The sequence below is a fragment of the Elaeis guineensis genome, chromosome 1 (assembly GCF_000442705.2).
Source record: "Elaeis guineensis isolate ETL-2024a chromosome 1, EG11, whole genome shotgun sequence".
In the NCBI taxonomy this organism is placed as follows: domain Eukaryota; kingdom Viridiplantae; phylum Streptophyta; class Magnoliopsida; order Arecales; family Arecaceae; genus Elaeis; species Elaeis guineensis.
Window position 1 is genome coordinate 43,862,204 of NC_025993.2, and position 141,346 is coordinate 44,003,549.

At 41.5% G+C, this 141,346-nt stretch overlaps 1 protein-coding gene, 15 non-coding genes and 61 pseudogenes across 16 annotated transcripts; all 77 read left to right on the forward strand.

The window, feature by feature from the left end:
* Positions 1-16,796: 16,796 nt before the first annotated feature.
* On the forward strand, positions 16,797-16,915 carry LOC114913131 (5S ribosomal RNA; annotated as a pseudogene).
* A 292-nt stretch (positions 16,916-17,207) lies between these two features.
* On the forward strand, positions 17,208-17,326 carry LOC114913789 (5S ribosomal RNA; annotated as a pseudogene).
* A 248-nt stretch (positions 17,327-17,574) lies between these two features.
* LOC114913793 (5S ribosomal RNA) lies at positions 17,575-17,693 on the forward strand. Its single transcript, XR_012138104.1, has one exon. It is a non-coding gene; the product is annotated as a 5S ribosomal RNA (ribosomal RNA).
* Positions 17,694-18,352: 659 nt separating this feature from the next.
* On the forward strand, positions 18,353-18,471 carry LOC114913772 (5S ribosomal RNA; annotated as a pseudogene).
* A 248-nt stretch (positions 18,472-18,719) lies between these two features.
* LOC114913769 (5S ribosomal RNA) lies at positions 18,720-18,838 on the forward strand (annotated as a pseudogene).
* A 249-nt stretch (positions 18,839-19,087) lies between these two features.
* LOC140855087 (5S ribosomal RNA) lies at positions 19,088-19,206 on the forward strand (annotated as a pseudogene).
* A 292-nt stretch (positions 19,207-19,498) lies between these two features.
* LOC140855040 (5S ribosomal RNA) lies at positions 19,499-19,617 on the forward strand (annotated as a pseudogene).
* A 249-nt stretch (positions 19,618-19,866) lies between these two features.
* Positions 19,867-19,985, forward strand: LOC140855063 (5S ribosomal RNA; annotated as a pseudogene).
* A 624-nt stretch (positions 19,986-20,609) lies between these two features.
* On the forward strand, positions 20,610-20,728 carry LOC114913126 (5S ribosomal RNA; annotated as a pseudogene).
* A 249-nt stretch (positions 20,729-20,977) lies between these two features.
* Positions 20,978-21,096, forward strand: LOC114913133 (5S ribosomal RNA; annotated as a pseudogene).
* Positions 21,097-21,345: 249 nt separating this feature from the next.
* On the forward strand, positions 21,346-21,464 carry LOC114913137 (5S ribosomal RNA; annotated as a pseudogene).
* Positions 21,465-21,756: 292 nt separating this feature from the next.
* Positions 21,757-21,875, forward strand: LOC114913138 (5S ribosomal RNA; annotated as a pseudogene).
* A 248-nt stretch (positions 21,876-22,123) lies between these two features.
* Positions 22,124-22,242, forward strand: LOC114913148 (5S ribosomal RNA). Its single transcript, XR_003799165.1, has one exon. It is a non-coding gene; the product is annotated as a 5S ribosomal RNA (ribosomal RNA).
* A 924-nt stretch (positions 22,243-23,166) lies between these two features.
* Positions 23,167-23,285, forward strand: LOC114913822 (5S ribosomal RNA). The gene has a single exon (XR_003799684.2). It is a non-coding gene; the product is annotated as a 5S ribosomal RNA (ribosomal RNA).
* Positions 23,286-23,534: 249 nt separating this feature from the next.
* LOC114913144 (5S ribosomal RNA) lies at positions 23,535-23,653 on the forward strand (annotated as a pseudogene).
* A 293-nt stretch (positions 23,654-23,946) lies between these two features.
* On the forward strand, positions 23,947-24,064 carry LOC114913130 (5S ribosomal RNA; annotated as a pseudogene).
* Positions 24,065-24,311: 247 nt separating this feature from the next.
* Positions 24,312-24,430, forward strand: LOC114913125 (5S ribosomal RNA; annotated as a pseudogene).
* Positions 24,431-24,679: 249 nt separating this feature from the next.
* On the forward strand, positions 24,680-24,798 carry LOC114913123 (5S ribosomal RNA; annotated as a pseudogene).
* Positions 24,799-25,089: 291 nt separating this feature from the next.
* LOC114913823 (5S ribosomal RNA) lies at positions 25,090-25,207 on the forward strand (annotated as a pseudogene).
* Positions 25,208-25,455: 248 nt separating this feature from the next.
* Positions 25,456-25,574, forward strand: LOC114913124 (5S ribosomal RNA; annotated as a pseudogene).
* Positions 25,575-25,823: 249 nt separating this feature from the next.
* On the forward strand, positions 25,824-25,942 carry LOC114913134 (5S ribosomal RNA; annotated as a pseudogene).
* Positions 25,943-26,232: 290 nt separating this feature from the next.
* Positions 26,233-26,352, forward strand: LOC114913145 (5S ribosomal RNA; annotated as a pseudogene).
* A 1,510-nt stretch (positions 26,353-27,862) lies between these two features.
* LOC114913149 (5S ribosomal RNA) lies at positions 27,863-27,981 on the forward strand. Its single transcript, XR_003799166.1, has one exon. It is a non-coding gene; the product is annotated as a 5S ribosomal RNA (ribosomal RNA).
* A 248-nt stretch (positions 27,982-28,229) lies between these two features.
* Positions 28,230-28,348, forward strand: LOC114913140 (5S ribosomal RNA). The gene has a single exon (XR_003799164.1). It is a non-coding gene; the product is annotated as a 5S ribosomal RNA (ribosomal RNA).
* Positions 28,349-28,598: 250 nt separating this feature from the next.
* Positions 28,599-28,717, forward strand: LOC114913128 (5S ribosomal RNA; annotated as a pseudogene).
* Positions 28,718-28,966: 249 nt separating this feature from the next.
* Positions 28,967-29,085, forward strand: LOC114913135 (5S ribosomal RNA; annotated as a pseudogene).
* Positions 29,086-29,376: 291 nt separating this feature from the next.
* Positions 29,377-29,495, forward strand: LOC114913538 (5S ribosomal RNA; annotated as a pseudogene).
* Positions 29,496-29,745: 250 nt separating this feature from the next.
* On the forward strand, positions 29,746-29,863 carry LOC114913543 (5S ribosomal RNA). Its single transcript, XR_012138136.1, has one exon. It is a non-coding gene; the product is annotated as a 5S ribosomal RNA (ribosomal RNA).
* Positions 29,864-30,109: 246 nt separating this feature from the next.
* Positions 30,110-30,228, forward strand: LOC114913536 (5S ribosomal RNA; annotated as a pseudogene).
* Positions 30,229-30,519: 291 nt separating this feature from the next.
* LOC114913533 (5S ribosomal RNA) lies at positions 30,520-30,638 on the forward strand (annotated as a pseudogene).
* A 249-nt stretch (positions 30,639-30,887) lies between these two features.
* LOC140854887 (5S ribosomal RNA) lies at positions 30,888-31,006 on the forward strand. The gene has a single exon (XR_012137981.1). It is a non-coding gene; the product is annotated as a 5S ribosomal RNA (ribosomal RNA).
* A 247-nt stretch (positions 31,007-31,253) lies between these two features.
* Positions 31,254-31,372, forward strand: LOC140855048 (5S ribosomal RNA; annotated as a pseudogene).
* Positions 31,373-31,621: 249 nt separating this feature from the next.
* LOC140855092 (5S ribosomal RNA) lies at positions 31,622-31,740 on the forward strand (annotated as a pseudogene).
* Positions 31,741-32,031: 291 nt separating this feature from the next.
* LOC114913530 (5S ribosomal RNA) lies at positions 32,032-32,150 on the forward strand (annotated as a pseudogene).
* A 251-nt stretch (positions 32,151-32,401) lies between these two features.
* On the forward strand, positions 32,402-32,520 carry LOC114913527 (5S ribosomal RNA). Its single transcript, XR_003799495.2, has one exon. It is a non-coding gene; the product is annotated as a 5S ribosomal RNA (ribosomal RNA).
* A 249-nt stretch (positions 32,521-32,769) lies between these two features.
* On the forward strand, positions 32,770-32,888 carry LOC114912998 (5S ribosomal RNA; annotated as a pseudogene).
* Positions 32,889-33,179: 291 nt separating this feature from the next.
* Positions 33,180-33,298, forward strand: LOC114912990 (5S ribosomal RNA; annotated as a pseudogene).
* Positions 33,299-33,546: 248 nt separating this feature from the next.
* On the forward strand, positions 33,547-33,665 carry LOC140854992 (5S ribosomal RNA). The gene has a single exon (XR_012138085.1). It is a non-coding gene; the product is annotated as a 5S ribosomal RNA (ribosomal RNA).
* Positions 33,666-34,024: 359 nt separating this feature from the next.
* Positions 34,025-34,145, forward strand: LOC140855049 (5S ribosomal RNA; annotated as a pseudogene).
* A 249-nt stretch (positions 34,146-34,394) lies between these two features.
* On the forward strand, positions 34,395-34,513 carry LOC114912984 (5S ribosomal RNA; annotated as a pseudogene).
* Positions 34,514-34,802: 289 nt separating this feature from the next.
* LOC114913731 (5S ribosomal RNA) lies at positions 34,803-34,921 on the forward strand (annotated as a pseudogene).
* Positions 34,922-35,515: 594 nt separating this feature from the next.
* On the forward strand, positions 35,516-35,634 carry LOC114912991 (5S ribosomal RNA; annotated as a pseudogene).
* A 289-nt stretch (positions 35,635-35,923) lies between these two features.
* LOC140855054 (5S ribosomal RNA) lies at positions 35,924-36,042 on the forward strand (annotated as a pseudogene).
* A 249-nt stretch (positions 36,043-36,291) lies between these two features.
* On the forward strand, positions 36,292-36,410 carry LOC114913544 (5S ribosomal RNA; annotated as a pseudogene).
* Positions 36,411-36,657: 247 nt separating this feature from the next.
* On the forward strand, positions 36,658-36,776 carry LOC114913553 (5S ribosomal RNA; annotated as a pseudogene).
* Positions 36,777-37,025: 249 nt separating this feature from the next.
* LOC114913735 (5S ribosomal RNA) lies at positions 37,026-37,144 on the forward strand (annotated as a pseudogene).
* Positions 37,145-37,435: 291 nt separating this feature from the next.
* Positions 37,436-37,554, forward strand: LOC114913734 (5S ribosomal RNA). Its single transcript, XR_012138129.1, has one exon. It is a non-coding gene; the product is annotated as a 5S ribosomal RNA (ribosomal RNA).
* Positions 37,555-37,801: 247 nt separating this feature from the next.
* Positions 37,802-37,920, forward strand: LOC114913829 (5S ribosomal RNA; annotated as a pseudogene).
* A 249-nt stretch (positions 37,921-38,169) lies between these two features.
* On the forward strand, positions 38,170-38,288 carry LOC114913732 (5S ribosomal RNA; annotated as a pseudogene).
* Positions 38,289-38,578: 290 nt separating this feature from the next.
* On the forward strand, positions 38,579-38,697 carry LOC114913423 (5S ribosomal RNA; annotated as a pseudogene).
* A 249-nt stretch (positions 38,698-38,946) lies between these two features.
* Positions 38,947-39,065, forward strand: LOC140855012 (5S ribosomal RNA; annotated as a pseudogene).
* Positions 39,066-39,665: 600 nt separating this feature from the next.
* On the forward strand, positions 39,666-39,784 carry LOC140855019 (5S ribosomal RNA; annotated as a pseudogene).
* A 292-nt stretch (positions 39,785-40,076) lies between these two features.
* On the forward strand, positions 40,077-40,195 carry LOC140854976 (5S ribosomal RNA). Its single transcript, XR_012138069.1, has one exon. It is a non-coding gene; the product is annotated as a 5S ribosomal RNA (ribosomal RNA).
* Positions 40,196-40,423: 228 nt separating this feature from the next.
* LOC140855073 (5S ribosomal RNA) lies at positions 40,424-40,542 on the forward strand (annotated as a pseudogene).
* Positions 40,543-40,791: 249 nt separating this feature from the next.
* On the forward strand, positions 40,792-40,910 carry LOC140855072 (5S ribosomal RNA; annotated as a pseudogene).
* Positions 40,911-41,200: 290 nt separating this feature from the next.
* On the forward strand, positions 41,201-41,319 carry LOC140855010 (5S ribosomal RNA; annotated as a pseudogene).
* Positions 41,320-41,858: 539 nt separating this feature from the next.
* On the forward strand, positions 41,859-41,977 carry LOC140855006 (5S ribosomal RNA). Its single transcript, XR_012138106.1, has one exon. It is a non-coding gene; the product is annotated as a 5S ribosomal RNA (ribosomal RNA).
* Positions 41,978-42,226: 249 nt separating this feature from the next.
* Positions 42,227-42,345, forward strand: LOC114913709 (5S ribosomal RNA; annotated as a pseudogene).
* A 291-nt stretch (positions 42,346-42,636) lies between these two features.
* LOC114913551 (5S ribosomal RNA) lies at positions 42,637-42,755 on the forward strand. The gene has a single exon (XR_012138167.1). It is a non-coding gene; the product is annotated as a 5S ribosomal RNA (ribosomal RNA).
* A 250-nt stretch (positions 42,756-43,005) lies between these two features.
* On the forward strand, positions 43,006-43,124 carry LOC114913528 (5S ribosomal RNA; annotated as a pseudogene).
* A 249-nt stretch (positions 43,125-43,373) lies between these two features.
* On the forward strand, positions 43,374-43,492 carry LOC140855009 (5S ribosomal RNA). The gene has a single exon (XR_012138110.1). It is a non-coding gene; the product is annotated as a 5S ribosomal RNA (ribosomal RNA).
* A 289-nt stretch (positions 43,493-43,781) lies between these two features.
* On the forward strand, positions 43,782-43,900 carry LOC140855021 (5S ribosomal RNA; annotated as a pseudogene).
* Positions 43,901-44,701: 801 nt separating this feature from the next.
* LOC114913139 (5S ribosomal RNA) lies at positions 44,702-44,820 on the forward strand (annotated as a pseudogene).
* A 291-nt stretch (positions 44,821-45,111) lies between these two features.
* LOC114913136 (5S ribosomal RNA) lies at positions 45,112-45,230 on the forward strand (annotated as a pseudogene).
* Positions 45,231-45,478: 248 nt separating this feature from the next.
* LOC114913143 (5S ribosomal RNA) lies at positions 45,479-45,597 on the forward strand (annotated as a pseudogene).
* A 249-nt stretch (positions 45,598-45,846) lies between these two features.
* Positions 45,847-45,965, forward strand: LOC114913146 (5S ribosomal RNA; annotated as a pseudogene).
* Positions 45,966-46,255: 290 nt separating this feature from the next.
* LOC140855035 (5S ribosomal RNA) lies at positions 46,256-46,374 on the forward strand (annotated as a pseudogene).
* Positions 46,375-46,912: 538 nt separating this feature from the next.
* On the forward strand, positions 46,913-47,031 carry LOC114913550 (5S ribosomal RNA; annotated as a pseudogene).
* Positions 47,032-47,280: 249 nt separating this feature from the next.
* Positions 47,281-47,399, forward strand: LOC140855055 (5S ribosomal RNA; annotated as a pseudogene).
* Positions 47,400-47,688: 289 nt separating this feature from the next.
* Positions 47,689-47,807, forward strand: LOC114913785 (5S ribosomal RNA; annotated as a pseudogene).
* A 251-nt stretch (positions 47,808-48,058) lies between these two features.
* Positions 48,059-48,177, forward strand: LOC114913783 (5S ribosomal RNA; annotated as a pseudogene).
* A 249-nt stretch (positions 48,178-48,426) lies between these two features.
* Positions 48,427-48,545, forward strand: LOC114913784 (5S ribosomal RNA; annotated as a pseudogene).
* Positions 48,546-48,835: 290 nt separating this feature from the next.
* Positions 48,836-48,954, forward strand: LOC114913121 (5S ribosomal RNA; annotated as a pseudogene).
* A 601-nt stretch (positions 48,955-49,555) lies between these two features.
* Positions 49,556-49,674, forward strand: LOC114913788 (5S ribosomal RNA; annotated as a pseudogene).
* Positions 49,675-49,964: 290 nt separating this feature from the next.
* LOC114913119 (5S ribosomal RNA) lies at positions 49,965-50,083 on the forward strand. The gene has a single exon (XR_003799161.1). It is a non-coding gene; the product is annotated as a 5S ribosomal RNA (ribosomal RNA).
* Positions 50,084-50,330: 247 nt separating this feature from the next.
* LOC114913127 (5S ribosomal RNA) lies at positions 50,331-50,448 on the forward strand (annotated as a pseudogene).
* A 21,165-nt stretch (positions 50,449-71,613) lies between these two features.
* Positions 71,614-89,575, forward strand: LOC105034745 (BTB/POZ domain-containing protein At2g46260-like). Its single transcript, XM_010910010.1, has 5 exons — positions 71,614-71,818; positions 88,009-88,145; positions 88,221-88,284; positions 88,374-88,659; positions 88,774-89,575. The coding sequence occupies exons 1-5, from the start codon at positions 71,614-71,616 to the stop codon at positions 89,573-89,575; spliced, it is 1,494 nt and encodes a 497-aa protein (XP_010908312.1).
* Positions 89,576-141,346: the final 51,771 nt, after the last annotated feature.

A 141,346-nucleotide genomic window follows, 5' to 3' on the forward strand; every position in this document is an offset into this window, starting at 1 on the left:
GAAATGTTCAAATAATTTCATAATGAGATAGAAAAATGAACTGCAAAGAGTATTAGAATTCATCGGCTTGACTGATGAAGTGAATACCTTTACAGTAAATTTTGATATATCTTGGAGAAAAATAGATTCTCTCTTAATGGACCTCTCCTGGGACATTACTCTTTTTAAAAGAATGTCTGAAAGGAGGAATTGAACCTTATTAGACATGGTTTGATCCACTATGAGATTTGCTGATTTGCCTAAAGTTATGTTTTAGAGCCTACTTGATATGTGCTCGAGAATATTCTGAGCAAATCGATCACCAAAACTCCATATGAGATATGAACTTGAGTAATTCGATACTCTCTTACTTTGATGTTTGGGATGTCGAGCTTATGTGAAATATTCACAAATCAACTAGCTTGGATCTTGATCTGATAAATATTATTTTAAAAATATTTTTTCTACCTTCTGGATGGACATGAGATGTTTATGAATCTTAAGGCATTCTTTTTGAAAAAAAAATTCCTTGGTGAAGGAACTGATGCCATTAAGAGCAAACTTAGTGAAACTTGATAGGTAAAGAAACTGACTCTGACATAAACCAACAGATCTGAAATTGATTAGATCAAATTCGGAGCTCGATGTAAAGGCATCTCTTGTTGGAAATTATGTCCTAAAGTCAATCATTTGATGATTATACTAATTATAAATGTATATGAATTGATAAATAATAAACATTATTTAATTTTTTTTATCATAAAGATATATCTTCTAACGAACTCCTATCTTGTGATAAAGTCCTTAGAACTACTTTGATTGATAAAGGAGAAATTATCATGTAGTCCTTAAATTGGTTTGTGACCAAACGATATGCTATTACTAGGATGATAGCGATATCAAGTGTAGGTCGTTGTGTGCCATATGTGTTAGTTGTCCTCATAATCAAATGGTATGGAGATATTGGTATAGCATGCAGGTAGATGTAGGAGTACATCGTCACTGAACTTGACCAACTATGGAGCACTCTGCTATCAAGGGTAGCTCGCAAAGGGTATGGGTATAAGTGTCCCTACAACCTAAGATCACCATAGTGGTTTACAAGCAACTCACTGTACTTTAGTGTCAAACTAACTAAGTTTCTATTTCTATGACAAAAAATTTTTGGGTACAGTCAAGTACTTGTTAAGTCGGTGTATGAGTCAAGATGAGATTGATCCCTTCGAATTAGTAGGAGATATGCATTAGTGTATTTCAATTTAGCAAAACCTGAGCTCGGGTAATCCATATGATAGATTTGAAAAAGATTGAAATATAATATGGATGACTTATTTAGGATTGATAGTTAAATCTTGGGTCATCCTTGAGCATTAGGGTCAAAGGGATGAATTATATGATAACCATACGCCAATAGGTTCTTGAATGTTGCTTCACCATCATTCGACCTATCCGGATGTCGGATCATCATTGTTAGATGATTACATCAATTGATTTAAAAAATTATTCTTATGATACCTACTTAGATTTGAACCTATGGAGTCACACTCCAAAAAAGTTTCTGACTGATCATGTGGCTGATCAATGATTGAGAATCATTTAAGGGCTTAATCGTCAATTCGATTGATGGTTAACTTTATACAAAAGTTGTAATAAATTAATTCATCAAGTATTAGTAAATTAATAAAAGATTAATTAATAATTAGATTACTGATTAACTCAATTTGATTGAGCAAAGAGGATTAAATAAAATTTAATTGAATTAGATTCAATTAGATTAGACCCGATTAGGTTATGAGATGACCTAATCGCTAAGAGAGAATTATCTCTGATTTGATCAGGACTTTGATTCAATCAATTCTTAATTTGATTAAGATTTGATTAAAAATTTATGAATTTAATTAAATTAAATTTTATATATTTTATTTGAGCTAAATCAGATGTGATTTGATTTAGATTCAAATAAGAAAATTAAGAGTCCTTATTGGAATAGGACTTTTCTCCCTATGCCAATCCAGATTGCATACCATATATCTCCACGCACAAAATAATTTTGTATGATATTTTTTTATACCAAAGAGTACTTTCCCTTATCTATCTTACATCCAATTTTAATTTTATTTTGATAAAAGAAAGATTCTAAAATTAGGTTTTAAAATATTTCTTATCAGAAGAATCTGTTCTCATCCAAATCAATCTCTCCATGCCAATAAATTATTTTCTCTTAATATGTGTGACATTTTGAGGAGATTTTTTGAGAAAGATTAGCTGGAGAATTTTTTTACCATAAAAAAATATGAGAAGGGGTGTCCTATATTTTTTTGGCATATTTTGGGATATGAAATTGTGAAGGGAGGCAGAATCCTGTAAGAGTCCAGGATCATTAGGACTCTTCACCCCACCTCCTTACACACCTATAAAAGGAGCTTTTTTAGTTTTTTTTATGTGTGTAAGATACCAGAAGAGAGATCTTCATGTTGTAGAAGGTTGGGCATAGTTCATGATGTGAAAAATATAGAGGAGGGTCCTCTCTCTTGGGGTGTACACAAAAATCTAAATTTCAGATTTTTGGTTCTAAAGATTTGGGAGGAGAAAATAAATTAGAATAAAATTATTTTCTTCTCCATCTTTTTTTTACCTCTTCATCTCCTTCAAAAATCCATCTTCAATCTCTGAAAAGGTTCCAGAGATTTGAAGAAAGGATCCAGATCAGTCAAGAAGAAGATCTTCGTGCGAGCTAGCACTCCTGAGAAGATCGATCAGATCGGAGCTTCGAGTAGATTTTTCATAGAGACTAGATGCATGTGCAGCTACGAGCAACCAGTAAAGATCTTTTCTATCATGTCTCTCATTAACGGAGATTATCAACCCATGATCAAGTATGGAGTTCTGAACTCAGATTAGAAGTAGATGTGATCTACTGCTCACATCATGCATGCTAATTTTATCTTTAGTATTTTTTAGATTTTATATGCATCATATCATGTCATAGATCCTAGAGTAGGTTGATTTGATGATTAGATCATATACATGTTAGATTAATTTGATTAATCTAGTGATCTTTCATTGTAATTTTTTTGAAATACATGCATGAAATCGTCTACGTATCCTAATAGTGGTATTAGAGCCTAGATTCTATATGACATGATTTATGTACATATTAAATCTAAAATTTAATTTTATTTAGATCTCATATATAATATTTTGATTTAAATTTAATTAATGATTGATCATACAAACTAACATAAGGTTGTCTTGCTGTAGGGTTTACTTCTTACAGTAAAAAAATTATCCTAGTTTGTGCTAATCATTGATAAAATTTGATTTTATATCATGCATGTGATATTTATGATCTGATTTAGGTATGATCTAAGATTGTAATTAGATCTAATATAATTTAGATTAGATCTAAATTCATACATATATGATATGTGATTAGATTAGATGATCCGATTAGCAAATACTTGGATTGGGTTGATCACCAGGCCGTCCGATCATAGGAGGAAGAAGGGTTTAAAGATCTTCTCTTCTCATTCGATGGACTGCTCTTATGACGTATAGGGGTGCCATGTGATTAGATCCCATGAAGAAGAATGTAAAAGAAGAAAACGTACTTTCTTGTAAAATCCTAAATCTTGAAACTCTAGGTGTTGTTGTATGTGATGCAAGTTACGAAGAAGTTTGTTAGATCTAATTTTATTTAATTAAAATTATTTTGATTTAAAATTATAAAAAATTTAGATTTGATCCAAAAAATTTTATGATTTACATATGAAAATTATTTTCAAAACCTTAACCATGTTGATGCAAAACTTAATTGAGAATTAAGTATAGAATCGATTAGATTTAGAATTATGATTTAAGATCTAATGACATTCGCATAAAACATGAGAGCAGGGATTAGCTTAGATCAGGTCCTCTTAATTGGGTTAGACCTAAGGTTAGAATCAAAGAGTTAATGGACTAACTAGAGAAATTGATTAAATCTAACCAAATATTGAATTAGATTAAAATCAGAATTTTTCTAGAACCAATATAATAGTTGTAGATGGTCAAGTCCATGTCTTTGATTAGACCAAATGGACCTTGATTATGGCTCAATGGTTGAACCCAAATCCTTAGGTTGGTCAAATTGAAACTAATTAATCAATTAGTGTTTAAGGTAAGTTCAGCATTTCGACTGATGGCTTTTAATTGGAAGCGACTTACCTAATCATTTTGATGGTGTCTAAGGTAAGCTTAGCAGACCCTTCCATCGATCTCACTTATCTGACCAATTTAGTGGATTATGTCTTGATTAGATCGCTAAGTGATTCGAGTTGACCCATATCATTAAGGTTGATCAGTGTGACTGATCTAGGTGCCAGTCCAACAAGCATGACCCTAATCCAATTTAATGACTTAGTGAAGTCAGTGGGAGGATTGTGGTTTATCGATTGATCTCTTCTCATCTCTTCTTGAAACTAATTATTAAATTCTCTAAATTATTAGGTCCTTAAAATGAGATAGTTATGGGGATAACTAGATTATAACCTCCCATTAAGGTAAATGATAATGGGTCCATTATTTCTGATTGACATTACAGGCGCCATCGGTTTGGTATTCTCTTTGAATGATGGAATTATCATTCATCATATGATGACTCTATTGTACTATCTGATAATGGTTGGATTAATCGAGCCATCCTCGGGCTTGATCATTCATTAGTTAGAAATATTGAGTAGGTTCATGTTAATGATTTGACCTAACCGAAACTTTTAGTGGAGGCCCATCACCTACTAAAATAAAATTTGAGATAAAATTAATTATTAAAAATTATTTAGAAAAATAATTGGTTGAGAACCTACCCATAGATACATATGGGTTGACCGAGCCATCCTCGGGCTTGTATGCAGTATGTGTGGATTCTAGTATCCACTAAGGAATTAAGGTAATTTCTCGAATTGGAGGTAGAGGCTACCAATTTGACTAAAATAGTGGAAGAATCTTTAGACTAAAGTCCAAGTCTTTAGGCTTAATCAATTCATAAATATAGAGATCTTATATTTTTTTTTAGTTATGGCTAGATGTCTGTTGCTCCATTCACTGTTTGACAGTGGCTGATTTATAGGATCCAACTTTGATAATTAGTATCGAAAGTTGCGAATAGTTTTAGAGCACGAATAGATCCTATATATGATTATGGATCCAGCACCTGAAGTTTTCACATCCAACACATATGATGTGATCAAAGGTACTTATCAGAAGTATCCAAATGATCATATCACCGTGTGGTGTTATTGGGGCAGCAAGGAACATAAATTTAGTTATAAATTCATTGATGCTCAGTAAGAGAAATTTTTTCAAATATTGAAGGAGTTCTTTCACACCTCTGAAGATATATCTTCAGTGAGACAATAATTCTTTAAGAAAGAAAAAGAAAAAAAAGATGCAAAAGAGTCATGCTTGGGCTAATGAGTCTGAACTGACAAAAGAGTCTAAGGTTAACCTGGTCAAGCAAAATTTTTTTTGATCCGAACAGGCTAAGGAAGAGAAATCAGCAAAGAATTGCTGAACAAGGTACTTATATGATAACACCTTGTAATTTCTTTATCTGTGACACTACTACCTGGATATTGGATATCAAAAATATATGCAAATTATTGCAACGACTTTAGGTTAGTAGAAAATTTAAAAACAGCAAGAGGTTCCTAAATATTGGAGTTGGAAGTTATGTTCTAATTCTGATTTTAAGAATTGTCGAGCTTATTTTTAATTTCAACAATATCATTTTAGTGATTGTCACTATTATCTAATAATTTGGTGATATTATTATGAATGATATCAAAATCATATGAAAAACTAAGAAATGATATTTATAAATAGTACAGCCTGTTAGTGTATTGTACACAATCAAACAAACTCTCTAAAGTAGATAATGTCATGAAAGCCTATCTTTGGTAATTTAGGCTCAGTTATATAAATAAGAATAGAATCAATAGAAGATAATTCTTAAGATCAATGATTGTGAATCATTGTCAACCTGTCAATCCTATCTCCTTAGTAAGATAATCAAGTCATTTTTTGTTGAAAAAGATGAACGAGCCAATGATGCTTTGAATTTGATACATATTGATGTATTAGATCTACGAACATGTTTATCATAAATTTAGATTATTTAAAATATTCAAATAATTTCATAATAAGATAGAAAAATAAACTAGAAAGAGCATTAAAACTCTTTGGTCAGACCAAAGAGGAGAATATCCTTCTGATGAGTTTTTGATAAATCTAGAAGAGAATAAAGATTCTCTCTTATTGAAATCGACTTTGTTAGACATAGTTTGATCCATAATAAGATTTGCAAATCTGTCAATCTCTTTTTAAGGTTATACTCTTAAGACTATTTATCATGTTTTGAACTAGATTCCAAACTAATCAGTTGTAAGGACTCCATATGAGATATGGACTAGGCGTAAGCCGATATTCTCTTATCTTAAGGTTTGAGAGTGTTTGTTTTATGTCAAGCATTTGCAGATCAATTAACTTGGATCTCAGTCTTATATATATTATTCTATAGGATGATCTCAAAAAATCTAGGGGATATAACTTCTACCATGCTAAAGAACAAGAGTTGTTTAGCATTCTTTTCAGAAAAAAGAGTACCTTAGTGAAGATACTGATGCATTTAATGTGAAACTTATGAAGTTCGACAAGTAGAAGAACCGACACAATCTGGTGAACTCATAGAACTAGATTTGATTAGATCAAATCTAAAATCTATTGTAGAGGCACCATTAAGGAGATCTAGTAGAGTATCACGTTTGTCAGATAGATATTTTGATTCTAGTTCCGAGATGTGATCCTGTTGAACTCGATGAGAACAATAAGGATTTAATCATCTACATGGATGCCATGCAAAGGTTCGACTTTGATTAATGGCTTGGAGACATAGGTCCGAAATAGAGTCTATGAAGGTCAACGATGTATGGACACTCGTTGATTCACTCGAAGGATAAAGTCCATAAAGTGTAAGTGGATCTTCAATAGGATCAGAAGAGTGCAGACGAGAAGGTGGAGACCTACAAAGCTCATTTGGTTGCCTAAGGATATTGTCAATATTATGGTGTTGACCATAACAAGACATTTTCTCTTGTGGCAATGCTAAATATTTTGGAGTTGAAACATGTATTTTGATAAGTGATCAAAACATATGGCTTTGTTGAGAACGAAGAAGAATCCGACAAATCAAATGTGTTAATAGTTCTATTAGTGTATTTCTTATTTTGTATGTGAATGAAATTTTCTTAATCAAAAATAACATTCCTTATATTATAGAGAATAAAGGTTTCGCTATTATTATTATTCTCTATAAAGGACTTGGGAAAAGCAACCCTCATTCTAGGGATGAAGATCTATAGAGATAGATCTAAGAGGTTGCATCGGTTATCCTAGTCCAACGTACATAGGGTGTTTATTAGTAGAATTTGCTCTATCATGTACACTATGTATGAGAACCAAATATGGGATACTCACTAGGGTAGTAAGTGGATACTTGTAAGATCCAGATGAGAATCACTAGAAGGTCATCCTTAAGTATTTGAGAAATACTAAGGATCGGTGACTCGATTATGGAGAATCTGACTTAAAACTTAGGAAGTATGACTCCAATTTTTAGTTGGACATACTAATAGCAAGAATGTGTCAGAATATATTCTTACTTTAAATAATAGAGCAATCTGCTGGAAAGGTTTCAAGTAGAAAAATATTGACAAATTCAAATTACGAGGTAGAATGCATTGCAATATTCGATACTTGCAAAGAAGCTATACGATTGTACAGGTTCACTGGCGAGCTAGGAGTGGCACCCTCCAATGTTGATCCTACTGTATTGTACAGCATCGGAGCAATAGCTCATGCCAAGAAGCCTAAATTTCATTAGCTTATCAAGCATTCTGCATTGCTACCACCTTATTCAGAAAAATCTGTTAAGGTGATGTCAATCTTTAGAAGATTGACAGAAAGAAGAATGTGACCAACCCATTTACTAAAGCCTCAGTATCTAGGAGTTCTGAGATGATAAATCGAAGATGCGTATGTGATACTATATTGATTGGCTTTAGTCTAAGTGGGAGTTGTTGGGAATTGTATCCTAAAGCTAATCATTTGATGATTGTACTAATTATAAATGTATATAAATTGATAAATAATAAAAATTATTTGATATTTCTTATCACAAGATTACATCTTCTAACAAACTCTTATATTGTAATGAAGTCCTTAGGACTACTTTGATCGATAAAGGAGGATTTATCATGTAGTCCTTAAATTAGTCCGCGATCAAATGATACGCTATTACTAGGATGATAGTGATATCAAGTGTTGGTCATTGTACTCCATACGCATTGGTTATCCTCATAATCAAATGGTATGGAGATACTGGTATGGCATGCAGGTGAGATATAGGAGTACATCATCACTGAACGTGACTAACTACAGAGCACTCTGCTGTCAAGAGTAGCTCACGAAGGGTATGGGTATAAGTGTCCCTCCGACCTGAGAACACCATGATGGCTTACAAGCAACTCACTGTACTTTAGTACCAAACTAATTGAGTTTCTAATTTAGTGATGAAAAATTTTTGAATATAGTCAAGTACTTGTCAAGTCGGTGCGTGAGTCAAGATAGGATTGACCCCTCTGAATTAGTAAGAGATATGCATCAGTGTATTTCAATTTAGCAAAATCTGGACTAGGATAATCTATATGATGGATTTGAAAAAGATTAAAATATAATATGGATGACTTATCTAGGATTGACAGTTAAATCTTTGATCATCCTCGAGCATTAGGGTCAAAGAGATGAATTATACGGTAACCATACGCCAATAGGTTCTTGAATGTTGCTTCACCATCATTTGACCTATCTGGATGTCGGATCATCATTGCTTGATGGTTACATCGATTGGTTTAAAAAGTTATTCCTGTGCTACTGACTTAGATTCAAATCTGTGAGGTTACACTCAAAAGAAGTTTCTGACTGATCATGTAGCTGATCAATGATTGAGAATCGTTTAAGGGCTTAATCGTTAATTCGATTGATGGTTAACCTTATACAAAAGTTGTAATAAATTAATTCATCAAGTGTTAGTAAATTAATAAAATATTAATTAGTAATTAGATTATTGATTAGCTCAATTTGATTGAGTAAAGAGGATTAAATAAAATCATATTGAATTAGATTCAATTAGATTTGACTCGATTAGGTTATGAGATGACCTAATCGTTAAGAGAGAACTGTTTCTGATTTGATCAGAACTTTGATTCAATCAATTCTTAATTTGATTAAAATTTAATTAAAAATTTATGAACATAATTAAATTAGATTTCGTATATTTTACTTGGGCTAAATCAGATGTGATTTGGTTTGGATTCAAATAAGAAAATTAAGAGTCCTTATTGGAATAGGACTCTTCTCCCTGCACCAACCCAGATTGCACGTCATATATCTCCACACACAAAATTATTTTGTATGAGATTATTTCACATCAAATAGTTCTTTTCCTTATCTATCTCACATCCAAATTTAATTTAGTTTTGATAAAAAAAATATTCTGAAATTAGATTTCAAAGTATTTCTTATTAGGAGAATCTATTCTCATCCAGATCAATCTCTCCATACCAATAAATTTTTTCTCCTTATATGTGTGACATTTTGAGAAGATTTTTTATGAGAGATTAGCTAGAGAATTGCTTTACCATAAAAAAATCTGAAAAGGGGCATCCCTTATTGTTTTGTTATATTTTGAGATGTGCAATTGTGAAGAGAGGCAGAATCCTGTAAGAGTCTAGGATCTTTAGGACTCTTCACTCCATCTTCTTACATGCCTATAAAAGGGGCTTTTGTGATTTCTTTTATGTGTGTAAGATATTAGAAGAGATCTCTTGATGTGGTAGAAGTTTGGGCATGGTTCATGATGTGAAAAATAGAGAGGAGGGTTCTCTCTCTTGGGGTGTGTGCAAAAATCTGAATTTTAAATTTTTGGTTCTAAGGATTTGGGAGGAGGAAATAAATTAAAAAAAAATTATTTTCTTCTCTATCTTTCTTTTACCTCTTTATATACTCCAAAAGTCTATCTTCAATCTCTAGAAAGACTCCATAGATTTGAAGAAAGGATCCAGATCAGTCAAGAAGAAGATCTTCATGCGAGCTAGTACTCTCAAGAAGATCGATCAGATCAGGGCTTCGAATGAATTTCTCATAGAGACCGGATACATGTGCAGCTATGAGCAACCAACAAGGATCCTCTCCATCATGTCTCTCAATAGTGGAGATCGTCAACCCACGATCAGGTATGGAGTTCTGAACTCATATTAGAAGTAGATGTGATCTACTGCTCATATACATGCATGCTAATTTTATCTTCAGTATTTTTTAGATTTTATATGCATCATATCATATCATATCATAGATCTTAGAGTAGATTGATTTGATGATTAGATCATATATATGTTAGATTAATTTGATTAATCTAGTGATCTTTTATTATAATTATCTCAAAATATATGCATGAAATCGCCTACGTATCCTAATATCTCTAAGTAGATATGGTAGAGTACCATATCAGCCGAGTAGATACTTCAGTTTCTAGATTCAAGATGGGAATTTGATCTTCCATACGGATGCTATATAAGGATCTAACATTGAGAAGTTGCTTGGAGCTATTAAATCTAAAATAAAGTCCATGAAGATGAACGATGTATGGATATTCGTTGATTCATCTGAAGGGGTAAAACCCATAAGGTGTGAGTAGATTTTAGATGGATAAGAGGTGCAGATAAAAAGATAGAGATCTATTAATTCTGTTTGATTATTAAAAGATTTTATCAAAGTTATAGTGTTGACTATGATGAGAAATTTTTCTTGTGGCAATCCTCAAGTCCATTCAGATTGAATCAAACTTCTCGAAGTTGGAATATACATTTTGAACATATGATTTTGTTGAGAATGAAGTAGAATCCTGTATGTACAAATAGACTATTAATTCTGTAAAAATATTCTTTGTGTTGTTTGGATAAAATTCTCTTAATTGGGAATGACATACTTACATTATAGGGAATAAAAGTTTAGTTGTCATCTCCATTCTCCATAAAGATTTGAAAGGTTATTAAAATCATCCTTAAATATTTGTGAAGTACTAAGGAACAATAATTTATTTATGGAGAATCTAACTTAAAACTTATGGAATATTGATTGTAGCTTTTAGTCGGGTCGAAATGATAAAATTATGTCAGATTATGTTTTTATCTTATAAAAAGGAGTAACATACTGGAAAGGTTCCATGCAGTATTCAGTAGACAATTTTATTTACGATATGAAATTCTTTATGCCATTTGTTGCTAATAAAGAAATGGTTTGATTATGAAAGTTTATTAGCGAGCTTGAAGAGGCACCCTCCATTGATAGTCCAGTACTTTTGTATTGACAGCACTACTGGAGCCATAGCTCAAGCAAAAGAATTGATGTTCCATCTAAGAACCAAATACTTTCTGCATTGCAATCATCTTATTCGATAGGATCGAAATAAAGTCAACCTTAGAAAGATTGACTGAAAGGAGAACTTGACTGACCCATTGATTAGAGCAATCAGATCTAAAGAGTTCAATGATTTAAAATGGAAGATGGGTATTTGATACCAATCTGATTGGCTTTAGTCCAAGTGAGAGTTGTTGGAAAATATATCCTAAAGCCAATCATCTAGATTATAGATGATTGTACTCTATACAAGTATATGAATTATAAAATAATAAATATTATCTGACAGATTCATCATAAAGAATATATCTTTCAAAATAGAACTCATATATTATGATGAAGTTCTTAGAACTACTACTAAATTGATAAAAAAAAATTTATCATGTGGTTCTTAAATCCTGCTCGTGACCAAATGATACAATTATTACAAGGATGATAATTGTATCGAGTGTAGGTCATTGTGTGTCATATTAATTGGTTGTCCTCTTAACAAAGATGTGTGGTGACATGGATATGGTATATAGGTAATATGTAAGAGTATATTTCACTGAGCGTGACCACTTTCAGAACACTTTGCTGTCAAGGACTGCTTTGATGGGATGTGGGTATAAATGTCCCTCGGACCTGAGGCTGCCTCGATAACTTGCAAGCAACTCACTGTGCTTTGACGCTGGACTACTCAAATTTTTAATTCGATGATGGAAAATTTTTGGGTACAGTCAAGTACTTATGATGTCTGAGTGTGAGTCAAGATGGGATTGACCATTTCAAGTAAAATTGGAGATGATGCATCACTATATTTCAATTCAGCAAAACTTTGGCCAAAGTAGGCCTAGTGAGGAGTCACAAGATTTTTAAGGTTGATACATGATATGGATCACTCTTCCAGGATTGACAGTTTAACCCTTAATCATCCTTAAGCATCAAGTGTCAAAGGAATGAATTATATGGTAATTATATCCACATGGGTTCTAGAGTGTTGCTGGGCATACATTCGGCCTATCCGGATGTTAGGTTCTACTGCTAGATAGTTACATCGATTAGTACAAAAATTATTCTTATGCTACCGACTTAGGTTCGAACCTATGAGGTCACACACATAGAAGTACCTGTTTGATCAAATGGCTGATCGACGATTATGAATCATTGAAGGGTTTAATTATCAATTTGATTGATGATTAATCCTTTACAAAGATTGTAAAAAAGTATTTACTAATGGTTGATAAATTAGAAGAATAATTAATTAACAATATGATTGTTAATTGGCTCAATTTAATTGAGCAATAGGGATTAGATTAGATCTAATTGAATTGAATTCAATTAGATTGATTTTGGATTGACTAGATGCATCCCTAATGAATAATAGGGCTTGTTCTAATTAATCTTAGAGATGCATGAATATGATTCAATTATTTTATATAGATTTTGATTGGATCAAATCTTATTGGATAATAGGCTTGGTTGGATTAAGTCCTATTATCAAATAGCTTCTCTGATATCCATCAAGAATCAATCCCGAGATCAATGAGATTTTAATCTAACTAATTATAAATTTTTTAATTGGGTCTTAATAATTAGGCTAGGACTCAATTAGTTAGTTTGTTATAACTAATTCCTAAGTTAGTTAGGATTGAGTCCAAGAATTAGTTAGAATTTGATCAAGATCTTGAATCCTATTTGGAATAGGACTTAACCAACTAAAACACCCCATGTGATATTAATTCCCACACCTCCACATCTATTCACCGTAAGAACTCTCCATGCCCCAAAGGATACTGCGCCCCTCCTTTCTTTCTTCCATGAGAAAAGAAGGTACATCTCCCCTCCTTTGTGGTCGCCCAAAAATTGGAGAAAGGGCGTCCAAGAGTTGGACGCCCCAACATCCACACCCCAACCCTTCTTCTTCTCTCCTCTTGAAAGGTATTTTGAGACTTTTTGTTGTTAATTTTTAGACATCAAAAAGAGACTTCTCTGCTGGTTATACAGCAAAAAATTAGAGAAAAAAAGTTCTTCCTAAAGAGAGAAAGATCAAGGAAGAAAAAGGATTTTCTTTCTTGTGCGCAGTCTTGAAGAAGAAGGAGTTCTTCTTTCAATTTTTTTTTATTTTTTTTAAGATGAACATCAGATTATATCTAATTTTTAATGTTAAAATTTAGAGAAAAAATATCAAAAAAATCTGGTTGGATGTTTGGAGCTTTCTAGAGTTCTAGATCAAGGAAGAAGATGTGTCTTCTTTTTTGTGCGCAACCTTAAAGGAGTTCTTCTTTCAGATTTTTTTTCTATTTTTTTCAAAATAAAAATTAGATTGAATCTAATTTTTAATATAAAAACTTATAGAAGAATTATCAAAAAAATTTAGTTGGATGTTTGGGGCTTCCTGGAGTTCTTGATTAAGGAGAAAAATGGAGAAGAAGAGAGAAGAACGGTTCTTCTCTTGGGTCTCTCCTTTGGATTCTTTTAGGGCTCAAGATCTCCTATAATTTTCAGCATGAAAAATTATATTAGATCTAATTTTTATCATAGAAAATCAAAGAAGAAAAGTTCTTCTTAAGGGTGTGAAAGGAAGAGAGAAAGGTTCTCTTTTATGCGTGAAAAATTGAGAAGAAAGGGTTCTTCTCTTGATCTCTATTATAAAGATCAGATGCATGGATCTAGGAAGAAAAGGAGGGGGTCTCCTTATTCTTCATCTTCATCATGTTCCTTTTAGATCATCCAAAGGATGGTGTCTTCGCAAGCTAGCACTCCCGAGGAGATCGATCAGCACAAGGGCTTCGTATGGATACCTATAGAGGTCGGATGTATGTGCGGCTGCCAAGCATCATGAAGAACCATCTACTATGGATTTTAGATGCAGTGATCTGCTATCCGTGCTCAGGTATGAAGTTTTGAATTCAATTAATATTTAGATATGATCTAAATATAAATTAGATATGTTCTATACTTACTAAATTTTAGATTTTAGATGTATACACATGCATATTAGTTTATGTCATAAATCCTGTATGGTGATTTAGATTTGATTTATACATGCATTGTAGATTAAATTATTTAATCTATGTATGTTTCGCTATAAATTTTTAAAAATCCATGCACATCACCCACCATGCTTCCCTTCACATCCCTCCTTTCTACATAAGATTAGGAGAGAGAAGCTCAATAAAAATGGGCTTAGATGATTAGGTTCAATTTGATTTAAACTGGATCCCAATTAAATTCAAATTGAGTCTGAATTGAATCAAATTCGAAAGGCTGTCAAACTTGATCCAATCAAGATTGAAATCTAAATCTGCTTTGGATAATTGAATCTAATTAGTATTAAATTAAATCAAACTTAATTAAATTAAATCTAATTTAAATTAATTAAGACTTGATCCATAATTTAATTAGCCTAAATTAAATTATAATACTTATAATTAAGTCTCTCTACTAACAATTAGCAATTGCTACATCTGTAATACTTACAAATTAATAGTTTTTAAATTCAAACCATCAATCTAATTGATAATTTGAACATGATCCAAGTCCTTAATCAGATCATGCTCCTTTTGTGTGTGACCCCTCAGGTTCTATTTTATCTAATAGTGAGACATACCGTGATCTTCATCATAGTATCATTAAAACTCTTTTCGATGAGTTGGAATGATTCTATCTCACTCTAACAAGGATCATTGATCCAAAAACGATCCTAGTGAGTTCTCATGATCCACCAGTGATGCCTAATAGCATGTAGTGGTAACCCAATAGAATAGAAAAATGAACCCCTAGATGAAGTTATCGTGTGATACAGTCCCTCTATCGTGTGTCCCAACTAGACGGAGGTCATGGAAAACTCGTCAAATCCCATCATCAGTCATATGTTAGATTGGCTCGACTCGAGTTTATCTATGAATCCTGTGAATTTTTTTTTTATTATTTACACTTGCTCTGGCCAGAGACTTTCTGAACTCAGTCTCGTGAATTACATAGGGCTACTCCTTTTCTATCAAGATCGATAGATTTTATCTAGGTGCATCCTACTTCAAACAGAGAATCTGAACCTACAATAGCTAACATACACAGTAAAGATCTGAATGGCTAGGGACCAAGAGAACGTGCAGTCAAACTAAGTAGCCTCGTAATGGTCGTACTCAGTATAAGTTATTCTCTAACAACTATCTGCACTCTCACCCTAGTGTTCCCACATAGCAGACTCAAAACCTATCTGTCCAGAAGGAAGGTGATCCATACATCGATCTTAAACTAAACCAAATCTGCTATATACTTGATCCCCATCTTCTGAAGATAGGCTTCAGTCTTTAACTGACTAAGTAACTTGGGCTGACCACATTTTTTGTGGAGTCTATTCTCTGTACTTAAAGAATAATGTCCTACAAGTCAATCGTATATGGGATGAGATCGGATATTTTCTGTAATTTATCTTTCAAACTCATATAATTGACATTGTTATTTAATGAAATAGGCTTCTTGATTCATTATATGCTACATCTTATTTTTATTTTTATGATTATAATGAATCCTATAGGTTTGGATAGTGATTTTAGGGCCGTGATAAGATCATGCTAATGAGATCTAAATTCTTGATAGCTATGACCTAAAATATTCTCAATCATTGGTTCATTGAGTTGGAGATCAATGATATCGATAAGACTGGCATGTCCTATGTATGCTCAGTGATGAGGATGGTGATCTCACAATCACTTGTATTGTGATACTAATACAAAGATGTGGATACTCATTAGAGAATGAGTTCATTGAATAGATCTACGAGAGAATATCTGATAGAGTCTTATTTACATATCAGCTAATGATTCTCTAGTGGGAGTTGTGTAAGTGATCTTTTGATCTGAGATTGTCATGGTACCTTGTATATATGAATCCATATTTTGATTCACTTCCTAACTTGATTCTCTGATCCTTGTGTGGGGTGTTCTGGATGTGGTAAAGTATGCATGGAGGTTGTGAGTAATCAATAAGAGATAAGTTACTCCTAATAAGGGGAACGAACATCCTATGTGATCTCATATATCGATGATTCTTGAAGTCTTTGGCCAAAACAAGATGAGAATTAATCTACTTTATTTTTAATTCAACACTTTTTTCCATAATTATTATGGGGATCTGTTTCTTCTGCCGTGGGTAACGTTTTCTCTTAAAAAAATAAATTGAATTTGGTGGCAGAAAGTGCCGTGCGGCTACGCAGGATCCACTTGAATGGTCCGGTACCCTATATACCTGGGCGTGGGAGGGTTACTGATGGCGTGCGACGGCCGCAATATTATACCTAAGAATTTCGAAGAGATAATGATGGGTGCGATCATGCCAGCACTAATACACCAGATCCCGTTAGAACTTCGTAGTTAAGAATGCTTGGGCGAGAGTAGCACTAGAATGGGTGAGCCCTTGAGAGGTCCACATATTGCATCTCTTTTAATCTTCATCCTTTTTATTTTTATTTCAAGACTTTTCTTTCCGTAATTTTTAATCTTTTTATTTTTATTTCAATACTTTTTTTCATAATTTTTATGGAGATCTCTTTGTTTTACCATGGTTAACGTTATCTCTCAAAAAAAAAATTGAGTCTGAAGACCCACAGTGCCGTGCGGGCTCGCTGGCCCACTTGATGGGTCCGGTACCCCACAGTCCTGGACAGTGGGAGGGTTACGGATGGCATGCAACGGAAGCTACGTTATATCTATGAATTTCGACAAGATCATGATGGGTGCGATCATACCAGCACTAATGCACCAGATCCCATCAGAACTCCACTGTCGAGCATGCTTGGGCGCGAGTCGTACTGAGATGGGTGACCCCCTGGGAAGTCCTCGTGTTGTACCCCTTTTAATCTTCATCCTTTTTATTTTTATTTCAAGACTTTTTTTTCATAATTTTTATAGAGATCTCTTTCTTCTGTCGCAGGTAACATTTTCTCTCAAAAAAAACAGAGTCTAGAGACCGATAGTGCCGTGCGAGCTCGCAGGACCCACTTGAAGGGTCCGATACCCAACCGGCCAGGACGGTGGGAGGGTTATAGATGGCGTGCAACGGCCACAACATTATATCAATGAATTTTGAATAAATCATTATGGGTGCGATCACACCAGTACTAATGCACCGGATCCCATCAGAACTCCGCAATTAAGCGTGCTTGGGCGAGAGTAATACTAAGATGGGTGACCCCCTGGGATACGTTCGTGTTGCATCCTTTTTAATCTTCGTCTATTTTATTTTTAATTCAATACTTTTTTCCATAATTTTTATGGAGATCTCTTTCTTCTGCCGTGGGTAACATTTTCTCTTAAAAAAATAAATTGAGTCTAGTGGCTGACGGTGCCGTGCGGCCACGCGGGATCCACTTGAAGGGCCCGGTACCCTATATGCCTGGGCGTGGGAGGGTTACTGATGGCGTGCGACGGCCGCTATGTTATACCTAAGAATTTCGAAGAGATCATGATGGGTGCGATCATGCCAGCACTAATACATCAGATCCCATCACAACTTCTTTGTTAAGAATGCTTGGGCGAGAGTAGCACTAGGATGGGTGACACCCTAGGAAGTCCTCATGTTGCATCTCTTTTAATCTTTATCCTTTTTATTTCTATTTCAAGACTTTTCTTTCCATAATTTTTAAGCTTTTTATTTTTATTTCAATACTTTTTTTCATAATTTTTATGGAGATCTCTTTGTTCTACCATGATTAACATTCTCTCTAAAAAAAAAACTGAGTCTGGAGACCTACAGTGCCGTGCAGACTCGCTGGCCCACTTGATGGGTCCGGTACCCTACAGTCCTGGACAGTGGAAGGGTTACAGATGGCGTGCAACGGAAGCTACATTATATCCACGAATTTCGATGAGATCATGAGGGGTGCGATCATACCAGCACTAATGCACCAGATCCCATCAGAACTCCACAGTCGAGTGTGCTTGGGTGCGAGTCGTACTGGGATGGGTGACTTCCTGGGAAGTCCTCGTGTTGTACCCCTTTTAATCTTCGTCCTTTTTATTTTTATTTCAAATTTTTTTTTCATAATTTTTATAGAGATCTCTTTCTTCTGCCGTAGGTAACATTTTCTCTTAAAAAAAAACTGAGTCAGGAGACCGACAGTGCCGTGCGGGCTCGCGGGACCCACTTGAAGGGTTTGGTACCCAACCGGCCAGGATGGTGGGAGGGTTAGAGATGGCGTGCAACGGCCGCAACGTTATATCAATGAATTTTGAATAGATCATTATGGGTGCATTCACACCAGCACTAATGCACCAGATTCCTTCAGAACTCCACAGTTAAGCGTGCTTTGGCGAAAGTAGTACTAAGATGGATGATCCCCTCGGAAGTCCTCGTGTTGCATCCTTTTTAATCTTTGTCTATTTTATTTTTAATTCAACACCTTGTTCCATAATTTTTATGGGGATCTATTTCTTCTGCCGTGGGTAACTTTTTCTCTTAAAAAAATAAATTCAGTCTGGAGGCAGACAGTGCCATGCGGCCATGCAGGATCCACTTGAATGGTCCGGTACCCTATATGCTTGGGCGTGGGAGGGTTACTGATGGCATGCGACGGCCGCAATGTTATACCTAAGAATTTTGAAGAGATAATGATGGGTGCGATCATGCCAGCACTAATACACCGGATCCCGTCAGAAATTCATAGTTAAGAATGCTTGGGCGAGAGTAGCACTAGAATGGGTGAGCCCCTGAGAAGTCTACATGTTGCATCTCTTTTAATCTTCATCCTTTTTATTTCTATTTCAAGACATTTCTTTCCATAATTTTTAAGCTTTTTATTTTTATTTCAACATTTTCTTTCGTAATTTTTATGAAGATCTCTTTGTTCTGCCATGGTTAACGTTCTCTCTCAAAAAAAAAACTGAGTCTGAAGACCCACAGTGCCGTGCGGACTCACTGGCCCACTTAATGGGTCCGGTACCCTACAGTCCTAGACAGTGAGAGGGTTATAGATGGCGTGCAACGGAAGCTACATTATATCCACGAATTTCGATGAGATCATGATGGGTGCGATCATACCAGCACTAATGCACCAGATCCCATCAGAACTCCACAGTCGAGCATGCTTGGACGTGAGTTGTACTGAGATGGGTGATCCCCTGGGAAGTCTTCGTGTTGTACTCCTTTTAATCTTCGTCCTTTTTATTTTTATTTCAAGATTTTTCTTTCATAATTTTTATAGAGATCTCTTTCTTCTGTCCCAAGTAACATTTTCTCTCAAAAAAAAACTGAGTCTGGAGACCGACAGTGCCGTGCGGGCTCGCGGGACCCACTTGAAGGGTCCGGTACCCAACTGGATAGGACGGTGGGAGGGATATAGATGGCGTGCAATGGCCACAACGTTATATCAACAAATTTCAAACAAATTGTTATGGGTGCGATCACATCGGTACTAATGCATCGGATTCTATCAGAACTCAGCAGTTAAGCGTGCATGGGCGAGGGTAGTACTAAGATGGGTGACCCCCTGGGAAGTGTTCATGTTGCATCCTTTTTAATCTTCATCTATTTTATTTTTAATTTAACACTTTTTTCCATAATTTTTATGGGATCTCTATCTTCTGCGGTGGGTAACATTTTCTCTTAAAAAAATAAATTGAGTCTAGAGGCAGACGGTGCCGTGCGGCCACGTGGGATCCACTTGAAGGGTCCGGTACCCTATATGCCTGGGCGTGGGAGGGTTACTGATGGCGTGCGATGGCCGCTACGTTATACTTAAGAATTTCGAAGAGATCATGATGGGTGCGATCATGCCAGCACTAAGAATGCTTGGGCAAGAGTTGCACTAAAATGGGTGACCCCCTAGGAAGTCCTCATGTTGCATCTCTTTTAATCTTCGTCCATTTTATTTCTATTTCAAGGCCTTTTTTTCCATAATTTTTAAACTTCTTATTTTTATTTCAACATTTTTTTTCGTAATTTTTATGGAGATCTCTTTGTTCTGCCATGGTTAACGTTCTCTCTAAAAAAAAATGAGTCTGGAGACCTACAGTGCCGTGCGGGCTCGCTAGCCCACTTGATGGGTCCGGTACCCTACAGTCCTGGATAGTGGGAGGGTTACAGATGGCGTGCAACGGAAGCTACGTTATATCCATGAATTTCGATGAGATCATGATGGGTGCGATCAAACTAGCACTAATGCACCAGATCCCATCAGAACTCCACAGTCGAGCGTGCTTGGGCGCGAGTCATACTGGGATGGGTGACCCCCTGGGAAGTCCTTGTGTTGTACCCCTTTTAATCTTCATCCTTTTTATTTTTTATTTCAAAACTTTTTTTTCATAATTTTTATAGAGACCTCTTTCTCCTACCGCAGGTAATATTTTCTCTAAAAAAAAATAGAGTCTGGAGACCGATAGTGCCGTGCGGGCTCACGAGACCCGCTTGAAGGGTCCGGTACCCAACCGGCTAGGACGATGGGAGGGTTAGAGATGGCGTGCAACGGCCTCAATGTTATATCAAAGAATTTTGAATAGATCGTTATGGGTGCGTTCACACCTGCACTAATGCACCGGATCCCTTCAGAACTCCGCAGTTAAGCATGCTTGGGCGAAAGTTGTACTAGGATGGATGATCCCCTAGGAAGTCCTCGTGTTGTATCTTTTTTAATCTTCGTCTATTTTATTTTTAATTCAACACTTTTTTTCACATTTATTATGGGGATCTATTTTTTCTGCCGTGGGTAATATTTTCTCTTAAAAAAATAAATTGAGTCTGGAGGTAGACAGTGCCGTGCGGCCACGCGGGATCCACTTGAATGGTTTGGTACCCTATATGCCTGGGCGTGGGAGAGTTACTGATGGCGTGCGACCGCCGCAACATTACACCTAAGAATTTTGAAGAGATCATGATGGGTGCGATCATGCCAGCACTAATACATTGGATCCCGTCAGAACTTCGTAGTTAAGAATGCTTGGGCGAGAGTAGCACTAGGATGGGTGAGCCCCTGAGAAGTCCACATGTTGCATCTCTTTTAATCTTCATCCTTTTTATTTCTATTTCAAGACTTTTGTTTCCATAATTTTTAAGCTTTTTATTTTTATTTCAACACTTTTTTTCATAATTTTTATGAAGATCTCTTTATTCTACCATGGTTAACGTTCTCTCTCAAAAAAAAAACTGAGTCTGAAGACCTACCATGCCGTGCGGACTCGCTGGCCCACTTGATGGGTCCGGTACCCTATAGTCTTGGACAGTGGGAGGGTTACAGATGGCGTGCAACAGAAGCTACGTTATATCTATGAATTTCGATGAGATCATGATGGATGCAATCATACCAGCCCTAATGCACCAGATCCCATCAAAACTCCACAGTCGAGCATGCTTGGGCGCGAGTCGTACTGGGGTGGGTGACCCCCTGGGAAGTCCTCGTATTGTACCCCTTTTAATCTTTGTCCTTTTTATTTTTATTTCAAGACTTTTTTTCATAATTTTTGTAGAGATCTCTTTCTTCTGTCGCAGGTAACATTTTCTCTCAAAAAAAAACTGAGTTTGGAGACCGACAGTGCCGTGTGGGCTCGCGGGACCCACTTGAAGGGTCCGGTACCCAACCAGCCAGGATGGTGGGAGGGTTATAGATGGCGTGCAATGGTCACAACGTTATATCAACAAATTTTGAATATATCATTCTGGGTGCGATCAGACCAGCTCTAATGCACTGGATCCCATCAGAACTCCACAGTAAAGCGTGCTTGGGTGAGAGTAGTACTAGGATGGGTGACCTCCTGAGAAGTCTTCGGGTTGCATCCTTTTTAATCTTCATCTATTTTATTTTTAATTCAACACTTTTTTCCAAAATTTTTATGGAGATCTCTTTCTTCTGTCATAGGTAATATTTTTTTTTAAAAAAATTGAGTCTGGAGACCGACAGTGCCGTGCGGGCTCGCGGGACCCACTTGAAGGGTCCGGTATCCAACCGACCGGGCTTAACTTGGGCTGAAACAGGGGATCGGCAAGTCCCCTTCTTTTGACCAGCCGTTCATGCCACAGCCGACACGGCAAAGGCCGATTGCAAAGGGGGCAACCCTCATGGGTTCGGAGAGGCCAAATCGGTGGTTGGCGGTGACCACCGACGTCAGAAAATCGAAGAAAAATGGGCAAAAATAGAGGTTCTTCTGCAACAAAATCTAACAACTCCAGTCATCGGCGAGCATGCACACCGGCATGGGAAGGAAAGGGGAGAAGAGAGGAAGGAGGAGGAGGCTCACCTTCGACGCCGGTGAGGCTTTCCGACGAGAAATTGGATGGGCACAGGTAGGGTCTCCGCGGGGGTTTTCTGACGATTGCCGCTGACTGGATATCAGATCTTTGATGAGTGAAAGAGAGGGGGGTTCTCCTACTTAAATAGAGCCAGAGGGGGGGCTCTTTTCAACTCCGATTGGGAACCGGCGAGAGGAGGAAGAAGACTCCCGAAGGGGGTTCTCCACTATTTTTTTTTTCTATTTTATTTTTAATTCAACACTTTTTTTCATAATTTTTATGGAGATCTCTTTCTTTTGCTGCAGGTAACATTTTTTTTTAAAAAAAAACTGAGTATGGAGACCGACAGTGCCGTGCTGGCTCGCGAGACCCACTTGAAGGGTCCGGTACCCAACCGGCCAGGATGGTGGGAGGGTTACAGATGGCGTGCAACGGCCGCAACGTTATATCAACGAATTTTGAACAGATCATTATGGATGCGATCACACCAGCACTAATACATCGGATCCCATCAGAACTCCGTAGTAAAGCATGCTTGGGCGAGATTAGTATTAGGATGGGTGACTCCCTGGGAAGTCCTTGTGTTGCATCCTTTTTAATCTTCGTCTATTTTATTTTTAATTCAACACTTTTTTTCATAATTTTTATGGGGATCTCTTTCTTCTGCCATGGATAACGTTTTCTCTTAAAAAAATAAATTGAGTCTGGGGGCAGACAGTGCCGTGCGGCCACGTGGGATCCACTTGAGGGGTCCGGTACCCTATATGCCTGGGCATGGGAGGGTTACTGATGGCATGCGACGGCCGCTACGTTATACCTAAGAATTTTGAAGAGATCATGATGGGTGCGATCATGCCAGCACTAATATACCAGATTCCGTCTGAACTTCATAGTTAGGAATGCTTGGGCGAGAGTAGCACTAGGATGGGTGACCCCCTGGGAAGTCCTCATGTTGCATCTCTTTTAATCTTCATCCTTTTTATTTCTATTTCAAGACTTTTCTTTCCATAATTTTTAAGATTTTTATTTTTATTTCAATACTTTTTTCTGTAATTTTTATGGAGATCTCTTTGTTCTGCCATGGTTAACGTTCTCTCCCAAAAAAAAAACTGAGTCTGGAGACCTACAGTGCCGTATGGGCTCGTTGGCCCACTTGATCAGTCCGGTACCCTACAGTCCTGGACAATGGAGAGGGTTACAGATGGCGTGCAACGGAAGTTCCGTTATATCCACAAATTTCGATGAGATCATGATGGGTGCGATCATACCAGCACTAATACACCAGATCCCATCAGAACTCCACAGTCGAGCGTGCTTGGGCGCGAGTCGTACTGGGATGGGTGACCCTTGGGAAGTCCTCATGTTGTACCCCTTTTAATCTTCATCCTTTTTATTTTTATTTCCAGAGTTTTTTTCATAATTTTTATAGAGATCTCTTTCTTCTACCGCAGGTAACATTTTCTATAAAAAAAAATTGAGTCTGGAGACCGACAGTGCCATGCAGGCTCGCAGGACCCACTTGAAGGGTCCGGTACCCAACCGGCCAGGACGGTGGGAGGGTTATAGATAGCGTGCAGTGACCGCAACGTTATTTCAACAAATTTCAAACAAATCGTTATGGGTGCGATCACACCAGCACTAATGCATCAGATCCCATCAGAACTGCACAGTAAAGCGTGCTTGGGCGAGAGTAGTAATAGGATGGGTGATCCCCTGGGAAGTCCTCGTGTTGCATCCTTTTTAATCTTCGCTTATTTTATTTTTAATTCAATATTTTTTTCCATAATTTTTATGGGGATCTCTTTCTTTTGCCACGGGTAACGTTTTCTCTTAAAAAAATAAATTGATTCTGGAGGCAGACAATGCCGTGTGGCCACGTGGGATCCACTTGAAGGGTCCGGTACCCTATATGCCTGGGCATGGGAGGGTTACTGATGGCGTGCGATGGCCGCTACATTATACCTTAGAATTTCGAGGAGATCATGATGGGTGTGATCATGCCAGCACTAATACACCGGATCCCATCAGAACTTCGTAGTTAAAAATGCTCGGGCGAGAGTAGCACTAGGATGGGTGACCCCCTAGGAAGTCCTCATGTTGCATCTCTTTTAATCTTCGTCCTTTTTATTTCTATTTCAAGACTTTTCTTTCCATAATTTTTAAGCTTTTTATTTTTATTTTAACACTTTTTTTTGTAATTTTTATGGAGATCTCTTCATTCTGCCATGGTTAATGTTCTCTCTAAAAAAAAAACTGAGTCTGGAGACCTACAGTGCCGTGCGGGCTCGCTGGCCCACTTGATGGGTCCGGTACCCTACAGTCCTGGACAATGGGAGGGTTACGGATGGCGTGCAATGGAAGCTACGTTATATCCACGAATTTCGGTGAGATCATGATGGGTGCAATCATACCAGCACTAATGCACCAGATCCCATCAGAACTCCACAGTCGAGTGTGCTTGGGCGCGAGTCGTACTGGGATGGGTGAGCCCTGGGAAGTCCTCATGTTGTACCCATTTTAATCTTCATCCTTTTTATTTTTATTTCAAGACTTTTTTTTATAATTTTTATAGAGATCTCTTTCTTCTGCCGCTGGTAACATTTTCTCTCAAAAAAAAACTGAGTCTGGAGACCGACAATACCGTGCGGGCTCGCGGGACCCACTTGAAGGGTCCGGTACCCAACCGGCCAGGACGGTGGGAGGGTTATAGATGGCGTGCAACAGCCATAACGTTATATCAATGAATTTCGAATAAATCATTATCAGTGCGATCACACCAGCACTAATGCACCGAATCCCATCAATACTCCACAGTTAAGCGTGCTTGGGCGAGAGTAGTACTAGGATGGGTGATCCCCTGGGAAGTCCTCGTGTTGCATCTTTTTTAATCTTCGCCTATTTTATTTTTAATTCAACACTTTTTTCCACCATTTTTATGGGGATCTCTTTCTTTTGCCACAGGTAACATTTTCTCTTAAAAAAATAAATTGGGTTTGGAGGCAGACAGTGCCGTGCGGCCACGCGGGATCCACTTGAAGGGTCCGGTACCCTATATGCCTGGGCGTGGGAGGGTTACTGATGGCGTGCGATGGCCGCTACATTATACCTAAGAATTTTGAAGAGAACATGATGGGTGCAATCATGCCAGCACTAATACACCGTATCCCGTTAGAACTTCGTAGTTAAGAATGCTTGGGCAAGAGTAGCACTAGGATGGGTGACCCCCTAGGAAGTCCTCATGTTGCATCTCTTTTAATCTTCGTCCTTTTTATTTCTATTTCAAGGCTTTTCTTTTCGTAATTTTTAAGCTTTTTATTTTTATTTCACCATTTTTTTCATAATTTTTATGGAGATCTCTTTGTTCTGCCATGGTTAACGTTCTCTCTAAAAAAAAAACTAAGTCTGGTGACCTATAGTGCCGTGCGGGCCCACTGGCCCACTTAATGGGTCCGGTACCCTACAGTCCTGGACAATGGGAGGGTTACAGATGGCGTGCAATGGAAGCTACGTTATATTCATGAATTTCGATGAGATCATGATGGGTGCGATCATACCAGCACAAATGCACCAAATCCCATCAGAACTCCATAGTCGAGCATGCTTGGGCGCGAGTCGTACTTGGATGGGTGACCCCTTGGGAAGTCCTTCGTGTTATACCCCTTTTAATCTTCATCCTTTTTATTTTTATTTCAAGACTTTTTTTTCATAATTTTTATAGAGATCTCTTTCTTCTACCACAAGTAGAGCCGTCAAAACAGACTGGTCCGGCCCGTGGAGGGCCGGCCCTTCACAAACCGGGCCCATTAGGGCGGGCCAAAAAAGCCCTTTTGATACACGGGCCATCAAATAGGCGGCCCAGCCCTAGCCCTTATAAATGAAGGGCCTAAACGGGCCGGCCCTTATAGCTCACCAAAAAAATTAAAATAATTATAAAAATTATAAAAATTTAAAAATTATAATAAATTAAAAATCTCTCAAACATAATACTTCATCAAATAAATAAATAAAATCAATCCCTACATCAAAATTTTAAAACACCAAAAGTAAACATGAAAAAATTCCAAAATTTTTGTAATAATATCATAATCACCATTCTCCATAAGAAAAAATACCACAGACTAATTGAACTCCATAAAATCAAACAAACCAAGAAGTAATAAATATTGTTCAAATAACATTAAGTCCAACTATTGAAATTCAGTTCCTGTTCTTAAGATTTTTGCCAATATTTCATTAATCAATAATCATCCTCATCTTCATCAATTATAACATTAGAAACTTGACGATCTTGTTTTGGCAAATTTGCATCAATTTTTGTAGTTGAATCATCATCTTCATCTACAATCCACAAGTAACAAATAACAAAGATCAATAAATAGTTAGAAAAAATCTATTTTGCATCCAACTAAATTCAAATTCTTATCTTAAATTATAAAAAAAGATATTACCATCATGAATAAAGCCATGTAACCAATTACAGGTGTAAATGAGAGCTTGCACATGATCACCAAGGAGGCAGCATCTATATTTATTTAAAACACGAGCACCAATGCTAAAAGCTGATTCGCTAGCCACTGTAGTGATTGGTATGCTTAGTATATCACAAGCCATTTGAAGAAAGGAGGGAGTAATAATGATCAGATGGGTAGTGGGAAGATGAACAGGGACTAAGGCTTGAAAAAAATGATTTAAGTTATTAGACATTAATGATGGAAGTAATGACTAATGAGGCGTAGAAATGAGAAAAAAGATATTTTAGAAATAATTGGTTATTTACTGATTACTTTAAGTGATTAAGTTATTTTAAAATAATTTTTTTAAAAAAATAGGCTGGCCCGCGAGCTAGACGGGCCAGCCTTTCATGGGATGGGCCATAAACGAATCGGGCTAAAAAGCCCTTTTGTTAAACGGGCTGCTAAAACACTGGCCCAGCCCTACTATTTTAAGGGCCTAAACGGGTCGGCCCACGGGCCAAGGCCTGTTTTGATGGCTCTAGCCGCAGGTAACATTTTCTCTCAAAAAAAATTGAGTCTGGAGACTGACAGTGCCGTGCGGGCTTGCGGGACCCACATGAAGGGTCCGGTATCCAACCGGCCAGGATGGTGGGAGGGTTATAGATGGCATGCAACGGCCGCAACGTTATATCAACGAGTTTCGAACAAATCGTTATGGGTGCGATTACACTAGCACTAATGCACAAGATCCCTTCAGAACTCCGTAGTTAAGTGTGCTTTGGCGAGAGTAGTACTAGGATGGGTGACCCCCTGGGAAGTTCTCGTGTTGCATCTTTTTTAATCTTCATCTATTTTATTTTTAATTCAACACTTTTTTTCATAATTTTTATGGAGATCTCTTTCTTCTGCCGCAGGTAACATTTTTTTTAAAAAAAAAATTGAGTCTGAAGACCAACAGTGTCGCGCGGGCTCGCGAGACCCACTTGAAGGGTCCGGTACCCAACCGGCCAGGACGATGGGAGGGTTACAGATGGCGTGCAATGGCCGCAACGTTATATCAACAAATTTCAAACATATTGTTATGGGTGCGATCACACCAGCACTAATGCATCGGATCCCATCAGAACTCCGCAGTTAAGCATGCTTGGGCGAGAGTAGTACTAGGATGGCTGAACCCTTGGGAAGTTCTCGTGTTGCATCCTTTTTAATCTTCGTCTATTTTATTTTTCATTCAACACTTTTTTTCATAATTTTTATGGAGATCTCTTTCTTCTGCCACAGGTAACATTTTCTCTTAAAAAAATAAATTGAGTCTGGAGGCAGACAGTGTCGTGCGGGCTCGCGGGACCCACTTGAAGGGTCCGGTACCCAACCGGCCAAGACGATGGGAGGGTTACAGATGGCGTGCAACGGCTGCAATGTTATATCAATGAATTTTGAACATATTGTTATAGGTACGATCACATCAGCATTAATGCATCGGATTCTATCAGAACTCCACAGTTAAGCATGCTTGGGCGAGAGTAGTACTAGGATGGATGACCCCCTGAGAAGTTCTCGTGTTGCATCCTTTTTAATCCTCATCTATTATATTTTTAATTCAACACTTTTTTCCATAATTTTTATGGGGATCTCTTTCTTTTGCCGCAAGTAACATTTTCTCTTAAAAAAATAAATTAAGTCTGGAGGCAAACAGTGCCGTGCGGCCACGCGGGATCCACTTGAAGGGTCCAGTACCCTACATGCCTTGGCATGGGAAGGTTACTGATGGCGTGCGACGGCCGCTACGTAATACCTAAGAATTTCGAAAAGATCATGATGCGTGCGATCATGCCGGCACTAATACATCGGATCCCATCTGAATTTCGTAGTTAAGAATGCTTGGGCGAGATTAGTAATAGGATGGGTGACCCCTTGGAAAGTCCTCATGTTGCAACCCTTTTAATTTTCGTCCTTTTTATTTCAATTTTAAGACCTTTTTTTCCATAATTTTTAAGCTTTTTATTTTTATTTCAACACTTTTTTTCATAATTTTTATAGAGATCTCTTTCTTCTGCCATGGTTAATGTTCTCTCTCAAAAAAAAATTGAGTCTGGAGACCTATAGTGCCGTGCGGGCTCGCGAGCCCACTTGATGGGTCCGATACCCTACAGTCCTGGATGGTGGGAGGGCTACAGATGACGTGCAACGGAAGCTACATTACATCCATAAATTTTGAAGAGATCATGATGGGTGCGATCATACCAGCACTAATGCATCAGATTCCATCAGAACTCCGCAGTCGAGCATGCTTGGGCGCGAGTCATACTCGGATGGGTGACTCCCTTGGAAGTCCTCATGTTGCACCCCTTTTAATCTTTGTTCCTTTTATTTTTATTTCAAGACTTTTTTTTCATAATTTTTATGGAGATCTCTTTCTTTTACCGTAGGTAAAATTTTTTCTCAAAAAAAAAACTGAGTCTGGGGACCGATAGTGCCGTGCGGGCTCGCAGGACCCACTTGAAGGGTTCGGTACCCAACCGACCAGGACGGTGGGAGGGTTACAGATGGCATGCAATGACCGCAATGTTATATCAATGAATTTTGAACAAATCATTATGGGTGCAATCACACCAGCACTAATGCACCAGATCCCATCAGAACTCCGCAGTTAAGCGTGCTTGGGCGAGAGTAGTACTAGGATGGGTGACCCTTGGAAATTTCTCATGTTGCATCCTTTTTAACCCCCTCTATTATATTTTTAATTCAACATTTTTTTCCACAATTTTTATGGGGATCTCTTTCTTCTGCCGCGGGTAACGTTTTGTCTTAAAAAAAAATTGAGTCTGGAGGCAGACAGTGCCGTGCGGCCACGCGGGATCCACTTGAAGGGTCCGGTACCCTATATGCCTGGGCATGGGATGGTTACTGATGGCGTGTGACGGCCGCTACATTATACCTAAGAATTTTAAAGAGATCATGATGGGTGAGAGCATGCCAGCACTAATACATCGGATCCCATCAAAACTTCGTAGTTAAGAATGCTTGGGCGAGAGTAGCATTATGATGGGTGACCCCCTGGGAAGTCCTCATGTTGCATCTCTTTTAATCTTCATCCTTTTTATTTCTATTTTAAGACTTTTCTTTCCATAATTTTTAAGCTATTTATTTTTATTTCAACACTTTTTTCATAATTTTTATGGAGATCTCTTTATTCTGCCATGGTTAATATTCTCTCTCAAAAAAAAAACTGAGTCTGGAGACCTACAGTGCCGTGCGGGCTTACTGGCCCACTTGATGGGCCCGGTACCCGACAGTCCTGGACAGTGGGAGGGTTACAGATGGCGTGCAACGGAAGCTACATTATATCCATGAATTTCGATGAGATCATGATGGGTGAGATCATACCAGCACTAATGCACCAGATCCCATCAGAACTCCACAATCGAGCATGCTTGGGCACGAGTCGTACTGGGATAGGTGACCCCCTGAGAAGTCATCGTGTTGTACCCCTTTTAATCTTCATCATTTTTATTTTTATTTCAACACTTTTTTTTCATAATTTTTATAGAGATCTCTTTCTTCTGCCGCAGGTAATGTTTTTTCTCAAAAAAAAACCGAGTCTGGAGATCGATAGTGCCGTGCGGGCTCGCGGGACCCACTTGAAGGGTCCGGTATCCAACCGACGAATATGGTGGGAGGGTTATAGATGGCGTGCAACAGCCGTAACGTTATATCAACGAATTTCGAATAAATCATTATGATTGCGATCACACCAGCACTAATGCATCGGATCCCTTCAGAACTTCGTAGTTAAGCGTGCTTGGACGAGAGTAGTACTAGGATGGGTGATCCTCTGGGAAGTCCTTGTGTTGCATTCTTTCTAATCTTCGTCTATTTTATTTTTAATTCAATAATTTTTACCACAATTTTTATGGAGATCTCTTTTTTCTGCCGCAGATAATATTTTTTTAAAAAAAAAACTGAGTCTGAAGACCGATAGTGCCGTGCATGCTTGCGGGACCCACTTGAGGGGTCCGGTACCCAGCCGGCTAGGATGGTGGGAGGGTTATAGATGGCGTGCAACGACCATAATGTTATATCAATGAATTTCGAACAAATCATTATGGTCGTGATCACACCAGCATTATTGCACCGGATCCTATCAGAACTTCATAGTTAAGCGTGCTTGGGCGAGAGTAGTTCTAGGATGGGTGACCCCCTACGAAGTCCTCGTGTTGCATCTTTTTTAATCTTCATTTATTTTATTTTTAATTCAATACTTTTTTCCATAATTTTTATGGGGATCTCTTTCATCTGCCGTGGGTAACATTTTCTCTTAAAAGAATAAATTGAATCTGGAGGCAGACAGTGCCGTGTGGCCACGTGTGATGCACTTGAATGGTCCGGTACCCTACATACCTTGGCGTGGGAAGGTTACTGATGGCGTGCGACGGCCGCTACGTTATACCTAAGAATTTCAAAGAGATCATGATGCGCGCGATCATGCTGGCACTAATACATCGGATCCCATCTGAACTTCATAGTTAAGAATGCTTGAACGAGAGTAGTAATAGGATGGGTGACCCCCTGGGAAGTCCTCATGTTGCATCCCTTTTAATCTTCGTTCTTTTTATTTCTATTTCAAGACCTTTTTTTTCATAATTTTTAAGCTTTTTATTTTTATTTCAATATTTTTTTTCATAATTTTTATGGAGATCTCTTTCTTCTTCCATGGTTAACATTCTCTCTCAAAAAAAAACTGAGTCTGGAGACCTACAGTGCCGTGCGGGCTCGCGGGCCCACTTGATGGGTCTGGTACGCTACAGTCCTGGACGGTGGGAGGGCTACAGATGGCGTGCAACGGAAGCTACATTATATCTACGAATTTTGAAGTGATCATGATGGGTGCGATCATACCAGCACTAATGCACCGGATCCCATCAGAACTCCGCAGTCGAGCATGCTTGGGCACGAGTCGCACTGGGATGGGTGACTCCCTTGGAAGTCCTCGTGTTGCACCCCTTTTAATCTTCGTCCCTTTTGTTTTTATTTCAAGACTTTCCATTCATAATTTTTATGGAGATCTCTTTCTTTTGCCGCAGGTAACGTTTTTTCTTAAAAAAAAAAATTGAGTCTGGAGACCGACAGTGCCGTACGAGAGCGCGGGACCCACTAGAAGGGTCCGGTACCCAATTGACCAGAATGGTGGGAGGGTTACAGATGGCGTGCAATGGCCACAACGTTATATCAACGAATTTTGAACAAATAATTAATTTTGCGATCACACCAGCACGAATGCACCGGATCCCATCAGTACTCTGCAGTTAAGCGTGCTTGGACGAGAGTAGTACTAGGATGGGTGACCCCTTGGGAAGTTCTTATGTTGCATCCTTTTTAATCCTCATCTATTATATTTTTAATTCATCACTCTTTTCCATAATTTTTATAGGGATCTCTTTCTTTTGCTGCGGGTAACATTTTCTCTTAAAAAAATAAATTGAGTCTGGAGGCAGACAGTGCCGTGCGGCCACGCAGGATCCATGCGAAGGGTCCGGTACCCTATATGCCTGGGCGTAGGGGGGTCACTGATGGCGTGCGACGGCCGCTACGTTATACCTAAGAATTTCGAAGAGATCATGATGGGTGCGATCATGCCGGCACTAATACACAGGATCATGTCAGAACTTCGTAGTTAAGAATGCTTGGGCGAGAGTAGCACTAGGATGGGTGACCCCTTGGGAAGTCCTCATGTTGCATCTCTTTTAATCTTCGTCATTTTTATTTCTATTTCAAGACTTTTCTTTCCGTAATTTTTAAGCTTTTTATTTTTATTTCAAAACTTTTTTTCATAATTTTTATGGAGATCTCTTTGTTCTGCCATGGTTAACGTTCTCTCTCAAAAAGAAACTGAGTTTGGAGACCTACAGTGCCGTGTGGGCTCGCTGGCCCACTTGATGGGTCCAGTACCCTACAGTCCTGGACAGTGGGAGGGTTACAGATGGCGTGCCACGGAAGCTACGTTATATCCACGAATTTCGATGAGATCATGATGGGTGCGATCATACCAGCACTAATGCACCAGATCCCATCAGAACTCCACAGTCGAGCATGCTTGGGCGCAAGTCATACTAGGATGGGTGACCCCCTGGGAAGTCATCGTGTTGTACCCCTTTTAATCTTCATTCTTTTTATTTTTATTTCAACACTTTTTTTTCATTATTTTTGTAGAGATCTCTTTCTTCTGCCGCAGGTAACATTTTCTCTAAAAAAAAACTGAATCTGGAGATCGACAGTGCCGTGCGGGCTCGCGGGACCCACTTGAAGGGTCCGGTACCCAACCGGCTAGGACTGTGGGAGGATTATAGATGGTGTGCAATGGCTGTAACGTTATATCAAAGAATTTCAAACAAATCATTATTGGTGCGATCACACCAGCACCAATGCATTGGATCCCTTCAGAACTCCGTAGTTAAGCGTGCTTGGGCGAGAGTAGTACTAGGCTGGGTGACCCCCTAGGAAGTCCTCGGGTTGCATCCTTTTTAATCTTTGTCTATTTTATTTTTAATTCAACCTTTTTTTCCATAATTTTTATGGAGATCTCTTTCTTCTGCCGCAGGTAACATTTTTTTTTTAAAAAAAATTGAGTTGGTACTTTTTAATCTTCGTCTATTTTATTTTTAATTCAACCTTTTTTTCCATAATTTTTATGGAGATCTCTTTCTTCTGCCGCAGGTAACATTTTTTTTTAAAAAAAATGAGTCTGGAGACCGACAGTGCCGTGCGGGCTCGCGGGACCCACTTGAAGGGTGTACCCAGCCAGCCAGGACAGTGGGAGGGTTACAGATGGCGTGCAACAGCCGCAATGTTATATCAACGAATTTTGAACAATACATTATGGTTGCAATCACACCAGCACTAATGCATCGGATCGCATCAAAACTTCGTAGTTAAGCGTGCTTCGGCGAGAGTAGTACTAGGATGGGTGACCCCTTGGGGGAAGTTCTCGTGTTGCATCCTTTTTAATTTTCATCTATTTTATTTTTAATTCAACATTTTTTTCCACAATTTGTTTGGGGATCTCTTTCTTCTGCCGTGGGGAACATTTTCTCTTAAAAAAATAAATTAATTCTGGAGGTAGACAATGCCGTGCGGCCACGCGGGATCCACTTGAAGGGTCCGGTACCCTGCTTGCCTTGGCGTGAGAAGGTTACTGATGGCGTGCGATGGCCGCTACATTGTACCTAAGAATTTTGAAGAGATCATGATGCGTGCGATCATGCCGGCACTAATACACCGGATCCCATCAGAAGTTCGTAGTTAAGAATGCTTGGGTGAGAGTAGTAATTGAATGGGTGACCCCTTTGGAAGTCCTCATGTTGCGTCCCTTTTAATCTTCGTCCTTTTTATTTCTATTTCAAGACTTTTTTTCTATAATTTTTAAGCTTTTTATTTTTATTTTAACACTTTTTTTCATAATTTTTATGGAGATTTCTTTCTTCTGCCATGGTTAACGTTATCTCTAAAAAAAAATTGAGTCTCGAGACCTACAGTGCCGTGCGGGCTCGCGGGCCCACTTGTTTGGTTCGGTACCCTATAGTCCTGGACGATGGGAGGGCTACATATGGCATGCAACGGAAGCTACGTTATATCTATGAATTTCGAAGAGATCATGATGGGTGCGATCATACCAGCACTAATGCACTGGATCCCATCAGAACTCCGCAGTCGAGCGCACTTAGGCGCGAGTCGTACTGGGATGGGTGACTCCCTTGGAAGTCCTCGTGTTGCACCCCTTTTAATCTTCATCCCTTTTATTTTTATTTCAAGATTTTTTTTAATAATTTTTATGGAGATCTCTTTCTTCTGCCGTAGGTATCATTTTTTCTCAAAAAAAAAACTGAGTCTGCAGACCGACAGTGCCGTGCGGGCTCACGGGACCCATTTGAAGGGTCCGGTACCCAACCAGCCGGGACGGTGGGAGGGTTACAGATGACGTGCAACGGCCGCAATGTTATATCAACGAATTTCGAACAATATATTAGGTGTTCGATCACACCAGCACAAATGCACCGCATCCCATCAGAACTCCGCGTTATATCAACGGCCGCACCCCCTGGGAAGTTCTCGTGTTGCATCCTTTTTAATCCTCGTCTATTATATTTCTAATTCAATACTTTTTTCCACAATTTTTACAGGGATCTCTTTCTTCTACCGCGGATAATATTTTCTTTTAAAAAAATAAATTGAGTCTGCAGGCAGACAGTGCCGTGCGGCCACGTGGGATTTACCTGAAGGGTTCGATACCCTATATGCCTGGGCATGGGAGGGTGACTGATGGCATGCGACGGCCGCTACATTATACCTAAGAATTTTGAAGAGATCATGATGGGTGCGATCATGGCAGCACTAATACACCGTATCCCGTCAGAACTTCATAGTTAAGAATGCTTGGGCGAGAGTAGCACTAGGATGGGTGACCCCCTGGGAAGTCTTCATGTTGCATCTCTTTTAATCATCGTCCTTTTTATTTCTATTTCAAGACTTTTCTTTCCATAATTTTTAAGCTTTTTATTTTTTTTTCAACATTTTTTTCATAATTTTTATGGAGATCTCTTTGTTCTGCCATGGTTAACATTCTCTCTAAAAAAAAATTGAGTCTGGAGACCTACAGTGCCGTGCGGGCTCGCTGGCCCACTTGATGGGTCCGTTACCCTACAGTCCTGAACAGTGGGAGGGTTACAGATGGCGTGCAACGGAAGCTACGTTATATTCACGAATTTCGATGAGATCATGATGAGTGCGATCATACCAGCACTAATGCACCAGATACCATCAGAACTCCACAATCGAGCGTGCTTGGGCGCGAGTCGTACTGGGATGGGTGACCCCCTGGGAAGTCCTTGTGTTGTACCCCTTTTAATCTTCATCCTTTTTATTTTTATTTCAATACTTTGTTTTCATAATTTTTATAGAGATCTCTTTCTTCTGCCGCAGGTAACATTTTTTCTCAAAAAAAAACTGAGTCCGGAGACCGATAGTGTCGTGCGGGCTCGCGGGACCCACTTGAAGGGTCCGGTACCCAACCGGCCAGGATTATGGTAGGGTTATAGAAAGCATGCAACGGCTGCAACGTTATATCAATGAATTTCGAACAAGTCTTTACGTGTGCGATAACACCAACACTAATGCATCGGATTCTTTCAAAACTCCGTAGTTAAGCGTGTTTGGACAAGAGTAGTACCAGGATGGGTGACCCCCTGGGAAGTCCTCGAGTTGTATATTTTTTAATCTTCGTCTATTTTATTTTTAATTCAACACTTTTTTTCACAATTTTTATGGAGATCTATTTCTTCTGCCGCAGATAACATTTTTTCTCAAAAAAAAACTGAGTCTGGTGACCGACAGTGCCATGCGGGCTCATGGGACCACATCAAGGGTCCGGTACCCAGCCGGCCAGGACGGTGGGAGGGTTACAGATGGCGTGCAATAGCCGCAATGTTATATCAATGAATTTTGAACAAATCATTATGGTTGCGATCACACCAACACTGATGCACCGGATCCCATCAGAATTCCACAGTTAAGCATGCTTGGGCGAGAGTAGTACTAGGATGGATGACCCCTTGGGAAGTCCTCATGTTACATCCTTTTTAATCTTCGTCTATTTTATTTTTAATTCAACACATTTTCTCATAATTTTTATGGGGATCTCTTTCTTCTGCCGCGGGTAACGTTTTCTCTTAAAAAAATAAATTGAGTCTGGAGGCAGAGAGTGCCGTGCGGCCATGCGGGATCCACTTGAAGGGTCCGGTGCCCCACATGCCTTGGCGTGGGAAGGTTACTGATGGCGTGCGACGGCCGCTACGTTATACCTAAGAATTTTGAAGAGATCATGATGCGTGCGATCATGCCGGCACTAATACATCGGATCCCATCAAAACTTCGTAGTTAAGAATGCTTGGGCGAGAGTAGTAATAGGATGGGTGACCCCTTGGGAAATCCTCATGTTGCATCCCTTTTAATCTTCTTCTTTTTTATTTCTATTTCAAGACTTTTCTTTCCGTAATTTTTAAGCTTTTTATTTTTATTTCAATACTTTTTTTCATAATTTTTATGGAGATCTCTTTGTTCTGCCCTGGTTAACGTTCTCTCTTAAAAAAAAACAGAGTCTGGAGACCTACAGTGCCGTGCGGGCTCGCTGGCCCACTTGATTGGTCCGGTACCCTACAGTCCTAGACAGTGGGAGGGCTACAGATGGCATGCAATAGAAGCTACGTTATATCCATGAATTTTGAAGAGATTATGATGGGTGCGATCATACCTGCACTAATGCACCAGATCCCATCAGAACTCCACAGTCGAGCGTGCTTGGGTGCGAGTCGTACTGGGATGGGTGACCCCCTGGGAAGTCCTCATGTTGCACCCCTTTTAGTCTTCATCCTTTTTATTTTTATTTCAATATTTTTTTTCATAATTTTTATAGAGATCTCTTTCTTCTGCCGCTGGTAACATTTTTTCTCAAAAAAAATTGAGTCTGGAGACCGACAGTGCCGTGCCGGCTCGCGGGACCCACTTGAAGGGTCCGGGACCCAACCGGCCAGGACGGTGGGAGGGTTACAGATGGCGTGCAACGGCCGCAACGTTATATCAATGAATTTCGAACAAATCATTATGGTTGCGATCATAATAGCACTAATGCATCGGATCCCATTAGAACTTCGCAGTTAAGCGTGCTTGGGCGAGAGTAGTATTAGCTTGGGTGACCCCCTGGGAAGTCCTCGTTTTGCATCCTTTTTAATCTTCATCCATTTTATTTTTAATTCAATACTTTTTTCCATAATTTTTATGGAGATCTCTTTCTTCTGCCGCGGGTAACGTTTTCTTTTAAAAAAATAAATTGAGTTTGGAGGCAGACAGTGCCGTGCGGCCACGTGGGATCCACTTGAAGGGTCCGGTACCCTATAAGCCTGGGTGTGAGAGGGTCACTGATGGCGTGCGACGGCCGCTATGCTATACCTGAGAATTTTGAAGAGATCATGATGGGTGCGATCATGCCAGCACTAATACACCGGATCCCGTCTGAACTTCCTAGTTAAGAATGTTTGGGTGAGAGTAGCATTAGGATGGGTGACCCCCTGGGAAGTCCTCATGTTGCATCTCTTTTAATCTTCATCCTTTTTATTTCTATTTCAAGACTTTTCTTTTTGTAATTTTTAAGCTTTTTATTTTTATTTCAATGTTTTTTTTGATAATTTTTATGGAGATCTCTTTGTTCTGCCATGGTTAACGTTCTCTCTCAAAAAAAACTGAGTCTGGAGACCTACAGTGCCGTGTGGGCTTGCTGTCACACTTGATGGGTCCGGTACCCTACAGTCCTGAACAGTGAGAGGGTTACAGATGGCGTGCAACGGAAGCTATGTTATATCCACGAATTTTGATCAGATCATGCTAGGTTTGATCGTACCAGCACTAATGCACCAGATCCCATCAGAACTCCACAGTCGAGTGTGCTTGGGCGTGAGTCGTACTGGGATGAGTGACCCTCTAAGAAGTCCTAGTGTTGTACCCCTTTTAATCTTCATCCTTTTTATTTTTATTTCAACACTTTTTTTTCATAATTTTTATGGAGATCTCTTTCTTCTACCGTGGGTAACGTTTTCACTCAAAAAAAAACTGAGTCATGAGACCGACAATGCCGTGCGGGCTCGCGTGACCCACTTGAAGGGTCCGGTGCCCAACCGGCTAGGACGGTGGGAGGGTTATAGATGGCGTGCAACGGCCGCAATGTTATATCAATGAATTTTGAACAAAGCATTATTGGTGCGATCACACAAGTGCTAATGCACCGGATTCCTTCAGAACTTCGTAGTTAAGCGTGCTTGGGCGAGAGTAGTACTAGGATGGGTGACCCAATGGGAAGTTCTCGTGTTGCATCCTTTCTAATCTTCACCTATTTTATTTTTAATTCAACACTTTTTTCCACAATATTTATGGAGATCTCTTTCTTCTGCCGCAGGTAACATTTTTTTTTAAAAAAAATTGAGTCTGGAGACCGACAGTGCCGTACGGGCTCGCGGGACCCACTTGAAGGGTCTGGTACCCAACCGGTCAGGATGGTGGGAGGGTTACAGATGGCGTGCAACGGCCGCAACGTTATATCAACGAATTTCGAACAAATCATTATGGGTGCGATCACACCAGCACTAATGCACCGGATCCCATCAGAACTCCGCAGTTAAGCTTGCTTGGGCGAGAGTAGAAATGGGGAGTCAGTCCATGTTGCATCCTTTTTAATCTTCGTCTATTTTATTTTTAATTCAACACTTTTTTTCATGATTTTTATGGGGATCTCTTTCTTCTGCCGTGAGTAACATTTTCTCTTAAAAAAATAAATTGAGTTTGGAGGCAGACAGTGCCGTGCGGCCATGCGGGTTCCACTTGAAGGGCCCGGTACCCTACATGCCTGGGTATGGGAGGGTGACTGATGGCGTGCGACTGCCGCTATGTTACACCTAAGAATTTCGAAGAGATCATGATGGGTGTGATCATGCCAGCACTAACACACCGGATCCCATCAGAACTTCGTAGTTAAGAATGCCTGGACGAGAGTAGCACTAGGATGGGTGACCCCCTGGGAAGTCCTCATGTTGCATCTCTTTTAATCTTCGACCTTTTTATTTCTATTTCAAGACTTTTCTTTCCGTAATTTTTAAGCTTTTTATTTTTATTTCAAAACTTTTTTTCATAATTTTTATGGAGATCTCTTTGTTCTGCCATGGTTAACGTTCTCTCTAAAAAAAAAAACTAAGTCTGGAGACCTACAATGCCGTGTGGGCTTGCTGGCCCACTTGATGGGTCCGGTACCCTACAGTCCTGGACAGTGGGGGGGTTACAGATGGCGTGCAATGGAAACTACATTATATCCATGAATTTTGATTAGATCATGATGGGTGCGATCATACCAGCAATAATGCACCAGATCCCATCAGAACTCCACAGTCAAGCGTGCTTGGGTGCAAGTCGTACTGGGATGGGTGACCCCCTGGGAAGTCCTCGTGTTGCACCCCTTTTAAACTTCATCCTTTTTATTTTTATTTCAAGACTTTTTTTTATAATTTTTATTGAGATCTGTTACTTCTGCCACAGGTAACATTTTCTGGAGACTGACAGTGCCATGCGGGCTCGTGGGACCCACTTGAAGGATCTGGTACCCAACCGGCCAGGATGGTGGGAGGGTTATAGATGGTGTGCAACGGTTGCAACGTTATATCACTGAGTTTCGAACAAATTGATATGGGTGAGATCACACCAGCACTAATGAACCAAATTTCATCAGAACTTCGTAGTTAAACGTGCTTTGACGAGAGTAGTACTAGGATGGGTGACCCCCTAGGAAGTCTTCGTGTTGCATCCTTTTCAATCTTCGTCTATTTTATTTTTAATTCAATACTTTTTTTCATAATTTTTATGGGGATCTCTTTCTTCTGCCGCGGATAACGTTTTCTCTTAAAAAAATAAATTGGGTCCGGAGGCAGACAGTGCCATGTGGCCACGCGGGATCCACTTGAAGGGTCTGGTACCCTACATGCCTTGGCGTGGGAAGGTTATAGATGGCGTGCGACGGCCGCTACGTTATACCTACAAATTTCGAAGAGATCATGATGTGTGCGATCATGTCGGTACTAATACACCGGATCCCATCAGAACTTCGTAGTTAGGAATGCTTGGACGAGAGTAGTAATAGGATGGGAGACCCCCTTGGAAGTCCTCATGTTGCATCCCTTTTAAACTTTGTCCTTTTTATTTCTATTTCAAGACTTTTCTTCCATAATTTTTTAGCTTTTTATTTTTATTTCAAAACTTCTTTTCGTAATTTTTTTGGAGATCTCTCTCTTCTGCCATGGTTAACATTCTCTCTAAAAAAGAAACAGAGTCTGGAGACCTACAGTGCCGTCCGGGCTCGCAGGCCCACTTGATGGGTCCGGTACCCTACAGTCCTGGACAGTGGGAGGGCTGCAGATGGCGTGCAACAGAAGCTACATTATATCCTCGAATTTCAAAGAGATCATGATGGATGCGATCATACCAGCACTAATGCACCAGATCCCATCAGAACTCCGCAGTCGAGCATGCTTGGGCGCGAGTCGTACTGGGATGGGTGACTCCCTTGGAAGTCCTCGTGTTGCACCCCTTTTAATCTTCATCCCTTTTATTTTTATTTCAAGACTTTTTTTCATAATTTTTTTGGAGATCTCTTTCTTCTGCCGCAGGTAACATTTTCTCTCAAAAAAAAACTGAGTCCGATGACCGACAGTGCCGTGCGGTTTCACGGGACCCACTTGAAGGGTCCGATACCCAACCGACCAGGATGGTGGGAGGCTTATAGAAGGCATGCAATGGCCGCAACATTATATCAACGAATTTTGAACGAATCATTACGTGTGCGATTACACCAACACTAATGCATCCTCGGGTTTCATCTTTTTTAATCTTCATCTATTTTATTTTTAATTCAACATTTTTTTCCATAATTTTTATGGAGATCTCTTTCTTCTGCCGCATGTAACAATTTTTCTCAAAAAAAACTGAGTTTGAAGACCGACAGTGCCGTGTGGGCTCACGGGACCCACTTGAAGGGTCCGGTACCCAGCCGGCCAGGACGGTGGGAGGGTTACAGTTGGCGCGCAATGGCCACAACGTTATATCAACGAATTTCGAACAAATCATTATGGTTGCGATCACACCAGCACTAATGCACCGGATCCCATCAGAATTCTACAGTTAAGCAAGCTTGGGCGAGAGTAGTACTTGGATGGGTGACCCCTTGGGAAGTCCTAGTGTTGCATCCCTTTTAATCTTCGTCTATTTTATTTTTCATTCAATATTTTTTTCCACAATTTTTATGGGGATCTCTTTCTTCTACCGTGGGTAACATTTTCTCTTAAAAAAATAAATTGAGTCTGGAGACAGACAGTGCCGTGCGGCCACGCAGGATCCACTTGAAGGGTCTGGTACCCCACATGCCTTGGCATGGGAAGGTTACTGATGGTGTGCGACGGCCGCTACGTTATACCTAAGAATTTCGAAGAGATCATGATGGGTGCGATCATGCCAGCACTAATACACCGGATCCCATCAGAACTTCAGAGTTAAGAATGCTTGGGCGAGAATTGTAATAGGATGGGTGACCCCCTGGGAAGTCCTCATGTTGCATCCCTTTTAATCTTCATCCTTTTTATTTCTATTTCAAGACTTTCCTTTCCATAATTTTTAAGCTTTTTATTTTTATTTCAACACTTTTTTCCGTAATTTTTATGGAGATCTCTTTGTTCTGCTATGGTTAACGTTCTCCCTTAAAAAAAAATTGAGTCTGGAGACCTACAGTGCCGTGCGGGCTCGCTGGCCCACTTGATGGGTCCGGTACCCTACAGTCCTAGACAGTGGGAGGGCTACAGATGGTGTGCAACGGAAGCTACGTTATACCCATAAATTTTGAAGAGATCATGATGGGTGCGATCATTCCAGCACTAATGCACTAGATCCCATCAGAACTCCACAGTCGAGCGTGCTTGGGCACGAGTCGTACTGGGATGGGTGACCCCCTGGGAAGTCCTCGTGTTGCACCCCTTTTAATCTTTGTTCTTTTTATTTTTATTTCAACACTTTTTTTTTCATAATTTTTATAGAGATCTCTTTCTTCTGCCGCAGGTAACATTTTTTCTCAAAAAAAAACTGAGTCTGGAGACCGACAGTGCCGTGCAGGCTCGCGGGACCCACTTGAAGGATCCAGGACCCAACCGGCCAGGACGGTGGGAGGGTTACAGATGGCGTGCAACGGCTGCAACGTTATATCAATGAATTTCGAACAAATCATTACAGTTACGATCACAACAGCACTAATGCACCGGATCCCATCAGAACTTTGCAGTTAAGCATGCTTGGATGAGAATAGTATTAGGATGGGTGACCCCCTTGGAAGTCCTCGTGTTGCATCTTTTTTAATCTTCATCCATTTTATTTTTAATTCAATATTTTTTTTCACAATTTTTATGGAGATCTCTTTCTTCTGCCGCGGGTAATGTTTTCTCTTAAAAAAATAAATTGAGTCTGAAGGCAGACAGTGCCGTGCGGCCACGCGAGATCCACTTGAAGGGTCCGGTACCCTATATGCCTGGGTGTGAGAGGGTCACTGATGGCGTGCGACGGTCGATACGTTATACCTAAGAATTTTGAAGAGATCATGGTGGGTGCGATCATGCCAGCACTAATACACCGGATCCCATCCGAACTTCCTAGTTAAGAATGCTTGGATGAGAGTAGCACTAGGATGGGTGACCCCCTGGGAAGTCCTCATGTTGCATCTCTTTTAATCTTCGTCCTTTTTATTTCTATTTCAAGACGTTTCTTTTCATAATTTTTAAGCTTTTTATTTTTATTTCAACATTTTTTCCATAATTTTTATGGAGATCTCTTTGTTCTGCCATGGTTAACGTTCTCTCTCAAAAAAAATTGAGTCTGGAGACCTACAGTGCCGTGTGGGCTCGCTGGCCCACTTGATGGGTCCGGTACCCTACAGTCCTGAACAGTGAGAGGGTTACAGATGGCGTGCAACAAAAGCTATGTTACATCCATGAATTTCAACGAGATCATGATGGGTGCGATCATATCAGCACTAATGCACCAGATCCCATCAGAACTCCGCAGTCGAGCGTGCTTGGGCGCGAGTCGTACTGGGATGGGTGCCCCCTTGAGAAGTCCTAGTGTTGTACCCCTTTTAATCATCATCCTTTTTATTTTTATTTCAACATTTTTTTTTCATAATTTTTATAGAGATCTCTTTCTTCTGCCATAGGTAATGTTTTCACTCAAAAAAAACTGAGTCATGAGACCGGTAGTGCCGTGCGGGCTTGCGTGCTTGGGCGAGAGTAGTACTAGGATGGGTGACCCAATGGGAAGTCCTCGTGTTGCATCCTTTTTAATCTTCGCCTATTTTATTTTTAATTTAACACTTTTTTTCGTAATTTTTATGGAGATCTCTTTCTTCTGCCGCAGGTAACATTTTTTTTAAAAAAAAACTGAGTCTGGAGACCGAAAGTGCCGTGCGGGCTCGCGGGACCAACTTGAAGGGTCTCGTACCCAATCGGCCAGGTCGGTGGGAGGGTTACAGATGGCATGCAATGGCCACAACGTTATATCAACGAATTTTGAACAAATCATTATGGGTGTGATCACACCAGCACTAATGCATCGGATCCCATCAGAACTTCGCAGTTAAGCATGCTTGGGCGAGAGTAGAAATGGGGAGTCAGTCCGTGTTGCATCCTTTTTAATCTTCATCTATTTTATTTTTAATTCAACATTTTTTTTCATAATTTTTATGGGGATCTCTTTCTTCTGCCGCGAGTAACGTTTTCTCTTAAAAAAATAAATTGAGTTTGGAGGTAGACAGTGCCGTGCGGCCACGCGGGATCCACTTGAAGGGCCCGATACCCTACATGCCTGGACGTGGGAGGGTGACTGATGGCTTGCGACTGCCACTATATTATACCTAAGAATTTAGAAGAGATCATGATGGGTGCGATCATGCCAGCACTAACACACCGGATCCTGTCAGAAGTTCGTAGTTAAGAACGCTTGGGCGAGAGTAGCACTAGGATGGGTGACCCCCTGGGAAGTCCTCATGTTGCATCTCTTTTAAACTTCGACCTTTTTATTTCTATTTCAAGAATTTTCTTTCCATACTTTTTAAGCTTTTTATTTTTATTTCAATACTTTTTTTCATAATTTTTATGGAGATCTCTTTGTTCTGCCATGGTTAACGTTCTCTCTCAAAAAAAAATTGAGTCTGGAGACCTACAGTGCCGTGTTGGCTCGCTGGCCCACTTGGTGGGTCCGGTACCCTACAGTCCTGGATAGTGGGAGGGTTACAGATGGCGTGCAATGGAAACTACGTTATATCCATGAATTTCGATGAGATCATGATGGGTGCAATCATGCCAGCAATAATGCACCATATCCCATCAGAACTCCACAGTCGAGCGTGCTTGGGCGCAAGTCGTACTGGGATGGGTGACCCCCTGGGAAGTCCTCGTGTTGCACCCCTTTTAAACTTCGTCCTTTTTATTTTTATTTCAAGACTTTTTTTATAATTTTTATTGATATCTTTTACTTCTGCCACAGGTAACATTTTCTCTCAAAAAAAAAACTTAGTCTGGAGACTGACAGTGCCTTGCGGGCTCGTGGGACCCACTTGAAGGGTCCAGTACCCAACCGACCAGGATGGTGGGAGGGTTATAGATGGCGTGCAACGGTCGCAACGTTATATCAATGAGTTTCGAACAAATCGATATGGGTGCGATCACACCAGCACTAATGAACCAAATTCCATCAAAACTTCGTAGTTAAGCATGCTTTGACGAGAGTAGTACTAGGATGGGTGACCCCGTGGAAAGTCTTCATGTTGCATCCTTTTTAATCTTCGTCTATTTTATTTTAAATTCAATACTTTTTTCCATAATTTTTATGGGGATCTCTTTCTTCTGCCACGGATAACGTTTTCTCTTAAAAAAATAAATTGGGTCTGGAGGTAGACAGTGCCGTGCGGCCATGCGGGATCCACTTGAAGGGTCCGGTACCCTACATGCCTTGGCACGGAAAGGTTATTGATGGCGTGCGACAGCCGCTACATTTTATCTAAAAATTTTGAAGAGATCATGATGTGTGCGATCATGCCGGTACTAATATACCAGATCCCATCAGAACTTCGTAGTTAGGGATGCTTGGACGAGAGTAGTAATAGGATGGGAGACCCCCTTGGAAGTCCTCATGTTGCATCCCTTTTAATCTTCATCCTTTTTATTTCTATTTCAAGACTTTTTTTTTCATAATTTTTTAGCTTCTTATTTTTATTTCAACACTTTTTTTCATAATTTTTATGGAGATCTCTCTCTTCCGCTATGGTTAACATTCTCTCTCAAAAAAAAACTGAGTCTAGAGACCTACAGTGCCGTCCGGGCTCACGGGCCCACTTGATGGATCTGGTACCCTGCAGTCCTGGACGGTGGGAGGGCTATGATAGCGTGCAACAGAAGCTACGTTATATCCTCGAATTTTGAAGAGATCATGATGGATGCGATCATACCAGCACTAATACACCAGATCCCTTCAGAACTCCGCAGTCGAGCGTGCTTGGGCACGAGTCATACTGGGATGGGTGACTCCCTTGGAAGTCCTTGTGTTGCACCCCTTTTAATCTTCATCCCTTTTATTTTTATTTCAATACTTTTTTTCATAATTTTTATGGAGATCTCTTTCTTCTTCCGCAGGTAACATTTTCTCTCAAAAAAAAAACTGAGTCCGGAGACTGACAGTGCAGTGTGGGCTCACAGAACCCACTTGAAGGGTCCGGTACCCAACCGGCCAGGACGGTGGGAGGATTATAGAAGGCATGCAATGGCTACAACATTATATCAACGAATTTCGAATGAATCGTTACGTGTGCGATTACACCAACACTAATGCATCCTCGGGTTGCATCTTTTTTAATCTTCGTCTATTTTATTTTTAATTCAACATTTATTTCCATAATTTTTATGGAGATCTCTTTCTTCTGCCGTAGGTAACGTTTTTTCTCAAAAAAAACTGTCTGGAGACCAACAGTGCCGTGCGGGCTCACGGGACCCACTTGAAGGGTTCGGTACCCAGCCGGCCAGGACGGTAGGAGGGTTACAGATGGCGCGCAACAGCCGCAACATTATATCAACGAATTTCGAACAAATCATTATGGTTGCGATCACACCAGCACTAATGTACCAGATCTCATCAGAATTTCATAGTTAAGCATGCTTGGGCGAGAGTAGTACTAGGATGGGTGACCCCTTGGGAGGTCCTAGTGTTGCATCCTTTTTAATCTTCGTCTATTTTATTTTTAATTCAACACTTTTTTTCACAATTTTTATGGGGATCTCTTTCTTCTGCCATGGATAACATTTTCTCTTAAAAAAATAAATTGAGTCTGGAGGCAGACAGTGCCATGCGGCCATGCGGGATCCACTTGAAGGGTCCAGTACCCTATATGCCTTGGTGTGAGAGGGTCACTGATGGCGTGCGACGGCCGCTACGTTATACCTAAGAATTTTGAAGAGATCATGATGGGTGCGATCATGCCAGCACTAATACACCGGATCCCGTCTAAACTTCCTAGTTAAGAATGCTTAGGTGAGAGTAGCACTAGGATGGGTGACCCCCTGGGAAGTCCTCATGTTGCATCTCTTTTAATCTTCGTCCTTTTTATTTCTATTTCAAGACTTTTCTTTTCATAATTTTTAAGCTTTTTTTTTTATTTCAATATTTTTTTTCATAATTTTTATGGATATCTCTTTGTTCTGCCATGGTTAACGTTCTCTCTAAAAAAAAATTTAGTCTGGAGACCTACAGTGCCGTGCGGGTTCGTTGGCCCAATTGATGGGTCCGGTACCCTACAGTCCTAGACAGTGGGAGGGCTACAGATGGCGTGCAATGGAAGCTACGTTATATCCACAAATTTTGAAGAGATCATGATGGGTGCGATCATACTAGCACTAATGCACTAGATCCCATTAGAACTCCACAGTCGAGCGTGCTTGGGCGCGAGTCATACTGGGATGGGTGACCCTTTGGGAAGTCCTCATGTTGCACCCACTTTTAATCTTCGTCATTTTTATTTTTATTTCAACACTTTTTTTTTCATAATTTTTATGGAGATCTCTTTCTTCTACCGCAGGTAACATTTTTTCTCAAAAAAAAACTGAGTCTGGAGACCGACAGTGCCGTGCAGGCTCTTAGGACCCACTTGAAGGGTTCGGGACCCAACCGGCCTGGACGGTGGGAGGGTTACAGATGGTGTGCAACGGCCGCAACGTTATATCAACGAATTTCGAACAAATTATCATGGTTTCGATCACAACAGCACTAATGCACCGGATCCCATCAGAACTTCGCAGATAAGCGTGCTTGGGCAAGAGTAGTATTAGGATGGGTGACCTCCTGGGAAGTCCTCGTGTTGCATCCTTTTTAATCTTCGTCCATTTTATTTTTAATTCAATACTTTTTTCCATAATTTTTATGGAGATCTCTTTCTTCTGCCGCGGGTAACGTTTTCTCTTAAGAAAATAAATTGAGTCCGGAGGCAAACAGTGCCATGCGGCCACGTGGGATCCACTTGAAGGATCCGGTACCCAATATGCCTGGGTGTGAGAGGGTCACTGATGGCGTGCGACGGCCGCTATGTTATACCTAAGAATTTTGAAGAGATCATGATGGGTGCGATCATGCCAGCACTAATACACCAGATCCCGTCTGAACTTCCTAATTAAGAATGCTTGGGTGAGAGTAGCACTAGGATGGGTGACCCCCTGGGAAGTCCTCATGTTGCATCTCTTTTAATCTTCATCCTTTTTATTTCTATTTCAAGACTTTTCTTTTCATAATTTTTAAGCTTTTTATTTTTATTTCAATATTTTTTTTCATAATTTTTATGGGGATCTCCTTGTTCTGCCATGGTTAACGTTCTCTCTAAAAAAAAACTGAGTCTGGAGACCTACAGTGCTGTGTAGGCTCGCTGGCCCACTTGATGGATCTGGTACCCTACAGTCCTGAACAGTGAGAGGGTTACAGATGGCGTGCAACGACCTCAACGTTATATCAAGAAATTTCAAACAAATCATTATGGGTGTGATCACACTAGTACTAATGCACCGGATCCCTTCAGAACTTCGTAGTTAAGCGTGCTTGGGTGAGAGTAGTATTAGGATGGGTGACCCAATTGGAAGTCCTCGTGTTGCATCCTTTTTAATCTTCGTCTGTTCTATTTTCAATTCAACACTTTTTTTCATAATTTTTATGGAGATCTCTTTCTTCTGTCGTAGGTAACATTTTTTTTAAAAGAAAAACTGAGTTTGGAGACCGACAGTGCCGTGCGGGCTCACGGGACCCACTTGAAGGGTCCGGTACCCAATTGGCCAAGACGGTGGGAGGGTTATAGATGGCGTGCAACGGCTGCAATGTTATATCAATGAATTTCGAACAAATCATTATGGGTGCGATCACACCAGCACTAATGCATCGGATCCCATCAGAACACCGCAGTTAAGCATGCTTGGGCGAGAGTAGAAATGGGGAGACAGTCCGTGTTGCATCCTTTTTAATCTTCATCTATTTTATTTTTAATTCAACACTTTTTTTCATAATTTTTATGAGGATCTCTTTCTTCTGCTGCGGGTAACATTTTTTTTTAAAAAAATAAATTGAGTTTGGAGGCAGACAGTGTCATGCGGCCATGCAGGATCCACATGATGGGTCCGGTACCCTACATGCCTTGGTGTGGGAAGGTTACTGATGGCGTGCAACGGCCGCTACGTGATACCTAAAAATTTTGAAGGGATCATGATGTGTGCGATCATGCCGGCACTAATACACCAGATCCCATAAGAACTTCGTAGTTAAGAATGCTTGGACGAGAGTAGTAATAGGATGGGAGACCCCCTTGGAAGTCCTCATGTTGCATCCCTTTTAATCTTCATCCTTTTTATTTCTATTTCAAGATATTTTTTTTCATAATTTTTTAGCTTTTTATTTTTTTTCAATATTTTTTCATAATTTTTATGGACGTTCTCTTTCTTCTGCCATGGTTAACATTCTCTCTCAAAAAAAAAACTGAGTCTGGAGACCTACAGTGCCATCCTGGCTCGCAGGCCCACTTGATGGGTCCGGTACCCTACAATCCTGGACGGTGGGAGGGCTACAGATGGCATGCAACAGAAGCTACATTATATCCATGAATTTTGAAGAGATCATGATGGGTGCGATCATACCAGCACTAATGCACCGGATCCCATCAGAACTCCGCAGTCGAGCGTGCTTGGGCGCGAGTCGTACTAGGATGGGTGGCTCCCTTGGAAGTCCTCATGTTGCACCCTTTTTAATCTTCCTCCTTTTTATTTTTATTTCAAGACTTTTTTTCATAATTTTTATGGAGATCTCTTTCTTCTGCCGCAGGTAACATTTTTTCTTAAAAAAAACTGAGTCTGGAGACTGACAGTGCCGTGCGGGATCGTGGAACCCACTTGAAGGGTCCGATACCCAACCGGCCAGGACAGTGGGAGGGTTATAGATGGCGTGCAACGGCCGCAACATTATATCAATAAATTTCGAACAAATCATTATTGGTGTGATCACACCAGCACTAATGCACCGGATCCCATCAGAATTATGTAGTTAAGCGTGCTTGGACGAGAGTAGTACTAGGATGGGTGACCCCTTGGGAAGTTCTCGTGTTCATCCTTTTTAATCTTCATCTATTTTATTTTTAATTCAATACTTTTTTTCATAATTTTGATGGGGATCATTTTCTTCTACCGTGGGTAACATTTTCTCTTAAAAAAATAAATTGAGTCTGGAGGCAGACAGTGCCGTGCGGCCACGCAGGATCCATGTGAAGGATCCGGTACCCTATATGCCTGGGCATGGGAGGGTACCTGTTAATGTGGTTCAAACCTCCGATAAATGCCCTAGAATAGATAATGTGTCAAAAGTCTATCTTTGGCACTGTAGGCTAGGTCATATCAATAAGAACAGGATAAACAGATTGACTCAAGAAGGAATTCTTGAAGTAGGTGATTGTGAATCACTTCCAACCTGTGAGTCCTGTCTTCTTGGTAAAATGACCAAATCATTTTTTACTGAAAAAGGTGAGTGAGCCAGTGAACTCTTGGGTCTGGTACATTCTGATGTATATGGACCCATGAGCTCAAGTGCAAGAGGTGGATATTTCTACTTCATAACCTTCACAGACGACCTATCGAGGTATGGATATGTCTATTTAATGAAGCATAAATCAGAGTCATTTGAAATGTTCAAACTATTCCGAAATGAAGTAGAAAAATAAACTGGAAAGTGTATTAAAACTCTTCGATCTGATCGAGGAGGTGAATACCTTTCCAATGATTTTCTGACATATCTTGAAGAGAATGGGATTCTCTCTCAGTGGACTCCTCCTGGAACACCACAACATAATGGTGTATCTGAAAGGAGGAATCGGACCTTGTTGGACATGGTTCGATCCATGATGGGGTTTGCTGGTCTGCCGATCTTCCTTTGGAGATATGCGCTCGAATCGGCTTGTTACCTTCTAAATAGAGTTTCGAGTAAGTCTGTAATAAAAATGCCATATGAGATATGGATAGGACGTAAGCCAGTACTCTCGCACCTTAGGGTTTGGGGGTGTCCGGCTTATGTTAAACATTTAATTATGGACAAGCTTGGACCTAGGTCTGACAAGTGTAATTTTATAGGGTACCCAAAAGAGACCAAAGGGTATTACTTCTACCTAGCTGATGAGCAAAAAGTGTTTATCAGCCTTAAGGCAATCTTTTTGGAAAAGGAGTTGCTTGGTGAAGGGACTGTTGCCTCTAAGATCGAATTTGACGAAGTTCGACAAGTGAAAAAACTGACACAAATTGCTGAACCTGAACCGAATTTGGTTAGATCAGATCTGGAGCCCATTGTTCAAGCACCCTTAAGGCGATCTGGTAGAGTACCACGTCAACCGGATAGATACTATGGTTTCTTGATCCGAGACGGTGATCCTATCGAACTTGATGAAAACGATGAGGATCCGATCACCTACATGGATGCAATGCAGAGACCTAACTCTGAGAAATGGCTAGAGGCCATGAAATCCGAAATGGAGTCCATGAAGGTCAACGATGTGTGGACATTGGTTGACCCACTCGAAGGAGTAAAACCCATAGGGTGTAAGTGGGTCTTCAAGAGGAAGAGAGGCACAGACGGAAAGGTGGAAACCTATAAAGCCCGTCTGGCTACCAAGGAATATCGTCAATGTTATGGTATAGACTATGACGAGATATTTTCTCCTGTGGCAATGCTCAAATCCATTCGGATTATGCTTGCGATAGCTGCCCATCTAGACTATGAAATCTGGCAGATGGATGTAAAGACAGCTTTCTTAAACGGAGAGCTGGATGAAGAGGTGTATATGATACAACCTGAAGAATTCACATCCACTGATGAGTCTAAGGTGTGCAGACTACAGAGGTCCATTTATGGACTTAAGCAGGCATCCCAGAGTTGGAACATACATTTTTATAGGACGATCAAGATGTATGGCTTCATTAAGAACGGAGAAGAGCTCTGCATTTATAAGTGGGCTAAAAGTCCAGTAGTGGTATTTCTTGTATTGTATGTGGATGATATTCTCTTAATCAGAAATGATGTCCCTGCATTACAGGGAATAAAGATTTGGCTGTCTTCACAGTTCTCCATAAAGGATCTGGGAGCTTCCTACATCCTAGGGATGAGGATCTATAGGGATAGATCTAAAAAGTTGCTTGGTTTATCTCAGTCCACGTACATTGATACTATGCTGAAGAGGTTCAGCATGGAGAATTTCAAGAAAGGCTATCTTCCGATAGGCCATGGAATTTCTCTCTCGAAAAGGGATTGTCCGACAACACCTCAAGAGAGAGAGCGTATGGGTAGGATTTCATATGCTTCGACAGTGGGATCTATCATGTACGCCATGACATGTACACACCCGATGTGGCATACTCACTAGGGGTAGTGAGTAGATACCAATCTGATCCAGGAGAGAATCACTGAAAGGTTGTTAAAACCATCCTGAAGTATTTAAGAAATACTAAGGACCAGTGACTTTTTTATGGTGAATCGGACTTGAGACTTATAGGGTTTACAAACTCCAGTTTCCAGTCTGATCATGATGACAGCAAAAGTGTGTCAGGATTTATTTTTACCCTTAATGGTGGGGCTATCTGCTAGAAAAGTTTCAAGCAGCACACAGTGGCTAATTCAGTTTGTGAGGCAGAGTATGTCGCTGCATCAGATGCTGTCAAAGAAGCGATGTGGCTGAGAAAATTCATCATCGAGCTCGGAGTAGCACCCTCCCTTGTTGGTCCAGTTCTGCTCTACTGTGACAGCTCTGGAGCCATTGCTCAGGCAAAGGAACCAAAGGCACACCAGCGGACAAAGCATATTCTACGCCGCTACCATCTCATCCGAGAAATTATGGATCGAGGTGACGTCGATCTTCAGAAGATCGATGGAAAGGAGAACCTGGCTGACCCATTCACTAAAGCCATTGTGGTGAAGGAGTTCGACAACTACAAGTCGAAGATGGGTATTAGATACTGTACCGATTGGCTTTAGGCCAAGTGGGAGATTGTTGAGAATAGTATCCCAAAGTTAATCGTCAGCCTATTGACGGTTGTACTCATTTTTATATTTGTACATGAATTAAGAATTAATAAAAATTATTTTGATATTTTTCATCACAAAATGTTTCATCTTCTAATGAACTCCTATGTTGTGGTGAAGTCCTTAGGACTATTTAGACTCGACAAAGGAGGATTTGTCATTTAGTCCTTAAATCTGTTCGCGACCAAATGATACATTGTTACCAAGGACAACAACGTTTATCAAGCATAGATCGTTGTGTGCCATATAGGTTGGTTGTCCTCTTAACCAATGAGTATGGAGACACTGGTATAGCATACAGGTGAGATGTAAGGGTACATCTGCACTGAACGTGACCAACTCCAAAGCTATTTCTGCTGTCAAGATTTACTTCGATGGAATATGGGTATAAATATCCTTTCGACCTGAGACCGCCATGGTGACTTGCAAGCAACTCACTGCACTTAGGCACTGGACTACCTGAATTTTTAATTCAGTGACGGAAGGCTGCTGGGTGTAGTCAAGTACTTGACTTATCGGTGCATGTGTCAAGATGGGATTGACCACTCCAGTTTAGGAGCTGTGTACAGTCGTGTTTCAATTTAGCAAAACCTTGGCCAGGGTAGTCCTTATGAGGAGTCACAGGACTGTTTGAGTTGAGCACGATTCGGATGATCTGATCAGGGTTGACAGTTTAACCTTGAGTCATCCTAAACACAGGGGTCAAAAGGATGAATTATACAGTAACCATATTCATGTAGGTTCTGAGTGTTACGACTGTGACTCTTCGACCTATCCGGACATCGGGTACCATTGCTACATGGTCACTTCGATTAGTACAGGAATTGGTTCCTGTGCTACCGGCTTAGGTTCGAACCTGCGGGGTCACACACATTAGAGGTTTCTATCTGATCTGATGGCTGGTGTAGAATCCTTCATGTTTGAGACTCAGTGATCGAGAATCAAGATTCTCTAATCATGAGTTCCACATATTATGGGTACCGGGGTCAAGAGTCCCACTGGTTGGGATTTTTTGATCAGGGTTACATATCGATGAATTCTGATGCCCGATTGCCCATCGAATTTGGACTCAGTATTCATGAGAGATTTAATTAGTGATTTGATCATTAATTAACTCAATTTGATTGAGTAATTATTTTTAGATCAAGTCCAATTGAATTGGATTCAGTTGGGTTTGACCCGATTAGGTTAAGAGTTGACCTAATCGTCGAGATGGTTTGGTCCCTGATTTGATCAAGGGTTGGGCTTAGTCTATTTCTGATTTGATTAGAATTTTATTGAGCCTAATTAAGCCTAATTAAGTTGAGTTTAAATTAGTCTAATTGGACCTAACTTATTTGGTTCAATTAGGTTGGTTTAAATAATGAAACCACCTTGACCCAATCTCCATGCGCCACCTCACTTCCATTGCACCCATTTGAATTCATGAGAAGGAACTTCTCATGAATTTTTTTTCTCACACCAAGCCCTCTCCATGCCCCACTTTAATGTGCCAATTGAATGGATAAGGATGATTGGTTGGCCATTCAAATTCAAAATAAAGTTTGAATTTGAATGGGCAATCAATCTTTGCACCTTATCCCTTTTTTTACGCCCCATTTATTACATGAGAAAAAGTTTCTCATGAAATTACTCCATGCACAATTTAAGCCACGCCTCACACCTTTAGTGGATAAGGGATGAGTTGGTGTCCATTTGAATTCAAATTTGATTTGAATTCAAATGTGTAATTACTCATCTTTATCCTTTCTTTTGGATAAGACGTTTGACATTATTTTAAAAGGAGGAGAAGAGTGGGGCGTGTGAAAAAGAACATTTTTGGAGAAAAATTTTGGGGCGTGATGAAGTCTTGTGCATGAGAAGGAAGTCCATATCCTTCCAAGAGAAAAAGAAAGAAAAGAAAGAAAAGTGGGTGTAAGGTTTTCGGTGAATTTCCTAGAGTTTTAACCTGGGGTTCGAGAAGTGAAAAAGTGAGCTATGAGTGTTGTGAGCCCACAAAATCTCTGGGAGATCTTCAACATCCTCTCAAGCATGTCTGTTGATGATTTGAAGCATCTGAAGAATCGACAGACATCGATCGAAGGAGTTCGATCAGCATCGGCCGTCAAAAGGGCTCTACAATGAGCTAGTACTTGTGAGGAGTCGATCAGACCGGGAGCTTCATGTGGACGATCCACAGAGGTCAGACATGTTGTGTGGCTACGTCGCGATGATCAGACTCTTCCAACGATGATCAGATTGCGGCGATCTACTACCCGCACAAAGGTATTGTGTTCTGAACATATTACAGTAAAGTGTTTACTGTTCGAATTTGAATTTTAAATTTAAATGAATGCATGCTATATATCATATTTAGATCCTAGTATAGGATAAATTCATATTAATTAATTAGATTAATTAATATTTTTTCACTATAAAATCATAATTTTTAAAAAAATTTAAAATTACCATTTTACCCCTACACTGAATTTTCCCACATCAAATACATCTGCTAATGATCTGGAGTGTTCGAGGAGTCGACAGATATCGATCGAAGGAGTTCGATCAGCATCGACTGTTGAAAGGGTTTTGCAACGAACTAGCATTCGAGAGGAGCCGATCAGATCGGGAGCTTCATGTGGACAATCTGTGGAGGCTAGACATATTGTGTGGCTGCATTGCGATGATCAGACCTTTTTGACGGTGATCACACTATGGCGATCGACTACCCGTACGAAGGTAATGTGTTCTGAACACATAACAGTAAAATATTTACTGTAGAAATTTAAATTTCAAATTTAAATGTATGCTACATATATCATATTTAGATCCTTATATAGGGTTAATACATATTAATTAATTATATTAATTAATAATTTTTGCTGTAAATTATAATTTTTGAAAAATTTTAAAATTATTATTTTACCCCTGTATTGAAATTCCCACACTGGATATGGTAGAGTGTATATAGAGGTTGTGAGTAGGTCAACATGGAATCGATTACTCCTAGTAAGAGAAGATCGCATCCTGTGTATTCTCAATCCTAAATGACTTGAAAAAAGTCTTTCGATCAAAAGCAGAAAGGAGATTAGAAAGAGTTTCTAATACTTCTTCATTGGAGTCATCATTGGTTAATTGAGAATCGATATGAATATATGTTTGAGTTTGACATGTTTCCATACTCATGAACATATTCAGGGTGTAGGGATGATCGAAGGATTGAATTATATGGTAACTTACCAGTGAAGGATATATTTGATATTTTCATCAAAATTCTATATCTTCTGGGTAGTCATGATATGTTGCTAGACGTCAATCTTGACTTGAAGATTTTTGATCGAATTAAAGAGTTTAATTTGATTGCCAATTAGAAAGGATTATAATTATTGAACTCGGATTAGCTCGATTGGATCTAAATCCATTAGATTGAAATCTAATCAAATTTGATCAACTTGCATCCGGACCTACTGTCAGCTAGATATAAAATCCAATGGGTCACACACATATAGAAATTGGTCAAGGATCCTTTTGAAAAAGGTTGATTGGAATTTTAAGCATGCTAGCATGTGTGGAACCCTTGCTCCTTTAGAGGTCAATTTGGTCTCATCCCTTGCTAATTAGCTAGCCCAATTTAGTGAACATTTGGGTCAGGTCATGCTACCTGGAAGCAGCCTAAATTAGGGTGCCACATCCCATTTTAACGTCAATTATGAAGAATCCAAGTTGTGAAGGACTCTTGGCACAAAATAGGTTCTGCGTACAAGTGTTGGTGTGGGTAGAAGAAAAGAGTCCTTCTGGCATGGGCTTAAGATGCGTGTGGTAGCCCATATCACCCTCCATCCTCTAGTGCACATGTCACAGTATGAGATATTTTTTTTTAAAATTTTTAGGGTGGAGAAAAATTAGAAAAAGGAAGGAAGTCTCACGCACACGTGCAAAAGCATCGCATCTCTCTAAGATTTGGAGAGTCCTTCTCCTCATCAAATGCTTTCAAAATAGAATGATTTTTGGTGATAATGTTCCACATTGATAAGCTATTTTTGATGATTTTTTTAAAATTTTTTCAGACTTATCTGAATACCAAACGGATGCCATAAGTTCCTCCTCGCGCCTGCACATGGGGTGATCAGACTTCGCATGAAAAGATGTGAGAGCACATCCATTTGTGAGAATTTTTATCTATTTATTATATGTTCTGGAATTAGGATTGAATCCTCTATCTACATGAATTTTTGAAGATTTTTTTGATTTGAGAAGGGATGCAAAAATATCCCTTCTTTCATCATGCGTGTAGAGCAGGGTGCTGATCGATGTATCATTGATAAGAGTCCTTCTGTTTGAAGAAACTCTTATCTCTGATAATCATATTAGATAGGCCTCTTGGATGAGGCACATCCCTCTCTTTTGGAATCCCTCTAGTGGCTATAAATTAGTCGGGGCACTGGGTGTCTGATGGATTCAGAAAGAGTTTTTAATTTGTCTCCGTTGCTCTCCTTTCTTTCTTACAACCTATCTTAGATTTAGGACAAGACTTTGGAATTTAAGATAAAGCCTTATCTGTGTGGGAATTTTCAGTGTAGGGGTAAAATAATAATTTTGAAATTTTTTCAAAAATTATAATTTTACAGTAAAAATTATTAATTAATCTAATTAATTAACATGTATTAATCCTACATAAGGATCTAAATATGACATATGTAGCATGCATTTAAATTTAAAATTTAAATTTCTACAGTAAACATTTTACTGTTATGTGTTCAGAATACATTATCTTTGTGCGAGTAGTCGATCGCCACAGTGTGATCATCATCAAAAAGGTTTAATCATCGTAATGCAGCCACACATACGTCTGGCCTCCGCGGATCATCCACACGAAGCTCCCAGTCTGATCGGCTCCTCACGAATGCTAGTTCGTCGTAGAACCCTTTCGACGGTCGATGCTGATCGAACTCCTTCGATTGGTGTCTATCGATTCCTCGGATGCTCCGAATTATCAGTAAAGATACTTGAGAGGTTGATGAAGCTCTCCCTGATATTTGGTGGGCTCACGACACTCGTAGCTCACCTTCTCACTTCCCGAACCCTAGGCAATAACCCTAGGGTACTCACAGAAAACCCTGCACCCAGTCTCTCTTCTTTTCTTTTCTCTTCTTTTCTTTTCTTTTCTCATGCACAAGGCCTTTCTCATGCCACCCTTTCTCACACAGATCAGATCTGCGCATGCCCCACCTTCTCTTCCTTTTTAAAACGGTGCAAGACCGCATTTTTACAGCGTGAGAGGATAAAGTTAGGTGGTTGCTCACTTGAAGTCAAATCGAATTTGAATTCAAATGCCAACCAACCAATCTTTATCCACTCAAGGCATGAGAAGAGAGGGGCGTGGGCTTCTTTGTGCATGGAGAGTTTACACGAGAAACATTTTCTCATGTAGAGCAAGTGGCGCACAAGTGGATAAGGTGGCGCATGGGATTAGTTGCTCATTCAAATTCAAACATCATTTGAATTTGAATGGCCAACTAATCAATATTTATCCACTCAAATGGTGCACAAGGGAGGGGCATGGGAAAGCTTCTACATGGGAGAAAATTCATGAAAACTTATTTCTCATGAATTCAAATAGGCGCAAGTGAGGTGAGGTGGCGCAGGGAGATAAGTCAAAGGTGGTTTCAAACCTAATTGAACCAACCTTATTAAAATAGATTAGGCACAATTAAACTAAATTAAATCCAACACAATTAGGCTTAATTAGGCTCAATAAAATCCTAATCAAATCAAGAATTGACTAAGTCCAACCCTTGATCAGATCAGGGACCAAACCACCTTGGCGATTAGGTCAACTCTTAACCTAATCGGGTCAAACCCAACTGAATCCAATTCAATTGGACTTGATCCAAAAATAATTACTCCATCAAATTGAGTTAATTAGTGATCAAATTACTAATTAAATCTCTTATAAATATTGAGGCCAAATCTGATAGGCAATCGGGCATCAAAGTCCATCGATATGAAATCTTGATCGAAAAGTCCCAAACATGTGGGACTCTTGACCCCGGTACCCAAAATGTGTGAAACTCATGATCAGAGAATCCTGATTTTCGATCACAGAGTCTCAGACATATAGGACTCAGAGTTTTCAAGCATTAGGACTCTTGGTCGAAGAGTCCCAGTCCAGTGGGGCTCTTCACCAGCCATCAGATCAGATAGGAACCTCTAATGTGTGTGACCCCGCAGGTTCGAACCTAAGCTGGTAGCACTGGAATCAATTCTTGTACTAATTGAAGTGACCATCTAGCAATGGTATCCGACATTCGGATAGATCGAATAGTCGCAATTGCAGCACTCAGAACCTACGCGAATATGGTTACTGTATAATTCATCCTTTTTGACCCCTGTGTTTAGGATGACTCAGGGTTAAACTGTCAACCCTGATCAGATCATCCGAATCGTGCTCAACTCAAACAGTCCTGTGACTCCTCACTAGGACTACCCTAGCCAAGGTTTTGCTAAATTAAAATATGACTGTACACAGCTCCTGAACTGGAGTGGTCAATCCCATCTTGACACACGCACCGACAAGTCAAGTACTTGACTACATCCAGCAGCCTTCCATCACTGAATTAGAAATTCAGATAGTCCAGTGCCTAAGTGCAGTGAGTTGCTTACAAGTCACTATGGCGGTCTCAGGTCAGAGGGACAGTTATACCCATATCCCATCGGAGTAAATCTTGACAGCAGAAAAAGCTCCGGAGTCAGTCACGTTCAGTGCAGATGTACCCTTACATCTCACCTGTATGCCATACCAGTGTCTCCACACTCCTTGGTTAAGAGGACAACCAACCCATATGGCATGCAACGACCTATGCTTGATAAATATTGTCGTCCTTGGTAACAATGTATCATTTGGTCACGAACAGGTTTAAGGACTAAATGACAAATCCTCCTTTGTCGAGTCTAAATAGTCCTAAGGAATTCACCACAACATAGGAGTTCATTAGAAGATGAAACAATTTGTGATGAAAAATATCAAAATAACTTTTATTAATTTATAATTCATATACTAATACAAGAAAGAGCACAACCGTCAACAGGCTGACGATTGACTTTGGGACACTATTCTCAATAATCTCCCACTTGGCCTAAAGCCAATCGATGCAGTATCTAATACCCATCTTCGACTTGAAGTCGTTGAACTCCTTCACCGTAATGGCTTTAGTGAATGGGTCGGCCAAGTTCTCCTTCCTGTCGATCTTCTGAAGGTCGACGTCACCTCTATCCATGATTTTTTGAATAAGATAGTAGCGGCACAGAATATGTTTCGTCCGCTGGTGTGCCTTTGGTTCCTTCGCCTGAGCAATGGTTCCAGAGCTGTCACAATAGAGCAGAACTGGACCAACAAGGGAGGGTGCTACTCTGAGCTCGGTGATGAATTTTTTCAACCACACCACTTCTTTGGCAGCATCTGATGCAGTGACATACTCTGCCTCGCAAACTGAATCAGCCACAGTGTGCTGCTTGAAACTCTTCCAGCAGACAGTCTCACCGTTAAGGGTAAAAATAAATCCTGACACACTCTTACTATCATCGTGATCAGACTGGAAACTGAAGTCTATAAACCCTATAAGTCTCAAGTCCGATTCATCATAAACAAGCCACTGGTCCTTAGTATTTCTTAAATACTTCAGGATGGTTTTAATAACCTTCCAGTGATTCTCTCCTGGATCAGATTGGTATCTACTCACTATCCCTAGTGAGTATGCCACATCTGGTCATGTACATGTCATGGCGTACATGATAGATCCCACTGCCGAAGTATATAAAATTCTACCCATATGCTCTCTCTTAAGGTGTTGTCGGACAATCCCTCTTCGAGAGTGAAATTTCATGGCCTATCGGTAGATAGCCTTTCTTGAAATTCTCCATGCTGAACCTTTTCAGCATAGTATCAATGTACGTAGATTGGGATAAGCCAAGCAACCTTTTAGATCTATCCCTATAGATCCTCATCCCTAGGATATAGGAAGCTTCTCCCAGATCCTTCATGGAGAACTGTGACGATGGCCAAATCTTTTTTCCAGTAATGCAGGGACATCATTCCCAATTAAGAGAATGTCATCCACATACAGTACAAGAAATACCACTACTGGACCATTAGCCCACTTATAAATGTAGGGCTCTTCTCCATTCTTAACGAAGTCATACGTCTTGATCGTCCTATCAAAACATATGTTTCAACTCCGGGATGCCTGCTTAAGTCCATAAATGGACCTCTGTAGCCTGCCACCTTAGACTCATCTGTGGATGAACCCTTCAGGTTGTATCATATACACCTCTTCGTCCAGCTCTCCGTTTAGGAAAGCTATCTTCACATCCATTTGTCAGATTTCATAGTCCAAATGGGTAGCTATCGCAAGCATAATCTGAATGGATTTGAGCATTGCCACAGGAGAAAATATCTTGTCATAGTCTATACCATAACGTTGACGATATCCCTTGGCAACCAGACGGGCTTTATAGGTCTCCACCTTTCCATCTGCACCCCTCTTCCTCTTAAAGACCCACTTACACCCTATGGGTTTTACTCCTTCGGATGGGTCAACCAATGTCCACACATCATTGACCTTCATGGACTCCATTTCGGATTTCATGGCCTCGAGCCATTTCTCAGAGTCAGGTCTCTACATTGCATCCATGTAGGTGATCGGATCCTCATTGTTTTCATCAAGTTCGACAGGATCGCCATCCCGGATCAAGAAACCATAGTATCTGTCCAGTTGATGTGGTACTCTACCAAACCACCTTAAGGGTGCAGGAACAATGGGCTCCGGATCTGATCTAACCAAATTCGGTTCATGTTCAGCAACTTGTGTCGATTTTTCCACCTGTCGAACTTTCTCAAGTTCGACCTTAGAGGCAATAGTCCCTTCACCAAGAAACTCCTTTTCCAAAAAGATTGCCTTAAGTCTGACAAACACCTTTTGCTCATCAACTAGGTAGAAATAATACCCTTTGGTCTCTTTTGGGTACTCTATGAAATAACACTTGTCAGACCTAGGTCCAAGCTTGTTCGTAATTAAACGTTTAACATAAGTCGGACACCCCCAAACCCTAAGGTGCGAGAGTACTGGCTTATGTCCTATCCATATCTCATATGACATTTTGGTTACAGACTTACTCAGAATCTTATTTAGAAGGTAACAAGCCGATTCGAACGCATATCCCCAAAGGGAGATCAGCAGACCAGCAAACCCCATCATGGATCGAACCATGTCCAACAAGCTCCGATTCCTCCTTTCAGACACACCATTATGCTGTGGTGTTCCAAGAGGAGTCCACTAAGAGAGAATCCCATTCTCCCCAAGATATGTCAGAAACTCATTGGAAATGTATTCACCTCCTCGATCAGATCGAAGAGTTTTAATACACTTTCCAGTTTATTTTTCCACCTCATTTTGGAATAGTTTGAACATTTCAAACGACTCTGACTTATGCTTCATTAAGTAGACATACCCATACCTCGATAGGTCATCTGTGAAGGTTATGAAGTAGAAATATCCATCTCTTGCACTTGAGCTCATGGGTCCACATACATCAGAATATACCAGACCCAAGAGTTCACTGGCTCGCTCACCTTTTCCAGTAAAAGGTGACTTGGTTATCTTCCCAAGAAGACAGGACTCACAGGTTGGAAGTGATTCACAATCACCAACTTCAAGAATTCCTTCTTGAGCCAACTTGTTTATCATGTTCTTATTAATATGACCTAGCCTACAGTGCCAAAGGTAGACTTCTGACATATTATCCATTCTAGGGCATTTACCGGAGGTTTGAACCACATTAACAGGCTGTGATAGAAAGTAAATTCTATTATTTAGTTATCCAACAAATATTGTAACACCATTCAAAATGACATTGCAAATATTTTTTTTTATTAAAAAATTCATAACTGTACATGGCCAAAAGGCCTACAGAAATATTATTTAATAAAAAAACTTGGATAATAGTGATATTCACTCAGAATTATATTACGAGAGTTGATTACAAGGTTCATGATTCCTAAAGCTAGAACTGAAACTTTGCTTCCATCTCCAACATTCAGAAACCTCTCGCCTTCATCAAATATCCTACTGACCTGCAGACCCTGCATCGAATTACAGATATGATAAGGGCTTCCGGTATCCAATACCCAGGCAATAGTATCACAAATAAAAAAGTTGCAAGGTGTTATCATATAATTATCTTACTTCTTCTTTGGCCTGTTCGGGTCCAGAGAGGCAATGTATAGAAGACAGTTCCTCTTCCAGTGCCCATGCTTCTTGCAAAAGAAGCACTCCGCCTGGCTCTAGTCAAGCTTGCACTTCTTGGTCTGACCCTGTGCTGATGTCCCAGCATGCGGCTGCACTTTCTTATTCTTCTTCTTCTTGTTCTTCTTCCCTTTCTTAAAGGGTCGACGATCAGAAGAAGACCCTCCCACAACATTCACCGACTCCTTATGAAGCTGGTGGTCCTTCTCAAAGTTCTGCAGCAACTCCAACAAGCCGTGGTAGTTCACTGCAGGCTTTGTCATCCGAAAATGAGTAAGAAAGGGGAGGAAGGACTTGGGCAAAGAATTAAGGATCGTATCCTTACCGAGCTGCTCGTGCAAAGAAAAGCCCAATTTACTTAGGCGCTCAATCATTTCGATCATGTACAGTACATGATCGGTGACTGAGGCCCCATCCCTCATCCGAGCATTGAAAATGGTACAACTAGTTTTGTGTCTTTCAACGTCGTCAGGCATGCCAAAGGAGTCGTTCAACATTTGAAGCATGTCCTGCGGCTAGGCATTCTCGAACCTATGGCTGAACTCATCATTCATTGCTGCTAGCATTATACACCGAATGGTGGTGCGATCGTTTAGCCACTTCTGGTAAGTGTCTCAGACCGTCCCTCTAGCATTCAGGGCTGGCTCCTCAGGTGCCGTATCCGTTACTATATAAAGGATCCGCTCATGCTCAATGATGATTTTTAATTTTCGATACCAGCTATCGAAATTAGGTCCCATGAGCTTGTCATTATCTAATAATGACCGGAGCGACAGGGTAGTGGCCATAGCTGCATAAAGAAAAACCAGATGTTTATTAGTATATAAATTATTAATACTAAAGACTTGGACTTTAGTCTAAAGTTTCTCCCAATATTTTTACGAACTAGTAGCCTCAACCTCCAATTCGAAAAATTACTTTAATTCCTTAGTGGGTACTAGAATCCACACAGACCACACACAAGCCCAACTTTGGCTAGTCAACCCATGTACATCTATGGGTAGGTTCATAACCAGTTGTTTTTCTAAATAACTTCTAGTAATTTATTTTGCCCCAGAACCTAATCAGTAGACTTTGGCCTCCACTGAAAAGATCTGGTTAGGTCCAACCATTAACATGACTTGATTTGGTGAATCTGACCAATAAATGATCAGGCCCGACTTTGGCCGGCCAACCTGACCACCATCAGAAGGACTCAACCAAATTATCATATTATGAATGATAATTTCATTAGTCAATAAGCACCAGGCCTTTGGGCCTCCAGTGATTATTAAACTAATGGACTCATTATCACTCACTTAATGGGAGGCTATGACTTAGTTATCACTATAACTTAATCATTTTTAGGGATCTAATAATTTTTGAGAATTTTATTAAAGGATAGAAGAGAAGAAATTAACCAGTCAATTTCAATCCTCCCACTGACTTCACCAAGTCAGATTAAAAAGGATTTAATTAAAGCCGGCATTAGGAGTACCTAAATCAGCCACACTGATTTACCTAATGACATGGGTAAGCCCTAATCACCAAGTGATCTAATCAAAAGCTAACTCACCAGGTTGGCCAGGTAAGTGAGATCAGTGGAAGGGATATGCCATTAACTCATCAGAGATCGAATCAATATGAGTAGCTCTCATTTAAAAACCACTGGTCAGACTGCCGAACTTACCTTAGACACCAACCGGTTCATTAGTTTTAATTTGATCAACTTAGTAAATAGGGTTCCACCGCATAACCATTAATTAAGTCCATCTTGGTCTAGTTAAAGACATGAACCCATTCAACTACAACTATTGGAGTTGAGTCTAGAGTATCATTGACCTAATCTAATTCAACTTTTGATTAGATTTGACCAATTACTATAATTTAGTCTATTTCTTTAAGCTAACCTTAGGTCTAACCCAATTATAGACCTAATCCATCTAACCCATTGACCCACAAGTTTATGTAATTGTCTTAGGTCTTAATTCATAATTCTAGACCAACTAGACAACACTTAATTCTTTTAATTAAGTATTTGGGCTGATAGGTCAGGGTTTGTCATTTCAAAAATAATTTTCAAATTTGAAAGGTTTTATTTTTTGTTCATCAAATATGTTGACTCATTTCACAAATGGATCAGCACATTTTATAAACAGCAATCCTATTGCTAATTACATAACAGAAAATAACTCAATCAAAATAAATCATGAATATTCTTTTAGATCTAATCTAACATATTCATGATAAATTTTACAATTGAACCTTTACAATTAAGTCCTTTCGCTGCTTCATTTGCATGGGATATAATTGCTCAGCACCCCTACCACCATAGGAGAACTCCATCGAATGGGAAGAGAGGGCCTTTAAACCCTACTTTTCTCCTATGACCGGACGACCATGGCAACCAACCCAATTAGACTACTTGCTACTTTGATCAAGCATATCTAAATATACCAATTTCAAAATTTAAATTTCAAATTATAAATTTCAAATTTTGAATTTCAAATTTCAAATTTCAAATTTTAAATTTTGAATTTCAAATTTCAAATTTTTAATTTTGAATTTCAAATTTGAAATTTCAAATAAATTTTAAATTTCAAATTTCAAAATTTGAATTTTAAATTTTTGAATTTTGAATTTCGAATTTTAAATTTTAAATTTCAAATTTAAATTTTAAATTTTAAATTTAAACTTTTAGATTACTACTTAATCTACGCATGCAAATATATATCATATTTTAGAACCCGCTCTGATACCATTTGTGAGAATTTTCAATGCAGGGGTAAAATGGTAATTTTGAAACTTTTTCAAAAATTATAATTTTACAGCAAAAATTATTAATTAATCTAATTAATTAATATATATTAATCCTATATAAGGATCTAAATATGATATATGTAGCATACATTTAAATTTAAAATTTAAATTTCTACAGTAAATATTTTACTGTTATGTGTTCGAAACACATTACCTTCGTGCGGATAGTCGATCGTCGCAGTGTGATCACCATCAGAAAGGTCTAATCATCGCAATATAGTCATACAATACATCTGGCCTCCATAGATCATCCACACGAAGCTCTCGATCTGATCGGCTCCTCACGAATGCTAGTTCGTCGTAGAACCCTTTCGACGGTCGATGCTGATCGAACTCCTTCGATCGGTGTCTGCCAATTTTTTGGATGCTTTGGATCATCAGTAGAGATACTTGAGAGATTGATGAAGCTCTTTCTGAAGTTTGGTGGGTTTACGACACTCGTAGCTCACCTTCTCACTTCCCAAACCCTAGGCAATAACCCTAGGGTACTCAGAAAATCTTGTGCCCAGTCTCTCTTCTTTTCTTTTCTCTTCTTTTCTTTTCTTTTCTCATGCACAAGGCCTTTCTCATGCCACCCTTTCTCTCACAGATCAGATCTGCACACGCCCCACCTTCTCTTCCTTTTTAAAACGGTGCAAGATCGCATTTTTACCGTATTTTTACAGCGTGAGAGAATAAAGCTAGGTGGTTGCTCACTTGAATTCAAATCGAATTTGAATGCAAATGCCAACCAACTAATCTTTATCCACTCAAGGTGTGAGAAGAGAGGGGCATGGGCTTCTTTGTGCATGGAGAGTTTACACAAGAAACTTTTTCTCGTGTAGAGCAAGTGGCGCACAAGTGGATAAGGTGGCACATGGGATTAGTTGCTCATTCAAATTCAAACATCATTTGAATTTGAATGGCCAACTAATCAATATTTATCCACTCAAATGGTGCACAAGGGAGGGGCATGGGAAAGCTTCTACGTGGGAGAAAATTTATGAAAACTTGTTTCTCATGAATTCAAATAGGCGTAGGTGAGGTGAGGTGGCGCAGGGAGATAAGTCAAAGGTGGTTTCAAACCTAATTGAACCAACCTTATTAAAATAGATTAGGCACAATTAGACTAAATTAAACTCAACACAATTAGGCTTAATTAGGCTCAATAAAATTCTAATCAAATCAGAAATTGACTAAGCCCAACCCTTGATCAGATCAGGGACCAAACCACCTTGGCGATTAGGTCAACTCTTAACCTAATCGGGTCAAACCCAACTGAATCCAATTTAATTGGACTTGATCCAAAAATAATTACTCAATCAAATTAAGTTAATTAGTGATCAAATCACTAATTAAACCTCTCATAAATACTGAGTCCAAATCCGATGGGCAATCGGGCATCAAAGTCCATCGATATGAAACCTTGATCGAAGAGTCCCAAACCAGTGGGACTCTTGACCCCGATACCCAAAATACGTGAAACTTGTGATCAGAGAATCCTGATTCTCGATCACAGAGTCTCAGACATGTAGGACTCAGAGTTCCCAAGCATTAGGACTCTTGGTCGAAGAGTCCCAATCCAGTGGGACTCTTCACCAGCCATCAGATCAGATAGGAACCTCTAATGTGTGTGACCCCGCAGGTTCGAACCTAAGCCGGTAACATAGGAACCAATTTTTATACTAATCGAAGTGACCATCTAGCAATGGTACCCGACGTCCGGATAGGTCGAATAGTCATAATTGCAATACTCAGAACCTACGCGAATATGGTTACTGTATAATTCATCCCTTTTGACCCCTGTGTTTAGGACGACTAAGGGTTAAACTGTCAACCCTGATCAGATCATCCGAATCGTGCTCAACTCAAACAGTCCTGTGACTCTTCACTAGAACTACCCTGGCCAAGGTTTTGCTAAATTGAAACACGACTGTACACAGCTCCTGAACTGGAGTGGTCAATCCCATCTTGACTCACGCACCGATAAGTCAAGTACTTGACTACACCCAGCAGCCTTCCATCACTGAATTAAAAATTCAGATAGACCAGTGCCTAAGTGCAGTGAGTTGCTTGCAAGTCACTGTGGCGGTCTCAGGTCGGAGGGACAGTTATACCCATATCCCATCGGAGCAAATCTTGACAGCAGAAAAAGCTCTGGAGTCGATCATATTCAGTGTAGATGTACCCTTACATCTCACCTGTATGCCATACCAGTGTCTCCACACTCTTTGGTTAAGAGGACAACCAACCTATATAGTACACAACAACCTATGCTTGATAAACATTGTCATCCTTGGTAACAACGTATCATTTGGTCACGAACAGATTTAAGGACTAAACGACAAATCCTCCTTTGTCGAGTCTAAATAGTCCTAAGGACTTCACCACAACACAGGAGTTCATTAGAAGATGAAACAATTTGGGATGAAAAATATCAAAATAATTTTTATTAATTTATAATTCATATACTAATACAAAAAAGAGTACAACCGTTAACAGGCTGATGATTGACTTTGGGACACTATTCCCAATAATCTGGTCCTAACAAGGGTTGTGAGGATCCTAAAGAAGGAGGATCAGAAATCTAAAGGAGGTTCTGAGAGGGTGGAGTCAGTTTCTTGGAGAAATCTAACCGGTATGAAGCTAGTCGAGTTCTAGTGGCTAGAACTCTTGAAGCAAGGTGAAGAAGGAGTGCTGTCCTTGGTTCAGTTTTCTTGTGGATCACCATTGGAGGACGGACACTTGGACACCTTGTAAAAATTAGGATTAGCGCTATGGGTATTCTTCTTATCTTAATTTATATTTATTATACTTTGATTATTATAGTCAAGGATTTCTGGGCATTGGGGTTTCTGGTGCATTGGGTGTTTTGAAAAAAAACTTGAAACGCCTAACTCTTTCGCTGTGCCACCGAAACCCAACATCTTTTTGACCGTGGATGTTCATAGAAGGGAGGGAACGAGGGTCTCCCCTTATAGAGGAGCCCTAGAGTTTGGTTCAAGCTCTTTTTCATCGGAGAAGAGGACTTCCATCGGGAGTCTTCTTTCTGATTTTTCTTCCCCCCCCCCCTTTTTTTGATGCTTTAAAATCTGTGCAAAAGGCCTTGTTGGGTCCTATTCAAAATGGGCTAAGTGAAATTGGGTTAGGATATTACAATAAAATTCCTAGTTCACATATAATCTAATTAATAATTTGTTTGGTATTAAAAATAATATTATGTGAATGAAAAAATTTGAGAAGGCAAATCATTGCTTACTTTTGTAAAAGTGATGAACTAATAGATCCAATCAATCCAAAGATTCTTCTTCAGAACCAAACATCCAAAAATCATATTCTTATCAAAATTAAATCTTGATTATTTTTAGCATAAAAATCTTGAGTTTCAAAACCATCATAGGGCCAAGCGACGGTGCCTGATATCCCAATCGATCTGACCACACTGATGTCATTTAATCATGTTTTATCTATGATACAGATGGTTCCAAAAATCATGAGTGATCAAGTCTAGTAGTATCCAATCATGTCGGGGCGGGTGCCAGCACATTATGAGGTGAACATGGATCACGGCTCTCTTCACTCGAATCATATTAGAATCATCGAAGGAAGACCTTTATTAGATCAAACAATTCTAAACAAGTAGTAAAGAGAGAATTAAGGAAAGCAAGCAAAGAGAGGGAACAAAGAGAGAGAAACTCTCTCTCATTTTTTTTTCTTGTCCTGTTTTTCTTTCTCTTTCTTTTCTTCTTGGCAGAATGGGGGACTCACATTCCCCATTCTTTTCTTGGAACTAAAACTAGTACTGGTGGTGGACATGGTCGGCAGCGTCTGAGATGATAATGGTGCTGCCAAGAGGTTTGCATTGATGGTTGGTGGCGAAGATGACTGAAAAAATCAAAGAAATGGGTGTAAATCAAGGAAAAATAGGGGTTTGGCCTTTTAGAAAAAAAGATCCAGCAATTGGCATCCGAAATCAAGGCTCTAATATCTAAGGAAATTAAGAAAAAGATTCACCTAAGAGTCTTCAGCTCTTATCTAGCTTTTCCAATGATGGTTGGGCCCCAATTCTGATGAACTCAATGAGATCTTTCGTAGAGAAGAAGTAGAGGAAGAGATTTTTTTTCTCTAACGAATCTCAAATTTTTGATGCAGAGTGGAAGGGAAGGTCGGGATTCTTTCATCATTATCTTTTTTAAATTTTTTTCTTTCATGCTTTAAAATTCATATGGCTTATTTGCGCCGTTTTCATTATCGCGAGGCCAATCAAGTGGATCGGGCCTAGTTTGCTCTCAAGTTTATTTTTGGGCCAAGATATTACAATGCTAGTATTTGTAATACATCTTTTTCCAGCAAAAAAAATTTACCAAATGTAATCTGATTTTTACTATTCTTTTTTTATTTTTGAAACCATGCCAGTTTGTATCTTATAACTTCTAGAATGTTGATGTTTTGCATTTCAAATCCTTGATAATTCAATATGATAGGCCATACCAAAAAATAAAATATGGTAGGGTTTTGCCCAACTTTCCTCTAAAAGATATAAAAGGGAGATAAAGAATTTTGAAGAAAAATGATATTTTTGTTTTTAGATTAAAAGAAGAAATTTAAAAAAGAAAAATGACATTGTCACCAAGGAAGATCACCAAATACTCAAAACCAGAGGGAAATTAAATTTTCATCGGTTGCAACAAGGTAATTTTGCTTATTTGGGATGCTATTTGGGAGTGTACAGTGGGTTTTCTTCAAATTAAAAATTGCAGCATCACCAAAGCTAAAAACCCGCTTCGTAGTGGTTGCAACGGTCATCTCATGGAAGCATGAAATATTGGGCTCCTGCCAAAAACCGTTACCTCCGTCATCTTGGCGGGTTTTCTTTTTCTCCCGCTTCTCCTTCGCTCTCCCAGCTACTTCTTAGATTGTGCTTCAGAATTGGGGTTGGGTAGGCTTAGTGAGATCAGTTCTCTCTCTCTCTCTCCGTCCTCTTCCTCCAGTCTCCCAGCGACTTCTTGGACTCTGCTTCAGAATTGGGGTTAAGGTAGGGTTAGTGAGATCAATTCTTCTCTCTCTCTTTCTCCCCCTCCCTCCCTCTTTCCCTCCATCCCCCACACAATCCCCCACTCCCCCACCCCCCGACCCGTCCCAGAGAACACCTAGAACCCATGGAGTCACCTGGAAAGATGACCAAAGGAAATGTGGGAAACACCCTGAGACGCTTCATGAGAAGGAAATTTATCCTTCGTCCAGACAAACACATCAGAGTACGGATTGTTTCGAAGCCACAACCTGATGGCAGTGAACACATGAGCGCAGAAGATTCTCCACAGCTCGCAGCAGAGGGATCAGATGATGCCAATAGAGGTGAAGGTTTATTTCTTTGAGTGATTACTGCTTGCTTTTATTTCCCCTTTCTTGGTTTAAAGATGATATATTAGTAGGAAAAGGGATCTGTCAATTTGCAGACAGCAAGAAGCTAAAGGCTATCAAAGAATCTTGAATTTTGAATTTTTCTTTTCGAATTTTGCAATACTTTATATTTTGACTATATGGTTATTCTGTCACTTGTTGATTGTTCTATTGTTTTAACTCTGACTACATATTCTTTTTTCTTTTTGGGCAATAGAATTATCAAATAGATTGGCGTTACTGTTCAAGATTTATTTGGGGAGAAAGCAGATCATTATTGTCTATGTTCAATATGGAAAAAAATAATTGAAATGGACCAATATGATCACTGAATAATTTGCATAGTCATCGCAATATTTGTATGAAGGTTGATTAAATAAGTGAATGTTGTGAAATATCAACTAAGCTAAGAATCAAGAAGTTTATTGAGGTAATAGGGAAAAGAGGAGAAACATTTAGAACATAAAGACATCTTCCAAACTTCCATTTATTTTGAAGCATCATATTGTTTGTATTCATCCTGTTGGGTATAAAATACCCACGGCCGAAGTTCTCAGCGGGATTAATCCTTGCGGGCTCCGCCCATGACTTCAACCGGAAGGAAGACTTCGCCCGGACTCCTATGGGAGCCGGGCTCCGTTCACGACTTCTACAGCAAGGAAGACTCCGCCCGGACTCCTACGGGAGCTGGGCTCCGCCCACGACTTCAACTGCCGGTAAGCTCCGTCCGGACTCCTACGGGAGCCGGACTTCGCACCTGACTTTAATTGCAGGAGGACTCCGCCCGGACTCCTACGGGAGCCGGGCTCCGCCCACGACTTCAACCGCAAGGGGGACTCTGCCCGGACTCCTACGGGAGCCGGGCTCCACCCACGACTTCAACCGCAAGGAAGACTTCGTCCGGACTCCTACGGGAGCTGGACTCCGTTCACGACTTCTACAGCAAGGAAGACTCCGCCCGAACTCCTACGGGAGCCGGGCTCCGCCCACGACTTCAACTGCCGGTAAGCTCCGTCCGGACTCCTACGGGAGTCGGACTTCGCACCTGACTTTAATTGCAGGAGGACTCCGCCCGGACTCCTACGGGAGCCGGGCTCCGCCCACGACTTCAACCGCAAAGGGGACTCCGCCCGGACTCCTACGGGAGCCGGGCTCCGCCCACGACTTCAACCGCAAGGGGGACTCCGCCCGGACTCCTACGGGAGCCGGACTCCGCCCATGACTTGAACTGCCGGTAAGCTCCGTCCGGACTCCTATGGGAGTGGGACTTCGCACCTGACTTTAATTGCAGGAGGACTTCGTCCGGACTCCTACGGGAGCCGGGCTCCGCCCACGACTTCAACCGTAAGGAAGACTTCGCCCGGACTCCTACGGGAGCCGGGCTCCATTCACGACTTCTACAGCAAGGAAGACTCCGCCCGGACTCCTACGGGAGCCGGGCTCCGCCCACGACTTCAACCGTCGGTAAGCTCCGTCCGGACTCCTACGGGAGCCGGACTTCGCACCTGACTTTAATTGCAGGAGGACTCCGCCCGGACTCCTACGGGAGCCGGGCTCCGCCCACGACTTCAACTGCCGGTAAGCTCCGTCCGGACTCCTACGGGAGTCGGACTTTGTAGGAACCAGATCTAGGGTTTCAGGGTTAGATCTTGAAACATTTTCAAGATCATACAGCGGAAGACTAAAATAAATCAAAATTTATTTTCTAAGATCAGAAAATCCCTAGATCTAAGATCCTATTACATGATTATTACATAGCATTAAATCAAAAATTAAAATATATAAATATAGCATGAACTACATGTTGATCATATTAACATGTTTCTATACTACATCTAATGTATGTATTAAACAATAGATCAGATCTATTACCTTGCAAGTTAGACGTTCTAACCTTGTTGATCTGGGCTTGAGGATGATGTTGCAAGCCGCACACGTGTCCGACCTCTAGGAGTCGTCCACACGAGCCCACGAATCTCGATCAGAAGTCCTGCTTCAGGAAATCAGCACAGTATGCTAGTACTGCGCTGATCCTTCTTTGATGGTTGATCAGGTGCCTCCTTCTTCTTAATTTGGACTCTTCCAAAGATGGAAAGTAAAAGGAGGAGTTTCAGATCTAAGACACTCTCAGGAAACTCAAGGTGGAGGGAGGAAAGATATGAAAACAAAAACCCAAGAAGAAGACCCTCTTCTTCTTCACATTTTTCTCTCTAGACACCCAAACTTGCATCTTTCATATCTCCACGACCCAAAAGTATTTCTCTTTGATTTTTGGATGTCACAAAGGTCTCTCAAATCTCTAATTTCACCTAAAATTTCATGAAGAAACTCGTCTTATATAGAGAGATATGATAGAGTCCTTGTCTAGGTCAAATACCTAGTCAAGGCTTATCCAAAGATGGCAAGTTAAGGGACGCCCAACTCTTGAGCACCTCCTTCATATTTTTGTGCATGGATCACCAGAAAAGGGTGCACAATGTATACCCTAAAAGCCATAAAAATTTCAAAAAAAATTTGGATAAATTCGGTGCAAAATTGAAAGAGTTTTGGATTTCTAAAACTCTATCTCATAGAATTCGAAATCCAAACTTATTCCTTTTAGATTTGATCCAAACCACCTTCCATGTAAGAAAGAAGAGAGGAGACCTTTTGTGAACGTGGGAGAGATCTGGGAGAGGGCTTTTGTCGCACAAAATAAGTGGAGATTGGCGTTGAATAAGAGAGAGGGCGTGGAGAAGGATTATGTGGCGCAAGGTGGAATCCTAGTCTTACTAGGATTCTGTCTTATGACTTGTTTTAATTTGGTTTCCCAAACCAAATCAAATCAAAATTAGATCAACCCAATTAAAATAGGTCTTAACCCAATTAAGAACCTAATTTAATCAGATTAAATTAGATTTAAATCTGATTTAATTTTTTAATCAAATTAGAAATTAGATTGACCCAAGTCCTAGTTGAACTAGGACTAGTTTTTTCCTTGCACTTGGCTTATCCAATAAACCAATTGGACTTGATCCAATCAAGCCCAAACCAAATCTAATTAAATCATATTTAATTAGACTTAATCTCAGCCCATTGGCTTAATCAAATTAAGCCAATCAGCAATCGAATTGCTAATAGTTCCTCCTGCAATACTTGCACTGGGTTAAATGTCAATCGTATTGATCATTTAACCCTAGAACGATTCTTAATCGTTGATCAACCATCTGATCGGATCATGAACTCTAATGTGTGTGACCTCATAGGTCCGAACCTAAGTCGGTAGCATAGGAATAAATTTTTATACCAATCGAAGTGACCATCTAGCAATGGTACCCGACAATCGGATAGGTCGAATGTGTAGAACAACATCCTTAGAACCCATGCGGATATAGTTTTCATATAATTCATTCCCTTGACCAAAATGATCATAGGACACCCCAGAGCTCAACTGTCAACTCTGATCAGGTTGTCCACATTGTATTTTAAAATATCAAATCCATCTGATGGATTACCCTGGCCAAGGTTTTGCTAAATTGAAATACAGCGACTCATTCTTCTCCAACTCTTGGAGTGGTCAATCCCATCTCGATCACACTCTGACTTCGCAAGTACTTGACTGTACCCAGAAGCCTTCCGTCCCTGAATTAGAAATTCAGTTAGTCCAGTACCAAAGCACAGTGAGTTGCTTGCAAGTCATTGAGGCGATCTTAGGTCTAAGGGACACTTATACCTATATCCCATCAGAGATATTCTTGACAGTAGAATACTCTGGAGTTGGTCACGTTCAATGATGATGTACCCTTACATCTCACCTGTATGCCATACCAGTGTCTCCACACTCTTTGGTTAAGAGGACAACCAACCCATATGGCCTACAGCGACCTATGCTCGATAGAAGCTGTCGTCCTTATTAACAGCCTATCATTTGGTCGTGAACAGTTTTAAGGACTAATCGATAAATCCTCTCTTTATCGAACTTAAATAGTCCTAAGGACTTCATCATAACAACGGAGTTCATTAGAAGATGAAAGCTTATGATGAAAATGCCAAATATATTTTATTTATTAACAAATCAATTATAATACTTGATTGCTCAACCGTCAACAGCTTGACGATTGACTTTTTGGGACACATTTCCCAACAACTCCCACTTGTCCTAAAGCCACTCGGCACAGTATCTAATACCCATCTTCGACTTGTGGTTGTCGAACTCCTTTATCGCCAGGGCTTTAGTGAAGGGGTCAGCTAGGTTCTCCTTTCCGTCGATCTTCTGAAGGTCGACGTCACCTCGATCCACGATCTCTCAGACCAGGTGGAAGCGGTGCAAGATGTGCTTCGTCCGCTGATGTGCTTTGGGTTCCTTCACCTGAGCTATTGCACCAGTGCTGTTGCAGTAGAGCAGGACTGGACCATCGAGGGAGGGTGCTACTCCGAGCTCATTGATGAATTTTCTCAGCCACACAGCTTCCTTCGCGGCATCCGATGCTGCGATGTACTCTGCTTCACAAACAGAGTCCACCACAGTATGCTGCTTGGAACTCTTCCAGCAGATGGCTCCACCATTCAAAGCAAAGATATAACCCGACACGCTCCTGCTGTCATCATGGTCAAATTGGAAGCTGGAGTCTGTGCACCCCACAAGTTTCAGATCTGACTCACCATAAACCAACCATTGGTCCTTAGTATTTCTCAAATACTTAAGGATGGCTTTAACCACTTTTCAGTGATTTTCTCTAGGATCAGATGGGTATCTACTCACTACTCCTAGTGAGTATGCCACATCTGGTCTTGTACATGTCATGGCGTACATGATAGATCCCACGGCTGAAGCATATGGGACTCTACTCATACGCTCTCTCTCTTCAGGAGTTGTCGGACAATCCTTCTTAGAGAGAAAAATTCTTTGGCCTATCGGTAGATAGCCCTTCTTGAAATTCTCCATGCTGAACCTCTTCAGCACAGTGTCTATGTACATGGACTGGGATAACTCAAGTATCCTTTTAGATCTATCCCTATAGATCTTCATCCCTAGGATGTAGGATGCTTCACCCAAGTCCTTCATGGAGAACTGTGATGACAACCAAACTTTTATTCCCTGTAATGTGGGGATGTCATTCCCGATTAAGAGAATGTCATCTACGTACAAGACAAGGAATACCACAACTGGACCATTTGCCCATTAATAGATGCAGGGCTCTTCTCCATTCTTAATGAAGCCATACGTTTTGATCACTTTATCAAAACGCATGTTCCAACTCCGAGAAGCTTGCTTCAGTCCATAAATGGATCTCTAAAGCTTGCACACCTTGGACTCATCTGTGGATGTAAACCCCTCAGGTTGTATCATATACACCTCTTCGGTCAGCTCTCCATTCAGGAAAGCTGTCTTTACATCCATCTGCCAGATCTCTTAATCCAGATGGGCAGCTATTGCAAGCATTATCCGAATGGATTTGAGCATTGCCACAGGGGAAAACATCTCGTCATAGTCAATACCATAACGTTGACGATACTCCTTGGCAACCAGACGGGCTTTATAGGTCTCCACCTTTCCATCTGCGCCCCTCTTCCTTTTGAAGACCCATTTACACCCAATGGGTTTAACCCCTTCAGGTGGGTCAACCAATGTCCATACATCATTGACCTTCATGGACTCCATTTTGGATTTCATGGCTTCAAGCCATTTCTCGGAATCAGGTCTCTACATAGCATCCATATAGGTGATCGGATCCTCATTATTCTCATCAAGTTCGATGGGATCACCGTCCCGGACCAAGAAACCATAGTATCTGTCCGACTGACGCGGTACTCTACCGGATCGCCTTAATGGTGCAGGTACATTGGGCTCCGGATATGATCTAATCATATCAGACTCAGGTTCAGCTATTGGTGTTGGTCCTTCTACCTGTTGAACTTCATCAAGTTCAATCTTAGAGGCAACGGTTCCTTCACCAAGGAACTCTTTTTCTAAAAAGATTGCCTTAAGACTGACGAACACCCTTTGTTCATCAGCATGATAGAAAAAATATCCTTTTATCTCTTTGAGGTACCCTATGAATGAGCATTTGTCAGACCTAGGTCCAAGTTTGTTTGTGACTAATCGTTTGACATAGGCCGGGCACCCCCAGACCCTAAAGTGTGAAAGTGCTGGCTTACGTCCTATCCATATCTCATATGGAGTCTTAATTACAGACTTACTTGGAACCCTATTTAACAGATAACAGGCCGATTCGAGTGCATATCCCCAGAAGGATATCGGCAAGCTAGCAAAACCCATCATGGATCAGACCATGTCTAACAGAGTCCGATTCCTCCTTTCAAACACACCATTATGCTGTGGTGTTCCTGGAGGAGTCCATTGAGAGAGAATCCCATTCTCTCCTAGATATGTGAGAAATTCACTAGAAAGGTATTCTCCTCCTCGATCAGATCGAAGAGTTTTAATACTCTTCCCAGTTTATTTTTCTACTTCACTTCGGAATCGTTTGAACATTTCATTATGAATCCGACTTATGTTTCATCAGATAGACATATCCATATCGGGATAGGTCATCCGTGAAAGTTATGAAGTAAAAATATCCACCTCTAGCACTGGTGCTCATGGGCCCGCATACATCAGTATGTACTAGGCCCAAGAGCTCAGTAGCTCTCTCACCTTTTTCAGTAAAAGGTGACTTGGTCATTTTACCAAGAAGACAGGACTCACAGGTTGGAAGTGATTCACAATCACTAACTTCGAGGATTCCCTCTTGAGTCAACCTGTTTATTCTGTTCTTGTTTATATGACCTAGCCTACAGTGCCATAAGTAGATATCTGACACATATCTAATCTAGGGTGCTTGCCAGTAGAATAGACTCTTATCAGGCTTGATCTTTTTGGTCTGGCTCTGCACAGATGTCCCAGCCTGAACTTGCACCTTCTTGACTTTCTTCTTCTTGTTCTTCTTCCATTTCTCAAAAGGTCGAGAACCAGAAGACGAACCTCCCACTGAGTTCACCGACTCCTTGAGGAGTTGGTGATCCTTCTCAAAGTTCTGAAGCAACCCCAATAACCCGTGGTAGTTCTCTTCAGGCTTTGTCATTCTATAATGAGTGAGGAATGGGAGATAAGACTTGGGCAGCGAGTTCAGTATTGCATCTTTCCCAAGCTGCTCATGCAAGGAAAAGCTGAGCTTGCTCAATCTTTCCATCAGCTCGATCATGTACAATACATGATCAGTGACAGAGGCACCATCCCGTATTTTGGCATTGAAGATGGCACAACGAGTCTTGTACCTCTCCACATCATCGGGTGTGCTAAAGGCATCCTCCAACACTTGAAGCATGTCCTTTGGCTGAGTCATCTCGAATCTGCGACTGAACTCGTCGCTCATGGTAGCCAGCATGATACAGCATACCGTGGTCCGATCACTGAGCCACTTCTGATAAGTGTCTCTGACTGTTCCACATGCATTAACAGCTGGCTCCTCAGGTGCAGGATCCATTATCACATATAGGATCCGTTCATGCTCCAGGACTATCTTCAACTTTCGATACCAGTTATCGAAGTTGGGTCCCACCAACTTATCATTGTCCAACAATGATCGGAGCGTTAGGGAAGTGGCCATATTTACACAAAGGAGAACCATAACCTAATTTGTAATTGATTCATTAAACCTAAAGATTTGGACTTTAATCAAAAGGTTTCTCTCACTATTTTATTCGAATTGATAGCCTCTACCTCCAATTCGAGGAATTACCCTAATTTCTTAACGGGTACTAGAATCCACTTAGACTGCACACAAGTCCAACTTTGGTTGGCCAACCCATGTACATCTAGGGGTAGGTTCATAACCAATTGTTTCTCTAAACAATTTCTAGTAATTTTAATTTTACCCCAGAAACCTAATCAGTAGGCTTTGGCCTCCACTGTAAGGATCCAGTTAGGTCCAACCATTAACATGATCATACATGGTGTATCTAACCAACGAATGATTAAGTCCAACTTTGGTTGGCTCACCTAACCACCATTAGAGAGACACTTCCAAGTCGTCATATGATGAGTGATAATTCCATTAGTCAACAAGCACCAGGCCTTTGGGTCTGCAATGATTATTGAGTTAATGGACTCATTATCAAACACCTTAATGGGAGGCTATGACTCAGTTATCTCCATAACTTTGTCATTTTAAGGACCTAATAATTTTAGAGGATTTAAATAATTTAGAGGATGAGGTCAGATGAACCAGCTTATCATGATCCTCCCACTGGCTTCACCAAGTCAGCTTAAGGGAGACCATTAAAAGGGCTGGTCTAGGAGCACCTAAATCAGTCACACTGATTTACCTAGCTGACATGGGTCAGCTCGAATAGTCAAGTGATCCGATCAAAACATAATTTCACCAAGAGGCCAGGTAAGTTCGATCAGTGGGAGGGTCTGTCAAAGCTTGCCTTAGACACCATCAGAAATGGTCAGGTAAGCGGGCTCCCAATTAAAAACCACCGGTCTGGTTTACCTTAGACACCAACTGATTTAATTAGTTTCGATTAGATCAACCTAACAGTTCGTGCTAGACCGCTTAGCCAAGAATCAAGTCCATTTGGTTCTTGTTAAAGACATGGACTTGACCAACTACAACTATTGTAATTGATCTAGAGAATCCTTGACCTAATCTAAGACAATAATTGATTAGATTTAGTCAATTCTCTAATTAAGTCCATCTTTAATCTAACCATAGGTCTAACCCAATTAATGGACCTAATTCCCACTAACCCATTAACCCAATGTGTTATGATTTGTATCTTAGGTTCTTCAATTCACAATCCTAAAACCTAATCAAACAACTTCTTAATTCTTAATTAAGTTTTGGGCTGAGGGTTGGGTTTGGCTTTTCAAAAAAAATAATTTTCATATTTATAAAATAATTTTACAATATGATTCTACCAACCATATTGCATGTTTGATTCATAATCAAGATGCAAGTGAAATAAACATGAAACTACTTTAGATCTAATCTAAACAGGTTCATGTAATTGAAACAATTTCAACTTTAAACAATTTCTTTACACAAAAATTATTAACAAAGAGATTTTATTTCAGATTTAAACATCTTTTAAATCTAATAAATCATAAATTTAATCTAGATCATATCTAACAAATTTATGATTAAAGATAGATCTACACAAACTAGGACAACCTTTGCACTGTAAGGGGTAAACCTTACAGCAGGACAACCTTGCAGTTTGTGATTGATCTAAAATTTTAATTTTAGATTTAATAATCAGATTATAAATTAGATCTAATCTAAAAAATAATCTAAGCATGTATAAATAATCATGTAATAAAGAACCTGGGCTCTGATACCAATTGTAGGAACCAGATCTAGGGTTTCAGGGTTAGATCTTGAAACTTTTTCAAGATCATACAGCGGAAGACTAAAATAAATCAAAATTTATTTTCTAAGATCAGAAAATCCCTAGATCTAAGATCCTATTACATGATTATTACATAGCATTAAATCAAAAATTAAAATATATAAATATAGCATGAACTACATGTTGATCATATCAAAATGTTTCTATACTACATCTAATGTATGTATTAAACAATAGATCAGATCTATTACCTTGCAAGTTAGATGTTCTAACCTTGTTGATCTGGGCTTGAGGATGATGTTGCAAGCCGCACATGCGTTCGGCCTCTAGGAGTCATCCACACGAGCCCACGAATCTCGATCAGAAGTCCTGCTTCAGGAAATCAGCACAGTATGCTAGTACTGCACTGATCCTTCTTTGATGGTTGATCAGGTGCCTCCTTCTTCTTAATTTGGACTCTTCCAAAGATGGAAAGTAAAAGGAGGAGTTTCAGATCTGAGACACTCTCAGAAAACTCAAGATGGAGGGAAGAAAGATATGAAAACAAAAACCCAAGAAGAAGACCCTCTTCTTCTTCACGTTTTTCTCTCTAGACACCCAAACTTGCATCTTTTATATCTCTATGACCCAAAGGTATTTCTCTTTGATTTTTGGATGGCACAAAGGTCTCTCAAATCTCTAATTTTACCTAAAATTTCACGAAGAAACTCATCTTATATAGAGATATATGATAGAGTCCTTGTCTAGGTCAAACACCTAGTCAAGGCTTATCCAAACATGGCAAGTTAAGGGACGCCCAACTCTTGAGCATCTCTTTCATATTTTCATGCATGGATCACCAGAAAAGGGTGCACAATGTATACCCTAAAAGCCATGAAAATTTCAAAAAATATTTGGATAAATTCGGTGCAAAATTGAAAGAGTTTTGGATTTCTAAAACTCTATCTCATAGAATTCGAAATCCAAACTTATTCCTTTTAGATTTGATCCAAACCACCTTCCATGTAAGAAAGAAGAGAGGAGACCTTTTGTGAACGTGGGAGAGATCTGGGAGAGGGCTTTTGTCCCACAAAATAAGTGGAGATTGACGTTGAATAAGAGAGAGGGCGTGGAGAAGGATTATGTGGCGCAAGGTGGAATCCTAGTCTTACTAGGATTCTGTCTTATGACTTGTTTTAATTTGGTTTCCCAAACCAAATCAAATCAAAATTAGATCAACCCAATTAAAATAGGTCTTAACCCAATTAAGAACTAAATTTAATCAGATTAAATTAGATTTAAATCTAATTTAATTTTCTAATCAAATTAAAAATTAGATTGACCCAAGTCTTAGTTGAACTAGGACTAGTTTTTTCTTTGCACTTGGCTTATCCAATAAACCAATTGGACTTGATCCAATCAAGCCCAAACCAAATCTAATTAAATCATATTTAATTAAACTTAATCTCAGCCCATTGGCTTAATCAAATTAAGCCAATCAACAATCGAATTGCTAATAGTTCCTCCTGCAACACTTGCACTGGGTTAAATGTCAATCGTATTGATCATTTAACCCTAGAACGATTCTTAATCGTTGATCAACCATCTGATCGGATCATGAACTCTAATGTGTGTGACCTCATAGGTCCGAACCTAAGTCGGTAGCATAGGAATAAATTCCTATACCAATCGAAGTGACCATCTAGCAATGGTACCCGACAACCGGATAGGTCGAATGTGTAGAACAACATCCTTAGAACCCATGCGGATATAGTTTTCATATAATTCATCCCCTTGACCAAAATGATCATAGGACACCCCAGAGCTCAACTGTTAACTCTGATCAGGTTGTCCACATTATATTTCAAAATATCAAATCCATCTGATGGATTATCCTGGCCAAGGTTTTGCTAAATTGAAATACAGCGACTCATTCTTCTCCAACTCTTGGAGTGGTCAATCCCATCTCGATCACACTCTGACTTCGCAAGTACTTGACTGTGCCCAGAAGCCTTCCGTCCCTGAATTAGAAATTCAGTTAGTCCAGTACCAAAGCACAGTGAGTTGCTTGCAAGTCACTGAGGCGATCTCAGGTCTAAGGGACACTTATACCTATATCCCATCAGAGATATTCTTGACAGTAGAATACTCTGGAGTTGGTCATGTTCAATGATGATGTACCCTTACATCTCACCTGTATACCATACCAGTGTCTCCACACTCCTTGGTTAAGAGGACAACCAACCCATATGGCCTACAGCGACCTATGCTCGATAGAAGCTGTCGTCCTTATTAACAGCCTATCATTTGGTCGTGAATAGTTTTAAGGACTAATCGATAAATCCTCTCTTTATCGAACTTAAATAGTCCTAAGGACTTCATCATAACAACGGAGTTCATTAGAAGATGAAAGCTTATGATGAAAATGCCAAATATATTTTATTTATTAACAAATCAATTACAATACTTGGTTGCTCAACCGTCAACAGCTTGACGATTGGCTTTTTGGGACACATTTTTCAACAGACTTCGTACCTGACTTTAATTGCAGGAAGACTCCGCCCGGACTCCTACGGGAGTCGGGCTCCGTCCACAGTTTCTGCAGCGAGGAAGACTCCGCCCGGACTCCTGCGTGAGCCGGGCTCCGTCCACAGTTTCTACAGCAAGGAAGACTCCGCCCGGACTCCCACGGGAGCCGGACTTCATTTTTATTTCGATTGCAGGAAGACTCCGCCCGGACTCCTACGGGAGCCGAACTCCGCCTACGACCCCCAACTGCAAGAAGACTGCGCCCGGACTTTTACGAGAGTCAGACTCCATCTTCTATTCCGGCTGCAAGAAGACCTCGTCCAAACACCTGCGGGTGCCGGACCTCGCTACCGACTCCGACCGAACTTCGGCCAACAAGTCTGGATCCCCTGACAAGCCATAGTAACGGACACCATTGTTCTACTCCTTACGGCGGACCCCGTGCAGCTCCATCATTCCCTGACAGACCGCTATGACGGCCATGACTCTACTCCACCTCCTGCGATGGATCCCATGCGGCTCCACTATTCCCTGGCAGACCACTATGATGCCCACGATCCTGCTCCACCTTCTGTAATGAATACTGCGCGATTCTTCCATCCTCTGGCAAGTCGCGACAACGGACGTCGCTCCACTCCCTGCGGCAGACTCCACGTGGCGCGCTACAGTGAGGGCCACGGGTCCACTCCACTACTCCTCACAACAAATTCTTCCTGACTGTGGGCGGCCCACTACCAGACGGTTATGAACGTCGTTATCAGTCTGTTGAGCCCTCCGCCTATAAAAAGGGGGGACCCCAGATACGTTATTCTATAAGCTCTCATTTTTACCTAAAAACTCTGCAAAAATTTTCGTTTGAGCACTCCATTCTTGTTGAGGCAGAGAACTGACTTGAGCATCGGAGGGTCTTGCCGGAGCAACCCCACCTCCGGTTTAGACTTCTTTTGCAGGTCCCGACGGCGACCGCGACACCCTCGACTCCAGCTTCTCCGGCGTAAGCGGATTTTTGCACCAACAGGATTGACGCTAGTGGAAGGGGAATGAAGGTGCTGGAACTAACCTAGATCACTCTGAGGGATGCAGGGGGATAAAGACAGGGATGATTTGAAGGGCGCCTATGGCCCGAGAAGACACCAACTGAAACAGGGCTCTCGAAGGGAGGGCAGACACTGATAGAACTCTGGAACGGAATAGGACCCCTAAAGGTGGAAGGACGGGTTTAAATAGACCCTGGGATCCGATGCCATAATGATCGCGAATCCCCCCAGGTCAGCCCTCACCCGACACATGTCCCACTCCCCCGACAGGCGGCTAAAAGCGACTGACGGATTGGCAGAGCCATTATGACGTCGTACCTGGGCCAGTGTACCGGCGAAAATTTCGAAGGGTCCCTTCGTATCGTCCCGATTCGAAAAGACTCCAGCACGCGCACATTTAATGCCAAAATATCTGGGGGCGGTCGTGCGCAGGATTCGAGGGGACAACTTCGGCTATGCCAATCTCTCTGTACTTCCTTCGCTCAAAATTCGAACTCGGAAGTAGGGGGACTGGTGTTGGGTATAAAATACCCACGGCCGAAGTTCTCAGCGGGATTAACCCTTGCGGGCTCCGCCCATGACTTCAACCACAAGGAAGACTTCTCCCAGACTCCTACGGGAGCCGGGCTCCGTTCACGACTTCTACAGCAAGGAAGACTCCGCCCGGACTCCTACGGGAGCCGGGCTCCACCCACGACTTCAACTGCCGGTAAGCTCCATCCGGACTCTTACGAGAGCCGGACTTCGCACCTGACATTAATTGTAGGAGGACTCCGCCCAGACTCCTACGGGAGCCGGGCTCCGCCCATGACTTCAATCGCAAGGGGGACTCCCCCCGGACTCCTACGGGAGCCGGGCTCCGCCCACGACTTCAACCGCAAGGAAGACTTCGCCCGGACTCCTACGGGAGCCAGGCTCCGTTCACGACTTCTACAGCAAGGAAGACTCCGCTCGGACTCCTATGGGAGCCGGGCTCCGCCCACGATTTCAACTGCCGGTAAGCTCCGTCCGGACTCCTACGAGAGCCGGACTTCGCACCTGACTTTAATTGCAGGAGGACTCCGCCCGGACTCCTACAGGAGCCGGGCTCCGCCCACGACTTCAACCGTAAGGGGCACTCCGTCCGGACTCCTATGGGAGCCGGGCTCCACCCACGACTTCAACCGCAAGGGGGACTCCGCCCAGACTCCTACGAGAGCCGGACTCCGCCCACGACTTCAACTGCCGGTAAGCTCCGTCCGGACTCCTACGGGAGCCGGACTTCGCACCTGACTTTAATTGCAGGAGGACTCCGCCCGGACTCCTACGGGAGCCGGGCTCCGCCCATGACTTCAACCGCAAGGGGGACTCCGCCCGGACTCCTACGGAAGCCGGGCTCCACCCACGACTTCAACCGCAAGGAAGACTTCGCCCGGACTCCTACGGGAGCCAGACTCCGTTCACGACTTCTACAGCAAGGAAGACTCCGCCGGACTCCTACGGGAGCCGGGCTCCGCCCACGACTTCAACCGCCGGTAAGCTCCGTCCGGACTCCTACGGGAGCCGAACTTCGCACCTGACTTTAATTGCTGGAGGACTCCGCCCGGACTCCTACGGGAGCCGGGCTCCGCCCACGACTTCAACCGCAAGGGGGACTCCGCCCGGACTCCTACGGGAGCCGAGGAGTCGGGCTCCGCCCACGACTTCAACTGCCGTTAAGCTCCGTCCGGACTCCTACGGGAGCCGGACTTCGCACCTGACTTTAATTGCAGGAAGACTCCGCTCGGACTCCTACGGGAGTCGGGCTCCGTCCACAGTTTCTGCAGCGAAGAAGACTCCGCCCGGACTCCTGCGGGAGCCGGGCTCCGTCCACAGTTTCTACAGCAAGGAAGACTCCGCCCGGACTCCCACGGGAGCCGGACTTCATTTTTATTTCGATTGCAGGAAGACTCCCCCCGGACTCCTACGGGAGCCGAACTCCGCCTACGACCCCTAACTGCAAGAAGACTGCGCCCGGACATTTACGAGAGTCAGACTCCGTCTTCTATTCCGGCTGTGGGAAGACCTCGTCCAAACTCCTACGGGTGCCGGACCTCGCTACCGACTCCGACCGAACTTCGGCCAACAAGTCTGGATCCCCTGACAAGCCACAGTAACGGACACCACTGCTCCACTCCTTGCGGCGGACCCCGAGCAGCTCCATCATTCCCTGACAGACCGCTATGACGGCCACGACTCTACTCCACCTCCTACGACGGATCCCGCGCGGCTCCACTATTCCCTGGCAGACCGCTATGATGCCCACGATCTTGCTCCACCTTCTGTAACGGATACTGCGCGATTCTTCCATCCTCTGGCAAGTCGCGACAACGGACGCCGCTCCATTCCCTGCGGCAGACTCCACGTGGCGCGCTACAGTGAGGGCCACGAGTCCACTCCACTACTCCTCGCAACAAATTCCTCTTGACTGTGGGCGGCCCACTACCAGACGGTTATGAACGTCGCTATCAGTCTGTTGAGCCCTCCGCCTATAAAAAGGGGGGACCCCAGATACGTTATTCTATAAGCTCTCGTTTTTACCTAAAAACTCTGCAAAAATTTCCGTTCGAGCACTCCATTCTTGTTGAGGCAGAGAACTGACTTGAGCGTCGGAGGGTCTTGCCGGAGCAACCCCACCTCCGGTTTAGACTTCTTTTGCAGGTCTCGGTGGCGACCGCGACACCCTCGACTCCAGCTTCTCCGGCGCAAGCGAATTTTTGCACCAACACATCCTCTCCAGATTGGTGCATCTTTATATATCGTTAAGTTTCTGTTCTATATCCATAGGTTTTCTTGGCCACAGAAAACCTATACAATCTAGAGGAGTGTGTATTTAGCCATAATTGATGACTTTCATGTGGAAAGTTCCATAATATGGCGCTAATGTATTTCATCATGGAGCTCTGTTTGGTTTCTCTTCTGCTTTTAACCCATCTAACATTGTGTAAATATGGCTAAAGTGGCTTGATTTCTACCCTACTTGTGGAGCACGGATAATGGAACTTACTTCCAACTAGCCTTCTGTAAGTTGTTGTAGTTCTTGAATATGGAATTTTGGATTCACCATCAACGTTAAGTTTGAGAATATTCGAACTGTGGGCGAATAAGCATATCTAATGTTTTTTTCTCTCCAAAAATAAAAAGAAAACCATATCTAATGAGTTCATGTATCTGAAATTCATCTTTTATTTTGATCTGATAAAAGTCAGTCATGAATAAGAGGCCTTAAAATAATCTTCTATGTTACTGTAGGGAATCGGGCTGAGTGTGGCATTTATATTTCTAGGAGGTCAAGGGGTGTAGATTTTTCTTCAGGAGTTGATTCTGTGGAAGAAGTCATTGATGTCCATTCAGATGCTTTATCCAAGGAAAGCGATCTCTTTCGCAGGGTAAGAATCTGAATTTTCAGCTTAGTTATTTGTTATGTTGTTCAATTCACTTCACCACCTATTGCACTTTTGCAGTTATTCGAGGAAATGGAGAAAGAATCACAAGGAGAACCTCCAACTATACAAATTGAAGCGTCTGGTATGTGCTAAATTATTTTTCTTCAACGTGGCAATGTCATAGTTACCCAGAAATCGATGTGATACTTTGAATATGATTTGATGGAACAGAGGAAAACGCCTTCATTAGGCTTCTGGAGTTCATTGATTCTTCCATTGTGCCATCCTCATCTTATGAAGAAATTGTGGATTTGCTGCTGGCCTCAGATGAGTTCCAGGTTCGTACATGTGCTTCGGAATGCATAGACGAGCTGGTGTGGAAGCCAAACCCGGAACTCTCTTGCTTCAAGCTTTGTGATAAAGTGCACTGCGCCAGTACAAGAGAGTTACTAGCAAAGAAAGCGATGAATTTTGTTAATAACACTATGAAAGAAAACGAAGATCGTAATAGACTGAGGTTACTACTGATCACCTAGTCTTTTTTTATTTTTGAATAACTTTTGCAAATAATCATTCTGCATAAATCTTAGTTTTTCAGTGACTAATATAACCTTTTGATTCTACCGATCAGCATTGAGAATGAACTTCTTCAGCTTCCGTTCTCCGCGATCAAGGCTGTCTTCTGCATTGACAGTCTGGAGGTTGAATCAGAAGATGTTTTGTATGATTTTATGCTGTATTGGGCTCGGATCCACCACCCAAAACCAGAAGACCGCTACAGTGCCAAGGAATTGCATCTCGAATGCCTCATCCGCTTCACTTACCTGACACACCAAAAGCTGGAAGAGGCCCTCCAATGTGACTTCTTTTACCCTGAATCCATATCCAAGGCTGTCGCTGAGGCCCTGCTTTTCCAAGTCGGTGGGACATACCATGGTGGACTCGCATCGAGCAACCTATTTCTTGAGCGGCATTACAAGCGCCTGCCCATAGTGGTTACCAGGCTTCGGTTCCCAGAATTTGACCGGTGCGAAGTGTATTTTAGCCTTACCGAGGATGAGTTGGTGAAAATGTATAACTTGCAACTAAAAAGAAGAGAGACTCGGGACTTCCAGTTTGGCCACCAACTCTTCCATCTAGTGGCTTCCTGGAATGAGGACAGTGGGGAAACTTGTTTTGGGTTGAGCATTACTGCCAAGGCAAGACCCTTGGATGATGTTGTCTATACCATTAGGTTTCTAGCAAAGAGAGAAGTACATGACAGGGCGGAGTTTTCTGAGGTAGGCAGTGATACTTTGATTCCTTCTAGTAAGAGTAGTGCTGGCAGTAATGACCTGATCCCTGGCTTCTGGCCAGAATTTTTCAGCTGCACTTGCTGTTACATGATTGCTGGAACTCTTCGCCTATGCGTGGAGATCACTTGCAAACGGTGAGACAGATAGTATGCCTGCTAAGTTGTTCCATGGAATGGCTTCTCACTGTAATGGTAGGATGGTGGCAGTACTTTCAGTTTGCTGAGTTAAGCAGTCCAAGGATGAAATTTCTAAACGCAGAGAACATATTCTTGTGCTGAAATCAAACCAAAGAAAGAATGTACATGGTTAAAAATAGAAATTTTAATTGTATTTGGTCTCTTTTGAGGTCATGCCATGCCTGAGCCGTGCATTGCATCAATGCATTAGTCCATGCAAACAATCCCAAAGAGATGAAATCAGTGAGTCAAGTTCATGTAAAAATTTTACCTAAGAGGAACAATTGGAATGAATGTTCACAACTACAAAAAATATCCATCGACTTGTTAATAATACGATCCATGGTCATGCCATAGATATATGCTGTGATTGTTAAAAATACTCATAGACCACTAAATACACCTCGAAAATAGGGGTCTACATTTTAGATCCAACAGATGCAAGGGAACTGCAGAAAGCTGTGGCTTTGAATTTCGAACCTAGCGCACTGGTATTCAGGGTTGCCAACCAATGAAGCAGGCATAAATAACCTAATTTACATAAGTGAAGTTGGTTTCCAAGCAAAAAGATTTCACAATTAACAGTGGAACGTCCTCTAGCTGCTGCATTTTTGTTAAAGGAGTGCTTGTGATTTGATGCTGCCCTTGTTCGATGCTTGCTTATGAAGAAGTGTTCGACATTGGCGGTGCGGAATGGTACAATGTGCCAACCGCTTGGCATATTCCTGCTTCCCTTGTCTTGACACCTTTCACCTCCTCTTCCCACCCCTATTTACTTATATTTAGTTCTCTCTATCTCTTTTCTCCGATGATGATCAAAAATCATAAGAGAAGTTAGCAAGTCTACAGATGAAAGCATCAGGTATATTATATTTACTAGAAATTCAACTCAATATCAGGCTTCTAGTGCTTTCCATTAAATCTTTTCTTTGGAAAGTTTCAGCATTCAATTTCTGGTTTAGTGGATCAGTTCCTGCATGCAGCTTATTTATGCTATAGAACAGGCCTTTAGATGAGATAGTTGATTGCCATGTAATGTTTTACTTCTAACATGGTCCCAGCATCCTAAAAGATAAGATGTAGGGGGCCCAATTTTTTTTTTAAATTTTCCCACACAATTCTCAAAGTAGAAAAAAAAGAAAAGTAAAAAAAAATTTGAACCTCATCCACTAGGTATGTGAGACAGAAGAGGAGGATTCCTGATAGGAGCCTACCTCCTCTCTCAAGTTCGGTAGGAGAAGGATTCTAGGGCTCGTTGGAGCCCTAGATTCAATATATAAAAGGACCACCATCTTCTCCTTGGTAGCTCACTCCCAATCTTTGATCAATCATGGACCAAACCCATATGATTTCTCTTGGTTTCTGTCAAACGTTCTGTGATACCCCGATCCCTATTCAACACAACCACCAAGAATAGAGCCAAAAAAAAGGCTCGAGCACAAATTTTAAAGCACTCAAAAAAAAGAAAGAAAGAAACAGTGGGAGGAAAAAGACTCCCAATGAGAGTCTTCTCCTGTGACAGAAGGGAAGTTTGAACTCAACTCTAAGGCTCCTCTTTAAGAGGAGACCCTTTCCCCCTCTATGAAGATCCACCGTTGAGGAGCCCTCCCTCTCTCTCGCCATCTTTCTCCCTCAATTAGTTCCGAATCAATCTCATCGTACTAGCAGGAATCTCAACCACAGCTTACCAAAAAGAGCAAGATAAGGCCAAAAATATTTGTTCGACCTTCTCTCCTTCTTTCTCAACTTTGAATCCTTGATTTCACTCAATTGTTGCTAGATTTTTTAAGAGAATTAAAATCCCCTATTTTCATCATTTTTCTATGGATGTTTTTGAATTTTTTTGGCCACCGTAGTTGTTGCCAGCCGCTAGTTGAAGGACCCTTAACTGTGTTGCCGTGGGCCACATCCCTAGACATCGTCTTCCCAATAATAAGGAACCCCTATTCTGGGGAAAGAGGGATTCGAATGAATCCCTTTTCTGCCCCAAAACAAGAAGAAAAAAAAATTATAGAAACACTTTCTCAACTTTGGACCGATCCGACTTATGCTTTTTGTACTTTAAAAAGTATTGTTGGGTATAAAGTGCCCCCCGGCCGAAGTCTGCAGAGGGCTGACCCTTCGGGGCTCCTCCGGCTCCCGACCTTGTACGTGATGCCCCTCTGAACTCCCTCGGCCATCCGAACTTCTTCGACGATGGGCCTTAGTGTTCACCCATCGGGCCACCCCAAGGGCCCTCTGAACCTCGCTGTTAGCCGTCCTTCTACAGTAATCGACTACCCTCGAACTTCTTTCGGGCTTCGTCAGCGTCCAAGCTTCCCTGACAACGAGATTTCTACAGTAACCGGGCTCCTTCCATGTTTCTACGGCGATCGGCCGCCTTCAGGATTCCAGTCGAGCTCCTGCGATAGCCGAACTTCTACCGCGAGTGGCCTGCTCCGAACTTCCACTACGAGTGGTCTGCCCCGAACTCATGCTGCGAGCAGTCTACTCCGAACCCTTACAGCAGACGGCCTACCTCGGATCCCTACTTCGGGTCCCGCGACAACCGATCTTCGACCAAGCTTCTACAATAAGCGGTCTCCTTTCAGCTTTCTACAAGAACCAGACTTCGACCGAACCTCCATAGCGGTTGGATATTGGATGGGCTTCTACGACGATCGGGCTCCATCAGCTAGATTCCTACAATGACCGATCACCTTCGATGTCTGCCGAACCTCCCCAACGCCATCCGAAGTCCATCACCGGCCGACCCTCCACCAGATCCTTCATAAAACCAAACTTCTCCAATGGATCATCTTCAGGTGAGTTTCCACATCGGGCGAATCCCAGACGGACTTCTCCAACAATCGGATTCCTATCGGGCTTCGCCAACGAAAAGTTTCTATCCGAGCTTCTGCGGCAGGTGACTCCCACCCGTAGTATCAGTGCCTACGCCACCCGACAACAGTAGACTCGTCAGCAGCTTCGGAGACATCCAAGCTTCTCCCAGATCAACAATAGAGAGCCATTTCGCTCCTTCAGATGTCCCAATCGAGCTCCAACCGATGGATCAAAGCTCTCTGACAAGTCACGACAAGAGCCGCCCTCCTGCTCCACTCCCTGCAACGGATTTCATACGGCTCCACCACTCTCTGACGAGTCGTGACAAGAGCCGCCCTCCTGCTCCACTCCCTACAACGGATTTCATGCAGCTCCACCACTCTCTGGCAAGTCCCGACAACGGACACCACTCCACTCTCCGCAATGAGCTCCACGTGGCCCTGAACGACCCCTGACGCCACTACTCTCCGTAACAAACTCCACGCGGCTCTGAGCGGTCCACTACCAGACGGTTACGGACGTCGCTGTCAGTTAGTTACACCCTTCATCTATAAATAAGGAACCCCCAGACACGTTCTTCTCTAATCTGGTAACTCTATCTCGAAACTCTGCCAAAACTTCCGCTCGAGCACTCCATTTCTGTTGAAGCAGAGTACTGACTTGAGCGTCAGAGGATCTTGCCAGAGCACCCCCAACTCTGGTTTAGACTTTCTTTGCAGGTCCCGACGGCGGCCGCGGTCATCCCAACTCCAGCTTCTCTGATTTTGATGGAATTCTGCACCAACAGAATTGGCATTAGAGGAAGGGGCTGTGTCTTTGCAGTACCCTTGTTCTTAAAGGAGTGCTCAACGGGATCGATTTCGGTCATCTTCTCCGACATTCTCTTCTCCTTCTTCTACTAGACCCTTACCTGATGCCTTCCCACAGAGCATCCACCAGGTGATCCACGGCCTCCGTGGCCAGATCTCAGGCTCTGGCTTCACCTCTAGTTTTTCAGGCTCCTCCTCCTCCTCCTCCTCCTCCGGCAATGGCGGTCGGAGCGGAGCAATTCAACCTGCTGGTTCAGCAGGTCAGGGGCCTCACTGAAGCGGTGCAGGCCATGCAACAGCAACAACAGCCGCAGGCGTCGGTGCGGTTGGAGAGAACGTCGTCGGAATTCCAAAATCCGACGGTAGGGTGGGCCACTTGGGCCAGTCGCCCCGTCTTTCCCGAAAAGATGAATCCGAGGGTGGAGAGCCCTCAGTCCGATCATGATTCTACTCCCGGAAGATCTCTACCTCCATTCCGCCCGAAGACCCTCAAGACCCGCAGTCGCGAGGACTTCCTGGATCGAAGGCTCCAGGAGATGAACCAACGGATTGAAGAACTCCGCCATGCTCCCCCTGCTTATGGTGAGAATATCTGTACTGACCCTCCTTTTTCTCAAATGATCATGCAGGAACCGATCCCGGCAAACTTCAAGCTCCCCCAATTCGAAAGCTATGACGGGACCTCAGACCCGATCGACCACCTGAAAGCCTTTCGGACAATGATGCTGCTTCATGGTGCGCTAGATGCCATTTTGTGTCGAGCTTTCCCATCCACCCTGAAGGGAGCAGCAAGGAACTGATACTCAACGTTGAAGCCGGGTACCATCTTTTCCTTTGATCAGATGAGCCACCAGTTCGTGGCTCATTTTGTTAGCAGCCGACATCCCCGGAGAGGTTCGGAGTCCCTCATCAACATCAAGCAAAGGGAGGGGGAATCCATCCGGGCTTATGTCAACCGTTTCAACATCGCTGCGTTGGAGGTCCAAAACTTGGACCAATCGGTCACGATGGCCGCTCTGAAGGGCGGCCTCCAGAAGAACAACCTCCTATTTTTCTTGGAAAAGAAGTACCCCAGAAATTTTGCCGATTTGTTGGCTCGGGCCGAAGGATATGCCTGAGCGCAAGAAGCCTTCAAGATGAAGGATGAAGAGACCGTGAGAGAGCGGCAGGCGGGAGACTCGAGCAAGCCCACAGTCAGAAAAGGGCTGAGTGAAGCTCGGCCACGCTCTCAAACTCCTCTCGGGCATGGGCGCGCCCAGACTCCTCCCCGAGCTCGTAAACAGAGAAGCCCAGACCATCGAGTTCGACGAGGCTCTCCTCCCGGGAGATTCCACAGCTACGCCCCTCTCAACACATTGAAAACTCAAGTGCTGATGGAGGTCAGGGAACAGCTCCCAAGGCCGGAGAGGATGCGCTCGCACCCTGAAAAATACAATCCGAACAAATTCTGCCTCTATCATCGTGACCACGGCCACGATACAGAGGAATGTATTCAGCTCCGAGATGAGATCAAGGAGCTCATCAGATGAGGTCGACTCGACAGATTCATTCGACGCCGACTTGAAGGAAGAGAAGATCGGCCTAGGGCCCTGCCGCAGCCAGAATTGCCAAGGAGGGAGGAACAGCCAGAAGATTGGCCTCCAATTGGGATTATCAACTCCATCTCGGGGGGACCCCGACGAGGAGCAGACCTTCCGCGGTTATAGAGTTTGAAAAATCTACGAATGTATTACCAACAACTTTGCCCTGAATGAAAATTCTCTTCATATTTGTGCATTCTTTCTTTTGGTATGAGCTTATAACGACAGGAGATAACTCCCCCATACAAACGAAACTAAGCATGTTAGGAACAGGAGGAGAACCTCATCCTAACATAAGCAAAGTCGAAGGTCCGATTTTTTAAAGATCGGATGGGGGGAGAGGCCCTCACAACGGCCCTTATGTGCCCCACAGTCTTGTTAGGAATAGGAGGAGAACCTCATCCTAACATGAGCAAAGTCGAAGGCCTGGTTTTTTAAAGATCGGATGGGGAGAGAGGCCCTCACAACGGCCCTTATGTGCCCCCACAACCTTGTTAGGAACAGGAGGAGAACCTCGTCCTAACATGAGCAAAGTCGAAGATCCGGTTTCCTAAAGATCGGATGGAGGGAGAGGCCCTCACAACGGCCCTTATGTGCCCCCACAGCCTTGTTAGGAACAGGAGGAGAACCTCATCCTAACATGAGCAAAGTCGAAGGTCCGATTTTCTAAAGATCGGATGGGGGGAGAGGTCCTCACAACGGCCCTTATGTGCCCCCACAGCCTTATTAGGAACAGGAAGAGAACCTCGTCCTAACATAAGCAAAGTCGAAGGCCCGATTTTCTAAAGATCGGATGGGAGGAGAGGCCCTCACAACGGCCCTAATGTGCCCCCACAGTCTTGTTAGGAATAGAAGGAGAACCTCATCCTAACATGAGCAAAGTCGAAGGCCGAATTTCCTAAAAATCGGATGGGGGGAGAGGTCCTCACAACGGCCTTTATGTGCCCCCACAGCCTTGTTAGGAACAGGAGGAGAACCTCGTCCTAACATGAGCAAAGTCGAAGGCCCGATTTCCTAATGACTGGATGGGGGGAGAGGCCCTCACAACGGCCCTTATGTGCCCCCACAGTCTTGTTAGAAACAGGAGGAGAATCTCATCCTAACATGAGCAAAGTCGAAGGTTTGATTTCCTAAAGATCGGATGGGGGGAGAGGCCCTCACAACGGCCCTTATGTGCCCCCACAGCCTTGTTAGGAATAAAAGGAGAACCTCATCCTAACAAGAACAAAGTCGAAGGCCTGATTTTATAAAGATCGGATGGGGAGAGAGGCCCTCACCACGGCCCTTATGTGCCCCCACAGCCTTGTCAGGAACAGGAGGAGAACCTCATCCTGACACAAGCTGAAACTGACTATCGAGAATGAAGGAAGGACCTCGTCCCGATGCAAACAAAGACTCGGTTGATCGACGAGGAGGAAAGCTTCCTCAATGGCTCCTCCACACTCTCACGGCCCCGTTAAGAGTGAAGGGAAGACCCTCACTCAAACATAGAAGAAAAGGAGAGACGAAAAGAAAAGATGACAAACTACACCGGCGATAGGCAAAAAATGAACCACATCAAAGGTACAAGGGACCTCGTCCCGACGAGAGAGAAAATCCTTGCCGAAAATCTCTAGTCCCTAAGGACAAATTGATATGGCGGCAATCAGGAACCTTCAAACTACGTTGGCGACAAACAAGATGGAAGACAGAAGAAGTTCGGTGAACGACGAATCAACGCAAGAATCAGCAAGGGATTACAAACTACATCGACGTCAAACAAGATGGAAGACAAATGGAGTTTGGTAAACAACCATTCAATACCAGAATGGGTGAGGTAATAAATGATTTCATTCACATTTCATTGGTGAAGTATGCATTACAAAGCCTTAAAGGCCAAAAAAAAAAAGAAGAAGAAAAAGAAAGAAGAAGAAGCTCTAAGGAAGCCCAGTTTCTTCCGACTTCGAGCTCTCGGCTCCGACCCTTGCTATAGATTGTCTTAAATCTTCGACTTCCTCTTCTAGTTTCCTCTTTTTCAGCAGCATATCCTGGAACATCTGGTGGAACCATCAGTGCTCATTCTCTGATTCTCAAAGCCTCCTCCTCAGGACCTCGGACTCTGCCTCAGCATCTTTGACCGCCTGCTGCTCGTGGACTAGCTGAATCTTCAGCCACTGCAGTTCGGCCTCTCCCCGCCCAAGGGCCACAGACAATTCTGCCATAGTCTCCCTCAAAGAGTAGAGCTCATCAGAGCCTCGCGCAGAGACAGGCTGGACTCTCTCGGACAACTACCTCCAAAGGTGGGCTACTTCGTCGGTCGCTGTCTGGAGCTTCCTTCAGTAGTCCTCTACCTGCCCACTCCAGCCGACTCGGTAGGCATTATAGTTCGCCTCAGCATCCTGCAGCTGCTTCTGAAGGTCAGAGAACTTCTTCGACCAGTCTCGATCGCGGTCGGCTTGGACTGTGAGCCAGGAGGAGCTCCCTTCCAGCTGGCCGATCTTCTCCCGTGCAGCCACCAGCTCGACCTCGAGAGAGCTGATCTTGGAAGCCTGAGCCCAAGCTTGGTCGCTGGCACGCTTCCGGAGTTCCTCAAGCTCCGTCACGAAGTCGGCCTTCTTCCGGGTGAATTCCATGAGCCCCTTTTTGTGGAGGTCCTGAAGGCGAATAGCCTTCGCAATAACTTTCGAGTGGCTCTTCCTTAGACAGTAGAGTTCGTCTTCCAACTTCTTAGATTTCCCTATCAACCGACGAACTTTCCTTTGGAGGTCTCGTATCATCGACTTTATGGGAATACCATCCAACAGGGGAAGAGCTTCGGTAGGACATTATCGTTGGAAGACAAGAGCGCCACGACTCAAATCAATGCAAGAAGACCAAAAGAAGGAAAAGAATACGAAAAGGGGGGAGGGACCCTCTGTAAAGACGAATCCAGCTTCATTGATCAAATAAGTTTTAAGTACAAGAGAATAAAAGAAATATATATATCACCACAAAGGAGAAATATAAAGCTAGAGGTTCTGAACCTCTGGGGTAGAAGTAGAGGGGGTCGGCATCCCCGAAAGATCGTCAGCGACGGCAATGACAGTCGATGAGATCCCGATTGGAAGAGGATCGACGGCGACTTCGGACGATCCGGCCTCATCGTCGGATGCCTCGTTCAGGAAGCCAAGATCCAATTCGGGAAACCTCTCAGCTACCTTCTCTTGGTAGAGTTTGAAACCCTTAATGAAGGCGTCCTGACCGAACTGGACCTTTAGATCCTCCATCTCGGAGGAGGCTTTGAATTCCTCCATCGCTCGGGCCCCTGCCTCCGAAGTCAGGGACAGAATCCGCACTTTCAGCTCAAAAACCTGTGCCTTCAGCTCAAAAACCTGCGCCCTCAGTCCAGAGATTTCGGCCTCAACCTTCCCTCTCTCCTTCTCCAAGGCAGTCCTCAGATCGGATGAGGTCTGTCTCTCCTTTTCCAGCACCTCCTGGAGACTAAGGACCTTGATGATCTTCTCCTCGAGGCGAGCGGCCCCAACTAGGCAGCCCTCCTCCGCCCGGGCTGCCTCCCTCTTGGCGATCTTCACCGCCTCGATGTTGGCGACCAGCTGGTGCCCGATCTGCATGAAAGGTCGGGTAGTCAATACAGAGGCTGAAGATTAAGTTGAATAAAGAGGCAAGAAGGAAGAAAAAGGGTGAGTTAACCTACCTCGAGGAAGGATCCCAAGGAGTCCCAGACCCGCAACTCGGGATCGGCGAGGATGATCCTTTCAACGACCTCAGGCAGAATGCACCCTTCGACCAGCCTCTTTATTAAGTCCTTGTTGTTGAAGGGATTGTTCCCCAGGTCCTCCTCGGAGCCGCTGGCCCCCTCAACGGCGATCTTGCGACTACGGCTCCTCCGGGCCAAGATCTTCTTCCTTTTCCGCCCTTCGACCCCAGGTATCCTCTTGGGACGAACCTCGAGAGTGGGATCCTCGGTCGAGGGGCTCCTTGAAAGGGCTCGGGGGACTGTGGGTTCGGCATCAGAAGGGACTTCGACGGTGACGGCCACCAGGGCAGGCGCGGCCGAGCTTGTCCCTTCTGTCCTGGCTCTCTTCACCGACCCCGAAGTCGAGGCATCTTTTCTCTTATGGGTCTTGAGACCCTGAGCTAGCCTCCGAGCTACGCTTGCGTCCATATCTGTGATAAAAGAAAATCAACACGGCTCAGAGGTAAAAAAAAAAAAAGAAAAAAAAAGAAGAAATGAATGAATGAAATGATGAATCGATACCGACAGGATTAAGGGGGCTCAGGCCGATGTTGAACAAAAGTTGCTCCCTCAGAAGTTTGGGGAGGAGGGGGGCTCGATAGGCCTCGAGCTTTTTTGAGGCCTCGAGGTCATCCCTTTTCAGGCTGGAGGCCCGGCAGGCGGAATCCCTCAAAGAACCCCAAAGGGGTAACCCTAGCTCTAAGGTTGGGCATCAGACGTAGAAAAATCTCTCCTTCTAGTTATGGACGGAAGAGGGGGCACCTTTCAACAACCCCTTTCTACCGAACTGGAGGGAGAAGTACCACCAATCCCTTACCGAGGGATGGCATTTGAAGGTGTAGAAGCTCCTAAATAAAGAAATAGTCGGCCGAACTTCGACTAAACTACAAAGGGAAAGAAACCCTATCAAAAACCTAAAGGAGTTCGGTACAACGGAAGCTAGGAAAATGTTCAGAAAATGAAAGAGAGCAACAACAAAGGGCGACAGCAGGAGTCGAAGTCCGGTACGGAAGGCCTCTTGGTACAGACAGAAGCGACCGAGAGGAGGGGCGCTAGCCCGGTCAGATGGCCCGGGAAGCTCCAGCTCGTACTTTTGAGGAACTCCATACTGAATCCTTATCAGTGAGAGTTCATCCGGAGTCAAGGAGCCAGGGATGGTGTCTGGCGTAAAGGCCGGACAAGGTTCGATCCTAGCTATGGGTTCGTCTACGGTACCAGTACTATAGGAAACTGGAGCTGACGAACTCCTAGAACTACTGGAAGAGGAGTTATCGGAAGACATTTTGGATCGAATGAAAGCTACAAAATCTCGAAAAAATCAGAAAAATAGCGAACAGGCCCTTAAGGAAGCTAAACGGACAGGACACACAAAAAAAAAACATAAAAAAGCAGTGAGAAGTTTCAAGACTAACCTAGGTTGGCCTGGGGAGTACGGAAAGGCGGCAGGGATGATGGTAGACCCAGAGGATGCCTAAGGTCGAGAAGGATGCTAGAAGAGGCTGGAGCTCTCGAGGAAGAAGAAGGGACCGAAGGACTCTCTCAGGCAGGGTGAAACCCCTAAGGAGGAAGGCATGTTTAAATAGGCAACAGGACCTGAAGCGGTTATGATCACGGATCTCCTCTGACCGGCCTATACCTGCCATGTGTCCCACTCACTTTGGTAGGCTGATGAAAATGGCTGGTAGCTGACAAAATAATTATTGCGCTGTACCTAGAGCCACGCCCCAGTGGAAATCCCAAAAAGAAGGAACCTTTTTCGAAAAGGCTCCAGTACCTGCGTACCGAGCGTCGAAATATCTGGCGACCGCTGAGTGCAGAAATCGAGGAGAGCAACTTCGACCATTTCTCTGTACTTCCTTCGTTCGAAACCCAAACTCGAAAGTAGGGGGACTGGTGTTGGGTATAAAGTGCCCCCTGATCGAAGTCTGCAGAGGGCTGACCCTTCGGGGCTCCTCTGGCTCCCGACCTTGTACTTGCGCCCTTTTAAACTCCCTCGACCGTCCGGACTTCTTCGATGATGGGCCTCAGTGTTCACCCATCGGACCACCCCAAGGGCCCTCTGAACCTCGCTGTTAGCCATCCTTCTACAGCAATCGACTACCCCCGAACTTCTTTCGGGCTTCGTCAGCGTTCGAGCTTCCCTGACAATGAGATTTCTACAGTAACCGGGCTCCTTCCACGTTTCTACGATGGTCGGCTGCCTTCAGGATTCCAGTCGAGCTCCTGCGATAGCCGAACATCTACCGCGAGCGACCTGCTCCGAACTTCCACTACGAGTGGTCTGTCCCGAACTCCTGCTGCAAGCAGTCTACTCCGAACCCTTACAGCGGAGGGCCTACCTCGGATCCCTACTTCGGGTCCCGCGACAATCGATCTTCGACCGAGCTTCTACAATAAGCGGTTTTCTTTCAGCCTTCTACAAGAACCAGACTTCGACCGAACCTCCATAGCGGTTGGATATTGGATGGGCTTCTACAATGATTGGGCTCCATCAGCTGGATTCCTACAATGATCGATCGCCTCTGATGTCTGCCGAACCTCCCCAACGCCATCCGAAGTCCATCACCAACCGACCCTCCACCAGATCCTTCATAAAATCGAACTTCCCCAATGGATCATCTTCAGGTGAGTTTCCACATCGGGCGAATTCCAGACGGGCTTCTCCAACAATAGGATTCCTATCGGGCTTCGCCAATGGAAAGTTTCTATCCGAGCTTCTGCGGTAGGTGACTCCCACCCGTAGTATCAGCACCTAAGCCACCCGACAATAGTAGACTTGTCAACAGCTTCGGGGACATCTGAGCTTCTCCCAGATCAACAATAGAGAGCCATTCCTCTCCATCAGATATCCCAGCCGTGCTCCAGCCAACAGATCAGAGCTCTCTGACAAGTCACGACAAGAGCCACCCTCCTGCTCCACTCCCTGCAACGGATTTCATGCGGCTCCACCACTCTCTGATAAGTCGCGACAAGAGCCGCCCTCCTGCTCCACTCCCTGCAACGGATTTCATGCAGCTCCACCACTCTCTAGCAAGTCCCGGCAATGGACACCACTCCACTCTCCACAACGAGCTCCATGTGGCCCTGAACGACCCCTGACGCCACTACTCTCCGTAACAAACTCCATGCGGCTCTGAGCGGTCCACTACCAGAATGTTACGGACATCGCTGTCAGTTAGTTACACCCTCCGTCTATAAATAAGGAACCCCTAGACATGTTCTTCTCTAATCTGATAACTCTATCTTGAAACTCTGCCAAAACTTTTGCTCGAGCACTCCATTTCTGTTGAAGCAGAGTACTGACTTGAGCGTCGGAGGGTCTTGCCGGAGCACCCCCAACTTCGGTTTAGACTTTCTTTGCAGGTCCCGACGGTGGCCGCGGTCATCCCAGCTCCAGCTTCTCCGACTTCGACGGAATTCTGCACCAACAAGTATCAAATAGACTCTTCTATTTAACTGAGTATACCAATGTGGCCCCGACATCCACTTAAATGCTGACACCGTTAGTTTGCCATCGTAAAGGACAAAAATATCCCTCCCTCATTTTAGATTATTTTTAATGGCAACCCTCCCAATTCTGAGGGTTCTTCATTTTGCATTTGTCAATTTTCGCAACTTTTCTTTGATGAAATTCAAGGAATGACCACCATCCCACCCTTCTATTGGCTTAGATAGTTTCTCCTCCTCCATACATAAGCCTCTCAAAAGCCCTATTTCTCTCCATTATGGCAGTGAAGCATCATCTTCCATTTTTTGGCTAATAATTGAAGGAAATATGCGGTAGTGCAGTACATGCAATTTAAAAATTTTATGCAGTGAAAATAAAAGATTAAATGATTTAATCTTAATCATATGTATAAGATCCTATCTTAGACTACCGCATCATGATCTTTGATATAAAAATATATACTTTAGATCTGAAATAAAAATCACATCAATCTCATCGATGCTGAAATTCTAGATCTAACTATTAGATCTACCATAGGAATCAAAACAAGTTAGAGATCGATACCAAACAAATTTGATCTTGATCTCCTCTGGTCCAATAGTTAGAGAAGGTGTTCCTCAGATCACTCACTACCACACAGAGTCATCTGATCTCTACAGAAAGATTCATGCAAAGATAGGCACAGATCAGGGACTTGGAGATGCTAGCTTGCAAGCAACTTCGACCGCTGATTTGTTCCTCCTTCTTCAAGTACCTTGGACACTCCAAAGCAAGAGAAGATCAAGAAGAGGAATAGAGGAGGAGGAGAAGAGGCTCTAGAAATAAAAACCAGAAAAAGATTGATGATGGGACATCCAAGAGAGAGGACCCCTTTTTATAGATTAGGAATTAAGGTTTTCTAAGGAATGGCACCAAGAGTCAATGCCAAAACCTCCTTTTAGCATCCTAAAAAACTCTAAAAAATTCATTAAGACATGGAGAAGGATTCTAGAGTTTCACACACTAAAGAATTCTCTAAGAAAAATAAGAAAAAAATTAATGTGGCACCAATAATATTCCATATACGAAAAAATTCTTTCCTAGTTTACCTCTTATCTCTAATTCGGATTGCATTCGAATTAGGCAAGAGATAATATTATGACTCATCAGCTATTGCCACCCACTCTTATTGAACCCTCTATTGTGATGCCAAAAATTAGAATCCAAATCCAATTAGGCATGGAGAAATTGGAATGGGTTCTGGAGTGGCGCAGGAGATAAAGATAGAGTCCTAATTTAACTTGGACTCTTCATTTCTAATTCAATTCTAATCCAAATCAAATTTGGATTGAATCCACTAATAGAAATGAATCTAATCCAATTAAAAATTTAAATATCTCATCAAATTTTTAACCCAATTAAAAATTAGCCAAGTCAAAATCTTGATCAAATCAGGATCAAATTTTTTTTGTAATCGGATTCGATCATATCAAATCCAATCAGAGTCGAACTGAATTTAATTCAATTAGACTTGATCCAAAGCTCTTTGCTTAATCAATTTGAGTCCATTAGTAATCTAATTACTAATTAATTCTTCAACAATAGTAGAGTCTCAATTTCAGTGGGACTCTCCCTCGAGTCCTAGTCCAAGTAGGACTTTTCACCAGCATCACAATTTAATTGGACTCTTCAGCCATCAGATTTAATCAAATCTTCTAATACGTGTGATTCCGTAGGTTCGAACCTAAGTTAGTAACATAAAAATAATTTTTTATATCAATCAATATAATCATCTAGCAATGATGACCCAACAACCAGATAGGTCGAAGTATTGTAAAGCAACCTTCTAGAACCTACTGGCATATGGTTACCGTATAATTCATCCCTTTGACTCAAATGCTTAAGGCGACCTAGGGTTTAACTGTCAATCCTAATTTAGTCGACCACATTGTATTTCAATCTTTCAAATCTATTTCATGGATTATCCTGATCAAGATTTTATTAAATTGAAATACACTGATGCATATCTTCTACTAATTCAAAGGGGTCAATTTCATCTTGACTCACATATCAAATTGATAAGTACTTGACTGCACCTAGTAGCATTCTGTCATTGAGTTAGAAACTCAGATGGTCTGGTACTGAGGTACAGTGAGTTGCTTACAAGTTATCATGGTGGTCTCAGATCGGAGGGACACTTATACCCATACCCTTCACAAGCTACTCTTGACAGTAGAGTGCTCCGTATATTATCACGTTCGATGCTAGTGTACTCCTATATTCCATCTGCATGCCAAAACAGTATCTCTATACTCCTTGATTAAGAGGATAACCAACTCATATGGCATGCAATGACCTATACTCGATAATGCTATCATCCTATTAATAGCATATCATTTGGTCGCAAATATTTTTAAGGACTTAACGATAAATCTTTCTTTGTTGATTAATTATAGTCCTAAGGACTTCATTATAATATAGAAGTTCAAAGATAGATAATTTATAATAAAAATATCAAATAATTTTTATTATAAAAAATTATATATAATTTATAAGATGAGCACAATCGTTAACAGACTGACAATTGGCTTTGGGATATATTTTTCAACAACTACTATTTTGACTAAAGCCAATCGATATAGTATCGAATACTCATCTTTGACTTGTGGTCATCGAACTCCTTGATTTTAAGAATTTTAATAAATGGGTTAGTCAGGTTCTCCTTCTCATCGATCTTCTGAAGGTCAAAGTCACCTCGATCCATGATCTCTCGGATAAGGTGATAGTAATACAGAATGTGCTTGATATACTGATGGAACCTCAGCTCTTTGGCTTGAGCAATGGCTCTAGTATTGTTATAGTATAACAAGACAGAGCCATCTATGGAGGGTGCCACTCTGAGCTCACCGATGAACTTTCACAGCCATACAACTTTCTTCGCAGCATCAGATACTGCGATATATTCTGCTTCGCAAACAGAGTCTGCCACAATGTGTTTCTTAAAATTTTTTCAGCAGATCGCTCCACTATTTAGGATAAAAATATAATCGGATATACTCTTACTATTGTCATGGTCTGACTGAAAGCTAAAGTCGGTGAACTCCATCAGTTTTAAGTCAGTTTTACCATACACAAGCCACTGGTCTATAGTATTTCTCAAATACTTAAGAATGATCTTTATGACCTTCCAATAATTCTCTCCTGGATCAAAATGGTATCTGCTCACTACTCCTAGTGAGTATGCCATGTCTGATCTCATATATGTCATGATGTACATAATAGAACCTACTGTCAAAGCATATGAAACTCTATTCATACATTCTCTCTTGAGAAGCTGTCGGACTATCTCCTTTTCGAAAGAAAATTTTTTTAGCCTATCAGAAGATATTCTTTTTTGAAATTCTCCATGCTGAACTGTTTCAGCATATAGATACATAGATTGAGAGAGTCCGAGCAGTCTCTTAGATCTATCTCGATATAACTTCATCCTTAGGATTTAGGTTGCTTCCCTCAAATCCTTCATGGAGAATTATGATGACAGCCACACTTTTATTTTCTGTAATACAGAGATATTATTTTTGATTAAGAAAATATCATCTGCATACAACACAAGAAATATAATTATTGAACTATTTGTCTACTTATATATGCAGGATTTCTCTCCATTTTTAACGAAGCCATACGTTCTGATCATTTTATCAAAACTTATGTTCCAACTCTGAGATGCTTGCTTCAATCCATAAATGGATCTCTGAAGCTTGCACACCTTGGACTCATCTATGGATATAAACCCTTCAGATTGTATCATATGCACCTCTTCGTTCAACTCTCCATTTAGGAAAGCTGTCTTCACATCTATTTGTCAGACTTCATAGTCCAGGTATACTGCTATTGCAAGAATGATCTGAATTGATTTGATTATTGCCACAAAAAAAAATATCTCATTATAGTCAATATTATAATGTTGACAATAATCTTTGACAACCAAATAGACTTTATAGGTCTCCACCTTTCCATCTACGCCCCTCTTGCTCTTGAACACCCACTTACACCCGATGGGTTTAATCTCTTCAGACGGATCAATCAATGTCCATACATCATTGACCTTTATAGACTCCATTTCGAATTTTATGACTTTAAGCTATTTGTCAAAGTCAAACCTTTACATCGCATCTATGTAGGTGATCGAATCCTCATTGTTCTCACCGAATTCAATAGGCTCTCCATCCTGGACCAAGAAACCTAAGTATCTATCTGACTGATGCAGTACTCTATCGGATCGTCTTAAGGATGTTTGTTCATTGGGCTCCGAATTTGATCTTATCAAATTTGGCTCAGATTCAATAATTGGTGTCAGCTCTTCTATCTGTCAAACTTCATTAAGTTTAATTTTAGAGGTATTTATTTCTTCACTAATTTTTTTTTTTCAAAAAGTATGCCTTACTACTGACAAATACCTTTTGTTCAGCAAGTAGTTAAAAGTAATATCTCCTAATTTTTTGGGGGTACCCTACAAAATTACACTTATCAAATGTAAGACTGAGCTTATCAGTTTGTAATCATTTAACATAAGTCAGACACCCCTCAGACCCTAAAGTAAGAGAGGTTCGGCCTATGCCCTGATCATATCTCATATGGTGTCTTACTAACTAACTTGCTTGGTACATTATTTAGCATAAGATAAGCTATTTCAAGTGCACATCTCCAAAAAAAATCGACAGAGTTGCAAACTCCATCATAGATTGAATCATGTCCAACAAGATTCGATTCCTCCTTTTTGAGATGTTATTATGTTGTGGTGTCCCTAGAGGGATTCATTGGAAAAGAATCCCATTCTATCCTAGATATGTCAGAAATTCACTGGAGAGGTATTCACCTCCTTGGTCAGATCGAAGAGTTTTAATATTTTTTTCAGTTTATTTCTCTACTTCATTATGGAACCATTTGAATATTTTAAATGATTCGAACTTGTGTTTCATCAAATAGATATACCCATACCTAGATAGGTCATCTGTGAACGTAATAAAATAGCTATATCCTCCTCTGACATATGTGCTCATGGGTCCACATACATCAGTATATATCAGACCCAGCATATCACTAGCTTGTTTACCTTTTTCAGTAAAAAGTGACTTGGTCATCTTTCCAAGCAAATAAGACTCATAGGTAGGTAACGATTCATAATCATCTTTATCAAGAATTTTTTCTTGAGCTAACCTATTCATCCTGTTTTTGTTGATATGACCTAGCCTACAATGCCAAAGTAAGTATCTGTGACATCATCTGTTCTAGGGCATTTATTTGAAATGTACATTACATTAGGCCTAGATACAATATAAATACATTATTCAATTATCCACGCAAAATTATAACATCATTCAAAATGATATTACAAAAAAAAAAATTATTGATATTTCATAATTAGAATTAGCCAAGAGGCCTACAAAAATAATATTTAAAAAAAAATTAAGATAGTGATGACACTCATCAAGAATAATATAATGAGACTCGAATACAAGCTTGATGATTCCTAGGACTAGAACTAGAACTGATCTTTCATCTCTAAGTTCAGAAATCTCTCACCATCTCCAAATTTCTTAATGACCTGAAGATTCTGGAATGAATTGCAAATATGAATAGGACTACCAGTATCCAATACCCAGGTCATTGTATCAAAAAAAGAAAAGTTACAAGATGTTATCACATAAGTACCTTATCCAGTAACGGATTGCTTCTTCTTCTTTGACCAGCTTGGATCAAAAAAAGTGATATACTGAGGATAGTTCCTCTTCCAATGACTCTGCTTCTTGCAAAAGAAGCACTCTGCCTAACTTTGATCAGCCTTGAACTTGGGTTTTTGGGACTGACTCCTAGCACCAGTCACCTTCTTATTCTTCTTCTTTTTTCCTTTCTTAAAGGGACGATGACTACCCAAAGAAGATCCTCCCACTAGATTCGTCGTCTCCTCGTGGAGCTGGTGATTCTTCTCAAAAGTTTGTAGCAACCCAACAGACCATGGTAGTTGACTACAGGCTTTGTCATTCTGAAATAACTGAGGAACGGCAGGTAGGACTTGGGTAAGGAGCTCAGGATTGTATCCTTCCCCAGCTGTTCGTATAAGGAGAAGCTGAGCTTGCTCAGTTTTTTAATCTGCTCAATCATGTACAATACATGATCGATAACAGATGCACCCTCCCTCATCTGGATGCTGAAAATGGTACAACTAGTCTTGTGCCACTCGATGTCATCAAGAGTATCAAAAAAATCCCTCAACACTTAAAGTATTTTCTCTAGCTGAGCCTCTTCAAATTTCTGGCAGAACTCATCATTCATAGAGGCCCGCATAATGCAACGAATCGTGGTGCAATCATTAAGCCACTTCAAATAGGTATCTTGGATGATGCCTCGAGCATTGGGAGGAGGCTCCTCAGATGCCAGATTTATTATCACATAAAGGATCCTCTCATTCACCAGGACTATCTTTAACTTTCAATATCAATTATCAAAATTTGATCCAATAAGCTTCTCACTGTCCAACAGTGATCGGAGCGATAAGTTTGAGACCATATCTACATACATAAGAAAAATACAAAATCTAATTAGTATATGAATTTATTAATCCTAAAGATTTGAACTTTAGTCTAAAGGTCCTCCTACTACTTTATATGAATTGGTAGCCTCTATCCTCAATTCAAAGAATTATCTTAATTTTTTAGTAGGTACTAGAATCCACATAGACTATATATAGGCCCTAGGATGGCTTGATCAACCCATATGCACCTATGGGTAGGTTCTCAACCAATTATTTCTCTAAACTCCAATATTTAATTTAACTCTAAATTTTATTTCAATAATCGATGAACCTCCACTAAAAGTTTCGATTAAGTCAAACCATTAATATAAACGTACTCGATGATTCTACCTAATGAGTAATCAGGTTTGAGGATAGCTCGATCAACCCAACCATCATCAGATAGTTCAACAGAGTCATCATATGATGAATGATAATTCTATTATTTAGAGTAAACACCAGACGGATGGTGCCTGCAATGTCAATCATGAATAATAGACCCATTACCATTCAAATTAATAGGAGACTATGATCTAGTTATCACCATAACTAGCTCATTTTAAGGACCTAATTATTTAGAAGATTTAGTTAGTTTAGAGAAGAAGAGAGAAAAAAAATCAATCAGTAGATCACAATTCTTCCACTGACTTCACCAAGTCACTGAATCGGATTAGGTCATGTTGATTGAACTAGCACCTAGATTAGTCACACTAATCAACTTTAATAGCATGGGCTAACTCAAATCACTTAGAGATCTAACCAAACTCTAGTTCACCAAATTGGTCAGGTAAGTGAGATCGATGGGAGGGTTTGCTAAGCTTGTCTTAGACATCATTAAAATAGTCAGGTAAGCCGCTCTCAATTAAAAATCATCGATCGAAATATCAAACTTATCTTAGACATCAATTGGTTAACTAGTTTCGACTTGACTAACCTAGTGATTTGGGTTCAATCATTGAGCCAATCAAGGTTTATTTGATTTAATCAAAGGTATAAACTTGACCATCTACAACTATTATACTAGAAAAACTCTAATTAATCTAATTCAATATTTGGTTAAACTTAATCAGTTTCTCTATATGGTCAATCAATTCTTTGATTCTAACCTTAGGTCTAATACAATTAAAAAAAAAGATCTGATTTGAGCTAATTCATGCTCCATATTTTATGTAATGTCATTAGATCTAAATCATAATTCTAGATCTATTGGGTTTAACACTTAATTCTTAATTAAGTTTTACATCAACATGGTTAAGATTTTGAAAATAATTTTTTATGTAAACTTTTTACATCAAATCATAAAATCTTTTAGATCAAATCTAAATTTTTATGACTTTAAATCAAAATAATTTTGATTGATCAATATTAGATGTAACTAATTTTTTTGCAACTTGCATCACATATAACAACACCTAGGGTTTCAAGATCTAGGATTTTATAAGAAAGTAAGTTTTCTCTTTTTACTTTCTTCTTCGTGGGACCTTACAGTGGCACCCCTACATGCCATGAAGAGCACTCTATTGAATGGAAGGAGAGGATCATAAAATTTTACTTGCTTCTATGATCGGACGGCCTGGTAATTACCTAATCCGAATACTTTGCTACTCAAAATATCTAATCTAAATAGATGATAATCAGATCTGAAAATAAACTAATTTAGATCTAATCTAAATCATAAATAATCAGATCAAATAAAAAAAAATAGATCTAAAGTCATATTAATTCATATCAAAACAATATAGCTTTGAGATCAGTTGAAGAAAATATACGGTAGTGCAGTACATGTAATTTAAAAATTTTATATAGTAAAAATAAAAGATTAAATGATTAATCCTAATCACATACATAAGATCCTATCTTAGACTACTATATCATAATCTTTGATATAAAAATATATATTTTAGATCTAAAAATAAAAATCGCATCGATCTCATTGATGCTAAAATTCTAGATCTAACTAGTAGATCTACCAGAGAAATCAAAATAAGTTAGAGATCATTATCAAACAAATTTGATCTTGATCTCTTCTTATCCAACAATTAGAGAAAGTGTTCCTCAAGTCTCTCACAGTCACATGGAGTCATCTGGTCTCTATAGAAAGATCCACGTGAAGATAGACACAGATCAGAGATTTGGAGGTGCTAGCCTGCAAGCAACTTCGATAGCTGATTTGTTCCTCCTTCTTCAAGTATCTTGAACACTCCAAAGCAAGAGACGATCAAGAGGAGAAATGTGGGAATTTCAGTGCAGAGGTAAAAAGATAATTTTGAAACTTTTTCAAAAATTATAATTTTACAGTGAAAATTATTAATTAATCTAATTAATTAATATGTATTAACCCTACACAAGAATCTAAATATGATATATGTAGCATGTATTTAAATTTTAAATTTCGAATTCTATAGTAAATATTTTACTGTTATGTGTTCAGAACACATTACCTTCGTGCAGGTAGTCGATCGCTGCAGTCTGATCACCGTCGAAAAGATCTGATCATCGCAATGCAGCCACACAGTATGTCTGACCTCTGCGGATCATCCACATGAAGCTCTCAGTCTGATCGACTCCTCACGAATGATAGTTCGTCGTAGAACCCTTTTGACGGTCGATGCTGATCGAACTCCTTCGATCGGTGTCTGTTGATTCTTTGGATACTCTGGATCATCAGCAGAGATACTTGAGAGATTGATGAAGCTCTCTCTAAAGTTTGGTGGGCTCACGATACTCATAGCTCACCTTCTCACTTTCCGAACCCTAGGCAGAACCTTAGGATACTCTCAGAAAACCCTGCGCCCTTTCTGTTTCTTTTCTTTTCTCACGCACAAGGCTTTTCTCATGCCACACTTCTCTCTCAGATCAGATGTCGCATGCCCCACCTTCACTTTCCTTTTAAAATAGAGGAAGACCGCATCTTTACAGCATTTTCACCACGTGAGAGGATAAAGCTAGGTGGTTCCTCACTTGAATTCAAATTGAATTTGAATTCAAATGCCAACCAACCAATCTTTATCCACTCTTAGCATGAGAAAAAGGGGGTGTGGGATCTTTGTGCGTGGAGAATTTACATGAGAAACTTTTTCTCGTGTAAAATAAGTGGTGCACAAGTGGATAAGGTGGCATATGAGATTAGTTGCCCATTCAAATTCAAACTTCATTTGAATTTGAATGGCCAACCAACCATCTTTATCCACTCAAAATGGCGCACACAGGTGGGGCATGGGAAGGCTTCTGCATGAGAGAAAATTCACGAGAACTTGTTTCTCATGAATTCAAATAGGTGCAGGTGGGTGAGGTGGCACAGGGAGATAAGTCAAAGGTGGTTTGAAATTTTAAACCAATCTAATTGAACCAACTTTATCAAAATAGATTAGGCACAATTAGACTAAGTTAAACCCAACACAATTAGGCTTAATTAGGCTCAATAAAATTTTAATCAAATCAAAAATTGACTAAGCCCAACCTCTGATCAGATCAGGGACCAAACCACCTCGACGATTAGGTCAACTCTTAACCTAATCGGGTCAAACCCAACTGAATCCAATTCAATTGGACTTGATCCAAAAATAATTACTCAATCAAATTAAGTTAATTAGTGATCAAATCACTAATTAAATCTCTCATAAATATTGAGTCCAAATTCGATGGGCAATCGAGCATCAAAGTCCATTGATATAAAACCTTGATCGAAGAGTCCCAAACCAGTGGGACTCTTGACCCCGGTACCCAAAATGTGTGGAACTCATGATCAGAGAATCTTGATTCTCAATCATAGAGTCTCAGATATGTAGGACTCAGAGTCTCCAAGCATTAGGACTCTTGGTCGAAGAGTCCCAGTCCAGTGGGACTCTACACCAGCCATCAGATCAGATAGGAACCTCTAATGTGTGTGACCCTGCAGGTTCGAACCTAAGTCGGTAGCACAGGAATCAATTCCTGTACTAATCGAAGTGACCATCTAGTAATAGTACCAGACATCCGGATAGGTCGAATAGTCACAATTGCAACACTCAGAACCTACGCGAATATGGTTACTGTATAATTCATCCCTTTTGACCCCTGTGTATAGGACAACTCAGGATTAAACTGTCAACCCTGATTAGATTATCCGAATCGTGCTCAACTCAAACAGTCCTGTGACTCCTCACAGGACTACTCTGGTTAAGATTTTGCTAAATTAAAATATGACTGTACACAACTCCTGAACTGGAGTGGTCAATCCCATCTTGACATACGCACCAACAAGTCAAGTACTTGACTACACCCACCAGCCTTCCGTCACTGAATTAGAAATTCAGGTAGTCTAGTACCTAAGTATAGTGAGTTTCTTGCAAGTCATCATGACGGTCTCAGATCGGAGGGACAGTTATACCCATATCCTATCGGAGCAAATCTTGACAGCAGAAAAAGCTCCGGAGTCAGTCATGTTCAGTGCAGATGTACCCTTACATCTCACCTGTATGCCATACCAGTATCTCCACACTCCTTGGTTAAGAGGACAACCAACCCATATGGCACACAATGACCTATGCTTGATAAATGTTGTTGTCCTTGGTAACAACGTATCATTTGATCACGAACAGGTTTAAGGACTAAACGACAAATCCTCCTTTGTCGAGTCTAAATAGTCCTAAGGACTTCACCACAACACAGGAGTTTATTAGAAGATGAAATAATTTATGATGAAAATATCAAAATAACTTTTATTTATTTATAATTCATATACTAATAGAAAAAGGAGCACAACCATCAACAGGCTGACGATTGGCTTTGGGACACTATTCCCAACAATCTCCCACTTGGCCTAAAGCCAATCGATGCGGTATCTAATACCCATCTTCGACTTGAAGTCATCGAACTCCTTCACCGCAATGGCTTTAGTGAATGGGTCGGCCAGGTTCTCCTTTCCATCGATCTTCTGAAGGTCGATGTCACCTCTATCCAAGATTTTCTGGATAAGATGGTAGCGGCGCAGAATATGCTTCGTCCACTGGTGTGCCTTCGGTTCCTTCGCCTGAGCAATGGCTCCAGAGCTGTCACAACAGAGCAGAACTGGACCAACAAAGGAGGGTGCTACTTCGAGCTCGGTGATGAATTTCTTCAGCCACACTGCTTCTTTGGCAGCATCTGATGCAGCGACATACTCTGCCTCACAAACTGAATCAGCCACAGTGTGCTGCTTGGAACTCTTCCAGCAGACAGCCCCACCATTAAGGATAAAAACAAATCCCGACACACTCTTGCTGTCATCATGATCAAACTAAAAATTGGAGTCTGTAAACCCCATAAGTCTCAAGTCCAATTCACCATAAATAAGCTACTGGTCCTTAGTATTTCTTAAATACTTCAGGATCGTTTTAACAACCTTCCAGTGATTCTTCTCTGAATCAGATTGGTATCTACTCACTACCCCTAGTGAGTATGCTACATCTGGTTGTGTACATGTCATGGCGTACATGATAGATCCCACTACTGAAGCATATAGAATTCTACCCATACGCTCTCTCTCTTGAGGTGTTGTCGGACAATCACTCTTCGAGAGAGAAATTCCATGGCCTATCGGTAGATAGCCTTTCTTGAAATTCTCCATGCTGAACCTCTTCAGCATAGTATCAATGTACGTGGACTGGGATAAGCCAAGCAATCTTTTAGATCTATCCCTATAGATCCTCATCCCTAGGATGTAGGAAGCTTCTCTCAGATCCTTCATGGAGAATTATGACGACAGCCAAATCTTTATTCCCTATAATGTAGGGACATCATTCTCGATTAAGAGAATGTCATCCACATACAATACAAGAAATACAACTACTGAACCATTAGCCCACTTATAAATGCAGGGCTCTTCTCCATTCTTAACAAAGCCATACATCTTGATCGTCCTATCAAAATGTATGTTTCAACTCCGGGATGCCTGCTTAAGTCCATAAATGGACCTCTGTAGCCTGCACATCTTAGACTCATCTGTGGATGTGAACCCTTCAGGTTGTATCATATACACCTCTTCATCCAGCTCTCCATTTAGGAAAGTTATCTTCACATTCATCTGCCAGATTTCATAGTCCAGATGGACAGCTATCGCAAGCATAATCTAAATGGATTTGAGCATTGCCACAGGAGAAAATATCTCATCATAGTTTATACCATAACGTTGACGATATCCCTTGGCAACCATACGGGCTTTATAGGTCTCTACCTTTCCGTCTGCGCCCCTCTTCCTCTTGAAGACCCACTTACACCCTATGGATTTTACTCCTTCGGGTGGGTCAACCAATGTCCACACATCGTTGACCTTCATGGACTCCATTTCGAATTTCATGGCCTCTAGCTATTTCTCAGAGTCAGGTCTCTGCATTGCATCCATGTAGGTGATTGGATCCTTATCATTTTCATCAAGTTTGACAAGATTGCCGTCCCGGATCAAGAAATCATAGTATCTATCCGGTTGACGTGGTACTCTACCAAACCATCTTAAGGGTGCAGGAACAATGGGCTCTGGATCTGATCTAACCAAATCCAGTTCAGGTTCAGCAACTTGTGTCGGTTTTTTTACCTGCCGAACTTCCTCAAGTTCGACCTTAGAGGCAACAGTCCCTTCACCAAGGAACTCCTTTTCTAAAAAGATTGCCTTAAGGCTGACAAACACCTTTTGCTCATCAGCTAGGTAGAAATAATACCCTTTGGTCTCTTTTGGGTACCCTATGAAATTACACTTGTCAGACCTAGGTCCAAGCTTGTCCGTAATTAAATATTTAACATAAGTCGGACACCCCCAAACCCTAAGGTGCAAGAGTACTGGCTTACGTCCTATCTATATTTCATATGGCATTTTGGTTACAAACTTACTCGGAACCCTATTTAGAAGGTAACAAGCCGATTCAAGCGCATATCCCCAGAGGGAGCTCGGCAGACCAGCAAACCCCATCATGGATCGAACCATGTCCAACAAGGTTCGATTCCTCCTTTCAGACACACCATTATGCTGTGGTGTTCCAGGAGGAGTCCACTGAGAGAGAATCTCATTCTCTCCAAGATATGTCAGAAACTCATTGAAAAGGTATTCACCTTCTCGATCAGATCGAAGAGTTTTAATACACTTTCCTGTTTGTTTTTCTACCTCATTTCAGAATAGTTTGAATATTTCAAATGACTCCGACTTATGCTTCATTAAGTAGACATACCCATACGTCGATAGGTCATCTGTGAAGGTTATGAAGTAGAAATATCCATCTGTTACACTTGAGCTCATGGGTCCACATACATCAGAATGTACTGACCCAAGACTTCACTGGCTCGCTCACCTTTTCCAGTAAAAGATAACTTGGTCATCTTCCCAAGAAGATAGGACTCACAGGTTGGAAGTGATTCATAATCACCAACTTCAAGAATTCCTTCTTGAGCCAACCTGTTTATCCTGTTCTTATTGATATGACCTAGCTTACAGTACCAAAGGTAGACTTCCGACATATTATCCATTCTAGGATGTTTACCGGAGGTTTGAACCACATTAACAGGCTGTGATAGTAAGTAAATTATATTATTTAGTTGTCCAATAAATATTATAACACCATTCAAAATGACATTACAAATATTTTTTTTATTAAAAATTCATAACTGTACATGGCCAAAAGGTCCACAGAAATAATATTTAATAAAAAATTTGGACAATAGTGACATTCACTCAGAATTATATTACAAGAGTTGATTATAAGGTTCATGATTCCTAAAGCTAGAACTAAAACTTTGCTTCCATCTCCAACGTTCAGGAATCTCTCACTTTCATCAAATCTCCTACTGACCTACAGACCCTGCATCGAATTACAGATATGATAAGGGCTTTTGGTATCCAATACTCAGGCAGTAGTATCATAAATAAAAAAGTTGCAAGGTGTTGTCATATAATTACGTTGCTTCTTCTTCAGCCTGTTCGGGTCCAGGGAGGCAATGTATAGAGGACAGTTCCTCTTCCAGTGCCCCTGCTTCTTGCAAAAGAAGCACTCCACCTGGCTCTGGTCGGGCTTGCGCTTCTTGGTCTGACCCTATGCAGACGTCCCAGCATACGGCTGCACCTTCTTATTCTTCTTCTTCTTATTCTTCTTCCCTTTCTTAAAGGGTCGACGACCAGAAGAAGATCCTCCCACAATATTCACCAACTCCTTATGGAGCTGGTGGTCCTTCTCAAAGTTCTACAGCAACCCCAACAAGCCGTAGTAGTTCACTACAGGCTTTGTCATCTGAAAATGAGTAAGGAAGGGGAGGAAGGACTTGGGCAAAGAATTAAGGATCGCATCCTTACCGATCTGCTCGTGCAAGGAAAAGCCCAGTTTACTTAGGCACTCAATCATTTCGATCATGTACAGTACATGATCGATGACTGAGGTCCCATCCCTCATTCGAGCATTGAAAATGGCACAACTAGTTTTGTGCCTTTCAACATCGTCAGGCGTGCCAAAGGAGTCGTTCAATATTTGAAGCATCTCCTGCAGTTGGGCATTCTCAAACCTGTGGCTGAACTCATCATTCATTGCCACCAGCATTATGCACCAAATGGTGGTGTGATCGTTGAGCCACTTCTAGTAAGTGTCTCGGACTGCCCCTCTAGCATTCAGGGCTAGCTCCTCAGATGCCGGATCCATTACTACATAAAGGATCCGTTCATGCTCAAGGATGATTTTCAATTTTCGATACCAGCTATCGAAATTAGGTCCCATGAGCTTGTCATTATCTAATAATGATCGGAGTGACAGGGTAGTGGCCATAGCTGCATAAAAGAAAATTAGACCTTTATTAGTCATAAATTATTAATATTAAAGACTTGGACTTTAGTCTAAAGTTTCTCCCAGTATTTTTACGAACTGGTAGCCTCAACCTCCAATTCGAGGAATTACTTTAATTCTTTAGTGAGTACTAGAATCCACACAGACCACACACGAGCCCAACTTTAGTTGGTCAACTCATGTGCATCTATGGGTAGGTTCATAACCAGTTGTTTCTTTAAACAACTTCTAGTAATTTATTTTGCACCATAACCTAATCAGTAGGCTTTGGCCTCCACTGAAAAAGATCTGGTTAGGTCCAACCATTAACATGACTTGATTTGATGAATCTGACCAATAAATGATCAGGCTCGACTTTGGCCGGTCAACCTGACCACCATCAGAAAGACTCAATCAAATTATCATATTATGAATGATAATTTTATTAGTCAATAAGCACCAGGCCTTTGGGCCTCCAGTGATTATTAAACTAATGGACTCATTATCACTCACTTAATGGGAGGCTATGACTTAGTTATCACTATAACTTAATCATTTTTAGGGACCTAATAATTTTTGAGGATTTTATTAAAGAATAGAAGAGAAGAAATTAACCAGCCAATTTCAATCCTCCCACTGACTTCACCAAGTCAGATTAAAAAAGATTTAATTAAAGCCGGTATTAGGAGCACCTAAATCAGTCACACTGATTTACCTAATAATATGGATGAGTCCTATTCACCAAGTGATCTAATCAAAAATTTAACTCACCAGGTTGGCCAGGTAAGTGAGATCAGTGGAAGGGATATGCCATTAACTCATCAGAGATCGAATCAATGCGAGTAGCTCCTAATTAAAAACCACTGGTCAAACTGCCGAACTTACCTTAGACACCAACTGGTTCATTAGTTTTAATTTGATCAACTTAGTAAATAGGGTTCCACCATGTAGCCATGAATTAAGTCCATCTTGGTCTAGTTAAAGACATGGACCCATTCAACTACAACTATTGGAGTTGAGTCTGGAGTGTCCTTGACCTAATCTAATTCAACTTTTGATTAGATTTGATCAATTACTCTAATTTAGTCTATTTCTTTAAGCTAACCTTAGGTCTAACCCAATTATGGACCTAATCCATCTAACCCATTGACCCACAAGTTTATTCAATTATCTTAGGTCTTAATTCACAATTCTAGACCAACTAGACAACACTTAATTCTTTTAATTAAGTATTTGGGCTGATGGGTCAGGATTTGACATTTCAAAAAAAAATTTTAAATTTGAAAGTTTTTATTTTCTGTTCACCAAATGTGTTGACTCATTTCACAAATGGATCAGCATATTTCATAAACAGCAATCCTATTGCTAATTACAAAATAGAAAATAACTCAATCAAAATAAATCATGAATATTTCTTTAGATCTAATGTAACACATTCATGATAAATTTTATAATTGAACCTTTACAACTAAGTCCTTTTGCTGCTTCATCTGCATGGGATATAATCACTCGGCACCCCTACTGCCATAGGAGAACCCCATGAATGGGAGGAGAGGGCCCTTAAATCCTACTTTTCTCCTATGATCGGACGACCATAGCAACCAACCCAATTAGACTACTTGCTACTTGGATCAAGTATATCTAAATATATCAATTTCAAAATTTAAATTTTAAAATTCAAATTTTAAATTTTAAAATTTGAATTTCAAATTTCAAATATTGAATTTCAAATTTCAAATAAATTTCAAATTTCAAATTTTAAATTTTAAAATTTTGAATTTCAAATTTTGAATTTGAAATTTCAAATAAATTTCAAATTTTAAATTTTAAATTTTGAATTTTAAATTTTTAAATTTTAAATTTCAAATTTTAAATTTCAAAATTTAAATTTTAAATTTTAAATTTTAAATTTTAAATTCAAATTTTAAATTTAAACTTTTAGATTACTACTTAATCTACGTATGCAAATGTATATCATATTTTAGAACCCACTCTGATACCATTTGTGGTGATTTCAGTACAGGGGTAAAAAGTTAATTTTGAAACTTTTTCAAAAATTATAATTTTATAGTGAAAATTATTAATTAATCTAATTAATTAACATGTATTAACCCTACACAAGGATCTAAATATGATATATGTAGCATGCATTTAAATTTTAAATTTTGAATTCTACAGTAAATATTTTACTGTTATGTGCTCAGAACACATTACCTTCGTGCAAGTAGTCGATTGCTGCAGTCTGATCACCATCGAAAAGGTCTGATCATCGCAATGCAGCCACACAGTATGTCTGACCTCGGTGGATCATCCACACGAAGCTTCCGGTCTGATCGGCTCCTCACGAATGTTAGTTCATCATAGAACCCTCTCGATGGCCGATGCTGATCGAACTCCTTCGATCGGTGTCTGTCGATTTCTCGGATGCTCTGGATCATCAGCAGAGATATTTGAGAGATTGATGAAGCTCTTCCTGAAGTTTGGTGGGCTCACGACACTCGTAGCTCACCTTCTCACTTCTTGAACCCTAGGCAGAAACCCTAAGGTACTCTCAGAAAACCCTGCACCCTTTCTGTTTCTTTTCTTTTCTCACGCATAAGGCTTTTCTCACACACAAGGCTTTTCTCATGCCACCCTTCTCTCTCAGATCAGATGTCGTATGCCCCACCTTCTCTTTCCTTTTAAAATAGTGCAAGACCGCATCTTTACACCATTTTCACCGCGTGAGAGGATAGAGCTAGGTGGTTACTCACTTGAATTTAAATTGAATTTGAATTCAAATGCCAACCAACCAATCTTTATCCACTCTTGACATGAGAAGAAGGGGACGTGGGATCTTTGTGCATGGAGAATTTACATGAGAAACTTTTTTTCGTGTAGAATAAGTGGCGCACAAGTGGATAAGGTGGCATATGAGATTAGTTGCCCATTCAAATTCAAACTTCATTTGAATTTGAATGGCCAACCAACCATCTTTATCCACTCAAAATAACACACACAGGTGGGGTGTGGGAAGGCTTTTGCGTGGGAGAAAATTCATGAGAACTTATTTCTCGTGAATTCAAATAGGCGCAGGTGGGTGAGGTGGCGCAGGGAGATAAGTCAAAGGTGGTTTGAAATTTTAAACCAATCTAATTGAACCAACTTTATCAAAATAGATTAGGCATAATTAGATTAAGTTAAACCCAACACAATTAAGCTTAATTAGGCTCAATAAAATCCTAATCAAATTAGAAATTGACTAAGCCCAACCCCTGATCAGATCAGGGACCAAACCACCTCGACGATTAGGTCAACTCTTAACCTAATCGGATCAAACCCAACTGAATCCAATTCAATTAGACTTGATCCAAAAATAATTACTCAATCAAATTGAGTTAATTAGTGTTCAAATCATTAATTAAACCTCTCATAAATACTGAGTCCAAATTCGATGGGCAATCGGATATCAAAGTCCATCGATATGAAACCTTGATCGAAGAGTCCCAAACCAGTGGGACTCTTGACCTCGATACCAAAAATGTGTGGAACTCATGATCAGAGAATCTTGATTTTCGATCACATAGTCCTAGATACGTAGGACTCAGAGTCCCCAAGCATTAGGACTCTTGGTCGAAGAGTCCCAGTCCAGTGGGACTCTTTACCAGCCATCAGATCAGATAGGAACCTCTAATGTGTGTGACCCCACAGATTCGAACCTAAGCCAGTAGCACAGGAATTAATTTCTGTACTAATCGAAGTGACCATCTAGTAATGGTACCCGATGTCTGGATAGGTCAAATATTCGTAATCACAACACTCAGAACCTACGTGAATATGGTTACTGTATAATTCATCCCTTTTGACCCCTGTGTATAGGATGACTCAGGGTTAAATTGTCAACCCTAATTAGATCATCTGAATCGTGCTCAACTCAAATAGTCCTATGACTCCTCACTAGGACTACCCTGGCCAAGGTTTTGCTAAATTGAAATACGACTGTACACAGCTCCTGAACTGGAGTGGTCAATCTCATCTTGACACATGCACCGACAAGTCAAGTACTTGACTACACCAAGTAGCCTTCCGTCACTGAATTAGAAATTCAGGTAGTCCAGTGCCTAAGTACAGTGAGTTGCTTGCAAGTCACCGTGACAGTCTCAGGTTGGAGGGATAGTTATACTCATATCCCATCGGAGTAAATTTTGATAGCAGAAAAAGCTCCTGAGTCGGTCACATTCAGTGTAGATGTACCCTTACATCTCATCTGTATGCCATACCAATGTCTCCACACTCCTTGGTTAAGAGGACAACCAACCCATATGGCACACAACGACCTATGCTTGATAAACATTGTTGTCCTTGGTAACAATGTATCATTTGGTCGTGAACAGGTTTAAAGACTAAATGACAAATCCTCTTTTGTCGAGTCTAAATAGTCCTAAGGACTTTACCACAACACAGGAGTTTATTAGAAGATGAAACAATTTGTGATGAAAATATCAAAATAACTTTTATTTATTTATAATTCATATACTAATATAAAAAAGAGCACAACCATCAACAGACTGACGATTAGCTTTGGGACACAATTCCCAATAGTCACACGGAGTCATCTGGTCTCTACAGAAAGATCCACATGAAGATAGACACAGATCAGAGATTTGGAGGTGCTAGCCTGCAAGCAACTTCGATAGCTGATTTGTTCCTCCTTCTTCAAGTATCTTGAACACTCCAAAGCAAGAGACGATCAAGAGGAGAAATAGAGGAGGAGGAGAAAAGGCTCTAAAAATAAAAATCAATAAGAGATTAATCATGGGATGTCCAAGAGAGAGGACCCCTTTTTATAAACTAGAAATTAGGGTTTTCCAAGAAACGACACCAAGAGTCAATGCCAAAACCTCCTTTTGGCATCCCAAAAAATTTCAAAAAAACATTAAGACATGGAGAAGAATTCTAGAGTCTCACATGTTCGAGAATTTTTCATAAAAGATAAGAAAAAAATTAATATGATATCAACAATATTCTATATATAAAAAAAATTCTTTCTTAGTTTACCTCTTATCTCTAATTTAGATTGCATTCGAATTAGACAAGAGATAATATTATGACTCATCAGCTATTTTCATCCACTCTTATTGGACCCTCTATTATGATGCCAAAAATCACAATCCAAATCCAATTAAGTATGAAGAAATTGGCATAGATTTAGGAGTGGCACAGGAGATAAAGATAGAGTCCTAGTTTGACTTGGACTCTTCATTTTTAATTCAATTATAATCCAAATCAAATTTGGATTGAATTCACTAATAGAAATAAATCTAATCTAATTAGAAATTAAAATATCTCATCAGATTTCTAATATAATTAGGAATTAGTCGAGTCAAGATCCTGATCGAATCAGGATCAATTTTTTCTTATAATCGGGTTCGATAGTATCAAACCTAATCAGAGTCGAACTGAATCTAATTCAATTAGATTTGATCCAAAACTCTTTACTCAATCAAATTAAGTCAATTAATAATTTAATTATTAATTTATATTTTTTTAAAAATAGTAGAGTCCTGGTCTCAGTGGGACTCTCCCCCAGAGTCCTAGTCCGAGTAGGACTCTTCACCAGAGTCACAATCCAATTGGACTCTTCAACCATCAGATCTAATCAAATCTTCTAATACATATGACCTCATAGGTTCGAACCTAAGTCGGTAGCATAGAAATAACTTTCTATACCAATGATGTAATTATCTAGCAATGATGATCCGATGATCTGATAGGTCGAAGTATTGCAAAGTAACCTTCTAAAACCTACTGTCATATGGTTACCGTATAATTCATTCTTTTGACCCAAATGCTCAAGGCAACCTAGGGTTTAACTATCAACCCTAATTTAGTCAACCACATTATATTTCAACCTTTCAAATCCATCTCATGGATTATCCTGGCCAAAATTTTACTGAATTGAAATACACTAATACATATCTCCAACTAATTCAGAGGGATCGATTCCATCTTGACTCACACTTGATAAGTACTTAACTGCACTCAATAGCATTCCATCACTGAGTTAAAAACTTAGATAATTTGTACTAAAATATAATGAGTTATTTATAAGTCACCATAGTGGTCTCAGATCAGATGGACACTTATACCCATACTCTCCACGAGCTACTCTTGATAGCAGAGTGCTCGGCACATGATCATGTTCGATGTGAATTTATTCCTACATTCTATCTGTATGCTATAATAGTATCTCCACACTCTTTGATTTAAAAGATAACCAACTCATATGGCACATAACGATTTATACTCAATAATGCTATCGTCCTATTAATAGCATATCATTTGATCGTGATCATTTTTAAAGACTTAACGACAAATTCTCTTTTATTGATTAATTATAGTTCTAAAGACTTCATTACAATACAGGAGTTCAAAAATGGATAATTTATAATAAAATACTAAATAAATTTTATTAATAAAAATTTATATATAATTTATAAGATGAGCACAATCATTAACAGGCTGACAATTGATTTTGGGACACATTTCTCAACAATAATACCTTTTTCTCAAAATTTTCCCTTATAAAATCTTGATTTTAGTGAATATTGTGTGCTCATTCATCTCTTTAGTGGCTGGCCTAAAGTAAGACATTATAATCTAAGTTTTAGGGATGTTCTTTCAGTCTTTTTTTTGCATAATGGTGTAATTAAGGCCGTTGACTTCTAGCATTATGGTCTCTCTATGTCCAATTTGTGGTCCAATTTTTGTTATGCATGTATATAAAGATGGGTCATGGATTGACATGGCTCCCAGTATGTATTTTTTTGGAATCTTTGATCCTTTGTTGTGGTCCCACTGTGGACTTATGTCGATCCTTTTTCACTGCATAATAGAAGCATTAAGGTTCGATTTTTTGAGTACGGTTTGATGTTTCTGACATTTTAAAATACACAATGCATAATGAATACACTTTTTAACCATTTTGTGACTGATGTTGAGTGCTTTTTGGATTAATCTTTCACTTTCTTAAACATTATTTTTTGGATCATTGTTTGAGTATGTTAATATTGTTAGATGTATATCCTAAAAGCCAATATGACAGACACATTATAAATAGTTCTAGGACATATATTTATACTTAAACTATTAATTCATTAATAAAATAGACTTTTTCTATCAATTCTTTTCTCATGTGTCCAAAAATTATCTTAGAAATTAATAATTTAAAGATACATATCGTCAATAGTTAAGGCTTAGAGGCATGTATGATTAATTTTTAAATTATTTTTGATCGATGGATTATCATGGGGATGATGACTGATTCGATTAGATCAGTGCATGGATCATATTTTTTGAGATAGATGAGTCTCTTGTCTATAATGTAGAGATATTGAACGAGAGTGTGAATAGTTGTTAAAAAATATCAGTATTGAGCATGACCAAATGAGATATCACATAGATGTCACTTACTCATTAATGATCTTTTTGATGCTGTAGTAGTGTGAGTAGTTCTTTGACCTATGATGTCTCGACTACTCACAATGAGGTTGCTGTAGTTTGACTATACATAAATATAGTCTTCTAGCCATTTGGATCCTTATAGTATATATTGGCTACAGTAGATTCATTATAGAAGTAAGGTACACATCTAGATGAGATCTATCAATCCTAGTAGATAATGAGTAGTCCTATGAGATTTAAAAAACTGAATCCTTAAGCCTATGGCCATAGTAAAGTAATTGATAGAAAAGAGTTTTCATTAGTATTACAATTTGGACTTGAGCTAATCGAATGTTTCATATGATAGATATTGAATATTTTGATAAGTTTTCATAACCTCCATCTTGTCGAAACTCATGATAGAGAAACTGAATTACACGGTAACTATACCTAGAAATTCTATTTATTCTATTCTACTAGATTGCCACTACATGCTATTAGGTGTCACGAGTAGATTGTGAGAGCTCACTAGGATTACTCTAGATCGATGATCCTTGTTAGATGAGAGTTGAAATTGTTTTAACCTATTGAAAGATATTTCAATGATGCTATGATAGAGATCATAATATATCTCATAACAAGACAGAGTAAAATCCATGGATTCACACACAAAAAGGATTTGATCAGGTCAAATGGTTGGATCATGATTAAATTATCAATATGATTGATGATTTGGATCAATTTGTAAAGGTTACAAATATAGGATCAGCTAATAGTGAGCAAAGAGGACTAATTATAATTATTGCAATGCAATTTGATGAGATCAAATTATGAATTAAATTTTAATTAATTAAATCAGATTCAATTTCATTAGACTTGACCTAATTGGACATTTGAATTGTAGATTTAGATTCTAATTAGATTAGAAATGAGTCAAGAATGAATTAAGCTCAAATTGGATTCGAATTAAATCTAGATTGAATCAGAATTGATTTATATGCCAAAGTCCTAGATTTATTGAGAGACTCTCTTCTCTCTCATGGTAGAAAGGAGGGGTGCACATGGGGGTGCATGCCCCTTTCTTTGGCATGCATGAATGAGAAGAGAGGGCGTCAAAAGTTGGTGCCCCTCTTTACTGGTCTTCTCTCTCTATCAACTCTTATCTTTATCTATTAATTTAAGTTTGAATTTGATTTAAACTTAAATTTAAAATCTTGATGGATAAGATAAGGAGGTTTGGGTGTTGGATTTAAATAAGGGAGCATTTTGGGGTGCTAGAAGTAAGTGATACCATAATTCTACATGAATTTCATCAGAGAAATTTGTGAGTGATGCCCCATATCCTTCTTCTGCACCCTTATTTCTAGACACCCACCCTGATGTGCTAAGAGAGAGAGAGAGAGAAAAAATCAAAGAGAGAGAAAAGGAGAAGAAGAGAAGAGTTCACCTATTATCTCTTGCATCCTCCGATCCTATGCGGAAGGAGTTTGCATGTAGATCTATCTTTGGATCCTCTTCTATGACAGTCGAAGAAGGAGATCAGATCCAAATCAAAGAAGCTGAGATCTAAAGAGAGCTAGTACCTCAGTGATCTCTGGTGCTTCCGATCTACTTCAGCTCCGTATGGATATCCATAAAGGTTAGACACGTGTGCGGCTTTAACAGAACTTACAAACATCTTCGGATATAGATTTGGGAGGAGTTTAGCACTACAAGTAGATGATATGATTATTAGTTTTATTTTTATTTTGAAATCAGATGCATGATCTATTGAAAATTATGTTCTAAAGTCAATCGTCAGTTTGTTGATGGTTATGCTCTTTTGTACTTATATATGAATTATTTAATAATAAAAGTATTTGATATTTTTATCACAAATATTTACATCTTTAATATGAACTCCTAGATTGTGATGAAGTCTTTAGGACTAATTTAAATAGAAGATTTAATTTTTAAATTTATTCTCGATCAAATGATATGTTATTACTAGGATGATAATGATATCAAGTGTAGGTCATTATGTGCCATATGGGTTGGTTGTTCTCTTAATCAAGAAGTGTAGAGATACTAATATAGTATACAGATAGAATGTAGGAGTACATTCACACCAAACATGACCAACTGTAGAGTATTCTGCTGTTAAGAGTAGCTCCTGAAGGGCATGGATATAAGTATCCCTCCGACCTAAGATCACCACAGTGACTTATCAGCAACTCACTATACTTTGGTGCTAGACTATTTGAATTTCTAATTTAGTGATGAAAAATTTTTAGATGTAGTCAAGTACTTATCAAGTCAGTGCGTGAGTCAAGACAAGATTGACCCTTCTAAATAAGTAGGAGTTAATGTATCAGTATATTTTAATTTAGTAAAATCTTGACTAGGATAATTCATGTGATGGATTTGAAAGATTGAAATACAATATGATTGACTATTCTAGGATTGATCGTTAAATCCTAGGTCACTTTGAGTATTAGGATCAAAGAGATGAATTATACGGTAACCATACGTCAGTAGATTCTTGAATGTTGCTTTACAATCATTCGGCCTATCTGGACGTTGGGTCCTATTGCTAGATGGTTACATCGATTAGTTCAGAAAGTTATTCCTATGCTATCGGTTTAGGTTCGAACCTATGAGGTCACACTCAAAAGAAGTTACTATCTGATCATGTGACTGATTGATAATTGAGAATCGTTCTAGATTGTAATCATCAATTAGATTAATGGCTAGCCTTATGCAAAAGTTACAATAAATTAGTTCGCTAAGAGTTAGTAAATTATATGAGAATTGATGAGCAATTTGATTGCTAATTAGCTCAAATAAATACGGCAATATGATTTGATTCAAAAATAATTGAATTAGATTCAATTTAGTTTGACCTAATAGATTATGAGATAACCTAATTATCAAGGGTAAATGGTTTCTGATTTGATCAGAACTTGGGCTTAATTAAATTCTAATTTGATTAAGATTTAATCATGTTTAGAACCTAATTAGATTGAGTTCATATTATTAAATTGGGTCTAACCTAATTTGATAAGGTTGGACACTTAATTGGATAAACATTAAAGAGTCCAAACTAACTTGGACTCCTCATCCTAGCCGATCACCCATAAGTAGCCACCCACTTTTCTGATCGCTAATTTCAAATTGGCATGAGAAACTTCGTAATGAAGGAAGGTTGTCACCCACTCTTGATAAGGATCAAGTGTCACACCCCAAATCTGGAACATAACACGATCATGCTATCGAAAGATGGAGCCCACAATAACACGAAGCCAATCCATCATAATTGTTGGGTATAAAATAATCCCAGCCGAAGTTCGTAAGAGGCCAACCCTCCCAGGACTCTTCCAGCTTCCGACCTTGTGCGGCATCTTTCTGAACTCCTCCGACCGTCCGAGCTTTCACAGTACCATCCGGACTCCTCCAGCAGTCGACCTTCCATAGTGTCCTCCAGATTCTTCCAACGGACGAACTCCTACCGTACCCTCCGGACTTCTCCAATAATGAGCTCCTTCAGTCATCTATCGGACTACTCCAAATGCTCTCTGGGCTTCACTATCAGCCAACTTTTTACAGTGACTGACTACTCTCCGAATCTCTTCCAGACTTCCTCCTGTCATGATCGATTTTACTCCGAGCTTCTTCCGGACTTCGTTAATGTCCGGGCTTCTCCAGCAGCAGGACTTCTACAGTAATCAGACTCCATCCAAGTTTCCACAGTGGTCGATCACCTTTCGAATTTCATCCGAGCTTCTACAGTAAGCGAATTTCGTCCGAACTTCTATTGCAAGCAGACACCATTCAAGTTTCTACAGTGATCGATCGCCTTTCGAATTTCATCCGAGCTTCTACAGTAAGTGAATTTCGTCCGAACTTCTATTGCAAGCGGACTTCATCCGAGTTTCTACGATAAGTGGACTTCATCTGAGCTTCTACAATAACCGATCTCCATCCGAGCTTCCATGGCAACCGATCTCCATCTGAGCTTCTACAGTAAGCAGCCTTCTTCCGGACTCCTACAAGAACTGGACTCCGTCCAAACTTCTACAGCGGATGGATTCCAGACGAACTTCTACAACAGACAGGCTCCAACAGCCGGATTTCTATAGTGACTGATCGTCTCTAGTATCTTCCATACCTCTCCAGCCATCAACATTCAACAGCGCCAACTAGACTTCAACAGTGCCAACCAGACCCCTCCAACGGATAAATTCCCTCCGGACCCCTCCAGCTGTCAACCTTTCACAGTGTCCTCCAGACTCCTCCAGCAGACGAACTTTCACAACACCTTTTGGACTCTTCTATCGATCAACCTCCTATAGTGCCTTCTGAATTCCGCTATCGGTCGACCTTCTATCGAATTCCTCATGCAACCGGACCTCTTCAGCGAACAGTCTTCAAACAAGCTTCTACATCAAACAAATTTCAGACGGACTTCTCTAGCAATCGGACTCCAGCCGGATTTCTCCAACAGAAAGTTTTCGTCCGAGCTTCTACAGCAGATGACTTTCGTCTGCAGCATCAACGCCTAAGGCACCCAACAATAGTTAACCCATCAGCAACCTCAAAAATATCCGAGCTTCTCTTAGATTACTGAGACAAAGAGCTATTCTTCTCCACCAACGTCCCAATAAAGCTTCAGCCGTCCGGCCCAAACTCCTCGGCAAGTCATGACAACGGACACCACTCCACTCTCTGTAACAAACTCCATGTGGCCCCATCACTCTCCGACAAGTCGCGACAACGGACACCACTACTCTCCATAACAAACTCCACATAGCCCCGAACGGCCCACTACCAGGCAGTTACGGACGTCGCTGTCAATCGGTTACACTCTCCCATCTATAAAAGAGACCCCTCAGGTATGTTCTCCTCTAAACTCTAAGCACTATCTCTAAACTCTACTACAATCTCATTCGAGTGCTCCATTTCTGTTGAAGTAGAGTACTGACTTGAGCATCAGAGGATCTTGTCGGAGCACCCCCAACTCCGATTTAGACTTTTCTTACAGGTCCCAGTGGTGGCCGTGATCCCCTCTATTGGAGCATGATTCCGGCTCCTCCCATAGACCTTGGGTGTAGCGGAACCAGCAACGAACAAATCTGGAGACTTCTGGACTTGATCGAAAGCCCTTGACAAAATCAGCCTGGTTGCTGTCTTCTTTGTCAGCCTTTCGTTCCAGATGAAGAACGCCTCTAAGATCACCTCTAAAAAATCCAAGATCTGGTATCCAACCAGATCAGGCCTGGACCGAGGTTTTCAAATTTGTAGATCTCGAATCGGGGTATTCTAAAAAGAGAAGAAGGTAGATAGAACCAGACTTTGCAGATCTGTCATGCTGCAGCCTTTCCTGTAGATCTGTTGATGGAGATCTCACCCGTGCCTCAAACGACCTCAGATCAACTCCAGATCTGAAAGCAACTTGTACCAACCTTGTAGCAAGAGATTCAAAGTCCTGGACCTGATATTTGGATGGCTGCAAGAGAGGGAGAGGCAAAAGGGTTGGCGGCACAAAGGGGGAGGGGCTAGTGCCTCACCTGCTTTTCTTGCCTTCTATGGACCTGGCGGCAAGAAACCCTAGGGTTTCTTGCTCCTGGGGCATGGAGAATAGCTGGAGAGAGAGGGAGAAGAGAGAGATAGACTTGGGAGAAAGAGTTTTCGTATTTTTTGGCTTAATCAAACCTATACAGTGCATGTATATATAAACACAGGGTCAAGTGACCCAAACCCAAAACTCCCTTGACCAACTCTATGGGAGATTAGGTTAACCCAAGCCCATGTACACCCATGACTCGACCTAATCTCACCTATCTTGGATCCAGACCTGGCCCATAAAGAGTTGGTCCCTTAAGGCCCACATAACCTAGACCTCAAGAACCCGAAAGGCTCACAGCCTTTCAACCTAGGGCCCAACTAGCCGTAGAGCCTCCATGAAGCCCTCATGAATGATGGACCTTGGCCTTAGCCTTGGTCCCCTGGGCCTTGGGCACACCATCTGGATCACAACAATCTCCACCTTGGTGTCCCAAGGCCTCAACCAGCTCCACTCTGTCCATCAGCCGAATCAGCTCAACACATCTCTGAAAGCTGTCCCGTGGAAGTACCTTCGTAAGTGCATCAACTGGGTTCTCCTTGGTGTGTACCTTTACCAGCTCTACCTCACCATCCTCCACAAGCTCCCTGATCCGATTATACCGAATGTCGATGTGCTTTGTCCTTGCATGATAGACTGAGTTCTGTGCTAATAGAAGTACACTCTGGCTGTCTCAGTGTACTCTAATGGCCTCCTGAGTAAGGCCCATCTCTATCAACAAACTCTTCAGCCAAATTACATCCTTAGCTACTTCTGTCAGCCCGATGTACTCCATCTCTGTAGTGGATATGGTCGTGATAGGCTGCAGACTCGATCTCCAAGAAATAGGACCTCCATACAGGCTAAAGATGAAGCCTGTCGTAGACCTCCGGGTATCCACATCTCCATCGAAGTCTGCATCTACATAACCGCCAATTAACCCCTGAGCCTCCCTGGACATGTTAGAGTATCCCACTGCACCTCCTCGCCATCCGTAGCAGATGCCAACTCCAACTGAACCCACCAGGTATCTGAATATCCACTTCAGAGCTCTCCAGTGCTCCCTGCCAGGCTGCGTCATGAACCTGCTAACCTGACTCACTGCATGAGCGATGTCTGGCCAACAACAGACCATCGCATACATCAAGCTCCCAACTCCTGAAGCATAAGGAACCATCTCCATCTCCTGAGCCTCCACCTCAGTCTGTGGTGCCATGGTCTTCGAGAGTCTGAAGTGACCGACAAGTGGCAGCTCCACCGACTTTGCTCCCTTCATCCCGAACCTCTCTAAGACCTTCTGTATGTAGCCCCCCTGAGATAGATGCAGCACCCTCCGGGCTCGGTCTCTAAAAATCTCCATGCCTAGGATCTTCCTTGCAGGGCTCAAATCCTTCATCTCAAACTCTCAAGATAAAGATGCCTTCAGATCCTGCACAACCTTCCTACTCTTGCATGTTATAAGCATGTCATCCACATACAAGAGTAGGAACACCCTAGAACCATCCTCAAGAGATTGAACATAAACACAAGGATCAAACTCACACCTGAAAAGTCCAATACTGCGCACATAGGAGTCGAACCGCTTGTACCATTGCCTCGGTGACTGCTTCAGCCCGTACAGCTACTTCTGCAACAAACAAACCTTTCCCTCTAATTCTGGATCCCTGAAACCGGGTGGCTGCTCCATGTAAATCCTCTTCTCCAAATACCCATGGAGGAACACCGCCTTGACATCCATCTGCTCTAGCTCTAAATCCTGAGCTGCTACAATGCTCAGCAACACTCTGATGGAAGTATGTCTGACGATGGGAGAGAAGACCTCGCTAAAGTCGATGCCTTCCTTTTGGGAGTATACCTTGGCCACTAACCTCGCCTTGAATCTGATACCACCCTGCTCTGAAGGCCCTTCCTTGCGACTGTAGACCCATTTGCAGCCAATGGGCCTCTTCCCCTGTGGCAACTACACCAATCGCCATGTCTGGTTCTGGTGGAGAGACTGCATCTCCTCGGACATCGCTTGGACCCACCGCTCTCTGTCCTAACTCTCAATAGTCTCCTGATACATATATGGGTCTCTATTCACTGTCACCAGGGCATATGACAGCATCTCCTCGAAGCCATATCGGTCTGGTTGCCTGATGGTCCTCTTGGGCTTGTGTAGGGCAACACTGATATCAGTCCTCGATCCAGCTCGCTCTTGTTGGACCTCTTCACCTCGATCATCCGTCTGAGTCCTCTCCACCTGTGGAGACACTTTAGGTAGGTTCTCCACCTGAATGTCATGTCCTCCCGTAGTACCTGCAAGAGGCAAAATCAAAGAGGTAAGTTGTCCAGCAGTGCCCTGCTGGACCTCCTCCTGCTCCTGCTACTCCTCCATGCCTGCTCGCCTCCATAGGACTGACTCCTCATCAAAAGTCACATCCCGACTAATGATGACCTTCTTTTCTAATGGATCCCACAACCTATATCCCTTAACTCCTCACGGATAGCATAGAAACACCGTCTTGCATGATCTGGCGTCTAGCTTGCTCCGCTCACCAGCTCCAATGTGCACATAGGCTGTGCACCCAAATACCCATAGATGGCCCAGCCCAACTGTCCTCCCAGACCACACCTCCTCTGGAAGCCTGCCATCCAACCTGATGTGAGGTGACCGATTGACCAAGTAACCCACTGCGTCAACTGTGTCAATCCAGAACGCCTTTGGAAGCCCTGCCTGCAGCCTCATGCATCGTGCCTTTTCCAAAAGTATTCTGTTCATCCTCTTGGCCACCCCATTTTGCTGTGGAGTCTCCTTAACTGAGAAGTGTCTCCTGATCCCACACTCCTCACAGTAGTCCTGGAACTTTCTGCTGGTGCACTCCCCGTCATTGTTTGACCTCAGACACTTCACACTCCTCCCCTGCTCCTTCTCCACCTCAGCTCTCCAGATCTTGAACTTGGTGAAGACCTCTGACTTCTCTCTCATGAAGTAAATCCAGAGTTTTCTTGAGAAATCATCAATCAGGGTCATGAAGTATCTGGCCCCATTCCTAGCTGAAACTGAGGCTGGTCCCCACACATCCGTGTGTACTAAATCCAGAGGGGCTGCACTGCGGGTTGTACTGATGTTGAACTGAACTCTCTTCTGCTTTCCCATCTAGCAAGGCTCACAGATCTCCCCTGTAGTACCATCCTCCAGATCAGAGATGAGTCCTCTCTTTCTCAACTCCCTCAGCCCCTTGTCACCCATGTGGCCTAGGCGGTAGTGCCACATCCTGTAAGCCCCCTGCTGGTCCTGTGCTGCAACTGCTGCATCAGACTCTCCGGTCACCACAGATCCCTCCATGCGATAGAGGTTATTGTCCAACCTCCTACTTCTCATCACTACCATAGCTCCATTGGAGATGTTCAGTACTCCGCTTCTAGCCCTACTGCTGAAGCTGTATCTACTGCGCTCCAAGTAGCCTAGTGACACCAGATTCTTTTCCAGCTCCGGGACGTGCTTCACATTTGTCAATGTCCTCACAATCCCATCAAACATCTTCACCCTGACTGTCCCTATCCCAGCCACCTTGCAAGGATGATTGTCGTCTAGAGTCACTGATCCCTCATCTGTCTTGGTGTATGTCGCAAACCAAGACCTATGTGGTGTGTAGTGATGTGAGCATGCAGAGTCTAGTGTCCACTCCTCTGTGTAATGCCTGTGACCATCTGATACCACAAGTAGATCATCCTCCACCTGCTGCCCAGCAACTACACTCATTGATTCTGAGCCACTTCTTTCTCCCTTCTTGCTCTTCCATAGTGGACATTCTCACTTGAAGTGCCTGAACTCGTTGCACTTGGAGCATTTCATCTCTTTCTTTCCCTTCCTGGACTTGAACCGCCCCCTGGACTTGCTTCTGCCTCTACCTGTCCTCTCCCTACTGCCAAACCCTCTTGGGGAGCCCGATCTCTAGTCAACTTTTCTCTTTGCTCATTAGACCTCAGCACCGAGACCATGTCCTCATATTCCAGAGTCTCCTTGCCGTAGAGCAGTGTAGTCACCAAAGAGTCATATGATCCTGGCAGCAAACACAAAAGCAACAGGGACTTATCCTCCTTATCCAGCTTCACTCTGATATTCATCAACTACATGCACAACTGGTCGAACCTCTGAATGTGGCCAATCACATCAGATCCCTCCTGCATCCGAAGACTGTACAACCTCTTCTTCAGCATTAGCTTGTTGCACATATTCTTCCCCATATACATGGTGTGCAACTTCAACCAAAGGCCCTTCGAGGTCTTTTCTTCCAGCACTGAATACAACGCCGCATCTGCCAAACATCCTCTGATCACCAAGCATGCTTTCTTCTCCAACAATGTCCACTGTCTATCTGTCATTCCCTCAGGCTTCTCATCCAAAGCCTGATCCAGATCTGCTTGCACCAGAAGATCCTCCACCCAAATTTTCCACATGAAAAAATATTTCTTGCCATCAAACTTCTCAAAATCGACCTTCATATTGCTGCCCATGACTGGATCCAAGCTAAACAAGCAATATAAAATCAAGAAGTGTAGAATATACCTTGATGGTATCTTACTGAAAATTTTCAGTATTTGGGATCTTCAACTTCTCGCACTTGGAACTGCTTTCTCACCACTGTGGCTCTGATACCAACTATTGGAGCATGATCCCTGCTCCTCCCATAGACCTTGAGTGTAGCAGAACCAGCAACGAATAAATCTGGAGACTTCTGGACTTGATCGAAGGCCCTTGACGAAATCAGCCTGGTTGCTATCTTCTTCGTCAGCCTTTCGTTCCAGATAAAGAATGCCTCTAAGATCACCTCTAAAAAATTCAAGATCTGGTACCCAACTAGATCAGGCCTGGACCGAGGTTTTTCAATTTGTAGATCTTAAATCAGGGTATTCTAGATAGGGAAGAAGGTAGATAGAACCAGACCTTGCAGATCTGTCCTGCTGCAGCCTTTCCTGTAGTCTGTTGATGGAGATCTCACCCGCACCTCAAACGACCTCAGATCAACTCCAGATCTGAGAGGAACTTGTACCAACCTTGTAGCAAGAGATTCCAAGTCCTGGACCTGATGTTTGGGTAGCTGCAAGAGAGGGAGAAAAAAAAGGGTTGGCGGCACAAAGGGGGAGGGGCTAGCGCCTCACCTGCTTTTCTTGCCTTCTATGGACCTGGCGGCAAGAAACCCTAGGGTTTTTTGCTCCTGGGGCATGGAGAATAGCTGGAGAGAGAGGGAGAAGAGAGAGAGAGACTTGGAAGAAAGATTTTTCATATTCTTTGGCTTAATCAAACCTATACAGTGCATGTATATATAAACACAGGGTCAAGTGACCCAAACCCAAAACTCCCTTGACCAACTCTATGAGAGATTAGGTTAACCCAAGCCCATGTACACCCATGACTCGACCTAATCTCACCTATCCTGGGCCCAGACCTGGCCCATAAAGAGTTGGTCCCTTAAGGCCCACATAACCTAGACCTCAAGAACACGAAAGGCCCACAGCCTTTCAACCTAAGGCCCAACTAGCCCTAGAGCCTCCATGAAGCCCTCATGAATGATGGACCTTGGCCTTAGCCTTGGTCCCCTGGGCCTTGGGCACACCACCTGAATCACAACACCCTCGACTCCAGCTTCTCTGGCATCGGCGAAATTCTGCACCAATAGTAACAAACTCCACGTGGCCCCGAACGGCCCACTACCAGGCAGTTACGGACGTCGCTATCAATCAGTTACGCTCTCTCATCTAGAAAAGAGACCCCCCAGATACGTTCTCCTCTAGGCTCTAAACACTATCTCTAAACTCTGCTAAAATCCCATTCGAGTGCTCTATTTCTGTTGAAGCAGAGTACTGACTTGAGCATCGGAGGATCTTACCAGAGCACCTCCAACTCCAGTTTAGACTTTTCTTGCAGATCCCGACGGCGGCCGTGATCCCCTCGACTCCAGCTTTTTCGGTATCGGCAGAATTCTGCACCAATAGAATTGGCGCTAGAGGAAGGGCTGTGTCTTCGTAGGACCCTTGTTCTTAAAGTACTCAACGGGACTATCTCCGATCATCTTCTTCGACATCTTCTTCTTCTTCTCCAGCCAGATCCCAACCTGATGCCTCCCCGAAAGACATCCACTAGGCGATCTACGGCCTCCATGGCCAGAACTCAGCAAGATCCGCCAGCTCCGACCTCGTCTCTAGTTTTCCAGACTCCTCCTCCGATAACGGCAGTCGGCATGGAGCAATTCAACCTGCTGGTTCAGCAGGTCAGGAGCCTCACCAAAGCGACGCAGGCCATGCAGCAGCAGCAGCCGTAGGCATCTGTGCGACTGAAAAGAGCATCATCGGAGTTTCAGAATCCGACGATCGGGCAGCCCACTTGGGCTAGTCACCCTATATCCCCCGAAAAGGGGAAGCAGAGGGTGGAAAGTCCTCTATCTGATCACGATTCCACCCTCGAAAGGTCCCTACCTCCATTCTGCCAGAAGACCCTCGAGATTCGTGATCAAGAGGATCTTCTGGATCAAAGGTTCCAAAAGATGAACCGATGGATCGAAGAAATCCGCCATGCTCCCCCTGCTTACGGTGAGGATATCTGTACTGACTCTCCTTTTTCTCAAAGGATTATGCAGGATCCGATCTCGCTGAACTTCAAGCTCCCCCAATTTGAGGGCTACGATGGGATCTCAGAGCCGGTTGACCACCTGGAGGCCTTCCGAACAATGATGCTGCTCCATGGTGCGCCAGACGCCATCCTGTGTCGAGCTTTTCTATCTACCTTGAAGGGAGCAGTAAGAAATTGGTACTCAGCACTGAAGCCGGGTACTATCTTCTCCTTTGATCAAATGAGCCACCAGTTTGTAGCTCATTTCGTTAGTAGCCGACGTCCCCGAAGAGGTTCAGAGTCCCTCATCAACATCAAGCAAAAAGAGGGAGAATCCATCCAAACTTATGTCAATCATTTTAATGCCGCCGCATTGGAGGTCCGAAACTTGGACCAATCAGTTGCAATGGCCGCCCTGAAGAGCGGTCTTCAAAAGAATGACCTTCTATTTTTCCTGGAAAAGAAGTATCCCAAGGACTTCACTGATTTGCTGGCTCGGGCCGAAGGATATGCCCGAGCAGAGGAAGCCTTCAAGCTGAAGGACGAGGAGGCCGCGAAGAAGCGACAAGCGGGTGACTCCAGCAAGCCCGCAACTGAAAAAGGGCCGAGTGAAGCTCGGCCATGTTCTCGAACTCTCCCCGGACACAAGCATGTCCGAACTCTCCCTCGAGCTCGTAGGCAGAGAAGCCCGGACCGCAGAGTTCGGCAGAGCTCTCCCCCAGGAAGATTCCATAGCTACGCCCCTCTTAATGCTCCAAAAACTCAAGTGCTAATGGAGATCAGGGAGCAGCTGCCAAGGCCGAAAAGGAAACTTGAAAAAGACTTGAAAAAGCAAAGAAAACTTGGGCAGACGAGCTTTATCATATGTTATGGGCATACCGAACTACCCAAAGACTGCTCACGGGAGAGACCCCCTTTTGCCTTAGCCTTCGGAACAGAAGCTGTTATCCCGATTGAACTCAAGCTTCCGTCAGCGCAAGTCGTGACATTCGACGAGCAGCACAACTCACAGGATCTCAAGGCTAACTTCGACTTGTTAGAAGAAAAGCGGGAGATAGCTCAAGTTCGGATGGCAGCCTACAAGCAGAAAGTAGCCCGCTACTACAACTCCCAGGTCAAGAGCAAAGCCTTCAGAGCAGGGGACTTAGTACTTCGGTGAGCCATTGTTTCGCAACCTCAAAACTAAGGAAAACTTGCCCCAAACTGGGAAGGTTCGTATGAAGTCATGGAGGTAGTCTGGCCCGGATCATACTATCTAAAAGAGCTCGGAGAAGCGGACCTTCCGCGACCATGGAATTCAAAAAATTTATGAATGTATTACCGATAACTTTACCTTAAATAAAAGTTTCATATTCGCATATCTTTTCTTTTGGCATGAGCTTATAACGACAGGGAGTAGCTCCTTCAGACAATCGAAACTAAGCATGTCAGGAACAAGAGGAGAACCTCGTCCCGACACAAACGAAGGCCCGATTATTTAGAGATCGGATGGGGGGAGAGGCCCTCACAACGGCCCTTATGTGCCCCCACAGCCATGTTAGGGACAGGAGGAGAACCTCGTCCTAACATAAGAAAAGTCGAAGGTCCGATTATTAAGAGATCGGATGAGGGGAGAGGCCCTCGCAACGGCCCTTATGCGCCCCCACAGCCATGTTAGGAACAGGAGGAGAACCTCGTCCTAACATGAGCAAAGTCGAAGACCCGATTATTAAGAGACCAGATAGGGGGAGAGACCCTCGCAACGGCCCTTATGAACCCCCACAGCCATGTTAGGAACTGGAGGAGAACCTTGTCCTAACATGAGCAAAGTCGAAGATCCGGTTATTAAGAGATCGAATGGGGGGAGAGACCCTCGCAATGGCCCTTATGCGCCCCTATAGTCATGTTAGGAACAGGAGGAGACCTCATCCTAACATAAGCAAAGTCGAAGATCCGATTATTAAGAGATCGGATAGGGGGAGAGGCCCTCGCAACGGCCCTTATGTGCCCCCACAGCCATGTTAGGAACAAGAGGAGAACCTCATCCTAACATGAGCTGAAATAATAGGGGCAACGCTCCAGCCAGAGTTCCAAAAAAATCTTTTTGGGTCACCTCGATTTGAAAAGACTCCAGCACCGGTGCGCCAAACACCAAAATATCTGGAAACAATCGAGTACGAAAATCAAGAGGGGCAACTTTGGCTGTGAAAATTTTTCTATACTTCTTTCATTCGAAATCCAAACTCGAAAGTAGGAAGACTAGTGTTGGGTATAAAATAACCCCAGCCGATGTTCGTAAGAGGCCAACCCTCTCAGGACTCTTTCGGCTTCCGACCTTGTGCGGCATCTTTCTGAATTTCCCCGACCGTCCGAGCTTTCACAGTACCATTCAGACTCCTCCAGCAGTCGACCTTCCACAGTGTCCTCCAGATCCCTCCAATGGACAAACTCCTACCGTACCCTCTGGATTTCTCCAATAATGAGCTCCTTCAGTCGTCTATCGGACTGCTCCAAATGTTCTCTGGGCTTCACTATCAGCCAATTTTCTACAGTGACCGACTACTCTCCGAATCTCTTCCAGACTTCCTCCTATCACGATCGACTTTACTCCGAGCTTCTTTCGGACTTTGTCAATGTCCAGACTTCTCCAGCAGTAGGACTTTTACAGTAACCAGACTCCATCCAAATTTCTACAGTGGTCGATCGCCTTTCGAATTTCATCCGAGCTTCTACAGTAAGCGAATTTCGTCCGAACTTCTATTGCAAGCAGACTCCATCCAAGTTTCTACAGTGGTCGACCGCCTTTCGAATTTCATCCGAACTTCTACAGTAAGAGAATTCCATCTGAACTTCTATTGCAAGTGGACTTCATTCGAGTTTCTATGGTAAGTGAACTTTGTCCGAGCTTCTACAATAAGCGATCTCCATCCGGGCTTCCACGGTAATCGATCTCCATCCGAGCTTCTATAGTAAGTGGCCTCCTTCCGGACTCCTACAAGAACCAGACTCCATCCGAACTTCTACAGTGGATGGATTCCAGACGAACTTCTACAACGGACGGGCTCCAACAGTCGGATTTCTAAAGTGATCGATCATCTCTGGTGTTTTTCGTACCTCTCCAGCCATCAACATTCAACAGCGCTAACCGGACTTCAACAGTGCCAACCAGACCCCTCCAACGGATAAATTCTCTTTGGACTCCTCCAGCGGTCGACCTTCCACAGTGTCCTCCAGACTCCTTCAGCAGACGAACTTCCACAATGCCTTCCGGACTCTTCTATCGGTCAACCTCCTATAGTGCCTTCCGAATTCTGCTATCGGTCGACCTTCTACCGGATTTCTCATGCAACCAGACCTCTCCAGCAGACAGTCTTCAGACAAGCTTCTACATTAGATAAATTTCAGACGGACTTCTCTAGCAATCGAACTCCAGCTGGATTTCTTCAACAGAAAGTTTCCGTCCGGACTTCTACAGCAGATGACTTCCGTCTGCAGCATCAATGCCTAAGGCACCCAACAAAAGTTAACCCATCAGCAACCTCGAAAATATCCGAGCTTCTCTTAGATTGCTGAGATAGAGAGCTATTCCGCTCCACCAGACGTTCCAATCGAGCTTCAGCCATCCAGCTCGAACTCTCTGGCAAGTCGCGACAACGGACACTACTCCACTCTCTGTAACAAACTCCACATGGCCCCACCACTCTCCAGCAAGTCGTGACAACGGACACCACTACTCTCCGTAACAAACTCCACATGGCCCCGAACGGCCCACTACCAGATAGTTACGAACGTCGCTGTCAATCGGTTACGCTCTCCTATCTATAAAAGAGACCCCCCAGATACGTTCTCCTCTAAGCTTTAAGCCCTATCTCTAAACTCTGCTAAAATCCCATTCGAGTACTCCATTTCTGTTGAAGCAGAGTACTGACTTGAGCATCAGAGGGTCTTACCGGAGCACCCCCAACTTTGATTTAGACTTTCCTTACAGGTTCCGGCGGCAGTCGTGATCCCCTCGACTCCAGCTTCTCCGGCATTGGTGAAATTCTGCACCAAAGTAACAAACTCAACGTGGCCCCGAACGGTCCACTACCAGACAGTTACGGACATTGCTGTCAATCGGTTACGCTCTTCCGTCTATAAAAGAGACCCCCCAGATACGTTCTCCTCTAAGCTCTAAACACTATTTCTAAACTCTGCTTAAATTCTATTCGAGTGCTCCATTTCTGTTGAAGTAGAGTACTAACTTGAGTGTCGGAGGGTCTTACCGGAGCACCCCCAACTCTAGTTTTGACTTCCCTTGCAGGTCCTGATGGCGGCCGTGATCCCCTCGACTCCAGCTTCTCCAGCATCGATGGAATTCTGCACCAACAATAATCATCTAAAATCTATCAAATAAAAAGATTCAATTCTTTTATTCATCAGATAATTAAACCAATATTAGTTCAGAGCATCTAAATCTGAAAGCAAATACAAATTCATAT

What these genes read in the sequence shown, in the direction of transcription:
- LOC105034745 (XM_010910010.1), top strand. Translation starts at nt 71,614, where the DNA reads ATGGAGTCACCTGGAAAGATGACCAAAGGAAATGTGGGAAACACCCTG. An exon ending in AAAGCGATCTCTTTCGCAGG is followed by an intron (nt 88,146 to 88,220) that starts GTAAGAATCTGA and finishes GCACTTTTGCAG; the next exon opens with TTATTCGAGGAAATGGAGAA. An exon ending in GAAGATCGTAATAGACTGAG is followed by an intron (nt 88,660 to 88,773) that starts GTTACTACTGAT and finishes TCTACCGATCAG; the next exon opens with CATTGAGAATGAACTTCTTC.